This window comes from Heterodontus francisci, chromosome 34, assembly GCF_036365525.1.
Source record: "Heterodontus francisci isolate sHetFra1 chromosome 34, sHetFra1.hap1, whole genome shotgun sequence".
Classification (NCBI taxonomy): Eukaryota; Metazoa; Chordata; class Chondrichthyes; order Heterodontiformes; family Heterodontidae; genus Heterodontus; species Heterodontus francisci.
The window spans coordinates 44,051,722-44,195,900 of record NC_090404.1 but is presented as its reverse complement, the minus strand read 5'-3'; the positions used below and the strand labels follow the sequence as shown (position 1 = coordinate 44,195,900).

The following is a 144,179-nucleotide window of genomic DNA, read 5'->3' as shown; positions in this document are numbered from 1 at the left end:
TCTCCTGCGGCCTCTACTGGTCATTCGAATATGTCTGACTGTCAGAGTTTTAAACAGCAACATCAGGAGGAATGGGAGGCGTGGCATTAAAAGACGATCAAATCAGACAAACACTGTGCTAATAGGTGAAATGTAAACGCTAAGCTTTCTGTTGCTGTACGAGTTTATTAATTGTATACAAAAGCTCATATGTTTTTCAAACAGCTCAGGATACAGACCGTTCCTATAACCACAGCTCCAGTTTTTGTGGTGCACTATGTTGTGTTCAACCTCTGGCAACAAATGGCCACAAATCTATCAAATGTGAAAGCATCTGTTAACCAGACAGAACTATCTCACGATGAATAAACAAGTACAAAACTGAAAATATAAGCTAATGCCATGGAAATGACGCAAATCCAAAAATATACGCCAGCAATTATATTCAACATCACCGCAGTGATAATGATCAGGCGTTCCATCAGTGCCATGCCGACCAGCAAACGAGTGACCAGGAGATCTATCACTGCCATGAAGACCAGGTACCAAGTGATAATTACCAAGAGATCCGTCAGTGCCATGCCCACCAGTTCTGAGTGAATAACAATCAGGAGATCCGTCACCACCATGAATACCAGATACCGAGTGATAATGACCAGGAGATCCGTCACTGCCATGAAAACCATGTACCGAGTGATAATGACCAGGAGAGCCGTCACTGTCATGAACACCAGGAACCGAGTGATAATGACCAGGAGATCCATCAGCACCATGAACACCAGGAACCGAGTGATAATGACAAGGAGGTCCATCAGCACCATGAACACCAGGTACCGAGTGATAATGACAAGGAGATCTATCAGCGCCATGAACACCAGACACCGAGTACAATGACCAGGAGATCCGTCACTGCCATGGACATCAGGTACCGAGTGATAATGACGAGGAGATCCATCAGCACCATGAACACCAGGAACCGAGTGATAATGACAAGGAGGTCCATCAGCACCATGAACACCAGGTACCGAGTGATAATGACAAGGAGATCTATCAGCGCCATGAACACCAGACACCGAGTACAATGACCAGGAGATCCGTCACTGCCATGGACATCAGGTACCGAGTGATAATGACCAGGAGATCCGTCACCACCATGTACACCAGGTACCGAGTGATGATGACCAAGAGATCCGTCATCACTGCCTGAACACCAAGGACCGAGTGATAATGACCAGGAGATCAGTCACTGCATGAACACCAGGTACCGAGTGATAATGACCAGGAGATCCGTCACTGCCATGGACATCAGGTACCGAGTGATAATGACCAGGAGATCCGTCACTGCCATGGACATCAGGTACCGAGTGATAATGACCAGGAGATCCGTCATCACTGCCTGAACACCAGGTACCGAATGATAATGACCAGGAGATCCGTCACTGCCATGAACACCAGGTACCGAGTGATAATGACCAGGAGATCCGTCACTGCCATGGACATCAGGTACCGAGTGATAATGACCAGGAGATCAGTCACTGCATGAACACCAGGTACCGAGTGATGATGACCAGGAGATCAGTCACTGCATGAACACCAGGTACCGAGTGATGATGACCAAGAGATCCGTCATCACTGCCTGAACACCAGGTACCGAATGATAATGACCAGGAGATCCGTCACTGCCATGGACATCAGGTACCGAGTGATAATGACCAGGAGATCAGTCACTGCATGAACACCAGGTACCGAGTGATGATGACCAGGAGATCAGTCACTGCATGAACACCAGGTACCGAGTGATGATGACCAAGAGATCCGTCATCACCGCCTGAACACCAGGTACCGAATGATAATGACCAGGAGATCCGTCATCACTGCATGAACACCAGGGACCAAGTGATCATGACCAGGAGATGTGTCACTGCCATCAACACCAGCTACTGAATGATAATGACCAGGAGATCGGTCACTGCCATGAACACCAGGAACCGAATGATAATGACCAGGAAATCAGTCACTGCCGTGAACACCAGGTACCGAATGATAATGATCAGGAAATCAGTCACTGCCATGAACACCAGGTACCGAATAATAATGACCAGGAAATCAGTCACTGCCGTGAACATCAGGTACCGAATGATAATGATCAGGAAATCAGTCACTGCCATGAACACCAGGTACCGAATAATAATGACCAGGAAATCAGTCACTGCCATGAACACCAGGTACCGAATAATAATGACCAGGAAATCAGTCACTGCCGTGAACACCAGGTACCGAATGATAATGATCAGGAAATCAGTCACTGCCATGAACACCAGGTACCGAATAATAATGACCAGGAAATCAGTCACTGCCATGAACACCAGGTACCGAATGATAATGACCAGGAAATCAGTCACTGCCGTGAACACCAGGTACCGAATGATAATGATCAGGAAATCAGTCACTGCCGTGAACACCAGGTACCGAATGATAATGACCAGGAGATCCGTCACTGTCATGAACACCAGGTACCGAATGATAATGATCAGGAAATCAGTCACTGCCGTGAACACCAGGTACCGAGTGATAATGACCAGGAGATCCGTCACTGTCATGAACACCAGGTACCGAGTGATAATGACCAGGAAATCAGTCACTGCCGTGAACACCAGGTACCGAGTGATAATGATCAGGTGATCCGTCACTGCCATGAACACCAGGTACCGAATAATAATGACCAGGAAATCAGTCACTGCCATGAACACCAGGTACCGAGTGATAATGACCAGGAGATCCGTCACTGTCGTGAACAACAGGAACCGAGTGATAATGACCAGGAAATCAGTCACTGTCATGAACACCTGGTATTGAGTGATAATGATCAGGAAATCCGTCACTGCCATGAACACCTGGTATCGAGTGATACATCTGGAGAGACCGCATCTTCCTCAGGACAGGATCGAAATTGCTGCGATGTTCACTGTAAAAAGGAATAAAAATGGCAATTATTGTTTAGACTCCCATCGAATGTCTTAGCTAAAGTGGACTGATACAATGTTTGCAAGATTACTATTTGTACAATCGGTCCGTGCCCAATCGGCACAGAATAACTCAGTAAAGAATGTTTGTCACCAAAGGAGAATCTTTCTACTTTTGATTTGTACTTACTACCCCATAAACTAGGGACTATAAAGGAAACACAAAGAAAGTAAACATAGTACTGAAGAGATATAAACTAACAATTAATCAATACTTTACCTTTACTTTAAATTTTGTAAGATATTTAAAATCAATATGAGAAAGAATGAGACCTGCTGCCATTTACACATTGGGAGAATCGCAAAGTGCTTCTCACATGGAATGACTCAGAATTATAATTATTGGGAACTCGCTAAACGGTGCAGACATTCTTCCACTGTGCATTGAAAAAGGCAATGAGGCCATTGACCAGTAGTGTGCATCTTTGTTCACTGTCTGAGTGTCCAACTTTGGCAAAGAAAGAACTTCCAGCCGTTCCTCCACTAGGGACTGGGAAACTGTGTCAGGTATCATTGTAAGGACGGCAATTCCCACCGACAAACACTCAATAATCGCCGGACAAGGTATTATGACATGTAGGATAGATGGTTAGGGACCATTAGTGTGAATCATGTAGCCAGAACTGGAAATGCAGCAAGAGGCAGAATTCAAAAGGCACGATAAATGCAGGAATCATTTTGCATGTAGCGACTGGAGCCTCCGTGTCCATAAGGGATGGTGAACTGATGGTTTGAATTTGGTTTTCAGCATCCACAGGATGATCGATTTCGGAGTTAGATTGAAACATAGGGTGAGGGGAGGAGGAAGGAGCCACTGATTGGCCAGTTCCAGTAAATTGACCAAGGGAATACTCTGATCTGAACTATGAACTGTGAGACACAGGCAGGATAGTGTCATAAAATGTGCAACATAGAAAGTAAACTCTTGGCCCATTGTGCCCATGCTGACTCTTTGGTAGAGCTATCCAATAAATCCTACTCCATTACCTTTTCCCTCTATCCATGCAGTTTTTCCCATTCAAACGCTTAACCTTTTCCTTTAGGGAGTTACAATTGAATCTGCTTCCACCACCCTTTCAGGCAGTGCATTCCTGATCAGAATAACACGGTACATTAAAAAAAATACTTAATGTCTCCTTCAGTCCGTTTGCCCATTGCAATAAATACATGTTCCCTGGTACTTGATTTCGAATTTGTCTATTAACGCCACCCTCAACCTTCTCTCCTCTAAGGAGAACCACCCAAACTTGTCTAGTCCCTTAAAATAATTGGAGCCCCACCTCCTTCTTTATTTATATTGCATAGCTCACAATTCATTGCATGTTTGTTTTAAAACTATCCTGTAGAGCCGCTCTGCAGCCACTACACATCTCTTTATACTCCACTTACATTTTTGCACATTTTTGCATAACGTCTACTCCCGAACTTCACCACCACCCGGAGGTGTTTATCCCAACATAAATAAACAAAATCAAATCTCAATGAAATAGTAGATTCGAATTGAAAATCAAAACAAAAAGTATTGGAAACTGTCCGTATATCTGTTGGCATATGGGGATAGACCAGAAGAGTTCATGCTTCAGGCAGAGAAGGGGTGGTTGGGCGGGGGGGGGGGGGGGGTGGGGGGGGGGGTGGGGGTGGGGGGTCAAGTTTTGCAGCAGCTGTTTCTTCAGCAGGATCCAGACCTCAAATATTATCTGGTCCGTTCTCTTCACAGATGAAGTCTGACCTCAGCATCTACTTTACAAAATTATTAACTTGAGCTCGGCAATGCAATTAATTAATAAAAATAAAATAAACGTTTCAATTGAAAAAAGCCATTAACACATCTTAGAAATAAAGAAATAAGTGTAGACCGACATGACAGAGCAGGTGACTACTGTAACTGCAGTATGTGTGAGTCTGTGAAGTGCATTTCTATTCCAGAAAAGCACATCTGCAGTAAGTGTCTGCAGCTCACAGACCTTCAGCTCCGTGTTGATGAGCTGGAGTCTGAGCTGCAGACACTGCGGGGCATTAAGGAGGGGCAAATATTTCTCCACTAATGGAATCCAGAACACTGGGTCACAGTCTCAGAAGAAGGGGTCGGCCATTCAGCACCGAGATAAGGAGAAATTTCTTCACTCAAGTGGTTGTGAATCTTTGGAATTGTCTACCCCAGAGAGCTGTGGATGCTTATTTGTTAAGTTATATTACTGGGTACTAAGGAAATTAAGAAATATGGGGATAGTGCAAGAAGGTGGAGTTGAGATGAACGATCAGCCATGATCTTATTGAAAGGCAGAGTAGGCTCAAAGGATCAGATGGCCTACTCAAGCTGCTATTTCTTATGTTCTTATCACCTGGACCCAGGGGACAGTTGAACCGGGCAGGATGTCTGCATAGTCGAGGAATAGCTGATCATTGCAACTTATCTTGCACAATGTGTTTGATAGACAGTGGCTGCCCTTCTGACAGCATCTCAATTTTAAATTCCCATAATTGACTCCAAATCTCTGTTTGACCTCGTTCCTCCCTTTTGATGCGGCCTCCCGTAGCTGGACTACCTTCCAAGATTTCTGCACTCCTTTAAACTTGCACAACAGATGAGAATCGCTCCACCACTGTTGACCGTGCCTTCAGCAGTCTGGAACCTAAGCTCTGGACTTCTCTCCCTAAAGCACTCCACCACTCTACCTTTCCCTCCCTCTGTTCCTTTAGGGATGCCCTGAAACTCAACTTCTTTATCTATGCTTTCTGTCACTTGTCCAAATATTAGTTTGTCATTGAGTCATAGAGTTATTTACAGCAAATATGCAGGTTCAACGAGTCCATTCCAGCTGTCTGCGGAGCAATTCAGTCAGTCCCAGTCCCCTGTGTGATCCCTGCAGTCCTGAAATATTTCTTTTCATTCAAGCGCCCGAACAATTTACTTTTGGAATCACTTATCGTCTCCACTTCCACCAACCTCGTGGGCAGCTGGCTCCAGGTCATTTCCACTCGCTGCATAAAAATGGTTTTTCCTCACATTCCCCCAAGTCTTTTTCCCAATATTTTCATTCTGTGTCCCTTAGTCCTGTACCATTAGTTAATGGGCCCAGATTTTACTTGTCTAACTTATCCAAGCCTGTCATCATCTTGTACATCTTTATCAAATTTCGGCTTGCTCCAGGGAGAACAGCGCCAGCCTTTCCAACCTAACCTCGTTACTAAAAAGCCACCATTCCTGGAGCTATTCTGCTCATTCTTCTTTGCACTTTCTCAAGGAATCTCGCATCCTGTGGTGATTAGAATTGGAGGCAATACTCTAGTTGGGGCCTAACAAAAGCTTATACAGTTTCAGCCTATCTGGCCTGCTCTTCTACTTCATACCTATATTTATGAAGCACAAGATCCCATTTAATTTGCGAACCAGTCAGTCATTATGTCCTGCCACTGTCAAAGCCACATACACCCCAGGTCCTTCTGTTCCTGCATGCTCTTTAGAACTGTACCATTGACTCTATATTGCCTCACCCTATCCCTTCTGCCAAAATGCATCAGCTCACACTTGCCTGCGTTCAATTCCATCTGGCACTTTTTTGCCTTTACTGCTATCATATGTCCTGTCACAGATGAGTCGTATCATCCTCACTGTTTTCCACTCCTCTATGTTTGGTATCATCAGCAAATTTGGAAATTCCAAGATCCAAGTTATTTATATATAGCAACAGCAAAGAAACAGTGGTCCTAACACTGACTCTTCGTGAACACGACTTCAACCATCCTCCATTCTGAAATAAACAACCATTTACCACAACGAAGAAGGGTCGCTGACCCGAAACATTAACTCTGCTTCTCTTTCCACAGATGCTGCCAGACCTGCTGAGTGGTTCCATCATTTCTTCTTTTTATTTCAGATTTCAAGCATCCGCGGTATTTTGCTTTTATTTACCACAACTCGCTGTTTTCTGTCCTTAAGCCACTTTTTTTACCAATTGGACACTGACCCTCCTGTTCCATGAGTCTTAACTTTGTTAACCAGCCTTTTATTTGGTATTTTATAGAACACTTTTGTAAAATCCTTATAGGAAACATTCAGCAATAGCTTCCTTGTTCTTGGACTCTATGTCGCTCTTTATAAACCCTAGATTCCTGCATACATTTTAAGGGCCTAAGCAACTTGCCCTGCCTCCTTCAAAAATTTGTGCATATGTATTCTGTGGTCTCTCTTTTCCTGCATCCCCTTTACAATTGTACCATTTATGCCTTCCTGAAGTCTGCTGCTATTCTTCTTGCTGTTTGTAACATATGCACGTTCTGTGTCATCTGAAAACTTTGCCTTCATTCCCTTGGCAGCCGAGTCCAGGTCATTAACATATATCAAAAATAACAATGGACCTCGTACTAAACCTTGTGGAACATCACTATAGCCTTCCCCATGGTTGAAAAATTACCATTGCTCTATGCTCTCTATCTTTAGCAAATTTATTTCTATTTTGTCACTGCCTCATTAACCTCATGGGCTTCAATTCTGCTCACCAATCTATCACATGGCACCTTATAAAACACGTTTTGAAAGTTCATAACACATTAACCGCACAACCTTCATCAAAAATTCCCGTTATTTCATTGAAGTACTCAATCAAGTTTGTCAGGCACGATTTACCTTTTACAAATCCGTGTTGATTGTTATATATTGACCATGTTCTTCCAAGTAAAAATGAATTTTGTCTCGGATTTTGCTCACCAGAACTTTTCCTGCCACTGAGAATGCTCTGGCGGGTCTACATTGTCGTGGTTATTAGTTCCTGCTTTTCAGAGCAGCGGCGTAACATTTGTAAATCTCCAGTTTTTGACACCTCTCCGGTACCAGGGATGGTTGAAAAATTATGGCCTGAGTCTCAGCAATTTCCCTCCTTATTCCCCTCAGAGAACTAGGTTCTATCCCATATGGGTCGGGTGACTTTTCTACACTTAGCACTCCCAACTTATTGACGAATATCTACAGTGTTAATTTGATTAACTCCTCCCCCTCTGTGTAATATTTGCAGATGTCTCCCCTTTTGAGAAGGAATATTCAAATTACTCGCATATTATCTGGATTTAATGTAGCAATTGAATGAACTTACATTGTAAGTCAATGGGTGTATCATAGCAATTTATGGTCAATGATGTAATTATCTGGTGTTATTAATGAATTTGTGTTCCACCAACAAATATACCTCTTTCCAGTAACTTTCCTTTGATCTTTTGAGAATGCGTGCATACGACTGTGCCCTGAAAGCTGCGGTGACACCAGAACAACACAATTAATAAAGAGTTTTGGTGAAAGATTACAGAATGTTTAATTCTGTTTATCCTCCCACAGATTTTGTCACATCTGTTGAGTATTCCCAGCATTTGCTGTGTTCATTGTCAAGAAATAAAGCATTTGATTTAATGAAGAAATGGCACATAAGTAAGATAGTTTCAATACCAAAAGGCATTCTTGACGATGAAGGAATGGGGAGCCGAATATCCAAGTTTGCTGACGTGATTTGATTGATTGTCGATTGATTTGATACCAAATGGCACGCCTGAAGTGTTAATTGGGCATACAAATGGCAATGAACGCTTTTGACTTGATTACAGCGAGATAAGAGAAGTTTACTCATTTTTATTTTTGTTGCAGTAAAAGTGCAGGTAAATCGATTGATGGAGTGGGAGCCACTGAAAATGTGATCGGATGAAAGCTTGAAAACTGATGCTACACAAGCTTCAATACTGCTAAATGCGCTTTTTAAAGTTTAGAAAAGGGAGCTGGATGCTGTTTCAGAGGGATGTTGTGACACCATTCACATTACCACCAATATGGTTGACAAACAGACGTGAAAACTAAAGATGAATAAGATGAATCAGTTTGAGCTGCAGTATCAGTTGCTTCTGAGAATTCTATGTGAAATCATGGAGAAAATTGCAGGGGAGAAAAATATTGAATAATATTACAGTACAGGGCACTATTAATGTAAGATTAGTATAAATGGGTGGTTGATGGTCGGCGCGGACTTGGTGGGCCGAAGGGCCTGTTTCGATGCTGTATCTCTCTATGACTCTATGAATATATAAATGCCGATTTTACAGCCTTTTAAAAAAAGGTGGCAGCAAAAGTGGCTCAGGAAACTGCAGCCCACGGAATTCGAGGTCCAGTGTGGGTACATTTATAGAACTACTTACTAAAGATAAGATCATGGAGCATCCAGATAGAAATATAACCTTATAATACTGTCAATAAGTGTTCATGAAGTGACTATCTAGTTTACTGGTTCTCTTTGAACGTTTGTCAACGGAGCTTGAAAGGGATTAGGATATGGATGTGGTACCCTGGGATTTCAGTCCTCATTTTACATACTTCCTCTGGAATGCACAGTACTGAAAAGACACATAGCGAGAATCAGTAGAAATGTTTCAAAAGGTGTTCACGGTTAGTTGATCGCTAGAACCCAGAGGGTGGTGCTACAGGTGCCATCGGCTTGGGAAAATGTGTCCCACAGGGATCTGTTTTGGACTTCTTTACTTTAACATCTTTGTAAACGATCAGCAAACAAAGCTGATGAAGGGGGTGGACTGCAAAGCTAAAGTGGATAAGCTACAGGAGGATTCAAATACTTGTGAATTGGGTAGACAGGCGACAGGTAGCATCGAATGCAGAGAAATGCTAAGTATTTCACATGGGGACAATAAATCCAGGAAGGGACTGTCACTTAAATGAAAATGAATTAATTTGAATGGAAAATGAAAGAGATCTGGCGTTTCTGATTGAAAATAAAATGAGGCTATCAGAACAATGAGTGAAGATAATCAGACCTTTGGCTGTATTAAAAGGTCAGTTATGAGCCGTGATAATGAGCAATCCTACCACACTGCTGCAACTGCCCTTAGATTAATAAAAGCAAAATACTGCGGATGCTGGAAATCTGAAACAAAAACAAGAAATGCTGGAATCACTCAGCAGGTCTGGCAGCATCTGTGGAAAGAGAAGCAGAGTTAACGTTTCGGGTCAGTGACCCTTCTTCGGAGCTGACAAATGTTAGAAAAGTCACAGATTATAAGCAAGTGAGGTGAGGATGGGGCAAGAGATAACAAAGGAGAAGGTGCAGATTGGACCAGGCCACATAGCTGACCAAAAGGTCACGGAGCAAAGGCAAACAATATGTTAATGGTGTGTTGAAAGACAAAGCATTAGTACAGATAAGGTGTAAATACACTGAATATTGAACAGCAGCAAGTGCAAACCTGAAAAAAAACCTGAAAAAAACAGTGGGTAAGCAAACTGAACAAACTAAGATGAAATGAAATAAATGCAAAAAAAGATTGGAAAAAATGTAAAAAAGAATGTAAAAAAAACTTTTTCCGGTACATTGATGACTGTATCGGTGCCGTTTCCTGCTCCCGCCCTGAACTAGAAAACTTTATCAACTTTGCTTCCAATTTCCACCCTTCTCTCACCTTTACATGGTCCATCTCTGACACTTCCCTTCCCTTCCTCGACTTCTCTGTCTCCATCTCTGGGGATAGGTTGTCTACCAATATCCATTATAAGCCCACCGACTCCCACAGCTACCTCGAATACACTTCTTCACACCATACCTCCTGTAAGGACGCCATTCCATTCTCCCAGTTTCTCCATCTCCGACGCATCTGCTCTGATGATGCTACCTTCCATGACGGTGCTTCTGATATGACCTCCTTTTTCCTCAACCGAGGATTTCCCCCCACTGTGGTTGACAGGGCCCTCAACTGTGTCCGACCCATTCCCCGCACCTCTACCCTCACCCCTTCCCCTCCCTCCCAGAACCGTGACAGGGTTCCCCTTGTCCTCACTTTTCATCCTAACAGCCTCCATATCCAAAGGATCATCCTCCACCATTTTCGCCACCTCCAGCGTGATGCCACTACCAGTCGCATCTTCCCCTCCCTTCCCCTGTCAGCATTCCGAAGGGATCATTCCCTCCGCAACACCCTGGTCCACTCCTCCATTACCCCCACCACCTCGTCCCCGTCCCAGGGCACCTTCCCCTGCAATCGCAGGAGGTGTAATACCTGCCCATTTACCTCCTCTCTCCTCACTATCCCATGCCCCAAACACTCCTTTCAGGTGAAGCAGCGATTTACTTGTACTTCTTTCAATGTAGTATACTGTATTCGCTTCTCACAGTGTGGTCTCCTCTACATTGGGGAGACCAAGCGCAGACTGGGTGACCGCTTTGCGGAACATCTCCGCTCAGTCCATAAGCAGGACCCTGAGCTTCCGGTTGCTTGCCATTTCAACACTCCCCCCTGCTCTCATTCTCACATCTCTGTCCTGGGATTGCTGCAGTGTTCCAGTGAACATCAACGCAAGCTCGAGGAACAGCATCTCATCTACCGATTAGGCACACTTCAGCCTGCCGGACTGAACATTGAGTTCAATAATTTCAGAGCATGACAGCCCCCCATTTTACTTTCATTTTTAGTTATTTTTTCTTCTTTTTTTTTTACATTCTTTTTTACATTTTTTCCAATCTTTTTTTGCATTTATTTCATTTCATCTTAGTTTGTTCAGTTTGCTTACCCACTGTTTTTTTCAGGTTTTTTTTTCAGGTTTGCACTTGCTGCTGTTCAATATTCAGTGTATTTACACCTTTTCTGTACTAATGCTTTGTCTTTCAACACACCATTAACATATTGTTTGCCTTTGCTCCGTGACCTTTTGGTCAGCTATGTGGCCTGGTCCAATCTTCACCTTCTCCTTTGTTATCTCTTGCCCCACCCCCACCTCACTTGCTTATAATCTGTGACTTTTCTAATATTTGTCAGTTCCGAAGAAGGGTCACTGACCCGAAACGTTAACTCTGCTTCTCTTTCCACAGATGCTGCCAGACCTGCTGAGTGATTCCAGCATTTCTTGTTTTTGTTGCCCTTAGATTAATGTGTACAGTTCTGGACACCACAGGATATTGCAGTTATTGAATGGATACAGAAGACAGTAACGAGAGTGATTGAGGGTCTTGATGAATTGGATTGTGAGGAATGATTATGCCAATTAAGCATGTTCTATTTGAAAAGAGTTTGTCGATAGCTAATATAAATTTTGCTTTTAAGTTTCTAAAGAGTCCAGATAGTGTTATTTAACTTTGTCCAGAGCAAGAGAAACAGAGATCATGGCCTGAACTTGAATGGAGTAAATTTAAAACAATCTGCTGAAACAATATTTCACTGAGAGATTGATCTATGAAACAGAATCCCTACGGTTAATATTGATTCTTACAATGCCAAGCAGACAGATTTCATTCACAGAAAACCATTTTGCGGTACAATGTGTGAGTAATTTGAGACATGGCATGTGCTCAATGTATAAGGTTTGAGAGGAACAGGCACATTTAGACCCTAGGGTTCCAAAAGTTCTCCAGCACTAGCATCTTCCTCGCCTCAAGTGTCGGTTTGTTGCAGACTAATTTGTAGAGATTCATTCTTGTGATTAGTCAACAATTCCATTATTATCATATTATGCCACTGTCAAGAGGAGGGCAGAAAAAGAATTACACTGGAGTGCACTGTCGATAGTGAATACAATATTCTCATTTAATATGCTAGGTTTCTTTACCCTGATCGAGTTGTTTATTGTTTCTACTCCTTTAAAAAGGAGCACTTTTGTCAGATTAATTTTATATTTTTATAACAGGGGATGGGGAGGTGATGGTGGTGTCATCCGAACTGGGCAATGAGAAGAACAAAAGGTGAACGAAGTAGTCTTTTGCCTTTCTCCTCCAGCAAATAGGTCTGGGACAGCGCCTCGTGATGGGAGAACAATGCGTGATGGATAGTATGTGTTCTCATTTCAGAGTGTTTCCGACCTTCCAGATCCAAATCATTCCAAGGAAATTATCATGGTCCCTTCATGAAACAGTTCAACTTCATATCGAATAATAGTTCATAGACTGGACGCTCCGTCTCCTACATGGATCTAGAGATACACCAGAGCCCTTGGGGCTGGTGGGATGGTACCAGGCCTGAGTCAACGCAAGCAAGAGAACTGGAAACCAAGACTAGACTACAGCACTGAATTATCTGCTGATGCAGAGGTCCTATGCATTTTTCTCTAACTCACAAAGAGGTAAGGATCTCAAAGTGAGTGACTGTATTTGGGAGAGGAGACCGTGTGTGACATGGACAAGAACAGCAATTTAAAGAATACAATGTACAATTCATGTTGGATTTTACTATTTTTAACCTTTAAATAATTAACCAATTAGACTCAGTGGATATTTAACCCAAATCTTTAACTCCTCCCTGAACTTACTCTGGGTTCCTGCATAAATAAATGGGTTGATGCAAGAACTCAGAAGCAGAAGCATAAATCTGCTTTCCTCCAGAATGAAATGTGATTCACTGACGTTTGAACAGGATAAATAACTAATGCTTTCTATTCAGACATAAGGACCATCATAAAAAATAACAGGATGAAACTGCCGGAGATGGCGACGACTAAAATGATGGGCTTTCTCCGCCCATTGCTGTGGGCCCGGAGCCTCCTGCAGACTCTACTGACCGCTAGTAATTGTCTGACCGTCAGAGGATTGGATAGTAAAATCAGAATGAATGGGAGACAAGGGGCGAAAATGGTGAGAATTTAGTCATATGCAGCTCATACAGATGACAGAAAAAATATTAATTTTATGTTGCAGAGCCAGCGTAGATTGTTAATTATGCAAAAAGATCAATATAGAAAATATAAGACATTTTTTCAAACAGCTCAGTATACAGATTTCTTTCACCACCACCGTTTTCTCAGTGCAATATTTTATTTTCAGCTTCTGGCAACAAATGGTAATAAATCGACCAAAGGTGAAAACAATCACAAACCAAACAGACCGCCTAAAAACGAAAACGAGTACACTGGTATGATGGAAAGGAAGCTAAGTGGAAAAAATACCAGCAATCCAGTTTCATACCATAGTAGTGTTAATGACAAGATGATCCGTCACTGCCATCGACACCAGGTAGCAAATGATACATGTGGAGAGACCACATCTTCCTCGGGACAGGATCACAATCACTGCCAAGTTGGTGGTAACAGAGAGAAAGAGAGAGAAAGGGTGAGAGAAAACAGAGATTGTATGCTTGTGAGCAAGCTAGAAGGGGAAAGTTACTGGTCTAACTCCCAGCAAAATCAGTCGTTTGACAGGATTCTGTGTGAAGTGCACAGCTTTGAAACGTGATCCTGAGTTGAAAATTATCGCTAAGGCTAGAGGCACTTGTTTTTGTGTTTGAAATAATCATGCGGATTCAGACCAATGGAATCAGAATGTAACATAATATAATAAAGCATAATTCTTCTTCTTCTTTGGCCTCCTTGTCTCGAGAGACAATGGGTAAGCACCTGGAGGTGGTCAGTGGTGTGTGGTGCAGCGCCTGGAGTGGCTATAAAGGCCAATACTCGAGTGACAGACTCTTCCACAGGCACTGCAGATAAAATTGGTTGTCAGGGCTGTTACACAGTTGGCTCTCTCCTTGCGCTTCTGTCTTTTTTCCTGCCAACTGCGGAGTCTCTTCGACTCGCCACGCTTTAGCCCCGCCTTTATGGTTACCCACCAGCTCTGGCGATCGCTGGCAACTGACTTCCATGACTTGTGATCAATGTCACAGGACTTCATGTCGTGTTTGCAGACGTCTTTAAAGCGGAGACAAGGACGGCTGGTGGGTCTGATATCAGTGACGAGCTCACTGTGCAATGTGTCCTTGGGGATCCTGCCATCTTCCATGTGGCTCACATGGCCAAGCCATCTCAGGCACCGCTGGCTTAGTAGGGTGTATATGCTGGGGATGTTGGCCGCCTCGAGGACTTCTGTGTTGGAGATAAGGTCCTGCCACCTGATGCCAAGGATTCTCTGGAGGCAGCGACGATGGAATGAATTGAGACGTCGCTCTTGGCTGACGTACGTTGTCCAGGCCTCGCTGCCATAGAGCAAGGTACTGAGGATACAGGCTTGATACACTTGGACTTTTGTGTTCAGTGTCAGTGCGCCATTTTCCCACACTCTCTTGGCCAGTCTGGACATGGCAGCGGAAGCCTTTCCCATGCATTTGTTTAATTCTGCATCGAGAGAGATTTTACTGGTGATAATTGAGCCTAGGTAGGTGAACTCTTGAACCACTTCCAAAGTGTGGTCGCCGATATTGATGGATGGAGCACTTCTGACGTCTTGTCCCATGATGTTCGTTTTCTTGAGGTTGATGGTTAGGCCAAATTCGTTGCAGGCAGCCGCAATCCTGTCGATGAGTCTCTGCAGACACTCTTCAGTGTGAGATGTTAAAGCAGCATCATCAGCAAAGAGGAGTTCCTTGATGAGGACTTTTCGTACTTTGGACTTCGCTTTTAGATGGGCAAGGTTGAACAACCTGCCACCTGATCTTGTGTGGAGGAAAATTCCTTCTTCTGAAGACTTGAACGCATGTGAGAGCAGCAGGGAGAAGAAGATCCCAAACAGAATAGGTACGAGAACACAGCCCTGTTTCACGACACTCAGGATTGGAAAGGGGTCTGATGAGGCACCGCTATGCTGAATTATGCCTTTCATATTGTCATGGAATGAGGTGATGATACTTAATAGCTTTGGTGGACATCCAATCTTTTCTAGTAGTCTGAAGAGCCCACGCCTGCTAACGAGGTCAAAGGCTTTGGTGAGATCAATGAAAGCAACGTAGAGGGGCATCTGGTGTTCACGGCATTTCTCCTGTAGCTGGTGAAGGGAGAGCAGCATGTCACTGTGCCTCAGGATAGACATGCTCTGCCAGCTTCTGGAGCCTGTTTAAGGCGACACGAGAGAAGACTTTCCCCACTATGCTGAGCAGGGAGATTCCACGGTCGTTGTTGCAGTCACCACTGTCACCCTTGTTCTTATGGAGGGTGATGATATTGGCATTGCGCATGTCCTGTGGTACTGCTCCCTCGTCCCAGCACAGGCAAAGCAGTTCTTGTAGTGCTGAAAGTATAGCAGGCTTGGCACTCTTGATGATTACAGGGTTAATGTCGTCCTTCCCAAGGCCTTTTCCGCTGGCTAGAGAATCAATGGCATCACTGAATTCCGATTTTGTTGGCTGTACGTCCAGCTCATCCATGACTGGCAGAGAGAGGGCTGCATTGAGGGCAGTCTCAGTGACAGCATTCTCCCTGGAGTACAGTTCTAGGTAGTGCTCAACCCAGCGGTCCATTTGCTTGCGTTGGTCAGTGATTGTGTCCCCTGATTTAGATTTGAGGTGGGCAATCTTCTTGATGGTTGGCCCAAAAGCTCTCTTAATGCCATCATACATTCTTCTGATGTTTCCGGTGTCTGAGGCCAGCTGAATATGATTGCATAGGTGTTGCCAGTAGTCATTTGTGCAGCGCCTGGCTGTTCTTTGTGCAGTACATCTGGCTGCTTTAAGTGCTACGGATGTTAACTTGCTGGGGACTTTCTTGTAGTTCAACAGTGCAATGCGGTTAGCGGCTATGACAGGTTCCAGTTCTTCAAAGTGAGATTGAAACCAGTCTGCATTCCGCTTCACACGATTGCCATAGGTGGTCATTGCTGAGTCATAGATGGCATCTCTGATGTGGGCCCACTTGGACCCTGCATCCCCTGTGGGAGTGTTTTGGAGGGCTTTTTCAAGTGAATTTATAAACTTACGTAACAGCTGTGGATGAGAAATTCTGCCAGTGTTGATACGCGGGCGGCTCTTCTACTTGGAGTGATGCAGCTTCTTTGGTTTGAGGCTAACCTTGCTGCACAACAGGGAGTGGTCAGTGTCGCAGTCCGCACTGTGGAAGCTGTGTCTGATTTGAACGCTGTTTAAAGAGGCTCGCCTTGTGATGATGAGGTCCAGCTGGTGCCAACGACGTGATCTTGGGTGCCTCCAAGAAACCTGGTGACAGGGTTTAGTGTGAAAGAACGAGTTGGTGATGCAAAGGTTATGATAGGTACTCAGTCTCTGTCCATTCTCATTCTTCCTTCCAGTGCCAAAGCGCCCAAGGCAGGAGGGCCATGAGTCATGGTCGGCCCCAACCCTGGCATTAAAGTCCCCCAGCAAAAACAGGTGTTCGGTGTTGGGCATGCTATGGATGATATTATGGAGTTCGTCGTAGAACTGGTCTTTAGCTTCATGTGGGGAGCAGAGTGCTGGAGCATAGATGCTGAGTAGATGTACTGGACCAGAGGCGGTGAACAGTCGGATGGACAGTATGCGTTCTGAGCCATTTGAGGATGGCTCTATCATGCTGAGTGAAGAGTTTCTGATGGCAAAGCCCACTCTGTGCTTTCTTGGTTCTTCAGGATCCCTACCCTGCCAGAAGAAGGTGTAGTCTTGCTCTCTTAGAGAGCCACTCGCGGGGAGGCGAGTCTCCTGAAGTACTGCAATGTCCACATTGAGTCTACTGAGCTCATTGTTGATGATGGCGGTCTTCCGAGAATCGCTGATTTGTGTAAGGTCTTCCAACAGGCCAGGACACATAGTTCTGACGTTCCAGCTTGTAAAACAAAGGGCTGGTACCTTCTTTCCTTTTCTGGTCATGCTGTTTGGTGCGGTGTTACAGTCCACTTGTCGGGCAATGACCCTGAGCTCCAAGCACCCATTGAAGCAGGTGGACTGTGGCGGGACAGCACCTTACTGACCGGGGGCTGCCTGGTTTGAGGCAGGCGGTAGCTGTCCAGTGAGATGCGATGGCCTCTCCCACCGACAAAGGCAACCCGTGGCGCCCAATCTCTACGCCAATTGAGCTGGACTTATAACCCGTAACTGCTGCCTTCCATGTTGATTTGGTCGCTGTGAGACGACTGTGGAGTGACCTCTCCATGGCGCATGCCTGGATGTATGTATGGAGGTTGTGAGTTCCCAGGTGTCAAAACCCCCTCTCAGCCTTCCTGGTGGGGTTCAAAGGAGTGCAGAGCACGACGTTTGGCACCAGTATAGCAGCAGGAACTGCCGGAAACATGCCAAAGGTGACACCTGACCGCCTTCGGGGTTCCGCTCTGGATTTTCTGTTTGGGTTTACTCCCTTAGTCTTGCTCTCTCCCGAGACGCCCACAAGGCAGTGGGGTTGTTGGGGCCCCAACACAGGGGTAGGTGGATGCCGGTGGGAGGAGGTGGGGGGTAGGGGGTGCAGGGGGTGAGCAGGTGCGAGGAGGAGGAGTGCGGTGGGAAGGGGTGGAGGGAAGAGGGTGTGGGAGGAGCTGGGAGGGAGGCTGCAGGGGGTGGGGGAATGGGGTGCTGGGTGTGGGGGGAAGGGTTTGCGAGGGGGGCTGGGTAGAAGGGGGTGCGAGGGAGGTGGGGGAAGGGGGTGCGAGGGGGCAAAGCTGGGAGCGGGGGGTGCAGTTAATAAAACATTGCAACAGTTCCCACCATTGTCCCTTTTACAATGGTGTACTACTACTGGGATCGGGATCAGAATCGGGATCCAGGAGCGGGAACCGAGCCGGAGTTGTGGGGAAAGTTTGTGTGGAAACAGTGCAGAGTTGGCGAGTGTGTGTAAGCCGCTGCCGGGACCATGTGACCGCTCTTCCTCCTGATCTCCGCCGTGGACGGGCTCCCCGAACATATCCATGGGGCCTTTCTGTCCAATTGGCCAATCTTGGCCACCACTGGCAGGGTCTTCATCAGCATTCCTTTCCTTTTCCGGATTGCCAGCCGTTCACCCTGTCTCTGCGGTGAATTCCTCTCCCAGCCCTACGCGACCACCGCACTGGACGCTGCCATACTCCATTCTAGAGAATTCTAGAGATTCTAGAGAACAAGAAAGCATCAAAAACACATGGACATCAAATATACAAGAAAATACATCAGTAACAAATAATAGAAGACAGGCAAGCTGATAAATATCACAACAACCGTCAATAAGTGTGGAAAGAAACACGAGAGTAGGGAAAAGACTTGCATTTAAAATGGGCTGTATCCCGCTGAGGACCAAAGGCATCCTCATTCGAAGAATTGTTGCAACATTTTTCAGTGTTGGAAAATACGGAAGTTAACTAGCTCAAAAAATTCCAAACAAGGAGAGAGTGGACATTTGGTGCTTTCTGACTTTTCAGATGGAAAATTGGTGAGAACACAATGATCACTCCCAGCTCTTCTTCTGATGGTCACCTGGGATCTTTGGTGTCATCTGAACCATAGGAATTGGCACATGATGAGATCTAATGCGGGAAAAGGTTCCTTCTATAATGCAGCACTTCCTCAGTATTGTGCTGTGCTGTCAGGAAACATAAGCGGCTTGGTTGAATTGTAGGTAATGAACTTAAAACCTTTAAATTCATACGAGAAATGCCACCAGTCATACGGCCTCACTCAAGATGAATATGGGAAATAGGATCAGGAGTAGGCCATTCAGGCAATTGAGCCTGCTCCGCCATTCAACTAGATCATGGCTGATCTTCTACCTCAACGCCATTTGCCTGCACTATCTCCGTCTTCACATTGAGGATATCCTCCATCGTGTTGTGTGGCACTACCAACGTGCTAAATGTGATAGATTTCGAACAGATCTTGCAACTCAAAACTGGCCATCCATGAGGTGCTGTGGGCCAACAGCAGCAGCGGAATTGCATTCAATCACAATATGTAACCTCATGGGCCGGCATATCCACGATTCTACCATTACCATCAGATCCGGGGATCAACCATGGTTCAATAAAGTGTGCAGAAGGGCATGCCAGGAGCAGCATCTAACATGCAACGTTTCAATCTGCTGACACTACAACACAGGAGTGCCCATCCAATTTTCTTTTGAAATCATCGACCATCTCCTCGTCCATCACCCTCATGGGCAATCCAGAAAAGGAAAGGAATGCTGATGAAGACCCTGCCAGTGGTGGCCAAGCTTGGCCAATTGGACAGAAAGGCCCCATGGATATGTTCGGCGGAGATCAGGAGGAAGAGCGGTCACATGGTCCCGGCATTATCACTTGCTGCATAAAAATGTTCTTCCTCACATCCCATTGTATTTCTTGCCTAAAACCTTAACTCGGTGTCCCCTAGCTCTCGTACCATCAGCCAATGGGAATAGTTTTCTTTCTCTACCTTATTTAGAACTATTATAATCTTTTACAACTCGCCGTGCAATATTTTATTTTCAGCTTCTGGCAACAAATGGTAATAAATCAACCGATGGTGAAAGCAACCGCTAACTAAACAGAACGCCGAAGTTTGTATAGTTTCGGACAGAAAGAAGACAATAAACCAGCGTGGTGAATAGGAAACGCCCCTCAACCTCCTTTGCTGCAAGTAAGCAAGCGCAGCTTCTCCAGCCTAACCTTGTATCTAAGTCCCCTCATTCTTGGAACCATTCTGTTAAATCTCCCACGAACCCTCTCAAGAATCCTCAAATCCTTTCTAAAGTATAGTGAGCACAACAGGATGCAGTACTCTAGTTGTGGCCTAACCAGAGTTTTATGAATTTTTGGCATAACCATCCAGTTTTTTGTGCACAATACCTCGATTTATGAAGCACAAGGCTACATATACTTTGCCAACCACTTCCTTAAAATCCATCGAGACAACATGCATTGCAATCTTTCTTGTTACTTCATCAAAAAATTCAATTAGATTAGTGAAACACGATCTGCTTTCTACAAAGTGATAACAGAAAATGCCAGAAATACTCAGCAAGTCTGGCAGCATCTGTGCAGCGAGAAACAGAGTTCACGTTTCAGGTCTGCGTGACCCTTCGTCAGAACTGACAAAAGTTGCAAATGTCTTTCAGCAAGTGAAAGGGAGGAGGCGGGGGGGGAACAAGAGGGAAGATCTGATTTAGGATGTGGAGGGGGGGAGATTAAATCACAGATCTCATGGAACAGAATACAAATGTTGGAGATGGGCCATGTGAAGGTAAGAGAAGGGTGGAAGTTGGAAGCAAATTTAGTGAAGTTTTCCATGTCAGGGTGAGAGCTGGAAGCGGCACAAATACAGTCATCAATGTAGCATAAAAAGAGTTGGAGAAAGGGGCCTGGATAGGAGTGAACAAGGAAAGTTCGACATACCCCACAAAAAGATAGGCATAACTAGGACCCTTTTATTTAGCAACAACTTTTATTTGGAGGAAGTGAGCAGAGTTGACGGAGAAGTTGTTCAATGTGAGAACAACTTCAACCAGGTAGAGGTGGTGGATGGGGACCGGTTGGGCCTCTGTTCAAAGAAGAAGCAGAGAGCCCTCAGACCATCCTGGTGGGGGATGGAGGTGTAGAGAAATTTGACATACATGCTAAAAAGGAGGCTGTTAGGGCCAGGAACCTTGGAACTGTCAACATGCCATAAGAGTCACGGATGTAGGTGGGAAGAGACTGGACAAGGGGAGAAAAATAGAATCAAGATAGGAGGAGATAAGTTCAGTGGGGGCAGGAACAGGCTGAAATGATGGGTCTACCGGGACAATCCTGTTTGCAGATTTAGGGAAGAAATGGGCTGCATGGGATTGCAGGACTGTGATTTGGGAAACTAGAGGGAAAATCTTCAGAGAAGCTGAGGTCAGTGACAATCCTGAAGATAATGGCTTGATGTTTGGTGGTGGGAACATGGCCCAGTGGGCTGTAGGAAGAAGTGACTGAGAGTTGGTGCTCAGCCTCTGCAAGGTAGAGGTCGGTGTGCCAGACAACAACAGCACCACTTGTTAGCGGGTTTGATAACAATGTCATCGTTAGTCCTGAGAGAACAGAGTGCACCACGTTCAGAGGGAGACAGGTTAGAGTGTGCGGAGAAATTGAGATGGCTGATGTCATGCTGACAGTTCGCAATGAAAAGATTAAGAGCAGGTAAGAGGCCAGAGGGAGGGGTTCAGGAAAAGTGAGAGTATTGAGGATGGGTGAATGGGTCAGCTGGTCGCCAGGACGACTACTGGCCAAAGAAGTGATCCCGGAGACGAAGGCAATGGAAGAAAAGCTTAACATCATGCCGAGTGCATGATGGCTTTTACAAATTCTTGCTGGCTATCCTTAATTAACTGAAACCTCTGCAAATGCCTGCTTTCTTTGCGACTGTGGGCGGCAATTATGGATACAGGAGTGCTGCATTGGGGTTGCAATTTCTCTGTTCCTGTGTTTATGGCATTGGTTTAATGCTGTGGGCGGCTCCCAGTCAGCAGAGAACAATGTGTGGAGAAAGTGCGTGTTCCTATTTCAGGGCCTATCCTACCCTTAAGATCCCCACCATACCGAGGAATGATATTATGATCCCCTCATTAAACAGTTAAACTTGAACTCTAATAGCAATGAGTGATCGGATTTGTCTCCCACATGAACGTGAAGATACTGCATGGTGCTTGGTGGGAACTTACCAGGCCTGGATCAACACAGACCAGAAAACTGGAAACTAACTGAGAACATGGTACAGCACTGAATTATACGTTCATTATACATTTTAAAAATCATACAATGGGTTAGGATCTGAATGTAAGTGATGATATTTCTGCGAGTGGATGTCGTGTGTGGCATCAGCAAGAAGAACAAAGAATGGAATGGAATGCAGAATTCATGTTATATTTTACCATTATCATAATTTAAATAATTTAACAATTGGGCCCAGTGAATATTTCACCCCATTCTTTAACTCCTCTCTGAATTTACTTTGGGTCCCTGCATAAATAAATGGATTGACGCAGGAACTCAAAAGCTGAAGCATATATCCACTTTCCTCTAAAATAAAATTCGATTCATTGAAGTTTGTACCAGAGAAATAAGTAATGCTTGCAATTCGAACATAGAGAAAAGTTATAAGAATTAACAAATATAACAGAATAAAACTGCCCGAAATGGCAAAGAGTAAAACAATGGACTTTCGCCGCTTCTCCATCTCTGGATCACTCTGAGTCTCTCCATTGCTGTGGGCCCGGAGTCTCCTTCGGGATCTACTGGCCGCTAGAATGTGCCTGACAGTCAGAGCATTGAGCAATAAAATCAGAATGAATGGGAGCCAGGGGGTTAAAATGCGAAGAATCCAGTCATATGCAGCCCAAGCAGGTGACGTATAAAATATCGATTTTACGGTGCAGAACCATGGTATATTGTTAACTACATGCAAAGGTTCATATATAAAATACAACGAGGCAGCTTTCAAACAGCTTAGCATAAACACGGTTCCGATAACCCGCATGGCCGTTTTCTTCGTGCAATATTTTATTTTCAGCTTCTGGCAACAAATGGCCATAAATCGGTCAAAGGTGAAAGCAACCGTTAACCAGACAGAACTGCCTAAGGTTGCATAGTTTAGGGCAGAACGGAGGCTGCATATCGGTGTGATAGACAGGAAACTGACTGGAAAATAAATACCAGCAATGCGGTTTAATATCACAGTGGTGATCATGACCAGGAAATCCGTCACTGCCATGGATACCAGGTAGCAAGTGATACATCTGGAGAGACCACATCTTCCTCTGGTCAGGATCACAATAGTCACGAAGTTAGCTGCAACAGAGAGAGAGAGACTGAGCGAAAGCGGGAGTGTGCTTGTGTATGAGCGAGACCAGGAAAGACACTGGACGATGTCCAGTAAATTCAACAGTTTTGCAACATTTTGTATAAAATTTGCAGCCTTGTACATGAGTTGGAAACTATCGATTCTGCTACAGGCACTGTTTCTGTGTTTAAAATAATCATCCGGGTTAAAAATAAAATAGACCAACAACATCAGAATATAAAATATAATTTAACAAAATGAAGAACAAGAAGTCACTGAAAATATAGAAAAAACAACAAAAAAGCTTGCACTTGAAACGAAATAGGGACCTAAAACGCCTCATTCAGAAGAACTGTAAAGTTATTCACAGCTGGAAAATGCGGCAGACAATGTGTTCGAAAATATCCTCAAATATTAGGCGTTTTCCGACTTTGCAAAGAGCATGTTGGTGAGAGCACAGTGATAACTCTGAGGGCTTCTCCTGATAGCCACCTTGGATGTGCCATGTCGATCTGTACCAGCGAAACTGGCAGATGATGAGATCTCATTAAAGGGAAGGTTCCTCCTATGATGCAGCACTTCCTCAGTACTGCGCTTCGCTATCAGGATAAATGATCAGCTTTGTCCTATAATGGATATTGTAATTACAACGCTGTGCCTAAGATGTGAAAGATGTCACCCGTTCTATGGCCTCACTCAATGTGGAGCCAAGAGCGGAAATGGGAACAGACTGGAGCACTGCCAGGTGCTACAAGTAAAATGAATTTTCGGACTCAGTACCGGCCACGGTAGAACACTCAGCAGTAGCTAATGTGCAAGAGGAGAGCCGGAATGAACCAGTAGAGGTAGACTGAGAAAAAAAATTGCTCTCTGTGAGTTTAGAGTAAGTAAAAATTCAAATCCATGTAGACTACATCAACTGCTTTGCTCTCATCTACACATCTAGGCACAAAGAACAAAGAGCATTACAGCACAGGAACAGGCCATTCGGCCCCCCAAGCCTGCGTCGATCTTGATGCCTGCCTAAACTAAAAACGTCTGCACTTCCGGGGTCCGTATCCCTCTATTCCCATCCTATTCATGTATTTGTCAAGATGCCTCTTAAACATCATTATCGTACCTGCTTCCACCACCTCCCGTGGCAGCAAGTTCCAGGCACTCACCACCATCTCTGTAAAGAACTTGCCTCGCACATCCCCTCTAAACTTTGTCCCTCTCACCTTAAACCTAAGTCCCCGAGTAACTGACTCTTCCACCCTGGGAAAAAGCTTCTGACTAACCACTCTGTCCATGCCACTCATAACTTTGTAAACCTCTATCATGTCACCCCTCCACCTCCGTCGTTCCAGTGAAAACAATCCGAGTTTATCGAACCTCTCCTCATAGCTAATATCCTCCAGACCAGGCAACATCCTGGTAAACCTCTTCTGTACCCTATCCAAAGCCTCCACATCCTGCAGCATGACTTGCCAATTTTTATACTCTATGCCCCAACGATGAAGGCAAGCATGCCGTATGCCTTCTTGACTACCTTATCCACCTGCGTTGCCACTTTCAGTGACCTGTGGACCTGTACGCCTCGATCTCTCTGCCTGTCAATACTCCTAAGGGTTCTGCCATTTACTGTATACTTCCCAACTGCATTAGATCTTCCAAAATGCACTACCTCACATTTGTCCAGATTAAACTCCATCTGCCATTTCTCCGCCCAAGTCTCCAACTGATCTATATCCTGCTGTATCCTCTGGCAATCCTCATCACTATCTGCAACTCCACCAACCGTTGTTTCATCCGCAAACTTACTAATGAGACCAGCTACATTTTCCTCCAAATCATTTATATATACTACAAACAGCAAAGGTCCCAGCACTGATCCCTGCGGAACACCACTGGTCACATCCCTCCATTCAGAAAAGCACCCTTCCACGGCTACCCTCTGTCTTCTATGACAAAGCCAGTTCTGTATCCATCTTGCCAGCTCACCTCTGATCCCGTGTGACTTCTCGAAAAATTCACTCAAGTTTGTGAGACACGATTTCCCCCTGACAAAGCCATGCTGACTATCTTTGATTAATCCCTGCTTCTCCAAGTGGAGATTAATTCTGTCCCTCAGAATTTTTTCCAATAGTTTCCCTGCCACTGATGTTCGACTCACTGGCCTGTAATTACCTGGTTTATCCCTGCTACTCTTCTTGAATAATGGCACCACATTCGCTGTCCTCCAATCCTCTGGCACTTCTCCTGTAGCCAGAGAGTATTTGAAAATTTGTGCCAGAGCCCCTGGTATCTCCTCCCATGCCTCACACAGCCTGGGATACATCTCATCTGGGCCTGAGGATTTAAACACTTTTAAGCTCGCTCAAGCAGCTAATACTTCCTCCCTTTCAATGCTAATATGCTCCCTGATGGCCACACCAACAGCGTCCTTCTCTACAGTGAACACAGATGAAATGTCATCATTTAAAACCTCACCTATGTCCTCCAGCTCCACACACAGACAACCACTCTGGTCTGTAATGGGCCCTACTCTTTCCCCGGTTATCCACTTGCCCTTAATATACTTATAAAATGCCTTGGGATTTTTCTTTATCTTGTCCACCAGTGTTTTTTCAAGTCCCCTCTTCGCTCTCCTAATTACTTTTATAAATACCCCGCCCCCACCTCTCACACACACACACACGTTCTATACTCCTCTAGTGCCTCTGCTCCTTTCAGCACTTTGAATCTGCCACAAGCCTTCCTTTTCTTTACTTATCCAATCCTCTACATCCCTTGACATCCAGGGTTCCCTGCACTTTTTGCTCCTACCTTCACCTTTACAGGAACATGTTGGCTCTTAAATCTCACTATTTCCTTTTTGAATGACTCCCACTGGTCTGATGTAGACTTTCCTACAAGTAGCTGCTCCCAGTCCACTTTGGGCAGATCCTGTTTTATCGTATTGAAATCGGCCTTCCTCCAATTCAGGACTTCTATTTCCGGTCCCTCTTAGTTTCTTTTCCATAACTACTTTAGATCTTACAGAGTTATGGTCACTATTTCCGAAATGCTCCCCCACTGACACTTCTACCACTTGTCCGGCTTCATTCCCCAGGATTTAGGTCCAGTACCGCACCTTCTCTTGAAAGATTTTCCAAGTGCTGGCTCAAAAAGCTCTCCTATATGCACTTTAAGAATTCTGCCCCCTTTAAGCCTTTTGCACTAAGACTATCACAGTTGATATTGGGGAAGTTGAAATCCACTACTATTATTACTTTATTATTTTTACAGCTCTCTGAGATTTGCCTAAATATCTGCTCCTCTATCTCTCCCTGACTATTTGGGGACCTGTAGGAAACTCCCACCCAAGTGATTGCCCACTTTTTGTTTTTAAGTTCTACCCACATGGCCCCATTTGAGGAACCTTCTAAGATATCATCCCTCCTTACAGCAGTAATTGACTCCTTGATCAACAATGCAAAGTCACCTCCTCTTTTACACCCTCCCCTCTCACGCCTGAAGATTCTATACCCTGGAATATTGAGCTGCCAGTCCTAACCTTCCCTCAACCATGTGTCTATGATAGCAATAATATCATGTTCCCATGTGTTAATCAATGCCTTCAATTCATCTGCCTAACCAGCAAGACTTCTTGCGTTAAAATAGATGCAATCCAGCCTTTCAGTGTGGTAATTCACCCACAGTAACAGTGTCAATAACACATAGAAAGACATTTACATCGTGATAGCAGTGTAATAATTCACCACAGTAACAGTGTCAGTAGCACAATGGAACTACATATTCAAGATGATAACAGTCTGATGATTCATCTACAGTAACGTTGCCATGAACACAATGGAACTACGTTTGCTCTGTGATATCTGTGTGATAATTCAGCCAGAGTAATAGTGTCAATACCACAACAGAACTACATTTACTCCGTGATAACAATGTACTAATTCACCCACAGTAACAGTGTCGATAGCAAAATAGAATTACATTGTGATAATACCACAACAGAACTACATTTACTCCGTGATAACAATGTAATAATTCACCCACAGTAACAGTGTCAATAACACAATAGAACCAAATTTACACCATAACAGTCGGTTAATTCACCCACAGTAACAGTGTTAAAACACAATGGAACTACACTTACAATAGTGAAAACAGTGTGATAATTCAACCAAAGTAACAGTTGTAAAATGTAGAATATGGTAAATGGAAGCAGTGGTACTGTGAACCAATGATTCCTGCAACTGAGGGTTAGCTACATACTTTACCTGGAATCCCTATAGCTGCAAGGAGGGGATAGTAAATGGCAAACGCCAGACCTTTTGCTGATCCGTGCATTTCTATCAAAAACTTGAAGCGCACTCTGCACGAAACTCGATGATTGTTGCAATTATACATGATGTCACACTCCAGGGATATAAATAGATGTTTATTCTTTGTATTAATTACACTAATTGAAGCAGATGAGTAGAGCAGCTGCTGCCGGGCTCATGCTATGTTGTTTTTTTTTAGAATGGAATGTTTTTGAAAGGGGTTTTACAAGTCGCTAAAGTGAAATACCCAGAGACTACAATATGAACCCAGTTATTTTTTTATTTTATTTTTATTTAGAGATACAGCACTGAAACAGGCCCTTTGGCCCTTGGAGGCTGTGCCAACAATCAACCACCCATTCTACACTAATCTTACATTAATCCTATATTCACTATCACATCCCCACAATTCTCCTACTACTTACCTACACTAGGGGCAACTTACAAAGGCCAATTTACCTATCAACCTGCAAGTCTTTGGCTGTGGGAGGAAACTAGAGCACCTGGTGGAAACCCACGCAACCACAGGGAGAACTTGCAAACTTCACACAGGCAGTACCCAGAGTCAAACCTGGGTCACTGGGAGGTGTGAGGCTGTGGTGCTAGCTACTGCATCACTGTGCCGCCCATTTTTTTAATGGAATTGAATAGAAGAATTTATATTTCTTCATAAATGATAACAATAAGTTTAATAGGCGGCTGCAATGGTAAAAGTGAGCCTCATGCATGATAAATTCCCGAGCCTATATCACTTAATTCGAAGATAATTGCTGTCAGCACAATATTTAAATGACCAGAGATATACTGGTCCAAAAAATGCAGTTAAGTTCTCGCCCCTGAATATTATTCAGTTCGTGTTATCACAGATAAGGTGCAACTGGCTCCAAGTTCCGCCGAGAGGGCGGTGGTGTAGTGGCAGTGTCACCAGACAAGTAAGCCAAAATCGCAGGCTAATGCTCAGGGGACATGGGTTTAAATCCCACCACGACAGATGGTGAAATTTGAATTAAATGAGTAAAAATGTGGAATTAGTCTAGTCTAGTGGTGACCATGAAACCATTGTCGAGTGTTGTAAAACAAAAGGAAAACCCCCATCTGGTTCATTAATGTCCTTTACAGAAGAAAATCTACCTAGTCTGGCCTGCATGTGGTCGACTCTTAATGCCCTCCAAAATGGTCTTGCAAGCCACTCGGTTGTATCAAACTGCTACAAAGCCCACAAAAAGTAATGAAACTGCTCAGACCATCCAGTATCAAACTTGGCACTGGAAAAAACATCTGAAAACTCACCCTGTCGATCCAGCAACGTCCTCCTTACTAACATCTCGGTGCTTCTGGCAAAATTAGGTGAACGGTCCCAAATCCAGTTAAGCAGAGGCCTGATACAATCATACCTTACAAACAATGTCGCAGACATCACCATCTGCAGGTATGTCCCACGGGCAGGACAGATCCAGTAGAGGTAGTGGTATTCAGTTGGGAGGGAGTCCCCCTGGGAGTCCTCAACATTGACTCTGGACCGCATGACGTCTTATGGCATCAGGTCAAACGTGGGCAAAGAAACTACCTGTTGATTGCCACCTACCGCCCTCCCTCAGCTGATGAATCAGTACTCTTCAAGGATGAACACCAATTGGAGGAAGCACTGAGGGTGACAGAGGTACAGAATTTACACTGGGAGGGAAAATTAAATGTCCATCGTGAAGAGTGGTTTGACAGCAACATTACTGACCAAGTCCTAAAGGACATAACTGACAAGACTGCGTCTGCAGTAGGTGATGAGGGAAAGGCACACGAGACCTCATCCTTACCAATCTGCAGGACAATATTGGCATGAGCGACCACTGCATGGAGATAAAGTACCGTCTTCACATTGAGGATACACCCCATCGTGTTGTGTGGCAATACCAGCATACTGAATGGGATTTAGAACTAATCTAGCAACGCAAAACTGAACATCCATGAGGCGCTGTGGGCCATCAGCAGCAGCAGAATTATACTCAACCACAATCTGTAACCTCATGGTCCGACATGTCCCCCACTCTATCAGCATCATCAAGCTGGAGGATCAACCCTGGTTCAATGAAGAGTGTAGGAGGGCATGCCAGGAGCAGCAGCAGGCATACCTCCAAATGAGGTGTCAACCTGGTGAAGCTACAACCCAAGACTACTTGTGTGCCAAGCAGCATGCTAGGAAGAAAGCTTAGCGATCCCATAACCAACGTATCAGATCGAAGCTCTGCAGTCCTATCACATCCAGCCATGAATGGTGATGGACAATTAAACAACTAATTTGAGGAGGTGGCTCCACAAATAACCCATCCTCAATGATGGGGGAACCCAGCACATAAATGCAAAAGTTGAGACTGAAGCATTGACAACAATCTTCAGCCAGAAGTGCCGACTGGATGATCCATCTCGGCCTCCTCCTCAAGTCCCCAGCATCACAGATGCCAGCCTTCAGCCAATTCGATTCACTCCTCATGATATCAAGCCACGAGTGATGTCAATGGATACAGCAAAAGCTATGGGCCCTGACAATATTCTGGCAATGGTACTGAAGACCTGTGCTCCAGAACTTGCCGCGCCCCTAGCCAAGCTGTCCCAGTACAGCTACAAGACTGGCATGTACCCTGTAATGTGGAAAATTGCCCAGGTATGTCCTGTACACAAAAGCAGGACAAGTCCAACTCAGCCAACTGCCGTCCCATCAGCCTACTCTCAATCATCAGTAAAGTGATGGAAGGTGTCATCAACAGTGCCATCAAGCAGCACTTGCTTAGCAATAACCTGCTCAGTGACGCTCAGTTTGGGTTCCGCCAGGGCCTCTCAGCTCTTGACCCATTACAGCCTTGGTTCAAACATGGGCAAAAGAGCTGAACTCAAGAGGTGAGGTGAGAGTGACTGCCCTTGACATCAAGGCAGCATTTGACCGAGTATGGCATCAAGGAGCCCGAGCAAAACTGAGGTCAATGGGAATCAAGGGTAAAACCCTCCGCTGGCTGGAGTCATACCGAGCGCAAAGGAAGATGGTTGTGGTTGTTGGAGGTCAATCATCTGAGCTCCAGGACATCACTGCAGGAGTTCCTCAGGGTAGTGTCCTAGGCACAACCATCTTCAGCTGCTTCATCAATGACCTTCCTTCAATCATAAGGTCAGAAGTGGGGATGTTTGCTGATGATTGCACAATGCTCAGCACCATTCGTGACTCCTCAGATACTGAAGCAGTCCTTGTAGAAATGCAGCAAGACCTGGACAATATCCAGGCTTGGGCTGATAAGTGGCGAGTAACATTCACACCACACAAGTGCCAGGCAATGACCATCTCCAACAAGAGAGAATCTAACCATCTCCCCTTGACATTCAACGGCATTACGATCGCTGAATCCCCCACTATCAACATCCTAGGGGCTACCATTGACCAGAAACTGAACTGGAGTAGCCATATAAATACCGTGGCTGCAGGAGCAGGTCAGAGGTGAGGAATTCTGAGGCGAGTAACTCACCTCCTGACTCCCCAAAGCCTGTCCACAAGGCACAAGTCAGGAGTGTGATGGAATACTCTTCACTTGCCTGGATGGGTGCAGCTCCAACAACACTCAAGAAGCTCGACACCATGCAGGACAAAGCAGCCCACTTGATTGGCACCCCATCTACAAACATTCACTCCCTCCACCACCGATGCACAGTGGCAGCAGTGTGTACCATCTACAAGATGCACTGCAGCAATGCACCAAGGCTCCTTAGACAGCACTTTCCAAACCCGTGACCTCTACCAACTCGAAGGACAAGGACAGCAAATGCAAGGGAACACCACCACCTGCAAGTTCCCCTTCAGGTCACACACCATCCTGACTTGGAACTATATCACCATTCCTTCACTGTCGCTGGGTCAAATATCCTGGAACACCCTTCCTAACAGCACTGTGGGTGTACCTACCCCAAATGGACTGCTGCGGTTCAAGAAGGTAGCTCACCACCACCTTCTCAAGGCAACTCGGGATTGGCAATAAATGCTGGCCTGGCCAGCGTCGCCCACATCCCATGAATGATTTTTTTTTAATTCAAAGAGCCTGTACAGACATGATTGACAGAATCGCCTCCTCCTCTGCTGTATGATTATATGAAATGGCGACGATCAGGAAGCATCTGCAGAAGAAGGAGAAATGGAGAGTGGTCATTGAGAGCCCATAACCAGAACTGGGAGATGTTACAATGGACAGGGAGGATCAGAGTGGCGGAGGAGGGAGAGAGAGCATGTACACACAGAGAGTCAGCATCTTCAGGGGAGGAGAGAGAGGGGAACCAGTGAGTGTAGAACTGAACCCAGTCAGAGTCAGCACCTTCAGGGGAGGAGAGAGAGGGGAACCAGTGAGTGTAGAACTGAACACAAGCAGAGTCAGCACCTTCAGGGGAGGAGAGAGACGAGAACCAGTGAGTGTAGAACTGAACCCAGTCAAAGTCAGCTGTTACACTCACAGAAGGAGCAAGGATGAATAATGAAGTGAAGTTGAGCAGTTATGAACTATAAAAAAATGAACTGGTGAGTTAAAGTCCAAACCATGGAGACATTGCTGCAGACAAGATTGGGTAAGGGTCAGGTGACTCTGCTCCTGTAATAGAAAATACATCTGGGCTGTTGGAGACCAAAACCCATCATCACATCTGATCCAGTCCTGGGAGACATGAAGATGGGAAATAGTCAATTCAGAGTAAAGCAGCTCCTATCTTCAACAATTGTGTTATCAAAGACCCTAGCAGAGAGGGAGACTGTGGATTCAAAAGTCAAAATAATCGGTGTGACCTGACACCAGGGTATCACGATGAGCCATCTTCAAATCCCATTTTTAACAATGGTGCACGTTCAAAGAAATTGTATGAATCCTACAGGGGACAGTATTTTTGGTCACATGACCGAAACCAGGCTGGTGAGAAATTTTCTACAAGAGAGTGGGATAAAGAGAGACTGAAGGCCATACTTCCAGCCAGAGAAGCTGTGAGGCTGACCAGCTGAGCAAAGGTGCCCTGTCTGCAAAAACAGTTTCAAGCCAACTTTGAACAACAAAGGCAGAGAGAAATTGCAAGGTGACTTTGAAATCCCCATCAGCAGAAGAAAACCAGAAGTCTGCAACACTTCAGCAAGTTCAAGACTACAAACATCTAGGCCTGCACCTCCATAGGAGTCCACTGTGCAGGCACAGTACTGTACAGTGCTTGGGAAATGCACAGTGCCAAACAGGATTTGGAGTATGCACAGTGCGAGTGATATCAGGGCAGGTACACACACTGCTCCCCCTTTTCCTCCTGGTATGTTTTACTGGAGTCGTGTTGCTGAATGTTTCTAAACTCTGTCTCCCTATCCCGGTAATGTCGGTGGATTGTAAGTTGCTGTGAGTGTTGGACTTTATTGCCTCTCCTCATTCTTCCTCCTTCTCCCACTCCGAGTTCCAGGCTGCAGGCACCGGCAGCTCGATGTGCCTGAAACGTGAACTCTGTTTCTCTCTCCGCAGATGCTGCCCGACCTGCTGAGTACTTCCAGCATTTTCTCCTTTCATTTCAGATTTCCGCAGTATTTTGGTTTTATTTTCATGCAATCATTGCTCACAGAACTGAGTCGAGAAACACAGATGGACCAATTAAGAGCTGGTTTGTATCGGGGTGTGTGCTGGATGTGGAAGTCGGTCCCTGACCTCCTTTTGTTGCACCAGTTTGATATGGAGTGAAAATGGAGGCGAAGCTGCTGGCTTTAATCCCGAATACTTTTGAGCCCAGTCAGGGCCAGCAATTTCCAATCTGAGAGTGTCAAGGGAGGTAGATTCCAGAAGAGATGAGGTTGTTAAACGGACACCAGAAACTCAGTGTAAAAGATTATTGTTTTCGTAACAAGCATTTCTGTAGTGTCTTTTCATCCATTTTACATATACAGATTTTTTTTACTTCATTCCTGGGATATGGGCGTCACTAGCCAGACCAGCATATATTACCAATCCCCAGTTGCCCATTGAGAAGGTGATTGTGGGCCTTCTTCTTGAACCACTGCAGTCTGTGTGGTGAAGGTGCTCCCACAATGGTGTTAGAGAAGGAGTTACAGGATTTTCACCCAGTGATGATGAAGGAATGGTGATAAATGTCCAAGTTTAACATCAACTTGTATTTATGTAGCGCCTTTAATGTAATAAAATGTTCCAAGGTGTTTCACAGGAGTGTTAATAAAGTAACATTTGACACTGAACCAGATAAGGAGATATTAGAGCAGATAACCAAAAGCTTGATCAGAGAGCTGGGTTTTAAGAAGTGTCTGAAGTACGGAAGGTGAGGTAGAGAGGCGGAGAGGATTAGGGAGGGATTTCCAAAGATTATGATCTTGGCAGCTGAAGGCACAGCCACCAGTGGTGGAGCAATGAAAATCAGGGATGCTCAAGATGCCAGAATTATCTGAGCCCTGATCTCTTGGAGGGTTGTAGGGCTGGAGGAGATTATAGAGATAGTGAGGGGTGAGGGAATGGAGGGATTTGAAACCAAAGATGAGGATTTTAAAATTGAGGTGCTGCTTAACTGGGAGTCTGTGTAGGTCAGTGAGCACAGTGGTGATGGGTGAAGAGGATTTGGTTTGAGTAAGGACACAGGCAGCAGAATTTTGGATCATCTCAAGTTTACGGAGGGTAGAATGTGGGAGGCCAGCCAGGAGTGTGTTAGAATAGTCAAGTTGCGAGGTAACAAATACATGGATGTACGTTTCAGAGGCAGATGAGCTGAGACAGTGGTGAAGTCTGGCGATGTTACTGAGGTGGAACTAGGCAGTCTGAGTGATGGTGCTGATATTTAATCGGAAGCTCATCTTGGGGTCAACTATGACACCAAGGTTATAAACGGTCTGGTTTAGCCTCAGATGGTTCCAGGGAGAGGGATAGATTTGGTGGCTCGGGAGTGGAGTTTGTAACAGGAACTGAAGACAAGGGCTTCAGACTTCCCAATATTTAATTGGATGAAATTTCTGTTCATCCAGTACTGGATGTCAGACAAGTCAGGATGGTGTGTGACTTGGAGGTGATAATATTCACATACACCTGCTGCCCTGGTCCTTCTAGATGATGGATGTTGAGGGCTTGGGAGGTTCTGTCAAAGTTCTCGTCTAGTTGTAGATGTATAAAATCTCTGTCCTTTCCCTGTCCCACCCACCTCTCCCTCTCTCTTTCCTCCCATAGAGGACAGAGTCCAGTGTAGGTCCAGACTAGTTGGCAGGTTCCCTTCCCTGAAGGACATTAGTGAACCAGTTGGGGTTGTACATCAATCCAGCAGCTTTCATGGTCACTTTTTACTCCTACCGGCCCCAAAAATTACCAGATTCATTCAGCTCCATTTCACAACCTGCCTTTGTATTTTTGTGGGTTCTCTCACACACTTTTTTTTCTGTTATAAATCAGTTTCACAGGGTTTTAGAAGGGGAGGAATTGCAGCCCTGAATTGCAAAGCAAACATCAGATCAGGATCTGAAGGAGTCGCTCAATTTAACCTGAATATCACCAGACTTTGAACATGAAAGGAAAAAGCAGCGATCCCAGTGGGGAGAAACTGTACACATGTTCTGTGTGGGGACGCGGTTTCAGCCGATCATCTGGCCTGTCAAGACCCAAGTGCAGTCACACTGGGAAGAAACCATGTAAATATGGGGGCTGTGGAAAGGGATTGAATTATCCAGTTGAGCTGGAAACTCATCCATGCAGTCACACCCTGGAGAGGCCGTTGACCTGCTCTGAGTGTGGGAAGGGATTCACTCAATCATCCGACCTGCTGAAACATCAGTGAGTTCACACTGACGAGCAACCTTTTGAATATTCAGACTGTGGGAATTGCTATGAAGTTTCTGCTGAACTGATGATCCATCAACGTGTTCACACTGATGAGAGACCATTCAGGTGCTGTCACTGTGGGACTGGGTTCAGGAAATCATCTGGATCACTGGGATCTCCTCAGGGACAATATGGGTGGAGCTCAGGAATAGGAATGGTGCAGTCACGATGTTATTCAGAGATGCAGCACTGAAACAGGCCCTTCGGCCAACCGAGTCTATGCTGACCAACAACCACCCATTTATACTAATCCTACATTAACCCCATATCCCTACCACATCCCCACAATTCCCCTACCACCTACCTATACTAGGGGCAATTTATAATGGACAATTTACCGATCAACCTGCAAGTCTTTGGCTGTGGGAAGAAACCAGAGCACCTGGTGAAAACCCACGCAGTCACAGGGAGGACTTGCAAACTCCGCAAAGGCAGTACCCAGAATTGAACCCAGGTCACTGGAGCTGTGAGGCTGCGGTGCTAACCACTGCACCACTGTTGGGGGTCTACCACAGGCCTCCCAACAGCCAGTGAGAGGTAGAGGAGCAGATATGTAGACAGATGTTGGAAAGATGTAAAGGTAACAGGGTTGTAGTGGTGGATGATTTTAACTTCCCCTATATTGACTGGGACTCACTTAGTGCTAGGGGCTTAGATGGGGCAGAATTTGTAAGGAGCATCCAGGAGGGCTTCTTGAAACAATATGTAGATAGTCCAACTAGGGATGGGGACATACTGGACCTGGTATAGGGGAATGAGCCCGGCCAGGTGGTCGAAGTTTCAGTGGGGGAGCATTTCAGGAGCAGTGACCATAATTCCGTAAGTTTTAAGGTACTTGTGGATAAGAATAAGAGTAGTCCTCGGGTGAAGGTGCTAAATTGGGGGAAGGCTAATTATAACAATATTAGGCAGGAACTGAAGAATTTAGATTGGGGGCGGCTATTTGAGGGTAAATCAACATCTGACATGTGGGAGTCTTTCAAACGTCAGTTGATTAGAATCCAGGACCAGCATGTTCCTGTGAGGAAGAAGGATAAGTTTGGCAAGTTTCGGGAACCTTGGATAACGAGGGATGTTGTGAGCCTAGTCAAAAAGAAAAAGGAAGCATTCATAAGGGCTGGAAGGCGAGGAACAGATGAAGCCCTTGAGGAATATAAAGACAGTAGGAAGGAACTTAAGCAAGGAGTGAGGAGGGCTAAAAGGTGTCATGAAACGTCATTGGCAAACAGGATTAATGAGAATCCCAAGGCTTTTTATACGTATATAAAGAGCAAGAGGGTAACCAGGGAAAGGATTGGCCCACTCAAGGACAGAGGAGTGAATCTATGTGTGGAGCCAGAGGAAATGGGCGAGGTACTAAATGAGAACTTTGCATCAGTATTCACCAAAGAGAAGGTCTTGGTGGATGATGAGTCTAGGGAAGGGAGTGCAGATAGTCTCGGTCATGTCATTATCAAAAAGGAGGAGGTGTTGGGCGTCTTGCAAAGCATTAAGGTAGATGCGTCCCCAGGGCCTGATGGGATCTACCCCAGAATACTGAAGGAGGCAAGGGAAGAAATTGTTGGGGCCTTGGCAGAAATCTTTGTATCCTCATTGGCTACAGGTGAGGTCCCAGAGGACTGGAGAATAGCCAATGTTGTTCCTTTGTTTAAGAAGGGTAGCAAGGATAATCCACGAAATTATCGGCCGGTGAGCCTTACGTCAGTGGTAGGGAAATTATTAGAGAGGATTCTTCGGGACAGGATTTACTCCCATTTTTAAACAAATGAACTTATTAACGAGAGGCAGCATGGTTTTGTGAAGGGGAAGTCGTGTCTCACTAACTTGATTCAGTTTTTTGAGGAAGTGACGAAGATGATTGATGAAGGAAGGGCAGTGGATGTTGTCTATATTGGCTTCAGTGAAGCCTTTGACAAGGTCCCTCATAGCAGACTGGTACAAAAGGTGAAGTCACATGGGATCAGAGGTGAGCTGGCAAGATGGATACAGAACTGGCTCGGTCATAGAAGACAGAGGGTAGCAGTGGAAGGGTGCTTTTCTGAATGGAGGGCTGTGACTAGTGGTGTTACGCAGGGATCAGTGCTGGGACCTTTGCTGTTTGTAGTATATATAAATGATTTGGAGGAAAATGTAGCTGGTCTGATTAGTAAGTTTGTGGACGATACAAAGGTTGGTGGAGTTACGGATAGTAATGAGGATTGTCAGAGGATACAGCAGGATGTAGATCGGTTGGAGACTTGGGTGGAGAGATGGCAGATGGTGTTTAATCCGGACAAATGTGAGGTAATGCATTTTGGAAGATCTAATACAGGTGGGAAGTATACAGTAAATGGCAGAACCCTTACGTGTATTGACAGGCAGAGAGATCTGGGCGTACAGGTCCACAGGTCACTGAAAGTGGCAACACAGGTGGATAAGGTAGTCAAGAAGGCATACGGCATGCTTGCCTTCATCAGTCGGGGCATAAAGTATAAAAATTGGCAAGCCATGCTGCAGCTGTACAGAACTTTAGCTAGGTCACACTTAGAATATTGCGTGCAATTCTGGTCGCCACACTACCAGAAGGACGTGGAGGCTTTGGAGAGGGTACAGAAGAGGTTTACCAGGATGTTGCCTGGTCTGGAGTGCATTAGCTATGAGGAGAGTTTGGATAAACTCGGATTGTTTTCACTGGAACGATGGAGGTGGAGGGGAGTCATGATACAGGTTTACAAAGTTATGAGTGGCATGGACAAAGTGGATAGTCAGAAGCTTTTTCCCAGGGTGGAAGAGTCAGTTACTAGGGGACATAGGTTTAAGGTGAGAGGGGCAAAGTTTAGAGGGGATGTGCGAGGCAAGTTCTTTGCACAGAGGGTGGTGAGTGCCTGGAACTTGTTGCCGGTGTAGGTGGTGGAAGCAGGTACCATAGAGACGTTTAAGAGGCATCTTGACAAATACATAAATAGGATGGGAATAGAGGGATACGGACCCCGGAAGTGCAGAAGGTTTTAGTTTAGGTAGGCATCAAGATCGGCGCAGGCTTGGAGGGCCGAATGGCCTGTTACTGTGCTGTACTGTTCTTTGTTCTTTGTTCATTGATCTCAGTGTACACCAGCGCATTCACACTGGGGAGAGGCCATTCACCTGCTCAGTGTGCGAGAACAGATTTGCTGATTCATCCTCTCTGTTGATACACAAACGAGTTCACACTGCGGAGAGGCCATTCACCTGCCCTGAGTGTTGCAAGGGATTCATTCAGTCATCCCACCTTCTGCAACACCAGCGAGGTCACAAGTAACTTGGGGATGAGAAGTTTCTGCCAAATGGCGGATTTCCAACATTGGGGCTTCAGAAGAGAGGGAGAGAGACAGGGTAGGCAACAGAGAGAGAGGGTGGGGGCACAGAGCGGGTGGAGGGGAGAGAGAGAGAGCAGTGAGCAGAGAGACAGAAAAGGGGCAGAAGGAGAGGGGGGCAGAGAAGAGAGGGGGCTGAGAGATTGAGGGGAGGGGCAAGAGAGAGAGGGGGCAGAAAGAGAAGGCTTCAGAAATAGAGGGGGAGCAGAGAGACAGGGGCAGAGAGAGAGAGAGAGACAGAGTTAGTGGTGCCGAGAAAGCAATGGGGGGGGGGGGGGGGGGGGGAAGAGAGAGAGATGGCTGTCGAGAGCTAGAGTAGGAGGGCAGAGAGAGAGGAAGAGAGGGAGAGAAAGGGGAAAATAGAGAGAGGGAGCAGAGAGAGGGAGAGAGAGGATGTGCAGAGAAAGAGGGAGCAGGGCAAAGGGAGAGGGGCAGAGAAACAGAGAGAGGGGGCAGTGAGAGAGCAACAGGGGAAGACAAAGAGAAGGATGCAGAGAGATAGACAAGGGGGCAGAGAGAGAGTGGGCAGTGAGAGAGAGGGGTAGAAAGAGAGGGGGTGAGAAAGAGAGAGGGTGGCAGAGAGAGAAGGCAGAGAAAGCGAGAGGGGAAAATAAAGAGAAAGGGGCAGAGAGAGAGAGGCGGGGAAGAGACAGAGGGGGCAGAGAGAGAGAGGCAGACAGAGGGGGCAGAGAGAGAGGGGCATGGGGAGAAGGGGAAAATAGAGAGAGGGGGCAGAGAGGGGAAAATAGAGAGAAGGCAGAGAGACTGAGATGGGAAAGAGAGAGGGGGAACTAGAGAGCGAAGGGGAAATAAGAGAGCGATGAGGATGAGAGAGTGACGGGGATGAGAGAGAGGAGAGGAGACAGAGAGGGGAGGAGAGAGAGGGGTGAGAGAGAGAGGGTCGCGAAAGTGAGTTTGGGGGGTGAGATAGAGGGGACAGAGAAAGAGTGGTAGAGAGACAGGGGAGCAGAGAGAGAAGGGGAAGAGAGAGAGCGAGAAGGTCTGGAGAGAGAGAAGGGGTAGAGAGTGAGATAGAGGGCAGGGAGAGAGAGCGAGCAGAGAGTGAGAGGGGGTGGTCAGGGGGAGAGAGGGGGAAGAGACAGAGAGAGGGGGCAGAGACAGAGAGAGGGGGCAGAAAGAGAGATGGCAGAGGGCAAATAGAGGGGGGTAGAGAGAGGGGGTGGACAGAGAGAAAAAGGGGGACAGAGAGTGAGTGATCAAGATCACTCCTGACAGAATGATGATTTATCCAGAATACTTTGCATCACTAAAACACGTGTGTGGGCAAACATTGACTACATGTGCAGGCAGAAAAATGCCATGTATCTCACTAAATCAGTGTCCAACATAGTGTCCAGAAAGTAAGTCAATAAATTATTCTTCTCATTTAAAGCTTCTTCACAAAAATGCACCTTTGTTATTGTTTTGATTAATAGTAAGATACGTTTTAATGCCTTTATCTTTCTGAAATTGACTCATCTGCCCCCACCCCACAGAACCCCACACCCCCCACCCCCGCCATGTAAGACAAAAATTGTAATGTGGCCTCCACCACCACCCCACCCCACCCCACCTCCCACCCTGTCGCACGTGAAAAAGTTTGGACAACCGTGCCGTAAACCATGAGTCAGTGTGATGCTGTCCTTTACACCATAGTGATGGAAGGCAAGGAGTATAACTCTGGTCATCTTTCTTTAATGTGTTTTTTGGCATTGCTGAAGATTATCTGAAAAAGGCTGTCCTGCACCACAAGTGCTGTGCATTGGTTGCAGTGCAAATATCCTGTGAGCTCTCTGCAGTCACTATAAATGGTCAAACAAAAGAACAAAGAACAAAGAAAATTACAGCACAGGAACAGGCCCTTCGGCCCTCCAAGCCTGCGCCGATCCAGAGCTTTTATCTAAACATGAAGTCTATTTACTAAGGGTCTGTATCTCTTAACTTCCTGCCCATTCATGTATCGGTCGAGATACATCTCAAAAGACGCTATCATGCCTGCGTCTACCACCTCCGCTGGCAACGTGTTCCAGGCACCCATCACCCTCTGCGTAAAGAACTTTCCACGCATATCCCCCCTAAACTTTTCCCCTTTCACTTTGAACTCGTGACCCCTAGTAATTGAATCCCCCACTCTGGGAAAAAGCTTCTTGCTATCCAACCTGTCTATACCTCTCATGATTTTGTACACCTCAATCAGGTCCCCCCTCAACCTCCGTCTTTCTAATGAAAATAATCCTAATCTACTCAACCTCTCTTCATAGCTAGCGCCCTCCATACCAGGCAACATCCTGGTGAACCTCCTCTGCACCCTCTCCAAAGCATCTCCATCCTTTTGGTAATGTGGCGACCAGAACTGCACACATTATTCCAAATGTGGCCGAACCAAAGTCCTATACAACTGTAACATGACCTGCCAACTCTTGTACTCAATACCCCATCCGATGAAGGAAAGCATGCCGTATGCCTTCTTGACCACTCTATTGACCTGCATTGCCACCTTCAGGGAACAATGGACCTGAACACCCAAATCTCTCTGGACATCAATTTTCCCCAGGACTTTTCCATTTACTGTATAGTTCACTCTTGAATTGGATCTTCCAAAATGCATCACCTCGCATTTGCCCTGATTGAACTCCATCTGCCATTTCTCTGCCCAACTCTCCAGTCTATCTATATTCTGCTGTATTCTCTGACAGTCCCCTTCACTATCTGCTACTCCACCAATCTTAGTGTCGTCTGCAAACTTGCTAATCAGACCACCTATACTTTCCTCCAAATCATTTATGTATATTACAAACAGTGGTCCCAGCACGGATCCCTGTGGAACACCACTGGTCACACATCTCCATTTTGAGAAACTCCCTTCCACTGCTACTCTCTGTCTCCTGTTGCCCAGCCAGTTCTTTATCCATCTAGCTAGTACACCTTGGACCCCATGCGCCTTCACTTTCTCCATCAGCCTACCATGGGGAACCTTATCAAACGCCTTACTGAAGTCCATGTATATGACATCTACAGCCCTTCCCTCATCAATCAACTTTGTCACTTCCTCAAAGAATTCTATTAAGTTGGTAAGACATGACCTTCCCTGCACAAAACTGGGTCACTGGGTTTCTGAGGCTGATGGCACAATACTCTGTACATTTAGAATTTAGAATTTAGAACATTACAGCGCAGTACAGGCCCTTCCGCCCTCGATGTTGCGCCGACCTGTGAAACCATCTGACCTGCACTATTCCATTTTCATCCATATATCTATCCAATGACCACTTAAATGCCCTTAAAGTTGGCGAGTTGGAGAACTTGCCAGCTCTGCACAGGCAGTACACAGAACTGAACCCAGGTCGCTGGAGTTGTGAGGCTGCAGTGCTAATCACTGCGCCACTGTGCCGCCCCTGGTATATAATTCCCCCTACCTGGTTTTACTTTCTGCTTCCTTCAGGTGATTGACATAGCACAAAACAAGAAAAATGACCCTGATTATGTTCAAGTTTCTGGATTGTCAATGTCTGATAAATGTTTACTTTTTATTAATTTATATACCCACTGATTTGTGCACATCGCTTACCAAGGTACCAGAACGTGCCATCTGATATGCTTATATATATTGCTTTCCATTAAAGTTGACACATTTTCTCAGAACATCTTTTACACAAGCAAGCTATAAATATAAGTCTCATGAAATTGTATTCTGAGTACAGTGCAATTTTATTCTTTACATCTGTAAAATTGTATGAAATTACCATTACCCAACTAGTTTTCTTCAATAACAGTGTTATAATTGCATGATTCCTTGTCAAAATAAATTCAGACTTTTTTTGTCTTCGGGCACTAATTTTCAAACCTTTTGATTTTTGGCCACTCTCTCCCCTGTATTTGTTACGTGTTTTTGTGAAATACTCTCCCTATTAGTGCTGAACTGTTGGATAACTCTGATTACATTTAAATGTGTTTATACATGTTTATAAAGTGTCTGTGTGTCCAGATTTAACTAAGTTGTGATTTGTAACCAATAAATGATGTTTCGGGTATGACTTGTCATCTGGTATTCTTGGTGATTTGTCGAGAAAGATTTAATTCACTCACTCAGCAGCTCGAGAGGAACCAGACTGAGGTTTAATGAACATAAGAAATAGGAGCTTGGAGGAGGCCATTTGGCCCTTCAAACCTGCTCTGCCATTCACCAAGATCATGGCTGATCATCTCAACTCCACCTTCCCGCATTATCCCCATATCCCTTAATTCGCTTAGTACCCAAAAATCTATCAATCTCTGTCTTAAATATACTCAATGACTGAGCATCCACTGCTCCCTGGGGAAGAGAATTCCAAAGATTCACAACCCTTACAATGAAGAAATTTCTCCTCATTTCAGTCCTAAATGGCTGATCCCTGATCCTGAGACAGTGACCCGGTGTTCTCGATTCCCCAGACAGGGGAAACATTTTCTCAGCATCGACCCTGAGAAGTCCCTTAAAAATGTATTGTGTTTCAGTCAGGTCACATCTTCTTCTTATAAACCCCGGGGAATATAGGCCTAGTTTACTCAATCTCTCCTCATAAGAAGAGATGGAGCATAGTGGGGGTGCTGTAGTATTGTGGTTATGCACAGTGGTGCAGTGGTTAGCACCGCAGCCTCACAGCTCCAGCGACCCGGGATCAATTCTGGGTCCTGTCTGTGTGGAGTTAGCAAGTTCTCCCTGTGTCTGCGTGGGTTTCCTCCAGGTGCTCCGGTTTCCTCCCACATGCCAAAAGACTTGCAAGTTCATAGGTTAATTGGCCATTATAAATTGCCCCTAGTATCGGTAGGTGGTAGGGAAATATCGGGACAGGTTGGGATGTGGTAGGAATATGGAATTAGTGTAGGATTAGTATAAATGGGTGATTGATGGTCGGCACAGACTCGGTGGGCCGAAGGGCCTGTTTCAGTGCTGTATCTCTAAACTAAACTAGTAATCCAGAGGCCTGGACTAATGAAGTAGAGACATGAATTCAAATCCCACCAAAGCTGTTTTGGGATTTACTCTCAATCAAATAAATAAATCTGGGATTAAGAAAAAGCTAGTATCAGCAGTGGTGACCATAAAACTACCAGATTGTCCTAAAATCCCACCTGGTTCACTAATTTCCTTCAGGGAAGGAAATCTGCCGTCCTTACCCGATCTGGTCTTTCTGTGACTCCAGACTCACAGAAATGTAGTTGACTCTTAAATGGCCTAGCAAGACACTCAGTTATATTCAAGGAGGAAGCTCACCACCACCTTCTCAAGGGCAATTAGGAATGGGAAATAAATGCTGGTCTTTCCAGAAACACCCACATTCTGTGAATAAAGAGAACAATGGCCTCATCCCAGGACACAGACTAGTGAACTTCTGTTGCATTCCCTCAAGGGCAAATTTGTCCCTCCTTAGGTAAGGTGACCAAAACTGCACACTGTACTCCAGGTGGGGCCTCACTAATGTCCTGTATAATTGTAGTAAGACTTCTTTACTTTTATCCTCCAATCTGTTTGTAACAAAAGCTAACATACCAATTGCCTTCCTAATTGCTAGCTGTACCTGCATGTTAACTTTCTGTGATTCGTGTACGAGGACACCATTCCCTCTGAATGCAAACATTTCTCAGTCTCTCACCATTCAGAAAAAAATCTATGAATATTTATTTTATTTTTTCCTATCAAAGTGGATGACCTCACACTTTACCACATTGTATTCCATCTGCCATGTTCTTGCCCGCTCATCCAACTAGTCTATATCCCTCTGCAGCCTGTTTGTGTCCTCCTCACTGCTTACTTTCCCACCTAACTCTATCATCAGCAAACCTGGATACATAACAATCAGTCTCCTATTACAGACAGGTAGGAAATGGGGTGACTGGCTTCCAATTTTCACCTCCCAACTGAAAACAGAGAGCGCTTTTGTTAAACTAGTGTTTAAGCCACTGTTTAAGGGTCAAATAAACAGACCAACGACAGGTTTTCTCATAGCTTTAAAGAAAGAAAGATATTATCTTTTCCACAATATGTGAATTGTTCACAACCTTCACCCACTCACGCATTCACAATCAGAAACACACACAAGGATAGATAGATAGATAGAAAGGAAAAGGTAAGATGCAGTTAAAGTCCAAGTTACGTAAAACAGAATTAAGCAAGGTATTAGAAGGGTAACTCAAGAGAATATAATTAAGTCGGGATGAGAAAGAAATGGACAAGCTGTTAGGAGGCAAAGGCCGGATGAGGAAGTGAAGGTTGATAACTGGGATCCGTACAGACTTTACAAATATGGCATGTTTGACTAATATGAAACAGAGATAATGGCCTCAGACTAGAGACATCTGGAGTGGGTCCTGATAAAGACTAGAACGGTGTATTCATTAGAGTGTATGGACAATCACCCATTGTTTGATCATATTTCGTGAGAAGAACAGTATATAAGTCTGTGTCTTTGTGTGTGATATCAGAGCACTATTTAGGACTACCCGAGGTGGACTCTTCTTGCATAAGCTTGAAGAAATGATCATTTACCTGTACCTGAGTTTCCTCATGTGGTGATTGAGTTCTCCCACAACATAAAAGAAAAATAAGATACAGTTAAAACCCGTATGATGTAAGAGTGTTGTGCTTTACAAAAACCTGTCAAATTGTCTCCGTGGGAAAATATTTTCAAAGGTGCAGGCCTGGATGTTTGTAGTCTTGAACTGTTAAAGTGTTGCAGACTTCTGGGTTACTTCTGCTGATGGGGAATTCAACGTCACCTTGCAATTTCTCTCTGCCTCAGTTGTTCAAAGATGGTTCGAAACTGTTTTTGTGGGCAGGGCACCTTTGCTTGGCTGGTCAGCCTCAGAGCTTCTCTGGCTGGAAGTATGGCCTTCAGTCTCTCTCTATCTCTCTCTTTTAAAAAAGTCTTCTCAGCTTGGTGTGGTCATGAGACCAAAGAATGTTCACCCCTGTACGGTTCATGCAATTTCTTTGAATATGCACCATTGTTAAAAATGGGGTTTGAAGATGGTTCATCATGATACCGTGGTGTTAGGTCCCACCTATTATTTTAGCTTTTAAATCCAGTCTCCCACTCTGCCAGGGTCTTTGATAACTCAATTGTTAAAGATAGGAGCTGCTTTACTTTGAATTGCCTGTTTCCCATTTTAATGTCTCCCACGGCTGGACCAGATGTGATGATGGGTTTTGGTCTCCAACAGCCCAGATGTATTTTGTATTACAGAAGGAGTATCACCTGACCCCTACCTAATCTTGTCTGCAGCAATGTGTCCATGTTTTGGAGATTAACTCACCCATTTATTTTTATAGTTCATAACTGCTCAACTTCACTTCATATTTCATCCTTGCTCCTGTGTGCGCAACAGCTGACTCTGGCTGGGTTCATTTCTCCACTCACTGGTTCCCCTCTCTCTCCTCCCATGAAGGTGCTGACTGTGTTTGTGTTCAGTTCTACACTCACTGGTTCCTCTCTCTCTCCTCCCCTGAAGGTGCTGACTCTGGCTGGGTTCAGTTCTACACTCACTGGCTGCCCTCTCTCTCCTCCCCTGAAGGTGCTCTGTTTTTGTTCAGTTCTACACTCACTGGTTCCCCTCTCTCTCCTCTCCGGGAGGTGCTGACTCTGTCTGTGTGTACATGCTCTCTCCCCCTCCTCCGACACTCTGGCCCTCCCTGTCCATTGTAACATCTCCCAGTTCTGGTGATGGGCACTGAACACTCTCCATTTCTCCTTCTTATGCAGATGCTTCCTGATCCTCGACCTTTCATATAATCACATAGCAGAGGGGGAGGCCATTCGGTCCATCATGTCTGTGCTGGCTCTCTGAAAGAACTGCCTAATTAGTCTCATTCCCGTACACTTTCCACATAGCCTTGGGAAATTTTCCCTCTAAAGTTTTTATCTAATTACCTTTTGAAAGTTATTATTGAATCTGCTTCCTCCAGTCTTTCAGGCAGCATAGTCCAGATCAGACCAACTCGCTGCCTAAAAACATTTCTCCTCATCTCCTCCCACTAGCTTTATTGGCCAATTATTTTAAATCTTTGTCCTCTGGTTACTGACCCTCCTGCCAGTGGAAACAGTGTCTCCCTCTCTACTCAATGAAAATCCCTCATCATTTTGAACATGTCTATTAAATCTCCCCTTAACCTTCTTTCTCTCAGGAGAGCAATCCCAGTTTCTCCAGCCTCTCCAGAGAACTGAAACCCCTCATCCCTGGTATCATTCTAGTAAATCTCCTCTGCACCCTCTCCAAGGTCTTGACTCTTTTCTAAAGTCTAGTGCCCAGAACTGGACACAATACTCCAGCTGAGATCTAACTAGTGATTTATAAAGGTTTAACAGAACCTCCTTGCCTCTGTACTCTAGGCTTCTATTTATAAAGCCAAGGATCTGGTCTGTGCTTAAACAGCTTGATTAATTTATCAATGATTTGTGTACAGGCACCCCCAGGTGTCTCTGATCCGACACTCTGTTTAAAATTGTGCTGTTTAGTTTATATCGCCTCTCCTCATTCTTCCTTCCACAGTACATTACTTTATATATTATATTTTTCTGCATTAAATTTCACCTGCCATGTATCTGCTCATTGCACCAGTCTGTCAATATCCTCCAGAGATCTGGTACCATCTTTCTTACTGTTTACCGCTCCTCTGTAATTTACAGACGTTCCCTCTCCAGTCTCCATCTCTTCTCCATTTACAGACGCTCCCTGAGAGTTCTGAACTCTTGCTGTTCTTCCTGGAGTTTGCCACTTAAACTGTACTTTCCGGCCGGGGTCACCCCTGGAGCCGCTCTCCCGGGGTTTATTAACCCGCTCCCTTCACACCTCACAATGCCCGGCTGATTGACGGCAGCTCCGGACCAATAGGAAGAGAGGGGCGGGGCAGGACGACTGAGCAGGATGGTAAAAACAAAATACTGCGGATGCTGGAAATCTGAAATAAAAACAAGAAATGCTGGAACCACTCAGCAGGTCTGGCAGCATCTGTGGATGAAGGGTCACTGACCCGAAACGTTAACTCTGCTTCTCTTTCCACAGTTGCTGCCAGACCTGCTGAGTGGTTCCAGCATTTCTCGCTTTTATGTTATATTATATTGTATGAGCAGGATGGTAGCCCTCCAACCAATCGGGGAGAATGGGGGCGGGGCTGAGATGGATCTCCCTCATTGGCTAAAACTCTGCATTATTTTGAAACCTGATTTCTTTCAAACTCCAGGATCAAACTGGTCCTTTTCTGTTGTGGTTTTAAACAGATGAAACCCTGTGTGCGTGGAGCAAACATTTCAACATTTGTTACTGAAATGAATTCATTGAGGACAGACAGCAGGGATTATTTCAGGAAATAACACTGTGCAGTGATTGTTTCTCTTTGAATTCTTCCCTTGGAGAACAGTGTGAATTAGTGGAAGGATTCACAGGCTGTTTAACACTCCTTCCATGACTGGAACCATTTGATTCCAGCCTGATCTTGGACACCTTGCAGATTTTATTTTTATTCATATAGGCGATGCTGACTTGGCCAGCATTTATTGCCCATCCCTCATTGCCCTTGAACTGGGTGGCGTGCTAGGCCATTTCAGAGGGCATTTTAAAAATCAACCATATTGCTGTGGGTCTAGAGTCACATGTAGGCCAGAACAGGGACGGACAACAGATTTTCTTCCCTCAATAACATTAGTGAACCGGATGAGTTTTTGCAACCATCAACAATGGTTTCATGGTCACCATGAGACGAGCATGGTTTTAATTCCAGATTTATCAATTGAATTCAAATTTCACCAGCTGCCGCGGTGGGTGTCAAACCCATGTCAGCAGAGCATTAGCCTGGGCTCTGGATTACTAGTCCGGTGACACAAACAGAGAGTAGGGGTTAAGGGTAGCTACTCTGACTGGAAGAAGGTGGGAAGTGATGTGCCACAGGGATCAGTGCTGGGATCACTGTTATTATTCACCATTTACATAAAGAATTTAGACTAGGGAATTGGAAGTACAATTTCAAAATTTGTGGCTGACACCAAATTGGGAGATGGAGTTACTCCTGAGGAAAACTTTAAAAATGCACGATATTAGTAAACTTGCAGAATGGGATTGTAATTGGCATATTAATTTTAATATAAGTAAGTAAGGATTGAGGCTGCCTGCAATGAATTTGGCCTAATCAGCAGCCTCAAGAAAACGAACATCAGGGGACAGGACATCAGAAATGCTCCATCCATCAATATCGGCGACCACGCTCTGGAAGTGGTTCAAGAGTTCACCGACCTAGGCTCAACTATCACCAGTAACCGTCTCTTGATGTAGAAATCAACAAGCACAAGGGAAAGGCGTTCGTTGCTATGTCCAGACTGGCCAAGAGGGTGTGGGAAAATGGAGCACTGACACGGAACACAAAAGTCCGAGTGTATCAAGCCTGTGTCCCCAGTACCTTGCTCTACGGCAGCAAGGTCTGGACAACGTATGTCAGCCAAGAGCGATATCTCAACCCATTCGATCTTCGCTGCCTCTGGAGAATCCTCGGCATCAGGTGGCAGGACCGCATCTCCAACACAGAAGTCCTTGAGGCAGCCAACATCCCCAGCACATACACCCGACTGAGCCAGCGGCGCTTGAGATGGCTTGGCCATGTGAGCCACTTGGAAGATGGCAGGATCCCCAAGGACACATTGTACAGCGAGCTCGTCACTGGTATCAGACCCACCGGCCATCCATGTCTCCACTTTAACAACATCTGCAAACGCGACATGAAGTCACGTGACATTGATCACAAGTCATGGGAGTCAGCTGCCAGTGATTGCCAGAACTGGCGGACAGCCATAAAGTCGGGGCTAAGAGTGGCGAGTCGAAGAGCAGTTGGCAGGAAAAAAGACAGAAGCGCAAGGAGAGAGCCAACTGTGTAACAGCCCTGACAACCAATTTTATCTGCAGTGCCTGTGGAAGAGTCTGTCACTCTAGTATTGGCCTTTATAGCCACTCCAGGCGCTGCTCCACACACCACTGACCACCTCCAGGCGCTTACCCATTGTCTCTTGAGACAAGGAGACCAAAGAAGAAGAGGTATGAGATGGTGTGTATTTTGGTAGGAAGAATAAGGAGGCCACAGACTACTTGGAAAATAAAAGAGTCTAAATGGGGAAAGGAGCAAAGGGATCGAGGGTCCAGATACACAGACCAATTAAAGTAGCAACACAGATTAATAAGGTCTTATTAAGAAGCAAATCAGAAACTGGGGATCATTTCTAGAAGGATAGAAGTGAAGTTATGTTAAACTTGTTTTCATCCTTGGTTAGACTACACTTGGAGAACTGTGAACAGTTATGGTCTCCATATTGTAACAAGGAGATGGAGGCACTGGGAAAGGTGCGAAGAAGATTTGCAATGTTGGTCATAAACTAAGAAGATATAGTTATCAGGAAAGGCTGAACAGACTGGAGCTCTTTTCTTCAGTTAAAGGAGATCGTCAATGGGTTATCTGATCGAGGTCTTTAAGATTATTAAAAGGTTCTACAGGGCGGACGTAGAGAAAAGCTTTTCCGCTTGAGGGCGATTCCAAAACTAGTGGTGATAAATATCAGATAGTCACCGATAAATCCAATAGAGAATTCAGAAGAAACTTCTTTACACAAAGAGAGGGAAGATTGTGAAACATGCTTCCGCAGGGAGTAGTTGAGGTGAACAGCAGAGGTACATTTAAGGGGAGGCTAGATAAGTACGTGAGGGAGTAAGGAATGGAAGGAGATGCTGATTGTGTTTTCCAAAGAGATCCCAGATTCGCCAATGACTGCTTTTGTCTCCCTCAGTTGTGGGTGATATTTGTCTCTATTCTCCTGGAAACAGAATCCATCTTGTTACCAAACTTGGTTCAATGTAAGACAGTTCAGGAGGTCAGGTATTATTCAGATCTCAGTTTCACACCAATCTCTGATTTGACAGCACGTTTCCAGCATTCACAGTTGTAAAGGAGCCTTCTGTTCCATACCCAGGATCTCTGAACCATGGAAGACAACAGCTGGGACACATTTCTTACAGGCCTCAGGATTAACCCACACGGGGACTTTGCTATCAGTGAAGACCAAAGTGCCGTTTGTCCCTCTCAGTGTGATCCTGAAGGACTGTGTTCAGGCTGAAGGTCTGTTCCTGCCATATGATCCTCCCCCAGATATGATCCTGGAGCTTTCTGAGCTCCAGCCAGGTGACTCGAAACACTCAGGTGGGAAAGACAACAAATCTACAACAGTGTGTTTAAAACAAACCTAATTTATTTGACATTTATCTAGAATATTAAACTCCAGCCAAGGTATAAGGTTATTAATATCGGCAGAAACAAATCTCAACTCTCAGAATAGAAACATAGAAAATTTACAGTACAGAAGGAGGCCATTCAGCCCATTGTGTCTGTGTCAGCTGAAAAAGAGGTTTTCAGCTTAATCCCACTTTCCACTTGTTACGACCTCAGAAATCATTAATGTTAAACAGATAGGATCCCCTGGACCAATTTAACAAATTTCACAAGATTTCACATTTTAAGTCTTTTGTTATGAACTAAACTAAACTAAAAGAAATCCTCAATTAACTAAATACACTTTGTAAATAGCTGATACCCCAAATTACAATCAAAGGTATTTTCTTTACTTATTCAACACTTGAATACCTCACACCACACTGATACATTACACAGTCCTTTTAAGAACATAAGAACTAGGAGCAGGAGTAGGTAATTCAGCCCCTCGAGCCTGCTGCGCCATTCAATACGATCATGGCTGATCTCATCTCGGCCTCAACTCCACTTTCCTGCCCGTTCTCCATAACCCTTCAACCCATTACTAATCAAAAATGTCCATCTCCTCCTTAAATTTACTCAATGTCCCGGCATCCACCACACTCTGAGGTAGTGAATTCCACAGACTCACAACTCTTTGAAAGAAGTAATTTCTCCTCATCTCAGTTTTACATCTGCTACCCCTTATCCTAAAACTATGACCTCTCGTTCTAGATTGCCACACCAGAGGAAACATCCTCTCTACGTCTACTTTGTCAAACCCCTTAATCATCTTATATACCTCAATTAGATCTCCTCTCATTCTTCTAAACTGCTTAATCTCTCTTCATAAGACAAACCCCTCATCTCAGGAATCTATTCAGTGAACCTCCTCTGAACTGCCTCCAATGCAACTACATCCCTCCTCAAGTAAGGGGATCAAAACTGTACGCAATACTCCAGGTGCAGTCTCGCATTCCATTTGCCTTCCTTATTATCTGCTGTACATGCATACTAGTTTTCAGCGATTCATGCATGAGGACACCCAGATCCCTCTGCACTGAAGCACTATGAAATTTCTCTCCATTTCGATAATAATTTGCCTTTCTATTCTTCTGACCAAAATGGATAACCTCACACTTATCCACGTCAAACTCCATCTGTCAAATTTTGGCCCATTCACCTAACCTATCCATATCCATTTGTAAATTTCTTATTTCTTTATTGTAACTTACTATCCCACCTATTTTAGTGTCATCTGCAAATTTGGCTATAGTACCTTCTATCCCTACATTCAAGTCATTCATATAGATTGTAAATAGTTGGGGCCCCGAGGACCGAACCCTGTGACACCCTAGTTATATCTTGCCAGCCAGAAAAAGACCCATTTATCCCGACTCTCTGTTTTCTGTTGGTTAGCCAATCCTCTATCCAAGCTAATAAATTGCCCCTAACCCCATGTGATCTTACCTTGTGTATTAACCTTTTGTGCAGCACCTTATCAAATGCCTTCTGGAAGTCCAGATATACTACATCTACAGGATCCCCATTACCTACTTTACTTGTTACAGCTTCGAAGAACTCTAGCAAATTAGTCAAACACGATTTACCCTTCATAAAACCATGCTGACTCTGATGGATTGCGTTTTGACTTTCTAAATGTCCTGTTATTACTTCCTTAATAATGGATTCTAACAATTTCCCAACGACAGATGTTAAACTAACTGGTCCATAGTTTCCTACTTTCTGCTTCACTCCCTTTTTGAATAAGGGCATTATATTAGCTTTTTTCCAATCCACTGGAACCTTTCCTGCATCCAGGGAATTTTGGAATATTATAACCAATGGATCCACTATCTCCGCTGCCACTTCCTTTAACACCCTCGAATGTAGGCCATTGTCTGCCTTCAATCCCAATAGTTTGATCAGTACTTTTTCTCCTACTGATGATTTTTCTAAGTTCCTCCCTTTCTATAAGCTCTGCATTTCCTATTACGATTGGGATGGTACTAGTGTCCTCCATCGTGAAAACTGAGGCAAAATACTGATTTAGTCTCTCTGCCATTTCTGTGTTCCCCTCTATTAACTCACCTGTCTCATCCTCCAAAGGACCAACATTCACTTTAGCTACTCTCTTCCCTTTTATATACTTATAGAAGCTTTTGCTATCCGTTTTTATATTTTGCGCTAGTTTTCTTTCATAATTTACCTTTGCTCTTTTTATTTTTTTTTTTAGTAACCCTTTGTTGATCTTTAAATGTTTCCCAATCTTCCAGCCTGCCACTGGCCTTTGCAATATAGTATGCCGTAGCTTTTGTCTTTATGTTATCCTTAACTTCCTTGCTTAGCCATGGATGTTTTTTCCCCCTCTTAGAATATTTCTTCCTCTCTGGAATATATTTTAGTTGGGAGAAATTGAATATCTCCTTAAACATCTGCCACTGCTCATCAACTGTCCTACCTTTCAGTCTTCCTGCCCAGTCCACTAGGACCAAATCTGTCCTCATGCCTAGGTAATTACCTTTGGTTAACTCCAGAACGCCAGTGTGGGACTCCAGTTTCTCGCCCTCAAACTGAATTTGAAATTCTAGCATGCTATGATCACTCTTCCCTAGAGGATCCTTAACTATGGAGATCATTAATTAATTCCACCTCATTATACAATACCAAATCTAGAATACCCTGCTCCCTGCTTGCTTCCACAACATTTGCTCCAAAAAACAAACAATTTCTAATACACTCAATGAACTCGCCCTCAAGGCTACCCTTGCCAATGTGATTAATCCAGTCTATATGCATATTAAAACTACCCATGATTATTGCCATACCTTTCTTACAAGCCCCCAGTATTTCCTGGTTTATACTGTGCCCCAATGCAGAACTACTGTTTGGGGACCTATAGATTACTCCCACCAGGGACTTCTTTCCCTTACTATTTCTTATTTCTACCCAGACTGCTTCTACATCTTGCCAGCCAGAAAAAGACCCATTTATCCCGACTCTCTGTTTTTTGATGATGAAATCCTTTGTGGTTAAAAGTCCCAAATTCCTCCCCATTGTAATAAGCTGGATCTCCCAGACTTTTCAAAAAGAAAACAATATTTTCCTTTGTTAACTTTTCCAAGCACTTTTCACTTGGACATTAGTGGATAATGTGATTTCTACTGATCCTGTAAGCCCTTATACTCTTCTACAACTTTCAACTCTCAAAAAACAGGTTCAAGTTTCCACAGCCTTTCACTGTATATCTTCAGAGAGCAGGCGTTCACTCTCTCTGTCTCTCTTGAGCTGCCCCTGCTGGGCACCTTCTCTTACAGCTTCCCTTGAGGCCTCACCCCAATGGGTTCTCTTCTTACAGCCTGCCTGAAGCCACAATCTGATGGTTCTTTCATTACAGCCTGTTTTTCTCCAGAAAGTCGGTTAAATTTATCTGGTCCTAGAATTCAATAGTTGATTGCTCTTCTCCAAAATGCAAAGACCGGAAGTCTAGTTTCACAAAGCTACTTGGCCTTTCCATTGCCCCCAGCTGTTACCACCTGCCGGTTCATTTGTATGTTCTCAATGTCTGACTCCTTGTTTTACAACCCAGAAGTCTGGGAGGGTGAAACCCATAGTTCTTCAGGTGTTAGTGCTGCAGACTCTGTTCTTCAGAAAACAGTCTTTGATCTGTTCCCTCTGTTGCTCTGGTAACCTTTTGCAGAATGGAGGTGAGGTCAGCTGACCTCCTGGATTTCATCTTGAACTTACAAACAAAAACCACAATCTATAAGACATAATCATGTTACAGGGTCCAGTGGTCCTAACACCAGTTCACATCAACAGAAATGAACCCTGACTGCGGCTCAGTTGGTACCATTGTCCTCTGAGTCAGAAGGTTGTGGGTTCAATTCCCACTCCAGAGAGTTTGCTGTGTGCAATTGGCTGTTGTATTTACTACATTACAACAGTGACTACACTCCAATTGTACTTCATTGGATGTAAAGCACTTTAGCATGTCCTGAGGTAGTGGAAGGTGCAGTATCCATGCAGATCTTTCTTTAAACATCAGAATGAACATCGTTCAGTCCTAGATGTGATTAACAGCAGAATTCAACCCCTGCAGTCACTTGTGAATTCGCTGGTGTCTCAGCAGGTGGCATGAACGGGTGAATCCCTTCCCACACTCAGAGCAGGTGAATGGCCTCTCCCCGGTGTGAACTGTCTGGTGTGCCAGCAGGGTAGTTGACTGAGTGAATCCCTTCCCACACTCAGAGCAGGTGAACGGCTTCTCCCCAGTGTGAACTCGCTGGTGCCTCAGCAGGGTGGATGAATGAGTGAATCTGTTGCCACAGCCTGAGCAGGTGAACGGCCTCCCCCCAGTGTGAACCCGCTGGTGTGTCAGCAGATCAGATGACTGAGCAAATCTCTTCCCACACTCGGAACAGGTGAACAGCCTCTCCCCAGTGTGAACTTGCTGGTGTCTCAGCAGGGTGGATGACCGAGTGAATCCCTTCCCACACTCTGAGCAGGTGAACGGTCTCGCCCCAGTGTGAACGCTCTGGTGTTTCTGCAGGTCAGATGAGTGAGTGAATCCCTTCTCGCACACACAGCAGGTGAATGGCCTCTCCCCAGTGTGAGTGCGACGATGAGCTTCCAGCTGGGATGGGTAATTGAATCCCTTCCCACAGTCCCCACATTTCCACGGTTTCTCCATGGTGTTTCTGTCCTCATATCGCTCCAAGTTGGATGATCAATTGAATTCTTGTCCACACACAGAATACATGTATGGTTTTGCCCCACTGTGAATAGTGCAATATTTTTTCAGGCTGTGTAACTGGTTAAAACTCTTTCCACAGTCAGTCACTGGAACACTCTCACTCGGGTGTGTGTGTCTCTCGGTGCTTTTCTAGTCACACTGATGTTTGAAATCTTTTCCCACAGGCAGAACAGACAAACATTTCTCCTTCCACCTTCAAAGGCCGATGATATTCACGTCCTGATGAATCGAGTCAGATCTGGACAGAAATTCAGACAATCTAGTTTCTACTGAACATTCTTTCCTTCTTGTTCCCCCCAAACATGTGGTCTATTCAGACGAAAAGTCGTCAAAATAAGCAACAGAGCCCAACAAAAGCAAAGGGAATAGAAACAAAATACTGCAGATGCTGGAAATCTGAAATAAAAACAGAAAATATTGGAAACACTCAGCAGGTCTGACAGCATCTGTGGAGAAAGAAACAGAGTTAATGTTTCAGCTCTAATATAAAATAAAAACAAGAAATGCTGGAACCACTCAGCAGGTCTGGCAGCATCTGTGGAAAGAGAAGCAGAGTTAACGTTTCGGGTCAGTGACCCTTCATCGGAACTGACAAATATTAGAAAAGTCACAGGTTATAAGCAAGTGAGATGGGGGTGGGGCAAGAGGTAACAAAGGAGGTCTAGATTGGACCAGGCCGCATAGCTGACCAAAAGGTCACGGAGCAAAGGCAAACAATATGTTAATGGTGTGTTGAAAGACAAAGCATTAGTACAAATTAGGTGTTAATACACTGAATATTGAACAGCAGCAATGTTTCAGCTCGATGACCTGTCTACCCTTTGCCAGTTCTGATGAAATGTAAAAATTTTGAGCAAGTGAAAGTTGAGAGGGAGAGGAATAACAAAAGGGAAGGTCTGTGATAGGGCAGAGGGCGGGAGTGATTAAATGACAAAGATGTCAAGGAGCAAAAGGCAAAGGGAGTGCTAACAGTTCTAGTAACAAACAAAGCATTTGTCCAGAGAGAGTGTGAATGGCAGAATAATGAACAGCTCTGTCCGAAAGCAAACGCGTGAAAAGCAAGTTTCAGATTAGCACATGGTTAAATAAAAGACAATGAAAATTGGGTTCATGTCCTGAAATGGTTGAACATAATGTTGAGTCCAGAAAGCTGTAAAGTGCCTAAAGCAAAGGGAACCTTCCCAACTGAACCCAACTGAAACACTGTTTCCTAAGGTGCTCACCCGAGCCAGAAGCTATCAAGCATGCTCCCGGTATCATCCGGAATACTCTGCATCACCAGAACAATGTTCGGGCAGACATTGACTACTTGTGAAAGCAAAAGAATGCCAGGTATCCCACTAAATCAATGTCCAACATAGTGAAGAGAAAGTAAGTCAACAAATTAGTCTTCTCATCAAAAGCTTCTTCACAAAAATGTACATTTGTTGTTTTGATTAATAGTAAGATACATTTTTAATGTCTTTATCTTTCCGAAATGGTCTCACTGGCCCCCTATGTAAAATGAAAATTGTAATGTGGCGCAACCAGGCCCCCCCCCACCAAAAACACAGCAAGGTTGGACAACCCTGATGTAAACACTCCCAGGACAGGTACAGCACTGGGGTTGGCTGCTGCCTAACTGGAGTGTTGACTGCTGATTGCAGCAACGAGCCTCAGCTGACAGTGCTGCTGGCAGTTGGACGTTGCTGAGGTGCAGAGAGGAGCAGAGAGCAGCCACACTGAGCAAAGGAAAGCTTCAACAACAATCACCATTACAATGGAGAAAGAGACTTTTTGTTGGAAACAAGACTTTGTCTGGAGGTGGGTGCTGAATACCAGTAATTTGCTTTGGATTGTTGGGGGAGGAACAAGTAGCCGGAACAACAATTCAGCAGGGCTGTCAATTCAGCAGGGATCTGTGCTGCTGCAACAAGCACACAGGGAAGCTCCCTCCCCACCCCAATTGCCCGGCTTGGGTCAGCTGAAGCTGCCCGGCTAAAGAGACGGAAGGGGATAGATAGTACCTGGGCAGCTTCAGCTGACCCAGATGAAGACGCCTCCCCCAACCAGAGGGCTGGAAGACCAAGAGTGCTGGCAAAGACTGTTTTAAGTGTGCTGTGTGCACCACCTTCTGAGAGCAAGTCATCCCTCACAGCCTGTCTTTCCCCCTCCTCTATTCCCTCAGCCTCTCCCCTAACCTGTTGTTGGTTTGTTTTTATATATATTCAGTATCTCTTGTGAATCTTTCAAGTTATTCGATTTGGGGTGGGTTTAGCTCTTAGACCTATGGCAAGCCCTTCATCATCGGTGGCGGGGCCCTCTACTATCTATGCAGCTGCAGCCTCTGTGGCTGCCCACGTGACCCCGTCACCCTTTAAATTGATAACATCCAGCAATGGGGCGAAGAGCTATCCCCACCCCAACACGTCCATTGAGGCCTGCGTAAATACAACAGCCGAGGTTGTCAGCACCTCGGCCACTGTTGCGGCCTCAAAGATGTAAGGGAAGGCTGTGCTCTTTCTGAAGACCAAGCGGGCGGTGTCCCTGGCCCTGAGTAAAGGGATCACTGTGGGGGGGACCTTCCTGCCGGTGGACCCTCTGGGGGCCACTGCACAGCGGGTAATGTTATTAAATATCCCACCCTTCATTCCCTGTGAGCTCCTCCTGCCCAACCTGCACCATCTGGGGGAGGTAAAGTCAGGGATCACCCCAATCCCGCTCGGTCTCTGGGAGCACAGCCTCCGATATGTCTACGCCTTCCGCCGCCAGCTATTTATGCAGCTGGCGTGGGAGGTGGTCTTGGAGGGCCATTTCGATGTAGAGTTCCAGGGGACGGCCTACCACGTCTTCTGGACTTCGGACGGGGCGCGGTGCCATGTCTGCAAGGGGGTGGGGCACGTTTGTAAGAACTGCCCCAACCTCCCGGCCACCAACTCCACCTCGGCGGCCCAGGGTGGTGCCACTGCACCTCCTCCCACTCCTCCCACACATCCTACAGACACCGCTCAGTTGGTTCCGGAGGCTGTGGTTTTCACAGCCTCCAGCAGGGAGGGGAGTGCCTGTCCAAGTGGAAGGAAGGCGCGGGCAAAATATAAACACTGAGAGGCGCGTCCCCTGGACACCATGACACAACCCGAGCCTGAGCTCAGCCCAAGGGCTACTCCCAGGGAACCCACCTGCCCCAGAGCTGGGCTCATGCCCAGAGTAACTAAAAAAAAGAGGGTGCGGAGGCAGTGGCCTCTGATGACATGGAGGTCACTGAGCCTCCGCGCCCTGGTGGGAAGAAGAGGAGAAGGCACCCCTCCACAGAGGTAACACAGGGCCCTGAGGTCAAGGGCCCCCTCCCAGTCTGCCACTGGATCGGGTGCCCTGAGTGCAGGGGAGGGTGAGGCCCCAAAGGGTCGGCCCTCCCAGCCAAAATCCACCACCAACCAGGAGACACCCGACCGGGTTATAATTGAAAATTGTGCCCCATCTGCTGGGTCTGTTGGCACTGGCGGAGCAGGAGATGGCCTCCTCTCTCGGCTCCGGCTGGATTTCCGGAGTCGGGAACTTCCATCTGCCCTGGACCGCTCATTGGCCTGGGGACGGAGGTGGAGGGGGGTCCTGGGCCACTGGCGTCCATAGGCTCCAGTTCTATCCCAAAGAGGACTCCTCCACCATCGATCCTGGAGGTGGGATTGTGACGGAGGCGGGACCAGCTGGCATGGCCGAGATGTCCACCCCCAGTGTGGTGGGTGTGTCGGCCGCTGGCGGTGACGACCTGGAGGAGGACGGGAATTCGGTGTGGGACACGGAGGACGACCTTGATTCCATCGCCAGTGAGGTGGTGGAGTCCCTCGTGCCTCCCACCAAGTCTCCTCTCATCCCCACGGTGAAACTCTGGGATTTCCTCACGGCAGGCAGGGGATGCCGCAATAAGGTTCAGCGGCCCTCGGCCGTTGGTCGAGTATGGCGCTGATCATCCAGTCCGTCCTTGCCGCCGTCAAGAAAGCGGGCAAGGGTGCGGGCGTGAAACTGGTTGACAGGCGCTGAGTTAATATGTTCCTCAATGGATTACTGGGGGAGTGGAGGGCGAGGTGCACTTTCGCTCCCTCCTCACAGTGAGGTGTTGGTGATGGTTTTTAAGTACCTTTGACATGAAGATAACCATAACCAGCCTGAACATCAACGGCAGCAGGGTGTCTCACCGTAGATTTCACAATCTCTCAGTCCTCAGGGAAGGGAGATATGCGGTGAGCTTTCTGCAGGAAACCCACACCGTTCCGGGTGACGAAGCCACTTGGCTCCTGGAGTGGCAGGGTGGGGTCTACTTGAGTCACCTTCCCCCCTATTTCTAGTGGGGTGGCCATCTAGCTGGCCCTGACCTTTCAGCCGGAGATCGCCGTTCGCCTGGGTAGCATGCCGCTCCACTTTGTGAACGTGTATGCGCCCAGGCCCGGCACATTGCAAGTGCGCTTCTTTGAAGAAGTGTCCGCTCTCTTGAGCTCCATCGATAGCGACAAGTGCATCATCCTCGGCAGGGATTTTAACTGCACCCTTGAGGTGGGGGATTGCTCCGGTCCCCAGCACAGCCAAGCGTCGGTGGAGAAATTGAGGGGACTGATCAGCTCCCTCAACTTGGTGGACATCTGGCGGAATCTCCATCCCAACTCCACCGCCTTTACGTGGAGGTCTGGAGGAGGAGGGTCCCGAATCGACTGCCTCTACTTTTCGCAGATGTATGACTCCCGCGTCTTGGCGGCCTCCATACGGCTGGTGTCGTGCTCAGACCACCACCTGGTGTGGGCGGAGTTCACTCTGCTCCGCACGCGGGCAGGGTCCGCGTACTGGCACATTAACAACCGGCTGCTGGAGGAAAAGCAATTCCGTTGATTCTGGAGCGACTGGAGAAGGAAGCAGGGTGGATTCCCCTCCTTCAGGCTATGGTGGGATGTGGGTAAGACTCATATCTGTGTCTTCTGTCAGGAGAACGCGAAGGGGTCTACCAAGAGGCAGGAAGATGAGATCGGGTGCCTAGAGAGGGAGGTGCTCGACTTGGAGTCGCACCTCGGTCATGCCATCGCGGACCCGGCCCTGTGACAGGCATACAAAGAGAAGAAGGGCGCGCTGAGGGACCTGCAGCTCATCGGGTCTCAAGGCGCGTACATGAGGTCACGGATCCAGAACCTCGAAGATTTGGACCGTGCCTCATCCTTCTTCTACTCACAGGAAAAATGGTGGGGGGTCCGTAAGCAGCTCATCGAGCTGCTGGCCAACGACGGATCCTCCATCACGGATCTGAAGGGAATGGCCTCCTGGTCCGTACTTATTACAGTGCGTTGTTCTCTCCGGATCCGTCCAGCGAGGACGCGCGCAGAGTTTTGTGGGAGGACCTGCCGCAGGTCTGCCCGGAGGGCGCCGACGGAATGGAGGCTCCGCTCACGATGGCGGAGCTGACCGGCGCCCTCCACCAGCTCTCGAGGGGCAAATCCCCGGGGCTGGACAGGCTGACCGTGGAGTTCCTCAGGGCGTTCTGGAACGTCCTGGGTGACGATTACGCGTGGAAAGCCTGGCGACCGGGGAGATGCCCCTCTCGTGGAACAGGGCGGTCATTGTCCTGCTGAAGAAGAGGGGCAATCTCCGCCTGCATAAAAACTGGCATCCAGTCTCCCTCCTCAGCACGGATTATAAGATCTTTGCCCGGGCTATGTCTATCCGCCTGGGCTCCGTGCTGGCCCACATGATCCACCCCGACCAGTCCTACACGGTCCCGGCCGGTCCATCCAGGACAACATCCACCTGGTCCGGGACCTGATCCATCTTTCCCAGAGGACTGGTCAGTCGGTTGCCTTTCTCTCCCTCGATCAGGAGAAGGCGTTCGACAGGGTGGATCACGAATACCTTTTCGGGACTGTGCGTGCTTTCGGACACGGGCCGCATTTTGTGGCCCGGGTCCGACTTTTATACGTCACTGCAGAGTGTCTGGTCAAAGTTAACGGGTCCTTGACGGCGCCCCTTCGCTTTGGGAGAGGAGTGCATCAGGGATGCCCCATGTCTGGCCAATTGTATACCATCTGCGTGGAGCCCTTCCTGTGCCTACTTCGCAGGAGGTTGGCAGGATTGGCTCTGCGCGAGCCGGCCATGCGGGTTGTCCTCTCGGCTTATGCTGATGACGTGCACCTCGCGGTCACAGATCCCATTGGCTTGTGGAGGTGTGCGACTGCCAGCAAACCTTTTCTGCCGCGTCCTCCGGAAAGATCAATTGGGAGAAATGTTCCAGTCTCCTGGTGGGTCAGTGGCGGGTGAACTCCCTGCCGGAGGAGTTGACACCTTTTGCGTGCAGCACCACGCACCTCCTCTATCTGGGAGTCCACCTTAGCCCCGCTGAGGAAGCCTGGCCGGCAAACTGGCAGGAGTTGGAGGCGAAAGTCACCACTCGGCTGGGGAGCTGGACAGGACTGCTCAGAGTGCTTTCCTACAGGGACCGAGCGCTGGTCATAAACCAACTGGTGGCCTCGATGCTGTGGTACCGGTTGGTCACTTTGGCCCCACCCCCTGCGTTTGTCGATTTCTTCTGGGGCAAGAGGAGACACTGAGTCTCTGCCGCGGTCCTGAGTCTCCCGATAGAGGAGAGCGGCCAGTCGCTGGTGTGCGCCCGCACCCAGGTTGCGACTCTCTGCCTTCAGACCCTGCAGAGATACCTGTACGTCGAGCGTCCTCCCAGATGGTGTGCGCTGGCGATGTATATTTTCCGCCAGTGTCACTGCCTTCAAGACGACACGCAGCTCCCGGCGGAGTCCATTAGCCGCACCTCTCTGAGGGAATTGCCTGTCTTTTGTCGGGATCTATTCAGAGTCTGGAACATGGTCGCCTCCAGTCAGGGCCCTCCCCCGCGGGCAGAGGAGAACGCCTCGGCTGTCCGGCCGGCTCCAGAGACGGACCGACGGGTGGAGGAGTAGCCGAAGCCCCCGGGACACCCCTCACTGCGGGTGACGACAGCTGACCACCACTCGGCTAGGGATCTGTTCATCGCACCCGGGCCCCGAAACCCTCCTCGGGTTCCGCTCCCACACAACACGAGCTGCCTCTCCACCAATTGCCATTCCAATCGGCGCGGAGGGGTTTCCTGTACGGGCTGCTCCTGCACACTCTCCACTTCCTCGCCCTCGTCAACCAGCCGGACACGCCCTGGTGGTCCGCGTTGCCATCTGGCAGCGAGGGGAAACCCCGGTGGAGGTCTCTCTATGCGGGAGTCTTCCCCCTTTACATCGGGTACCTGGGGTGGAGGGTGTTGCACAGGGCAGTCCCGTGCAATAGACTTTTAAGTTGGTTCATGGACTTCCAGGCCGCCTGTAATTTCTGCGGCCTGGACGAGTCCGTGTTCCATGTATATATGGAGTGTGCGAGGTTGCAGCCTCTGAGTATTTGAAGGGGCTGCTCCTCAGGTTTTGGCTGCGGAGGGGCATGGGCCAGGAGGAGGGTCTCCTTGTCGGTCTGCTCTTGGGCCTGGCCAAGGCGGGAATTCACAGGTCCAGGCTGCAGGCCTTCGGGGGGAGGGGGGGTCTGTCCTCCCTGATTGCCTGCCCCTCTTCCGCGGTTACTTTTGTGCCCGGGTGTCCCTGGAGAAGTAGCATGTGGTGTCCGCCGGTACGCTTGAGGCCTTATGCGACCGGTGGGCACCACAGGGACTGGAGTGCATCATCAATGCCGAGAATGGCATTTTAGTTTGAGTTTTTTGTTTATCTGTTTTTAATAGTTATTTTTTAAAAATATAAATATGTATATAAAGGGGGCCAGAGGAATAAAGGCCCCCTCAACATGAAATATATAAAAGGTGCCTGGGGTATAAAAACCACGTTAAAAAAAAAACGGGTTAGAATCAAAGTAAAGCTCCCTCGACACTGTCCCATCAAACACTCCCAGCCCATAATGAGCTCAGGGAGGTTGGTTAGAAGGCAATGCAGTGATGTCATAAAGAAACATTTGTCAAACTAGCTGCTCCTCTCCTTGTCGCTTCAGATGTGGAGAGCTGGGACATCCTGTCTCAAAACACATCCCACTCTGTTCATACTGAGAATCCCAGGGTGGAGAGTTGGAACATCCCGTCTCGAAACACATCCCACCCTGTTCATACTGAGAATCCCAGGGTGGAGAGCTGGGACATCCCGTCTCGAATCACATCCCACCCTGTTCATACTGAGAATCCCAGGGTGGAGAGCTGGGACATCCTGTCTCAAAACACATCCCACCCTGTTCATACTGAGAATCCCAGGGTGGAGAGCTGGGACATCCTGTCTCAAAACACATCCCACCCTGTTCATACTGAGAATACCAGGGTGGAGAGCTGGGACATCCTGTCTCAAAACACATCCCACTCTGTTCATACTGAGAATCCCAGAGTGGAGAGCTGGGACATCCTGTCTCAAAACACATCCCACTCTGTTCATACTGAGAATCCCAGAGTGGAGAGCTGGGACATCCTGTCTCAAAACACATCCCACTCTGTTCATACTGGGAATCCCAGGGTGGAGAGCTGGGACATCTTGTCTCAAAACACATCCCACTCTGTTCATACTGAGAATCCCAGGGTGGAGAGCTGGGACATCCTGTCTCAAAACACATCCCACCCTGTTCATACTGAGAATCCCAGGGTGGAGAGCTGGGACATCCCGTCTCAAAACACATCCCACTCTGTTCATACTGAGAATCCCAGGGTGGAGAGCTGGAACATCCTGTCTGAAAACACATCCCACTCTGTTCATACTGAGAATCCCAGGGTGGAGAGCTGGGACATCCTGTCTCAAAACACATCCCACACTGTTCATACTGAGGACAAAAAAGCGGAGGAGAGAACAGGAGGTAAATCAAGGAGTAGGGACTGAGGTACACCAGGCTTCAGTTTGAGAGCCTGTAGACTTCAGAAGGGGATGACTGAGTTCAGTAGTTTAAGGATATAGGGGAAGAACAAGGAGCAAATGGGGAGACTGTTGTGGATACCAGCAGTGAGCATGGAGGAGGAGGGAGATTGCGTAGAGCCGTGCATTAAGCGTCTCAGAGGGACAAGAGAGGAAAGGGCCGAGGAGTTATTGACAAGGGACTTTCTGACCCGTGGGGAGTCCTGGGTAATTAGTCCGCTATTCAAAGCACCAACTGTTGAATGGATGATTATTTTTGTGTCATTCTGTGGAGATTGGGACCAGAGAGACAAAGAACAAAATTATTAAATAAATTACAAAGAAACCCGAGTGCCCGGGCCAGCAACTATGGTGCGAAGTACAACGGGAATTCTGTTCATTACCCATATTTGGATTCAGGAAGACAAACAGGCTGGCAGACTGGACAGATAAATGGGAAATGAAATTCAACATAGTGAAATGTGAACTGGTTCATTTTGGGAGGAGGAATAAGGAGGCCAGTTATTAGTTAGAATGTAAGAAATTAAATGGAGCAGAGGAGCAAAGAGATCTGGGAACAGAGTCACATAAATCACTAAAAGGAGCAACACAAGTCGATAAGAGAGCAAAGAAAGAGCTGATGTTCTTTTCTGGAGGAATACAATGAAACAGCAGGGAGGGAATGTTACATTTATAGAGAACCTCACTTAGAAGGACTGTGAGCAGTTCTGGTCTCCAGATTAAAAAAGGATATTGAAGACTGAAGAAAGTGCAGAACAGATTTACAAAGATGTCACCAGAGAGGATGTTACTATCCAGCAAGATTGAGCAGGCTGGGGATCCTTTCTCTGGAAAAGAGAAGACTAGGAGGAGATCTGATAGAGATCTTTAAAATTATCAGTCAGTCAGAACAAGGGGGCAGCAATATAATACAGACATTAACAGGTCAAATAGAGAACTTAGGAGGAATTTCTCTACTCAGAGAGTGGTGAGAATGTGGAACTCTGCCACGTGGAGTGGTTGAAGCAGAGAGCAATGATGGGTTTAAGGGGAGGCTCAATATGTTTATGAGGGAGCAGGGAATAGAGGGCTAAGGGGGAAGGGTGAAATGAAGTAATTAGGTTCAGGGGACCAGCACAGACTAGTGGGGCCGAAGGGACAGTTTCTGGGCTGGAATTCTGCGTATATACAACAGGCGTGGAGTCAGACGACAGGACCCAGGGGTGGATTAATACTCGGGTTTACAGGGTTTAGGGGTAGATTAATACTCGGGTTTACAGGGCCCAGGGGTGGAATAATGCTCGGGTTTACAGGGCCCAGGAGTGGATTAATACACAGGTTACCAGGGCCCAGGGGTGGATTAATGCTCGGGTTTACAGGACCCAGGGGTGGATTAATGCTCGGGTTTAGAAGACCCAGGGGTGGGTTAATGCTCGGGTTTACAGGACCCAGGGGTGGATTAATGCTCGGGTTTACAGGGCCCAGGGGTCGATTAATACTCGGGTTTACAGGGCCCAGTGGTGGATTAACGCTCGGGTTTACAGGGCCCAGGGGTGGATTAACGCTCGGGTTTACAGGGCCCAGGGGTGGATTAATGCTCGGGTTTACAGGGCCCAGGGGTGGATTAATGCTCGGGTTTACAGGGCGCAGTGGTGGATTAACGCTCGGGTTTACAGGGCCCAGGGGTGGATTAATGCTCAGGTTTACAGGGCCCAGGGGTGGATTAATGCTCAGGTTTACAGGGCCCAGTGGTGGATTAACGCTCGGGTTTACAGGGCCCAGGGGTGGATTAACGCTCAGGTTTACAGGGCCAAGGGTGGATTAACGCTCGGGTTTACAGGGCCCAGGGGTGGATTAATACTCGTGTTTACATGGCCCAGGGGTGGATTAATGCTCGGGTTTACAGGGACCAGGGGTGGAATAATGCTCGGGTTTACAGGGACCAGGATGGATTAATGTTCGGGTTTACATGACCCAGGGGTGGATTAATGCTCGGGTGTACAGGACCCAGGGGTGGATTAATGCTCGGGTTTACAGGGACCAGGAGTGGATTAATGCTCGGGTTTACAGGGACCAGGATGGATTAATGTTCGGGCTTACAGGACCCAGGGGTGGATTAATGCTCGGGTGTACAGGGACCAGGAGTGGATTAATGCTCGGGTGTACAGGACCCAGGGGTGAATTAATGCTCGGGTTTACAGGGACCAGGAGTGGATTAATGCTCGGGTTTACAGGGACCAGGATGGATTAATGCTCGGGTTTACAGGACCCAGCGGTGGATTAATGCTCTGGTTTACAGGGCCCAGGAGTGGATTAATGCTCGGGTTTACAGGACCCAGGGGTGGATTAATGCTCGGGTTTACAGGGCCCAGGATGGATTAATGCTCGGGTTTACAGGGCCAGGGGTGGATTAATGCTCGGGTTTACAGGACCCAGGGGTGAATTAATGCTCGGGTTTACAGGACCCAGGGGTGAATTAATGCTCGGGTTTACAGGACCCAGGGGTGGATTAATGCTCGGGTGTACAGGACCCAGGGGTGAATTAATGCTCGGGTTTACAGGACCCAGGGGTGAATTAATGCTCGGGTTTACAGGACCCAGGGGTGGATTAATGCTCGGGTGTACAGGACCCAGGGGTGAATTAATGCTCGGGTTTACAGGACCCAGGGGTGAATTAATGCTCGGGTTTACAGGACCCAGGGGTGAATTAATGCTCGGGTTTACAGGACCCAGGGGTGAATTAATGCTCGGGTTTACAGGACCCAGGGGTGGATTAATGCTCGGGTGTACAGGACCCAGGGGTGAATTAATGCTCGGGTTTACAGGACCCAGGGGTGAATTAATGCTCGGGTTTACAGGACCCAGGGGTGAATTAATGCTCGGGTTTACAGGACCCAGGGGTGGATTAATGCTCGGGTGTGCAGGAACCAGTGGTGGATTAATGCTCAGGTTTACAGGGCCCAGGGGTGGATTAATGCTCGGGTTTACTGGGTCCAGGGGTGGATTAATGCTCGGGTTTACAGGGCCCAGGAGTGGATTAATGTTCAGGTTTACAGGGCCCAGGGGTGGATTAATGCACGGGTTTACAGGACCCAGGGGTGGATTAATGCTCTGGTTTACAGACCCAGGGGTGGATTAATGCTCGGGTTTACAGGGCCCAGGGGTGGATTAATGCTCAGGTTTACAGGACCCAGGGGTGGATTAATGCTCGGGTTTACAGGGCCCAGGGGTCGATTAATACTCGGGTTTACAGGACCCAGGGGTGGATTAATGCTCGGGTTTACAAGGCCCAGGATAGATTAACGCTCGGGTTTACAGGACCCAGGGGTGGATTAATGCTCGGTTTTACAAGGCCCAGGATAGATTAACGCTCGGGTTTACAGGGCATAGGGGTGCATTAACGCTCGGGTTTACAGGGCCCAGGATAGATTAACATTCGGGTTTACAGGGACCAGGGGTGGATTAATGCTCGGTTTTACAAGGCCCAGGATAGATTAACGCTCGGGTTTACAGGGCATAGGGGTGCATTAACGCTCGGGTATACAGGGCACAGGGGTGGATTAATGCTCGGGTTTACAGGGCCCAGGAGTGGATTAATGCTCGGGTTTACAGGGCCCAGGATGGATTAATGCTCGGGTTTACAAGGCCCAGGGGTGGATTAATGCTCGGATTTACAGGGCCCAGGATGGATTAATGCTCGGGTTTACAAGGCCCAGGGGTGGATTAATGCTCGACTTTACATGACCCAGGGGTGTATTAATGTTCAGGTTTACAGGGCCAGGGTTGGATTAATGCTCTGGTTTAAAGGGCCCAGGGGTGGATTAATGCTTGGGTTTACAGGGCCCAGGGGTGGATTAATACTCGGGTTTACAGGGCCCAGGAGTGGATTAATGCTCGGGTTTACAGGGCCAGGGGTGGATTAATACTCGGGTTTACAGGGCCCAGGGGTGGATTAATGCTCGGGTTTACAGGGCCCAGGGGTGGATTAATGCTCGGGTTTACAGAGCCCAGGGGTGGATTAATGCTCGGGTTTACAGGGCACAGGGGTTGATTAATGCTCGAGTTTACAGGGCCCAGGGGTGGATTAATGCTCGGGTTTACAGGGCCCAGGGGTGGATTAATACTCGGGTTTACAGGACCCAGGGGTGGATTAATGCTCGGGTTTACAGGGCACAGGGGTGGATTAATGCTCGGGTTCACAGGGCCCAGTGTTGGATGAATGCTCGGGTGCACAAGGCCCAGGATGGATTAATGCTCGGGTTTGCAGGGCCCAGGAGTGGATTAATGCTCGGGTTTACAGGGCCCAGGATGGATTAATGCTCGGGTTTACAGGGCCGAGGATGGATTAATGCTCGGGTTTACAAGGCCCAGGGGTGGATTAATGCTCGGGTTTACAGGGCGCCGGGGGTGGATTAATGCTCAGGTTTACAGGGCCCAGGGGTGGATTAATGCTCGGGTTTACAGGACCCAGGGGTGGATAAAGGCTCTGGTTTACAGAGCCCAGGGGTGGATTAATGCTCAGGTTTACAGGACCCAGGGGTGGATTAATGCTCTGGTTTGCATGACCCAGGGATGGATTAATGCTCAGGTTCACAGGGCCCAGGGGTCGATTAATACTCGGGTTTACAGGACCCAGGGGTGGATTAATACTCAGGTTTACAGGGCCCAGGGGTGGATTAATACTCGGGTTTACAGGGCCCAGGGGTGGATTAATGCTCGGGTTTACAGGGCCCAGGGGTGGATTAATACTCGGGTTTACAGGGCCCAGGGGTGGATTAATGCTCGGGTTTACAGGACCCAGCGGTGGATTAATGCTCAGGTTTACAGGGCCCAGGGGTGGATTAAAGCTCGGGTTTACAGGGCCCAGGGGTGGATTAATGCTCAGGTTTACAGGGCCCAGGGGTGGATTAATGCTCAGGTGTGCAGGAACCAGTGGTGGATTAATGCTCGGGTGTACAGGGACCAGGGGTGGATTAATGCTCAGGTGTACAGGACCCAGGGGTGGATTAATGCTCGGGTTTACAGGGACCAGGGGTGGATTAATGCTCAGGTGTACAGGACCCAGGGGTGGATTAATGCTCGGGTTTACAGGGACCAGGGGTGGATTAATGCTCGGGTTTACAGGACCCAGGGGTGGATTAATGCTCAGGTGTGCAGGAACCAGTGGTGGATTAATGCTCAGGTTTACAGGGCCCAGGGGTGGATTAATGCTCGGGTTTACAGGGACCAGGGGTGGATTAATGCTCGGGTTTACAGGGACCAGGGGTGGATTAATGCTCGGGTTTACAGGGACCAGGGGTGGATTAATGCTCGGGTTTACAGGACCCAGGGGTGGATTAATGCTCAGGTGTACAGGACCCAGGGGTGGATTAATGCTCGGCTTTACAGGGCCCAGGGGTGGATTAATGCTCGGGTTTACAGGACCCAGGGGTGGATTAATGCTCAGGTGTGCAGGAACCAGTGGTGGATTAATGCTCAGGTTTACAGGGCCCAGGGGTGGACTAATACTCGGGTTTACAGGGTTTAGGGGTGGATTAATGCTCGGGTTTACTGGGTCCAGGGGTGGATTAATGCTCGGGCTTACAGGGCCCAGGAGTGGATTAATGTTCAGGTTTACAGGGCCCAGGGGTGGATTAATGCTCTGGTTTACAGACCCAGGCGTGGAATAATGCACAGGTTTACAGGGCCCAGGGGTGGATTAATGCTCAGGTTTACAAGGCTCAGGGGTGGATTAATTCTCTGGTTTACAGACCCAGGGGTGGATTAATGCTCAGATTTACAGGACCCAGGGGTGGATTAATGCTCAGGTTTACAGGGCCCAGGGGTGGATTAATGCTCGGGTTTACAGGGCCCAGGGGTCGATTAATACTCGGGTTTACAGGACCCAGGGGTGGATTAATGCTCGGGTTTACAAGGCCCAGGATAGATTAACGCTCGGGTTTACAGGACCCAGGGGTGCATTAACGCTCGGGTTTACAGGGCCCAGGATAGATTAACATTCGGGTTTACAGGGACCAGGGGTGGATTAATGCTCGGTTTTACAAGGCCCAGGATAGATTAACGCTCGGGTTTACAGGGCATAGGGGTGCATTAACGCTCGGGTATACAGGGCACAGGGGTGGATTAATGCTCGGGTTTACAGGGCCCAGGAGTGGATTAATGCTCGGGTTTACAGGGCCCAGGATGGATTAATGCTCGGGTTTACAAGGCCCAGGGGTGGATTAATGCTCGGATTTACAGGGCCCAGGATGGATTAATGCTCGGGTTTACAAGGCCCAGGGGTGGATTAATGCTCGACTTTACATGACCCAGGGGTGTATTAATGTTCAGGTTTACAGGGCCAGGGTTGGATTAATGCTCTGGTTTAAAGGGCCCAGGGGTGGATTAATGCTTGGGTTTACAGGGCCCAGGGGTGGATTAATACTCGGGTTTACAGGGCCCAGGAGTGGATTAATGCTCGGGTTTACAGGGCCAGGGGTGGATTAATACTCGGGTTTACAGGGCCCAGGGGTGGATTAATGCTCGGGTTTACAGGGCCCAGGGGTGGATTAATGCTCGGGTTTACAGAGCCCAGGGGTGGATTAATGCTCGGGTTTACAGGGCACAGGGGTTGATTAATGCTCGAGTTTACAGGGCCCAGGGGTGGATTAATGCTCGGGTTTACAGGGCCCAGGGGTGGATTAATACTCGGGTTTACAGGACCCAGGGGTGGATTAATGCTCGGGTTTACAGGGCACAGGGGTGGATTAATGCTCGGGTTCACAGGGCCCAGTGTTGGATGAATGCTCGGGTGCACAAGGCCCAGGATGGATTAATGCTCGGGTTTGCAGGGCCCAGGAGTGGATTAATGCTCGGGTTTACAGGGCCCAGGATGGATTAATGCTCGGGTTTACAGGGCCAGGGGTGGATTAATGCTCGGGTTTACAGGGCCGAGGATGGATTAATGCTCGGGTTTACAAGGCCCAGGGGTGGATTAATGCTCGGGTTTACAGGGCGCCGGGGGTGGATTAATGCTCAGGTTTACAGGGCCCAGGGGTGGATTAATGCTCGGGTTTACAGGACCCAGGGGTGGATAAAGGCTCTGGTTTACAGAGCCCAGGGGTGGATTAATGCTCAGGTTTACAGGACCCAGGGGTGGATTAATGCTCTGGTTTGCATGACCCAGGGATGGATTAATGCTCAGGTTCACAGGGCCCAGGGGTCGATTAATACTCGGGTTTACAGGACCCAGGGGTGGATTAATACTCAGGTTTACAGGGCCCAGGGGTGGATTAATACTCGGGTTTACAGGGCCCAGGGGTGGATTAATGCTCGGGTTTACAGGGCCCAGGGGTGGATTAATACTCGGGTTTACAGGGCCCAGGGGTGGATTAATGCTCGGGTTTACAGGACCCAGCGGTGGATTAATGCTCAGGTTTACAGGGCCCAGGGGTGGATTAAAGCTCGGGTTTACAGGGCCCAGGGGTGGATTAATGCTCAGGTTTACAGGGCCCAGGGGTGGATTAATGCTCAGGTGTGCAGGAACCAGTGGTGGATTAATGCTCGGGTGTACAGGGACCAGGGGTGGATTAATGCTCAGGTGTACAGGACCCAGGGGTGGATTAATGCTCGGGTTTACAGGGACCAGGGGTGGATTAATGCTCAGGTGTACAGGACCCAGGGGTGGATTAATGCTCGGGTTTACAGGGACCAGGGGTGGATTAATGCTCGGGTTTACAGGACCCAGGGGTGGATTAATGCTCAGGTGTGCAGGAACCAGTGGTGGATTAATGCTCAGGTTTACAGGGCCCAGGGGTGGATTAATGCTCGGGTTTACAGGGACCAGGGGTGGATTAATGCTCGGGTTTACAGGGACCAGGGGTGGATTAATGCTCGGGTTTACAGGGACCAGGGGTGGATTAATGCTCGGGTTTACAGGACCCAGGGGTGGATTAATGCTCAGGTGTACAGGACCCAGGGGTGGATTAATGCTCGGCTTTACAGGGCCCAGGGGTGGATTAATGCTCGGGTTTACAGGACCCAGGGGTGGATTAATGCTCAGGTGTGCAGGAACCAGTGGTGGATTAATGCTCAGGTTTACAGGGCCCAGGGGTGGACTAATACTCGGGTTTACAGGGTTTAGGGGTGGATTAATGCTCGGGTTTACTGGGTCCAGGGGTGGATTAATGCTCGGGCTTACAGGGCCCAGGAGTGGATTAATGTTCAGGTTTACAGGGCCCAGGGGTGGATTAATGCTCTGGTTTACAGACCCAGGCGTGGAATAATGCACAGGTTTACAGGGCCCAGGGGTGGATTAATGCTCAGGTTTACAAGGCTCAGGGGTGGATTAATTCTCTGGTTTACAGACCCAGGGGTGGATTAATGCTCAGATTTACAGGACCCAGGGGTGGATTAATGGTCCGGTTTACAGGGCCCAGGGGTCGATTAATACTCGGGTTTACAGGACCCAGGGGTGGATTAATGCTCGGGTTTACAGGACCCAGGGGTGGATTAATGCTCAGGTTTACAGGACCCAGGGGTGGATTAATGCTCGGGCTTACAGGACCCAGGGGTGGATTAATGCTCAGGTTTACAGGACCCAGGGGTGGATTAATGCTCAGGTTTACAGGACCCAGTGGTGGATTAATGCTCAGGTTTACAGGGCCCAGGGGTGGATTAATGTTGGGGTTTACAAGGCCCAGGATAGATTAATTCTTGGGTTTACAGGACCCAGGGGTGGATTAATACTCGGTTTTACAAGGCCCAGGATAGATTAACGCTCGGGTTTACAGGGCACAGGGGTGGATTAATGCTCGGGTTTACAGGGCCCAGGATGGATTAATGCTCGGGTTTACAGGGCCCAGGATGGATTAACGCTCGGGTTTACAGGGCCCAGGGGTGGATTAGTGCTCGGATTTACAGGGCCCAGGATGGATTAATGCTCGGGTTTACAGGGCCCAGGATGGATTAATGCTCGGGTTTACAGGGCCAGGGGTGGATTAATGCTCGGGTTTACATGACCCAGGGGTGTACTAATGTTCAGGTTTACAGGGCCCAGGGGTGGATTAATTCTCGGGTTTACAGGGCCCAGGGGTGGATTAATACTCGGGTTTACAGGGCCCATGGGTGGATTAATGCTCGGGTTTACAGGGCCCAGGGGTGGATTAATGCTCGAGTTTACAGGGCCCAGGGGTGGATTAATGCTAGGGTTTACAGGGCACAGGGGTGGATTAATGCTCGGGTGTACAAGGCCCAGGATGGATTAATGCTCGGGTTTACAGGACCCAGGGGTGGATTAACGCTCGCGTTTACAGGGCCCAGGAGTGGATTAATGCTAGGGTTTACAGGGCCCAGGGGTGGATTAATGCTCGGGTTTACAGGGCACGGGGTGGAGTAATGCTCGGGTGTACAAGGCCCAGGATGGATTAATGCTCGGGTTTACAGGGCCCAGGAGCGGATTAATGCTCGGGTTTACAGGGCAAGGGGTGGATTAATGCTCGGGTTTACAGGGCCCAGGATGGATTAATGCTCGGGTTTACAGGGCCAGGGGTGGATTAATGCTCGGGTTTACAGGGCCCAGGATGGATTAATGCTCGGGTTTGCAGGGCCCAGGAGTGGATTAATGCTCGGGTTTACAGGGCCCAGGATGGATTAATGCTCGGGTTTACAGGGCCCAGGGGTGGATTAATGCTCGGGTTTACAGGGCCCAGGGGTGGATTAATGCTCAGGTTTACAGGGCCCGGGGTGGATTAATGCTCGGGTTTACAGGACCCAGGGGTGGATAAATGCTCTGGTTTACAGAGCCCAGGGGTGGATTAATGCTCAGGTTTACAGGGCCCGGGGTGGATTAATGCTCGGGTTTACAGGACCCAGGGGTGGATAAATGCTCTGGTTTACAGGGCCCAGTGGTGGATTAATGCTCGGGTTTACAGGGCCCAGGGGTGGATTAATGCTCGGGTTTACAGGACCCAGGGGTGGATTAATGCTCGGGTTTACAGGGCCCAGGGGTGGATTAATGCTCCGGTTTACAGGACCCAGGGGTGGATTAATGCTCAGGTTTACAGGACCCAGGGGTGGATTAATGCTCAGGTTTACAGGACCCAGGGGTGGATTAATGCTCCGGTTTACAGGACCCAGGGGTGGATTAATGCTCAGGTTTACAGGACCCAGGGGTGGATTAATGCTCCGGTTTACAGCACCCAGGGGTGGATTAATGCTCCAGTTTACAGGACCCAGGGGTGGATTAATGCTCAGGTTTACAGGACCCAGGGGTGGATTAATGCTCGGGTTTACAAAGCCCAGGATGGATTAATGCTCGGGTTTACAGGGCCCAGGGGTGGATTAATGTTCGGGTTTACAGGACCCAGGGGTGGATTAATGCTCAGATTTACAGGGCCCAGGGGTGGATTAATGCTCGGGTTTACAGGGCCCGGGGTGGATTAATGCTCGGGTTTACAGGACCCAGGGGTGGATTAATGCTCGGGTTTATAGGGCCCAGGGGTGGATTAATGCTCGGGTTTACAGGGCCCAGGGGTGGATTAATGTTCGGGTTTACAGGACCCAGGGGTGGATTAATGCTCGGGTTTACAGGGCCCGGGGTGGATTAATGCTCGGGTTTACAGGGCCCAGGGGTGGATTAATGCTCGGGTTTATAGGGCCCAGGGGTGGATTAATGCTCGGGTTTACAGGGCCCAGGGGTGGATTAATGTTCGGGTTTACAGGACCCAGGGGTGGATTAATGCTCGGGTTTATAGGGCCCAGGGGTGGATTAATGTTCGGGTTTACAGGACCCAGGGGTGGATTAATGCTCGGGTTTATAGGGCCCAGGGATGGATTAATGCTCAGGTTTACAGGGCCCAGGAGTGGATTGATGCTCAGGTTTACAGGGCCCAGGAGTGGATTAATGCTCAGGTTTACAGGGCCCAGGAGTGGATTAATGCTCGGGTGTACAGGGCCCAGGGGTGGATTAATGCTCGGGTTTACAGGGCCCAGGGGTGGATTAATGCTCGGGTTTACAGGGCCCAGGATGGATTAATGCTCGGGTTTACAGGGCCCAGGGGTGGATTAATGCTCGGGTTTACAGGGCCCAGGATGGATTAATGCTCGGGTTTACAGGACCCAGGGGTGGATTAATGCTCGGGTTTACAGGACCCAGGGGTGGATTAATGCTCGGGTTTACAGGGCCCAGGGGTGGATTAATGCCCATGTTTACAGGGCCCAGGGGTGGATTAATGCTCGGGTTTACAGGGCCCAGGAGTGGATTAATGCTCGGGTGTACAGGGCCCAGGGGTGGATTAATGCCCATGTTTACAGGGCCCAGTGGTGGATTAATGCTCAGGTTTACAGGGCCCAGGGGTGGATTAATGCTCGGGTTTACAGGGCCCAGGGGTGGATTAATGCTCGGGTTTACAGGGCCCAGGGGTGGATTAATGCCCATGTTTACAGGGCCCAGGGGTGGATTAATACTCGGGTTTACAGGGCCCAGGGGTGGATTAATGCTCGGGTTTACAGGGCCCAGGATGGATTAATGCTCGGATTTACAGGGCCCAGGGGTGGATTAATACTCGGGTTTACAGGGCCCAGGGGTGGCTTAATGCCCATGTTTACAGGGCCCAGTGGTGGATTAATGCTCGGGTTTACAGGGCCCAGGGGTGGATTAATACTCGGGTTTACAGGGCACAGGGGTGGATTAATACTCGGGTTTACAGGGCCCAGAGGTGGATTAATACTCGGGTTTACAGGGCCCAGGGGTGGATTAATGCCCATGTTTACAGAGCCCAGGGGTGGATTAATGCCCATGTTTACAGGGCCCAGGGGTGGATTAATGCTCAGGTTTACAGGGCCCAGGGGTGGATTAATGCTCGGATTTACAGGGCCCAGGGGTGGATTAATGCCCATGTTTACACGGCCCAGGGGTGGATTAATGCTCAGGTTTACAGGGCCCAGGGGTGGATTAATGCTCGGATTTACAGGGCCCAGGAGTGGATTAATGCTCGGATTTACAGGGCCCAGGAGTGGATTAATGCCCATGTTTACAGGGCCCAGGGGTGGATTAATGTTCGGGTTTACAGGGCCCGGGGTGGATTAATGCTCGGGTTTCCAGGGCCCAGGGGTGGATTAATACTTGGGTTTACAGGGCCCAGGGGTGGATTAATGCTCGGGTTTACAGGGCCCAGGATGGATTAATGCTCAGGTTTACAGGGCCCAGGGGTGGATTAATACTCGGGTTTACAGGGCTCAGGGGTGGATTAATGCCCATGTTTACAGGGCCCAGGGGTGGATTAATGCTCAGGTTTACAGGGCCCAGGGGTGGATTAATGCTCAGGTTTACAGGGCCCAGGGGTGGATTAATGCCCATGTTTACAGGGCCCAGGGGTGGATTAATGCTCGGGTTTACAGGGCCCAGGGGTGGATTAATGCTCGGATTTACAGGGCCCAGGGGTGGATTAATGCCCATGTTTACAGGGCCCAGGGGTGGATTAATGCTTGGGTTTACAAGGCCCAGGAGTGTTTTAATGTCGGGTTTACAGGGCCCAGGGGTGGATTAATACTCGGGTTTACAGGGCCCAGGGGTGGATTAATGTTCGGGTTTACAGGGCCCAGGGGTGGATTAATGTTCGGGTTTACAGGGCCCAGGGGTGGATTAATGCTCGGGTTTACAGGGCCCAGGGGTGGATTAACGCTCGCGTTTACAGGGCCCAGGGGTGAATTAATGCTGGGGTTTACAAGACCCAGGGATGGATTATTGCTCAGGTTTACAGGGCCCAGGAGTGGATTAATGCTGGGGTTTACAAGACCCAGGGGTGGATTAATGCTCGGGTTTACAGGGCCCAGGGGTGGATTAATGCTGGGGTTTACAAGACCCAGGGGTGGATTAATGCTCGGGTTTACAGGGCCCAGGGGTGCATTAATGCTCGGGTTTACAGGGCCCAGGGGTGAATTAATGCTGGGGTTTACAAGACCCAGGGGTGGATTCATGCTCGGGTTTACAGGGCCCAGGGGTGGATTAATGCTGGGGTTTACAAGACCCAGGGGTGGATTAATACTCGGGTTTACAGGGCCCAGGGGTGGATTAATGCTCGGATTTACAGGGCCCAGGGGTGGATTAATGCTCGGGTTTACAGGGCTCAGGGGTGGATTCATGCTCGGATTTACAGGGCCCAGGGGTGGATTAATGCTCGGGTTTACAGGGCTCAGGGGTGGATTAATGCTTGGATTTACAGGGCCCAGGGGTGGATTAATGCTCGGGTTTACAGGGCTCAGGGGTGGATTAATGCTCGGGTTTACAGGGCTCAGGGGTGGATTAATGCTCGGATTTACAGGGCCCAGGGGTGGATTAATGCTCGGGTTTACAGGGCTCAGGGGTGGATTAATGCTCGGGTTTACAGGGCTCAGGGGTGGATTAATGCTCGGATTTACAGGGCCCAGGGGTGGATTAATGCTCGGGTTTACAGGGCCCAGGGGTGGATTAATGTTCGGGTTTACAGGGCCCAGGGGTGGATTAATGCTCAGGTTTACAGGGCCCAGGGGTGGATTAATGTTCGGGTTTACAGGGCCCAGGGGTGGATTAATGTTCGGGTTTGCAGGGCCCAGGGGTGGATTAATGCTCGGGTTTGCAGGGCCCAGGCGTGGATTAATACTCGTGTTTACAGGGCCCGGGGTGGATTAATACTCGGGTTTACAGGGCTTCGGAGTGGATTAATACTCGGGTTTACAGGGCCCGGGGTGGATTAATGCTCAGGTTTACAGGGCCCAGGGGTGGATTAATGTTCGCGTTTACAGGGCCCAGGGGTGGATTAATGCTTGGGTTTACAGGGCCCAGGGGTGGATTAATGCTCGGGTTTACAGGGCCCAGGGGTGGATTAATACTCGTGTTTACAGGGCCCAGGGGTGGATTAATACTCGTGTTTACAGGGCCCAGGGGTGGATTAATACTCTGGTTTACAGGGCTTCGGAGTGGATTAATACTCGGGTTTACAGGGCCCAGGGGTGGATTAATACTCGGGTTTACAGGGCCCAGGGGTGGAATAATGCTCGGGTTTACAGAGCCCAGGGGTGGATTAATACTCTGGTTTACAGGGCTTCGGAGTGGATTAATACTCGGGTTTACAGGGCCCAGGGGTGGAATAATGCTCGGGTTTACAGGGCCCAGGGGTGGATTAATACTCGTGTTTACAGGGCCCAGGGGTGGATTAATACTCTGGTTTACAGGGCTTCGGAGTGGATTAATACTCGGGTTTACAGGGCCCAGGGGTGGAATAATGCTCGGGTTTACAGAGCCCAGGGGTGGATTAATGCTCGGGTTTACAGGGCCCAGGTGTGGATTAATGCTCGGGTTTACAGGGCCCAGGTGTGGATTAATGCTCGGGTTTACAAGGCCCAGGGGTGGATTAATGCTCTGGGTTTACAGGGCCCAGGGGTGGATTAATGCTCGGGTTTACAGGGCCCAGGTGTGGATTAATGCTCGGGTTTACAAGGCCCAGGGGTGGATTAATGCTCTGGGTTTACAGGGCCCAGGGGTGGATTAATGCTTGGGTTTACAAGGCCCAGTGGTGGATTAATGCTCGGGTTTACAAGGCCCAGTGGTGGATTAATGCTCGGGTTTACAAGGCCCAGGGGTGGATTAATGCTCTGGGTTTACAGGGCCCAGGGGTGGATTAATGCTCGGGTTTACAGGGCCCAGGAGTGGATTAATGCTCGGGTTTACAGGGCCCAGGAGTGGATTAATGCTCTGGGTTTACAGGGCCCAGGGGTGGATTAATGCTCAGGTTTACAGGGCCCAGGGGTGGATTAATGCTCGGGTTTACAGGGCCCAGGAGTGGATTAATGCTCTGGGTTTACAGGGCCCAGGGGTGGATTAATGCTCGGGTTTACAGGGCCCAGGGGTGGATTAATGCTCGGGTTTACAGGGCCCAGGAGTGGATTAATGCTCGGGTTTACAGGGCCCAGGAGTGGATTAATGCTCGGGTTTACAGGGCCCAGGGGTGGATTAATGCTCGGGTTTACCGGGCCCAGGGGTGGATTAATGCTCATGTTTACAGGGCCCAGGGGTGGATTAACGCTGCCATTTACAGTGCCTGAGGTGGCTTCATGAAATGTCTGGCTCCAACCTTTCTACAATTACCACTAGTACTAGCTTTTCCAACCAGTAGAAATAGTTTCTCACTATCCTATCAGTTCCAATTAATATTTCGAAAAAAAATTGTTGAAAGCACCCCTTAATCTTCTAAATTCCAGGGAACACAACCATCGTGATGTGATGCATTTTCACACAAGGCATCGAGAGAGGCGATATATAAAGGGTGTGCAGGGATAGAGGAACCCTGGGGTTCATGTACATAGATCTTTGAAGGTGGCAGGACATATTGAGTGAGTAATTAGTACAGCATATTGCACTTTGGGCTTCATAAATAGAGATATTGAGCACAAAATCTGAGAAGTTAGGCTGAACCTTTACAGTGCTCTGGTTGGGCCATAACCAGTGTATTGCACTCAGTTCTGGTCACCACACTTTCGGAAGGATGTGAAGGTCCTTGAGAGGGTGCAGAGATTTATCAGAATGGTTCCTGAGATGAGAGAATTTAACTACAAGGATGGGTTGGAGGAGCCGGTGTTGTTCTCCTTGGAGCAAAGGAGATTGAGGGGAGATCTGATAGAGGTGTTGAAAATGATGACAGGTTTAGACAAGGTAGACAAAGAAAAGCTGTTCCCATTAGTTGACGGTACAAGGACTAGGGCACACAGATTAAGATTTTGGGTAAGAGATACAGGAGGGATGTGAGGAAGTAATATTTTTACACAGTGAGTGGTAATGTCCTGGAACTCACTGCCTATGAGGGTGGTGGAAGTGGAGATGATCAATGATTTCAAGAGGAAATTGGAAATAAACCTGTAGGACCACAGGGAGAGTAGATCAATGTGATTAACTGGATTGCTCTACAGAGAGCTGGCATGGACTCAATGGGCCGAATGGCCTCTTTCAATGCCGCAGTGACTATGACTCATTTGTCCCCTCGTAATTTAACCCTTGGAGTCCAGGTATCATTCAGGTAAATCTACACTGCACTCCCTCCAAGGCCATTATATCCTTCCTAAGGTGTGGTGCCCAGGACTGAACACAATACTCCAGGTGTGGTCTAACCAGGGCTTTGTGTATCTCAGTGCTTTTCCAGTCACACTGATACCTGAAATCTTTTCCCACAGACAAACCTTTTTGCTTCCAGGGTCAAAGGCCAATGATATTCAGGTCCTGATGAACCGAGTGACTCTGTCAGACCTTGATGTGATGTTTGGTTTGAGTTTCCCCATCTGCAAGTCCTTCTAAGTGCCTATAAAAGAAGTTTATGAAAGCCATCACTGTCAGTCCAAGATTGAAATTCACAACAGTCGCCCCTCCAGCTTCCTGTGCCAGGATGGTCATGCACGCCCCCTGCTGCACATTGCCCCCAAGAATGCTGGGAGTCGTTAACCCAGGCTCCATCGCTCCACTTTATAGTTTTTGTTATCGCATATTACTGGATTGATCAACACCACACGGATTTCACCAGTAAGCGTGGGCCCTTCCGCGACTGCTGGGCACCGAAAGGACTGGAATGTATCGCCACCACGAGGAATTACATTTTATTTTCATTTAGTTAAGTTTCCTTTGTAGTTTTTATTACCGGTGCAACTCCCTCTAAGTTGCTGATGCAACAAAAAGGACCTATACAGGTCAGGGACTGGCTTTCACATCCAAAACCCACCCCCATTGGCACTTAATTGGTTCGTCTGTGTTTCTCGACTCAGTTCTGTGAGCAACACCAGCAATAAAACTAAACCAAAATACTGTGGATGCTGGAATTCGTAAATAAAAGAAAATACTGGAAATACATAGAAACAAAGAAAATAGGAGCAGGAGTACGAATAGGAGTAGGCCATTCAGCCCTTCGGTCCTGCTCCGCCATTCAAAAAAGATCAAGGCTGATCATCTAATTCAGTACCATGTTCCCATTTTCACCCCATATCCCTTGATCCCTTTGGCATTAAGAAATACATCTACCTCCTCCTTGAATATATTTAATGACTTGGGCTCCACTGCCTTCTGCAGGAGAGAATTCTACAGGTTCATCACCCTCTGAGTGAAGACATTTCTCCTCATCTCGGTTCTATATGGCGTACCCCGTATCCTGAGACTGTGACCCCTGGTTCTGGACTCCCCAGCCATCGGGAACATCCTCCCTGCGTCTGACCTGTCTAGTCCTGTTAGAATTTTATAGGTTTCTATGAGATCCCCTCTCATTCTTTGAAACTCTCGTGAATATAGGCCTAGTCGATCCAATCCCTCCTCACGTCAATCCTGCCATCCCAGGAATCAGCTTCGTAAATCTTCTTTGCACTCCCTACATACAAGAATATCTTTCCTCAGATAAGAAGACCAAAACTGCACACAATACTCCAGATGTGGTCTCACTAACTGCAGTAAGACATCCTTGCTCCTGTACTCAAATCCTCTTGCAATGAAGGCAAACATACCATTTGTCTTCCGAACTGCTTGCTGCATCTGAATCCTTGCTTTCAGCAACTGGTTTACAAGGACACCCAGGTCTCGTTGCACCTCCCACTTTCCCAATCTATCACCAGTCAGATAATCTGCCTTTCTGTTTTTACAACCAAAGTGGATAACCTCACATTTATCCACGTTATACTGCATCTGTCATGCATTTGCCCACTCACCCAAATTGTCCAAATCACACTGGAGCCTCACAGCAGGTCAGGTAGCATCTGTGGAGAGAGAAAGAGTTAACGTTTCAGATGCATTGAGCTGCTGGAGGAGCCTGCAGCCTGGAACACGGAGTGGGAGAAGGAGGAAGAATGAGGAGAGACAATATAGTCCAACACTCACAGCAACCTACAATCCACCTCCATTACCGGGACAGGGAGACAGAGTTTAGAAACATTCAGCAACACGACTCCAGTAAAAGATCCCAGGAGGAAAAGGGGGAGCAGTGTGTGTACCTGCCCTGATATCCCCCTCCCCAGGCCTGTCAGTCAAACCCCCCACTCCTCCCAGTCCACAGCTCAGCCTAGCAGCTTCCTGCACCTTGATCCAGCCCTGCCCAGGTGTGGCCCAGTCCAAGGGGAGTCTTTGTGGAACCAGGGAGTGGGGGGGGGGGGGGGGGGACCTCCTGCCCTGTGCTGTGTCCCAAATGGTTCCTCCCTCCCCCAGGCCCCTTTATAACTGAGCTCAGTTTCCTTTAAAGTTTTCTCCTTTGATGTTACACTTTATTAATCTTTAATTCCTCCAAAAGAGCTAGAAATCTGGCGGCCGTTAACCCCGGGCCTGTCACTGGGAGAAGCCCCGCTCGGTGCAAACGCGGGAGCTTCTTATCGGGGGTGTTGAAGCTGCACCGGACGTTTTTGAAGCCTCTCCGCCCTCCCGCCGGCTCCTTCCCGCCGCCGTTTCCCGGCTGCAGTGCGAGTCACAAACTTCTCTCCACCTTCATCACACAAGCTGCGCATGCTCCAAAAACTAATAGGCACTGCACCTGCGCACTTGAATCTCCCACCAGCGGCCTCTGACCTGACAGCCCGCAATGTCCGGCTGATTGATGGCAGCCCCCGCCCAATAGCAAGAAGGGGCGGGACTAGATGACAGCAGGCAGTGCCACCTGCCTGGGTGATTGACGTCAGCCTGCTCTCTCGCTCCGATTGGATGGAGGACCCTCCGCCCTTTCAGAGCTCCAATTCCACCCCCGCTCGTCCTATTGGTCTACCGCAACCGTCAATCACTCGGGTGGGCGGTGTGAGCTCAGCATGCGCGGCCGGCAAGGCCTGAGGCAGAGAACGCTGTTCCAGCAGGTGAGAGGGAGGCCTGGGGCTGGCAGGCTGCAGATACACCGAGTGCGGAGGCAGGAGACAATGTCAACAGCGAGATCACAACAAGGCATTTCAATAGTAAAAACGTGGGCCTGATTAGAATCCAGAAAGTGGATTTACACATGGAGGGCCCAGTCTTTCTCAAGCAAGAAGATGCAACCCAGGCAATGGTGAAAGAGGAGGTAATTCAGACATGAAAAGGCTTTAAAATTGATAAAGGGGATGTATTACATAGGATATCTGTACTTAAAGTGAATAAGGGACCAGGGACCAGATGAGATGCATCCAAGGATACTGAGGGAAGTGAGGGGGAAGTCGCAGAGGCACTGGTCATAATTTTTCAGTCTCCCTTAGACTCGGGGGTGGTGCCTTTGGACTGGAGAATTGCAAACGTCTTTGTTCGAAAAAGAGTGTAAAGGTAAGCCCAGCAACTACAGGCCAGTCAGTTTAACGTCGGTGGTTGGAAAAATTTTAGAAAAAATAGTTAGGGACAAAAACAATCATCACATGGACAAATGTGAGTTAATTTGTGGAAATGTGGAAAATTGCTCGGACTCCTAGCCCCGACCCAGAAAAAACAATGAAAACAAGTTTTAGAGAAAACAAGACTAAACTCCCGGCTGCATGATCTGCGAGGTCATGTCAGCAGTAAAATGTTCCATTTGGTTTGTTGGATAAGAAAGCTCAGCAGACAAAAATGACTCATTCACTAACTATTGCAAGTTCGTGATCTCCAGACTGGGTGTGCTAACGCTTTAGAAACAGTGATAACAGGATGCAGCTTGTAGCTAATCTAACCACACTAACTCTCAAGGAGTAGACGGAACTCATGACAGATATGGGGATGTGAGCAAAGAATAGGGGCGGCGCAGTGGTTAGCACCGCAGCCTCACAGCTCCAGCGACCCGGGTTCAATTCTGGGTACTGCCTGTGTGGAGTTTGCAAGTTCTCCCTGTGTCTGCGTGGGTTTTCTCCGGGTGCTCCGGTTTCCTCCCACAAGCTAAAAGACTTGCAGGTTGGTAGGTAAATTGGCCATTATAAATTGCCCCTAGTATAGGTAGGTGGTAGGGAAATATAGGGACAGGAGGGGATGTGGTAGGAATATGGGATTAGTGTAGGATTAGTATAAATGGGTGGTTGATGGTCGGCACAGACTTGGTGGGCCGAAGGGCCTGATTCAGTGCTGTATCTCTAAAAAAAAAAATAATCTGCTGAACCTTCTGCTTCTGTAAATTGCTTATGCAACCACACTAAATTTAGAATAACAAGTGACGCATGCTCTGAAATGTATAAATGCTACCTCGCATTGTTTAAACTTAACTCACTTGTGACACTGTCAGTGGGACGTGTGGTCCTGCACAGTAGAATCAACTGAGTTCAGCTTGCAAGCAATAAAGAGTAATTGATTTCGAATGATGTCGAGACTTCTTTACCTATACAGGTCTGAACCGATTCTTGCATTTGGTGCTGCGAGCAGGGTCCCGATATATGGTTGACCCGCCACGGGGAGACTGAGTTAGTGGTGAACCATCAGTTACGATCGATCATAACAGACGGGCCCACAAGGTAAGGCTTTAACCTTGGTCTTTTATTGACTGACTGTAATTCTGGTTCATCCCTCATCTTCTTGCAAGGTCGGCCATTGACGGGACCCTGTCAGATATAGGTGAGAAGTAGAGAGGCAACGTTCCTCTCAGGGCTATCAGAGGGCGGGTTCGAGTCCCCCCTATAGTTGGTTCGAGTCCAACTTTTTAAGGGTTCGAGTCCCTTTCTGTGTTAAGTTTGTTTTAGTTTCCAAAGGGAGGGTTCGAGTCCCCCCAATAGTTGGTAAGACGTCTAAAATGGGACAACACTTAGATACTATGGATTGTTCGAGTCCAATCCAAATGATATGTAATGCGAATCCTACAATGGTAACAGAGTTAAGAAAATTCAGTGCGGGATTAACTAGTAAACTGGGACCGAGTAATTGGCCAATCGGCAGTATCTGGGATCTTGATCAGATCCAATACGCAGAACAAGAGATCTGGAAGAGAAATAAGGAAAAAAAAAATATATTCAAATGTGGAAGGAGATGGCCATTAAGAGGATCGAGGAGAGTAAACTTAGGAGCTGGCAGGATAATGCGATAAAGAAAGGGATCGATGTATGTGATGAAAATGGACAGCCGAAGGGGTGGGAGACTCTGTGCCTTTTGTGCAAACAAAGGGATGCGGTTAACAAGGAGCGAAAGGAAAGTCGACAGAAGGAAAAGAGTGATCCTGATCCTCTGACATTTAAACCATTGCGACAAACTATGTCCTTGGCCAAGGCACCTCGGTTTCAGTCTCGGGTACAGAAAGGGAATCAGATGATGGCCAGTGGAATTGGGATATGTGGGGTGTGGCCCCCTCAAGAACACAGCCTGTATCCGGTAGACCCGCGGCGCCTCCAGAAGCCCCTCCGTTCCCCACTCCGACTGCCCCACCCCCACCCTATCCAGAACCCGGCCCTGTGGAGGGTTCTACGACGGACCCCTCATTGAGACCGTCCCCTACCCTAACCCTTGGACCTCCACTACAGCCGCCCACCCCCCGACACAGCCCGCGTTCATCCACTGACCCAATCGCTTCCCGGACGAGACTGAGAACCAAAAACGAACCTAAACCCTCTTCGGAACCATCCAAGTTACTCCCCTGTTCCCACCGACAGGCTGAATGTTCCCACTTTTCCCTGACCCTCAATATTGGTCCGTCGACCTCCCTCCCCAGGAAGTCCCTTTTGAGCCCTTACTTATCTCCCCTCATGTTACCCTTTGCTACGATGCCAGTGGATGTGATCCCTTTTATGAGGACCGCTTTAAGCCTCGAGGGAAATCCACAATTGGTCACCCTCCTCGCAATTGTACGGGGTCCTGCGGGACAGTTTTATGCTGCTTTAATTCCTAATGACATCTGGTCCCAACCCCCAGGAGTTGCCCCTCACATTACCTTGACTGTCAATGCAACCCATCATGCAAGGGAATTAGGGGCCCTCGCCTATGATCTCCTCAACCAATCAGATCCGCATGACTTGGCGGAGCAAACTTTCTCCCGGGGTACTATTAGATATTTGCCTGATCATCCGTCCATTCTGGGGACTATTGCCCAATCATCGGGCACGTGCCAATGTTTCCCTGGGGGAGGTTCATGAAGGCGTTTGGGCCACATCGAAGTTTGACATGGGCCTCACTAAGGTTCCTCCAGTCTGCATTAAGGTTTTGCCCAATGCCAGATTCCCCTCTATTGCCCAATACCCGTTAAAACCTGAAGCGGAGAGAGGCATCCAGGCAATTATTGACTCCTTTTTAACCCAAGGGATCCTTGTTCCCTGCCAATCTGCGTGTAACACTCCTATCTTCCCTGTTCCTAAGCCTGGCCGACCAGATTATCGACTGGTACAGGACCTTCGGGCCATCAATAAGATCGTTAAGCCTCTCCATGCTGTAGTTCCCAACCCGGCTGCTATCTTCAGTTCGATTCCGGCTGATGCTACAATTTTCACCCTTATCGACGTTCAGGATGCCCTTTTCTCCGTTCCCATCCATTCCGACTCACAGTTTCTTTTTGCTTTCACCTATCGCGGTCACCAGTATACGTGGACCCGGTTGCCCCAGGGTTTTGTCCACTCTCTAACTATTTTTTCCCAGATTCTCCACTCCCAGCTCACTGATCTGATCCTCCCCAGCCGTTCTACGATCGTCCAATACATAGATGACTTGCTCCTTGCAAGCCCCAATGAGCGGGATATTGAAGGGGACACAGCCGTGTTACTTAACTATTTACACCAGCTCGGATACATTGTGCCCCCTTTGAAAGTCCAGAAGGGCCAGAAACAGGTCAAATTTGTGGGACCTATGATTTCTGCCACTGAGCGATCACTCACGACTGAGCGCATTGCCCCTATTCTTAACCTTGCACCCCCTCAGACCCCTATACAGATGAGGTCCTTTTTGGGTCTCATCAACTATTGCCGTCTATGGTTACCTAATGTCACCTTACTTACCAAGTCCTTGACGCCTTACAGTTCAGCCAAATCCCCGCAACAATATGTTCTCTCCCCGGAAGCCCTGGATTCTTTCCTCCTGATTAAAAGGCTTCTTACTTCGGCCCCGGCTTTGGGGAGGCCCCTATATGATCGGCCCTTTCGCCTCTATGTTAAATGTCCTCTTCCAGGTCGCCACCGGCGTTCTCACTCGGACCCATGGTACTGCGCATCGGCCCGTGGCATATTACTCCACCAAACGTGATCCTGTTGCGCTCGGGTTACCACCTTGCACACAGATCCTCCCTGCGGTACACGTACTTGTCCAGGCCTCCTCCAGTCTCACATTACAGCAACCGGTCCATATTTATACCACGCACTCAGTGGTGGCCTTACTCACAAGCCAACAGACCCAGCACCTCACTACTGCCCGGCAAAGTCGCTATGAGATATCGCTACTGCAGAATCCTTTTATATCCTTTCACTATTGTTCAGCCATCAACCCAGCCCTCTTTCTTGAAGATCCTCCGTCCACTCTGCCCAATCCCCCGCATGATTGTATCGAATTAAACCACCACCTCACGGTCTCCCGTTCCGACCTCTCCGACCAGCCCTTTCTGAACGCCGAGCTGACCCTATACGTTGACGGCAGTTCCTCATTGACACCCGACGGCCAACGCTCTGCTGGATACGCCATTGTGGACGATCACCAAGTCCTGGAAGCAGCTACCTTCCTGGAATCGACTTCAGCTCAGAAAGCTGAACTCTTTGCCCTGACCCGTGCATGTATCCTGGCCCAGGACAAGGTTGCAAACCTCTATATTGACTCCCAATTCGCTTTCGGGGTCGCCCATGATTTTGCCCAACTTTGGTTCCAGCGCGGATTTTTAACATCTGCCGGCGCGCCCGTTAGCAATGGGGTCTACGTTGCGAATCCTTTACAGGCTATCCAGTTGCCCCGACAATTGGCGATTATTAAATGCCCTGCTCACGTTCCCCTTGATTCTGATGTCACTCGGGGTAACGATAGAGCTGATTTGGCATCCAAACATGCTAGCACCTTATGTGCTTTGGTAGTCCCTCAAATGAAAAATAGGAAAGAACCTGATTCAGTGATTCCCACTTCTGATACCGAGGCTTTACCTAGCATTGAGGTTGTTTCTAAATATCAGAGGGACACCTCTGACTCAGAAAAACAGGTTTGGCAGTCCTCGGGTTGTACCTTTGACAACAAATCCAACCTTTGGACTTCCCCTGCAGGGCAGGCCTGTCTGCCCGATGCGCTTTTACCATTGTTCTTGGACTCTGTCCACACATGTACACATCTCGGCAAGGAGGGAATGGTAAAATTGTTATTGCAATCCTGGTGGAGCCCGAATTTCTCTTCAAGCGCTGAAAGAGTGGCCGCAAGGTGTACAACTTGTCAGAAATACAACATTAACCAGAGCGCAAAATGTAAGAAGGGCTCCACACCCTTGCCAGATGGACCTTTTTCAACTGTTCAGATTGATTTTATTGAATTATCCCGTGTACATATTTACAAATATTGTCTTGTTTTAATCGATGTTTTTACGAGGTGGATAGAAGCTTACCCCACAGTAGATAATACTGCTGAAACGGTGGTGAAAATATTGATGAAGGATGTCATTCCAAGGTTCGGCATACCTCACACTATAAGTTCAGATAATGGTCCACATTTTGTGGGACAAATAAACGTTGCATTGTGTTCGGCATTAAAAATTAGACAACAATTCCACTGTCCACGGCAGCCACAAGCTACTGGAGTAGTGGAAAGAGCTAACCAAACATTGAAAACCAAACGAGCAAAATTGGCAATCGAAACTGGACTAAATTGGCTTCAGGTCTTACCAATCGCCCTGTTTCATATGAGGCTCACTCCTCAAACAGCTCATGGACTCTCGGCGGCCGAAATATTATATGACCGACCAATGAGGACTCCATGGACCACTGACCTTGTGGGAACTCTAGATCTTCATGTAATGAGTGACCAGATGTTATCTTACATGATGGCACTAACCTCTTCTCTCAAGGCTCTCCATTCGCAGGTTAGAGCGGTCCAGGAAGAAAAATGCCAAGGGACAGATGAATCACCAGCCGACTGGTCGAGCGATCTGAAACCCGGCGATTTCATCCTGATTAAAGAGTGGAACAAGCGGAAGCTCGGCACCCGGTGGAGAGGACCGTACCATATCATCCTGACAACCCCTACAGCTGTCAAGCTAAAAGGACAACCAAAATGGGTTCACAAGACCCATTGCAAAAAAGTCTCTTCAGCTTTGGACTCTTAGTTGCGATAACCTACATTGTCACGGTCACCCAGGTCAAAGGATTGAAGGATAATCTTTTCTACCAGGTCCATACTAAATTGTATGGAAATCAGACTGTATGTTACCCCTTGGCTAGATCGGTTGAGGCCCTATTTGTGGCCACTCCTAGTTGGAACCCTCTCCAACTATACACTGCCGAGACATCAGGTCAACCCTGTGAGGGACAGGAGGGCAGATACAAGAGGAGTGTGCAGGGAAGATGCGTAGAATTAATAGATCCCACTCATCCCAATTGTAGGGGGGTGCAGGGGACAGGGGGGACTAGCTGTTCAAAGAGGGAGGATTTTCCCCTGTGTTTTACGGGACAGGGGTGGGGATGTGCCTATGCCCTCGTCCCGAAGAACGCCACTTGTGTACAGAGACAGTGTGCTCGCCAGCAATGCCAAATACACCAAGGCCGGTTTTCATGTACATGTGATAAGGAAAGATGTTTTAACGCCACGGCAGGCAGGCAATTCATTTGCGGCCATTGTAATGGAACCCATGTGAGCTCAGACTCATGGTCATATCCATTCGATTCGCACCAAATGAACGGGTCAAATGGAAGATCCACCGACCCCCGCAACTGGTGGTACGTCCAGTTCACACAGACCAATAACAAAAATATTACATGTTACCGAGCCAAGAGGGGATTCATGTTTCTCCTCAACGGCACTTACACAACGGCAACACCAACTCTCCCGATTCGTTTTGCAGTCGGGGCAATAGGACCACTCACCGTCCCATGCCCCCAAGAGACTCACACTCGCAGGAGAAAAGTGGCCCGGGCTATCGGTTCAGACTTCTGTGCCGATTGGAAGGATCCAATTACCCTGGGATCGTCACTAGGCTACGGATTCCTTAGTGCTCTCTCGCTGGGAGGGTCGGCGGGGGTCGTAGCTGCTAAGAATAGGAATTATCTCATTTGCGGCCTTACTATCCTGGGAAATAGCACTAGAAGGGGTCTGGAAGCCATCAATCGAGAACTGTCCGAATTGCGACTATACACCCAACAGACCCGTTATGCTACAGACTACCTCCTGGCCCAGCAAGGGGGAGTGTGTACGATCGTGGGGGACAAATGTATTACCAATGTACGGGATGAGTCGCTCAACATCACCGAGGCCATTAACGCCATTTAAGACCAGCTTGATGATTTCAGGCAGGGCCCTAAAGTAGTAGAGGATTGGCTGAACTGGCTGTTTGGCAGTGGCTGGGGAACCTGGATTATGCATTCTTTGGTAATAGTCGTGGTTATTCTCCTTTTTTGCGCCTTCCTAAGCATCATTAAGTGCCTCCTGACCCGATATTGTGGGGAAATGACTACCATGACCCAGCTCCCCGTACGTTATCGTCCCGCCGCTTCGGAGCCTCCCAGAAGCACCTCTGCTACCGACGAGGTGGAAATCAGGGAGGTTACCCGACTGGCAGGTATTGATGTTGAAGGACTTAATGATCACGACTACTTTAAGCCCCCTACCTCTCCCCTCCGCATACGATGATGTTTTGTTATCATGATATGATAAAAGGAGGGAATGTGGAAAATTGCTCGGACTCCTAGCCCCGACCCAGAAAAAACAATGAAAACAAGTTTTAGAGAAAACAAGACTAAACTCCCGGCTACATGATCTGCGAGGTCATGTCAGCAGTAAAATGTTCCATTTGGTTTGTTCGGATATGAAAGCTCAGCAGACAAAAATGACTCATTCACTAACTATTGCAAGTTCGTGATCTCCAGATTGGGTGTGCTAACGCTTTAGAAACAGTGATAACAGGGTTCAGCTTGTAGCTAATCTTGCCACACTAACTGTCTCAAGGAGTAGACGGAACTCATGACAGTTATGGGGATGTGAGCAAAGAATAATCTGCTGAACCTTCTGCTTCTGAAAATTGCTTATGCAACCACACTAAATTTAGAATAACAAGTGACGTATGCTCTGAAATGTATAAATGCTACCTTGCATTGTTTAAACTTAACTCACTTGTGACACTGTCAGTGGGGCGTGTGGTCCTGCGCAGGAGAATCAACTGAGTTCAGCTTGCAAGCAATAAAGAGTAATTGATTTCGAATGGTGTCGAGACTTCTTTACCTATACAGGTCTGAACCGATTCTTGCAAATTAAGGAAAGCCATCATTGATTTCTTAAAGGAAAATCATTTTTAACTAACTTACTGGAGTTTTTTGAGGAGGTAACAGAGAGGGTTGTTGAGGGCAATGCTGTTGATGTGGTCTACGTGGACTTTCAAAAGGTGTTTGATACAGTGCCACACAATAAACATGTGAGCAAACTTGTAGCTCGTGAAATAAAAGGGACAGTAGCAACATAGATACGAAATTAGTTGAATGACGGGAAACAAAGAGGAGTGGTTAATGGATGTTTTTCAGGCTGGAGAATGGTTTGTAGTGGAGTTCCCCAGGTGTCAGTGTTGGGACCCTTGCTTTTCCTGATATATATTGATGACCTAAACCTTTGTGTACAGGGCACAATTTAAAAGTTTGCAGAGGATAGTGTAGAACTTCAAAAGGACATAGACAAGTTTGTGGAATGGGCAGAGAGGTGGCAGATGAAGTTCAATACAGAGAAATGTGAAGTGATTCATTTTGGTAGGAAGACCATGGAAACACAATCTAGAATAAAGGGTACAATTCTAAAGTGGTGCAGCAGCAGAGGGACCTAGGTTCATATGTGCATATGTCATTGAAGGTGGCAGGACAGGTTGAGAGAGCAGTTAATAAAGCGTACAGTATCCTGGGCTTTATTAATACAGGCTTCGAGTAAAAGAACAAGTAGTAAAAACAAGAAATGCTGGAAATATTCAGCAGGTCTGGCAGCATCTGTGGAGAGAGACCAATTGGGCATTTTCAAGTTGGCAGGCTGGGACGAGGGGAGCCGCAAGGATCAGTTCTGGGGCCTCAGCTGTTTATACTCTATATTAATGATTTAGACGAAGAGACAGAGAGCAATGTATCTAGGTTTGCTGATGATACAAAGCTAGGTGGGAATGTAAGTTGTGGAGGAGGACACAGAGAGGCTGCCAAAGAGATATATTCTGGTTAAGTGAGTGGGCAACAAGGTGGCAGATGGAGTATCATGTGGGGAAGTGTGAGGTTATTCACTTCAGTCATAAGAATAGAAAAGCAGAATATTTTTAAAAGCTGTGTAAATGTTGTTCCAACCAGGTGAGAAAGGTGTCCAGGGGTCCCTTTTAGTCTTCACCTAGTCTTGTTGAAACAGGGTTTAATTTTAAACACAGTGTTTTGAGCTCCCCTTTTTATGAATCCTTGTTCACAGTTTCCAATTATAAGGCAAAGAAATGAGCTCAAACAGGTTTACTTTGATTGATTTAAAGCAGAAAAAGGAAATTTATTAGACCTTAAACTTACTCTCTACGACAGTTCACACCTACGGATGTACGGCGTGCTCACGCTAGCAATGCACACGTGATATAAACATGCAAAATAGGGATAGAAAAGACAGAAGAGAAGATAAGTAGAACAGTTTGAGGTAAGGTCTTGTTACGGTTTCTCAAGTTCGCTGTAGTCCTTCATTGAAGATATGGTCTGATGTTGCGTTGGGGCCCAATAGCCTTCTAAAAACATATTCACGTAGGAAACCTTTTTCTCTTTCTGGGTTTATGGATCTTCAATGGTTTCAGTTCCCTGAGAGATGAACAGGCAGGAGACAGGAGAGGCGATCTTCTCAGTCCATGAGCACACTGTGTTCTGCTTGGCAATTCCTTTGGGAGTTTAAAATTCAAAAAGCTCCCAGGGTGCTCAGCAGGTACACATATACGGAACAGTCTCTTCAACATCCTTGGTTGGAATTTCAAGTCCAAAAGCTCCAGCCAAAACTGGTTTGACCATTTCTGTGGATTAGAAAATCAACTGCTCGATTCCCATTGTGTCAACGTCTGTTACCATGGCAATGGCTTTCCAGTCAGGGCTTGCAATTTTAAGTTTTAATGTTCATGTGGCAAAATTAATGCGTGCCTCAGTCTTGGCAGTGGGGTTTACCTTACATTGTCCTGAACACAAAAAGCAGGACAAGTCCAACCTCGCCAACTACCATCCAATCAGTCTACTCTCAATCATCAGTAAAGTGATGGAAGATGTCATCGCCACTGTTATCAAGCAACACTTGATTAGCAATAACCTGCTCAGTTTGGGTTCCGCCAGGGCCACTCAGCTCCAACCATTGACAAAACAGCTGAACTCAAGGTGAGGTGAGAGTGACTGCCCTTGACATCAAGGCAGCATTTGACTGACTATGGTATCAAGGAATCCCAGCAAAACTGGAATCAATAGGAATCAGGAGGAAAACTCTCCGCTGGTTAGCGCAAAGGAAGATGGTTGTGGTTGTTGGAGGTCAATCGTCTCAGCTCCAGGACATCACTGCAGGAGTTCCTCAGGGTAGTGTCCTAGGCACAACCATCTTCAGCTGCTTCATTAATGACCTTCCTTCAATCATAAGGTCAGAAGTAGGGATGTTCGCTGATGATTGCACAATGTTCAGCACCATTCGTGACTCCTCAGATACTGAAGCAGTCCGTGTAGAAATGCAGCAAGACCTGCACAACATTCAGGCTTGTGCTGATAAGTGGCAAGTAACATTCGTGCCACAGAAGTGCCAGGCAATGACTATCTGCAACAAGAGAGAATCTAACCATCTCCCCTTGACATTCAATGGCATTACGATTGCTGAATCCCCCACTATCAACATCCTAGGGGCTACCATTGACCAGAAACTGAACTAGACCAGCCATATAAATACCGTGGTTACAAGAGCAGGTCAGAGGCCAGGAATCCTGCGGCATGTAACTCACCTCCTGACTCCCCAAAGCCTGTCCACCATCTAAAAGTCACAAGTCAGGAGTGTGATGGAATATTCTCCACTTGCCTGAATGGGTGCAGCTCCAACAACACTCAAGAAGTTCGACACCATCCAAGACAAAGCAGCCCGCTTGATTGGCACCCCATCTACAAACATTCACTTCTTCCACCACCGATGCACGGTGGCAGCAGTGTGTACCATCTACAAGATGCATTACAGCAATGCACCAAGGCTCGTTAGCACCTTCCAAACCTGCGACCTCTACCACCTAGAAGGACATCACCTGCAAGTTCCAATCCAAGCCACACACCATCCTGACTTGGAACTATATCGTCATTCCTTCACTGTCACTGGGTCAAAATCCTTGAACTCCCCTCCCAACAACACCGTGGGTGTACCCACCCCACATGGACTGCAGCGGTTCAAGAAGGCAGCTCACCACCACCTTCTCAAGGGCAATTAGGGATGGGCAATAAATGCTGGCCTGGCCAGCGATGACCACATCCCAGGAACTAATTTAAAAAAAAAATCCAGTGCCTTCAGTTGTTTTTTGATATCACGCAGAGTAAATTGAATTAGTTGAAGTCTGGCATCTGTGATGCTGGGGACTTCAGGAGGAGGCTGAGATGGATCATCAACTCGGCACTTCTGGCTGAACATTGTTGCAAAGGCTTCAGCCCTATCTTTTGCAGTGATGTGCTGGGCTCCCCCATCATTGAGGGGGGATATATGTGGAGCCACTTCTTCCAGTTAGTTGTTTAATTGTCCACCACCATTCATGACTGGATGTGGCAGGACTGCAGAGCTTAGATCTGATTGTTGGTTATGGGATTGCTCAGCCTTGTCTCGCTTGCTGCTTATGCTGTTTGGCACATACGTAGTCCTGGATTGTAGCTTCACCAGGTTGACAGCTCATTTTGAGGTTAATTTCTCACTCATTTTTATGTTTTGTTTAGTTTCTCCAGGATGTTGCCTACGCTGGAGCATTTCAGCTATGAAGAGAGACTGAAAAGGCTAGGGTTGTTGTCCTTAGAGTAGAGAAGACTGAGGGGGGACATGATTGAGGTATACAAAATTATGAGGGGCATTGATAGGTTAGATAGGAAGAAACTTTTTTCCCCTCAGCAGAGGGTTCAATACCTGGGGGCATAGATTTAAGGTAAGGGGCAGGAGGTTTAGAAGGGATTTGAAGGGAAAAAAATTCACTCCGAGGGTGGTTGGAATCTGGAACACACTACCTGAAGGGGTGGTAGAGGCAGGAACCCTCATAACACTTGAGAAGTAATTAGATGAGCACTTAAAAAGCCATAGCATACAAGGCTACAGGCCAAGTGCTGGAAAACGGTATTAGAATAGTTAGGTGGTTGATGGCCGGCACAGACACGATGGGCCGAAGGGCCTGTTTCTGTGCTGTATAACTCAATAACAAGTCCACAATATCCAATTGATGCCAATAAATTTTAATGTTTCCAATTAGAAAAAGCAGCTTAACATCAATTGTTTTAATAGAATACAGCACGTATTATTGTGATCAGTTTGCAAGTCAGTGATCTCCCCAGGCAGCCAACGAAATAAAGCAAAATCAAATTGATGGTGAGCAGGATTTCAAACAGCAAACAGAAACCTCACTGAATTTCAAACACAATACCCTAACTACTGGGCCATCACAACTCAACAGGTAATGTGCCATCTCTCTGTTTAGATTGGCTCCTGGCTCTGCACTGGCTGTGTCTGCAGCCCTCCGGCTTTATTAAAAAGGAACAGAACATGCTGGAAATCCTCTGCAGCAAGAGAAACAGAGTTTCACCTGTGACCTTTCATCAAAGTCAGGGTTGTATTAACCCGCTTCCCGCTCACCTGCTGCAACCGCGCTCTCTGTCACAGCCCGGATGATTGACGGTTGCTGCGAACCAGTAGGAGCAGAGGGGGCGGGTCTGGAGGACCGAGCGAGCGGTGGGTCCTCCAAGCAATCGGAACGGGTGAGGGGCCGCCCCCTCTTGCTATTGGGACCAAGTTTCCGTCAATCATCCCTGTCAGGTCAGAGGTCGCTGGCGGGAGTGCGCAGGTGCTTGGCGGCGCAGTGTTTGGAGCATGCGTAGAGCGGGTTCTTGACTGAACGGAGGCGGAAGTGTTGGATCCGCAGCGGGTGAGAAATCACCGAGTGCCGGAGAGGAAAGGAGCCGGCTGGCGGGCTTCAGAAACACCCGGTGTAGGCCTCAACACCCCCAATAAGAAGATCCAGGTCCCGTGTTTTCACCGTGCGGGGTGGCAGTTACCACAGCTTCTCCCAGATTTCCAGCTCTTTTGGAGGAATTAAAGATGAATAAAGTGTAACATCAAAGGAGAAAACTTTAAAGGAAACTGAGCTCAGTTATAAAGGGGCCTGGGGGAGGGGAGGACCCATTTGGGACACAGCACAGGGCAGGAGGTCCCCCCTCCCCGGTTCCACAAAGACTCCCCTTGGACTGGGCCACACCTGGGCAGGGCTGGCTCAAGGTGCAGGAAGCTGCTAGGCTGAGCTGTGGACTGGGAGGAGTGGGGGGTTTGACTGACAGGCCTGGGGAGGTGGATATCAGGGCAGGTACACACACTGCTCCCCCTTTTCCTCCTGGGAACTTTTACTGGAGTCGTGTTGCTGAGTGTTTCTAAACTCTTGTCTTCAAGCAAGGTAGTTTCCAGTGGTGATGAGGTTGCTAAGTGGAAAGGAGTATTGTTTAAGTAACAGGTATGTCTGAAGACGCTTTTTATCCATTTTACATGTACAGACCGAGCCAGACCAGTGCATATTACCAATCCCCAGTTGCCCATTAAGGTGGTAATGGTGGGCTTTCTTCTTGAACCACTACAGTCTGTGTGGGGAAGGAGTTACAGGATTTTCACCCAGTGATGATGAAGGAATGGTGATAAATGTCCAAGTTATCATCAACATGTATTGATATAGCGTCTTTAATGTAATAAAATGTTCCAAGACGTTTCACAGGAGTGTTAAAAAGCAACATTTGACAGTGAACCAGATAAGGAGATATTAGGACAGATCAGCAAAAGTTTGATCAGAGAGGCGGATTTCAAGAAGTGTCTAAAGCACGGAAGGTGAAGTAGAGAGTTGGAGAGGTTTAGTGAGGGATTTCCAAAGCTTATGGCCTTGGCAGCTGAAGGCACGGCTACTAGCGGTAGAGCAATGAAAATCGGGGATGTTCAAGATGCCAGAGTTAGTTGAGCCCTGATCTCTCAGAGGGTTGTAGAGCTGGAGGAGATTATAATGATAGTGAGGGGTGAGAGCATGGAGGGATTTTATAACAAATATGAGGATTTTAAAGTTGAGGTGCTGCTTAACTGGGAGTCTGTGAAGGTCAGTGAGCACAGTGGTGATGTGTGAACAGGACTGCACAGTGGTGATGTGTGAACGGGACTTGGTTTGAGTAATGTCACAGGCAGCAGAGATTTGGATCATCTCGAGCTTACGGAGGGTAGAATGTAGGAGGCCACCCAGGAATGTATTAGAATAGTCAAGTTGAGAGGTAACAAATACATGGATGTAAGTTTCAGAGGCAGATGAGCTGCGACGGTGGCGAAGTCTGGTGATGTTACTGAGGTGGAAATAGGTGGTCTGAGTGATGGTGCTGATATGCAGGCGGAAGCTTATCTTGGGGTCAAAAATGACACCAAGGTTACAAATGGTCTGGTTTAGCCTCACACAGTTGCCAGGGAGAGAAATGGAGTTTGTAGCAGGAACTGAAGATAATGGCTTCAGACTTCCCAATATTTAAATAGTCATTTCTATTCAGCCAGTACTGGATGTCAGACAAGTCAGGATGGTTTGTGCCTTGGTGGGGAACTTGGAGGTGATGGTGTTCACACACACCTTCTACCCTGGTCCTTCTAGTTGATGGAAGTTGAGGGTCTGTCAAACTCTGATTGAGTTGTTGATATATAAAATCCCTCTCCTTTGTTCTCTATGTGTGTGTCTCTCTCTCCTCCCAAAAAGGCAGAGTCTCATGTAGGCTCAGACTGGGTGGCAGATTCCCTTCCCTGAAGGACATTAATGAACCAGTTGGGGTTGTAAGTCAATGCATGGTCACTTTTTCCTCTTACCGGCCCCATAAATTACCAGATTCATTCAGCTCCATTTCCCAACCTGCCTTTGTGTTTTTGTGGGTTCTCTCACAGACTCTTTTTTTCTGTTTTAAATCAATTTCACAGGGTTTTAGAAGGGGAGGAATTGCAGTCGTGAAATGCAAAGCAAATGTCAGATCAGGATCTGAAGGAGTCGCCCAATTTATCGTAACCCGAATAATCACCGGATTTTGAACGTGAGAGGAAAAAACAACGATCACAGTGGGGAGAAACTGTACACGTGAGTGTGGATGAGGTTTCAGCCAATCATCTGGCCTGTCGAAACACAAGTACAGTCACACTGGGAAGAAACCATGTAAATATGGGGACTGTGGAAAGGGATTGAATTATCGAGTTGAGCTGGAAACTCATCCACACAGTCACACTCTGGAGTTCACCTGCTCTGAGTGTGGGAAGGGATTCACTACTTTATCCAACCTTCTGGCTCACCAGCGAGTTCACAAGTAACTCGGTGAGAGCCAGAAACTGGCTTTGAAGAAAATTTCCACTGTCAGTTCACTGACAGTTCCATCTTTTTTTTCAAAACTGGCCGATGACAAAGCTGCCCAAAGGTCTTTTTACCTGTTTTAAGTCGTCTTTATTTTTATAGTCCTTCACCTTGGTGGATATGAACTTCAACAGTGGGTGGAACTGCATACTCCTTCACAACTTCAGTGTATCAGTCTTCTGTAAATGGCCAAAAAGGAGGTGTGTGTAAACACAGACCAATTCCCAATGTTTGTTTTTGCCTTCATGGGATATCTTAGCAGAGACCACCTGAGAACTGACACAGCTCATTTGACATGGTTTAAAATTAATGATGCAGGATCAGTAACTGGCAAGTCGCTGGTCTGCAGCAAAAACATTGGTCTGTCAATAGGAATTTGAACCTTGCTTCCATTTACACAGCAGTGTGTGTCTGAAATAATTTCTGAAAACTCTGCACAAACTGGTTACTGAATGTGAATATCCTGCAGTGAACATGAACTGTATAAACTTAATATGTCCTGTGCTTTGCAGCAACTGAAGTGATCTGGAATTTCCACTTATTGGTTTTCTCAGGTGTTTGGCTGAATTCCATTCATTGTTCATCTCCATTTTCACTGTCTACTGCCCCAGTCACACTGTAAACCTGGAGTCAGTGTGAAGCTGTCTTTTACACCATAGTGATGTAGGGCAAGGAGTATAACTCTGGCCATCTTTCTTCAATGTGTGGTTTAGCATTGCTTAAGGTTATCTGGAAAAGACTGTCCTGCACCACAAGTGCTGTGTATTGGTTACAGTGAAACTATCCTGTGAACTCTCTGTAGTCACTATAAATGGTCACTGGGTTTCTGAGGCTTATGTCACAATACTCTGTTGTCAGGCAAACCCCCAACCTGCCAAGACTGAAGCACACATTATTTCATGAACAAAACCTTACAATTGCAAGCCCTGACTGGAAGGATATTTGCATAGTACCAGACAATGTTGAAATAATGGGGACTCAGTAGTTGCTTCCTCAATACACAGAAGTGGTCAGGCCAGTTTTAGTCACATGACTAACTGGCTGCTGCAGTGTTTTAAACTGAGAGTTTTAAATTGGAGAAAACAGTATTTGAACTGAGACAAATCCATGTGCTGATGGAGTGAAGATCTCTCCTGGAACTGACACAAGAATTACAGCTTCTCCTGCCTGCCTGCTTCCGTCACTTTCCCATGGAAGAGATTGTGCATATAGAGAGGGTGGTGTCACGTCTCTGTGCCCTGCTCAAGGATGACCTGCAGCCCATGACTCCGGTGGACATCCCATGCCTTTGTTCCTCATAGTGGCAGCGGTTCTCAAGCCTGAAGCCTCTGCAGCCTTTTAGGGGCCTACCAGAGATCTTTGTGGGGTCACACAGACAGCAGTGCACCGCTGCATCAGGGAGGTCACCAATGCCCTTCACTGGAGGGCCAGTGAGTATGTCCGCTTCAGGACGGACCCCCACAGCCAGGCCCAGAGGGCCATTGGTTCTGACACCATTGCCGGAGAACCATAGGTTGTAATGTTCATAAACTGCACTCATGTGGCCAACAGGCCTCCCACCAGGCTACCACCTGCAGACATCACCATTAAAGGAGCCCTCTCAATCTAGGTGAAGCTGGTCTGTGAACACCGCAGATGCTCGCAGCAAATGTGTGACCGCTTCTCTGGCAGTTGCCATGACACCTGGGTCTTGCGCCAGTCCCGGCTGACACTGCTGTTCACTGAACTGGCTCAGATGAAGGGGTGGCTTCTTGGAGATAAGGGCTATCCTTTGCAGGCATGGCTCCTGACACCAGTGAGAGACTCCACCACTGCTGCAGAGGCAAGATACAACGCCAGCCACTGAGCTACATGAGCCACCATTGAGCAGGAGATTGGCAGCTGAAAGAGTGCCTCCAGTGCCTGTATGGACAGGGTGATACCCTGTACTATGGGCCGCAAGGCCAGCTTTTTTTTGCTGCTCTGCACAGCTACGCATTCAGTAGGGGCCAGGCCTGGGATGATGAGGACCGATGTTAACAGGATTCCTCCTCAGACTACAAGGACACTGAGGACCGACAGCTTGAAACATGCATAGGAGGGCAGATGGCACCCAGGCTGTGCACGCAGGGCTAGCAGTGAGCTAGGGACGTACGGAAGTGGCTTATCAGACAAAGTGTCTCTGCTCCATAGGAACCGACATGAGCTCTGCAAGCCACACATCACCCTCGCTCACCTGCTGTGTACCAGTCCACATCTGCAGCATCCCCGTGTAAACCATTCGAAGTAGCAGCTGACTGAGCCAATGTCCATGTCACTGCATCCATGGAGACGCTCATGAGTACTGGTGGCGTGGCAATGATGTTATTGCATACGTTGGCTCCCCTGAAGGGCCAATGGTGCAAAGGGATGTGACATTTGTGCTACATGCTGGCACACATCATTCACACAGAAAAGGACACACATGTTGCTGAGAAACATGTAGTGAAAAACGTATTTACATTGCTGTGACACCCGTGCATTCCCATTTGTGTCAGTGTGCTCTCTGTAAACCTCTAATATCCTTTTATGGTCTATTTCAGTCTCACGTCCTGGAATGTGCCAATTTACGATTATTCACCCAGGTGCAGCACGCCTACAAGAAGGAATGTTACACTTGAGTGGGAGAAGAGGGTCACAACTTCACAGCACACTGGCACACAGCAGGGTAAGTATGTGGCAGCAAAGCGGAAAGTGCTGGGGAAACTCAGCAGGTCAGGCAGCATCTGTGGAGAGAGAAGCAGAGTTAACTTTGGACAAGTTAACTCTGCTTCTCTCTCCACAGATGCTGCCTGACCTGCTGGATTTCTGCAGCATTTTCTGCTTTGCTTCCAGATTGACAGCAGCCCCATTATTCAGATGTCAGATCAGCATTTCTTTGACAGCTGTCAGGAAGCAGGTGCTGGAGTGCTTAAAATAGGGCCCCAGCACCTGCTGCACAACTGTCAAAGGGTTCCTCACTGCGCCGAATGTCCTGCCTGTCCCCACATAATATCGGGGGGAGGCTCGGCGGTGAAGATAATGAGCCACCATGCGTAATATTGCGGGGGCTCTGTGGTGGCCGCTAAATGCGGGTGCCGCACTGAGTTCAAAGGGTGCCACCGCGGACGGCAGCACCCAATAAAATTCAGCCCAGTGTGTCTAAAATTAAACCCTGTTACAATAAGACCAGGTGAAGACAGTAACAGACCCCCTAGATACCTTTGCCACCTGGTTGTAACACTGTACATGTATGAACATGTATATACAGAGTGCTGTCTTTCTCCAAGCCAACACAATAGTTATGATTTTCAGCTCACCTCGCTGTTAAATGCAGCTGTCACCAGACCAATTGACGCAGTAGAACAGGAGTCAGAAGTGTTCATCACTGTTGGGATATGCAGCCGTTCATTGGACCTACTGCATTGTCACAGGGCCATTACCAAACTTTTGAGCCTGATCTGGAGATGATGCAACAGAACCTCAAACTTGTCACTGTCGAGGTTGTCATTGGCTGTCCCTCGATTCGAGGATGACGTCTACTCAAAGTTTCTGCCATGGGTCTTCAGGTCACTGAACAGGCCGATTCTCGACCTGCAGATCTTTGGGCACATTGGGCAGGACGTCCCACCAGGTAGTGGGACCCGGAGTGCAGGATTTGCTTCCTAGAGGTACAACACTAGTCTCATTGCTTTTCCTCTGTCACTCACAAGATCTGGTACAATTTTTACGTTGCATAATATTTGGACCATTTGAAAAGGAAAATCACATTTTTCATTAGTTTTCATTATTATAATGAGATCTGCACTGCAAACAAGATTAGATTATTTTATTTATTTATTTATTTCGAGATACAGCACTGAAACAGGCCCTTCGGCCCACCGAGTCTGTGCCGACCAACAACCACCCATTTATACTAACCCTACAGTAATCCTATATTCCCTACCACCTACCAACACTAGGGGCCATTTACAACAGCCAATTTACCTATCACCTGCAAGTCTTTGGCTGTGGGAGGAAACCGAAGCACCCGACGAAAACCCACGGGGTCACAGGGAGAACTTGCAAACTCAACACAGGCAGTACCCAGAATCGAACCCGGGTCCCTGGAGCTGTGAGGCTGCGGTGCTGGCCACTGTGCATCTTCCTACCAAAATGAATCACTTTGCATTTCTCTGCATTGAACTTCATCTGCCACCTGTCTGCCCATTCCACCAACTTGTCCATGTCCTTTTGGAGTTTGACACTAACCAATTTAGTTTAGAATCTTTATAATTTGACTAATTATTTTAAATTATAAAATCTACCATGAGTCATGATATTTAAAAACATGCATTCTATCTATAGAGACACCACATTTGCTAAAGTTAATAAGGTTATTTTCCACTTTTGTGCTTGGAGGTAAATAATTGTGCAAAAGGAAATTGGATCAGGAGTATCACATGCTCCTAACAGAATGTATGTGATATTCCTGTCCATTTAAGTTAATGAACAGTAAATTGGACAGGCTGTATAACTGGTATACAATCCTCCATACCTGGTTTGACTTTCTGCTTCATTCAGGTGATTATGTCACAGCACAACATAAGAAAAATGACCCTGCTTATGTTCAAGTTTCTGGATTGTCAATGTCTCATAAATGTTTACTTTTTATTATTTTATATACCTACTAATTTGTGCACATCACTTACCAAGGTACCAGAACGTGCCATCTGGTATGCTTGCATATAAGCGCCCGCGGGAGATGGCTCGGAGAGCATCTGCAGCGCACTGTCGGCAATGCTGCATGCCTTTATTTAAACCACTGCAAAAAAAAAAAACCCTTAACAAATGTAATCACCTCTAAGTCTGCCAAATGATGCTTCACCTCCCGAAGGACGTGGATGAGCTTTCCGGACGTCGATGGTGGGCACTGAGGAAATGGCTTATTACCTGCACCAGCTTCCCCCCCCCACCTCCCCCCCACCCCCCGTCCCCTTCCCTGCTCCACGCTCTCAGCTCACCCCCTCACAACCCCGTCCCAGCCCGCCCCCCCCCCCCCGCACCATCTTCACCCCGCACCCCCTTCCCCTGCACCCCCCCCACTACCCCTCCCCCTTGCATCCCCTCCTCCCACCTGCACCATCCTACACCTGTATAGGGGCCCCAACAACCCCACTGCCTTGTGGGCGTCTCGGGAGAGACCAAGGCTAAGGGAGTAAACCCTAACAGATAATCCGGAGCGGAACCCCGTAGGCGGTCATGTGTAACCTTTGGCATGTTTCCGGCAGTTCCTGCAGCCATACTGGTGCTAAACGTCGTGCCCTGCACTCCTTTGGACCCCACCAGAAAGGCTGAGAGGTGGGTTTTGACGACTGGGCAACTCTCAACCTCCATAAATTTGCCCAGGCATGCGCCATGGAGAGGTCGCTCCATAGTTGCCTCACAGCGACTAAAACAACACGGAAGGCAGCAGTTACGGGTTAAAAGTCCAGCTAAATTGGCGTAGACACTGGGCGCCACGGGTTGCCTTTGTCGGTGGGAGAGGTCATTGCACCTCACTGGACAGCTACCGCCCGCCTCAAACCGGGCAGCCCCTGGTCAATAAGTTTTTGTCCCGCCACAGTCTGCCTGCTTCAATGGGTGCTTGGAGCTCAGGGTCATTGCCCGAAAGGTGGACTGATACACCACACCAAACAACATGAAAAAAGGAAAGAAGGTACCAGCCCTTCGCTTTGCAAGCTGGAATGTCAGAACTGTGTGTCCTGGCCTGTCAGAAGACCTTACACAAATCAACGATTCTCGGAAGACCGCCATCATTAACAACGAGCTCAGTAGATTCAATGTGGACATTGCAGCACTTCAGGAGACTCGCCTCCCCGCGAGTGGCTCTCTAGCAGAGCAAGACTACACCTTCTTCTGGCAGGGCAGGGATCCTGTAGAACCAAGACAGCATGGAGTGGGCTTCGCCATCAGAAACTCCTTTCTCAGCATGATAGAGCCTCCCTCAAATGGCTCGGAATGCATACTGTCCATCCGACTGCTCACCACCTCTGGTCCAGTACACCTACTCAGCATCTGTGCTCCAACACTCTGCTCCCCACCTGAAGCTAAAGACCAGTTCTATGAACAACTCCATAACATCATTAGCAGCATCCCCAACACCGAACACCTATTCCTGCTGGGGGACTTTAATGCCAGGGTTGGGGCCGACCATGACTCATAGCCCTCCTGCCTTGGGCGCTATGGCGTTGGAAGGATGAATGAGAACGGGCAGAGACTGCTTGAGTTGTGTACCTATCATAACCTCTGCATCACCAACTTGTTCTTTCACACTAAACCCTGTCACCAGATTTCATGGAGGCACCCAAGATCGCGTCGTTGGCACCAGCTAGACCTCATTGTCACAAGGCGAGCCGCCTTAAACAGTGTTCAAATCACACGCAGCTTCCACAGTGCGGACTGCGACACCGACCACTCCCTGGTGTGCAGCAAGGTTAGACTCAGACCAAAAAAGTTGCATCATTCCAAGCAGAAGGGCCACCCGTGCATCAACACGAGCAGAATTTCTCACCCACAGCTGTTACAAAAATTTCTAAATTCACTTGTAACAGCCCTTCAAAACACTCCCACAGGGGATGCTGAGACCAAGTGGGCCCACATCAGAGACGCCATCTATGAGTCAGCTTTGACCACCTACGGCAAAAGTGCGAAGAGAAATGCAGACTGGTTTCAATCTCATAATTAAGAGCTGGAACCTGTCATAGCCGCTAAGCGCATTGCACTTTGAACTACAAGAAAGCCCCCAGCGATTTAACATCCGCAGCACTTAAAGCAGCCAGAAGTACTGCACAAAGAACAGCTAGGCGTTGCGCAAACGACTACTGGCAACACCTATGCAGTCATATTCAGCTGGCCTCAGACACCGGAAACATCAGAGGAATGTATGATGGCATGAAGAGAGCTCTTGGGCCAACCATCAAGAAGATCGCCCCCCTCAAATCTAAATCGGGGGACATAATCACTGACCAACGCAAACAGATGGACCGCTGGGTTGAGCACTACCTAGAACTGTACTCCAGGGAGAATGCTGTCACTGAGACTGCCCTCAATGCAGCCCAGCCTCTACCAGTCATGGATGAGCTGGACATACAGCCAACCAAATCGGAACTCAGTGATGCCATTGATTCTCTAGCCAGCGGAAAAGCCCCTGGGAAGGACAGCATTATCCCTGAAATAATCAAGAGTGCCAAGCCTGCTATACTCTCAGCACTACATGAACTGCTATGCCTGTGCTGGGACGAGGGAGCAGTACCCCAGGACATGCACAATGCCAATATCATCACCCTCTATAAAAACAAAGGTGACTGCGGTGACTGCAACAACTACCGTGGAATCTCCCTGCTCAGCATAGTGGGGAAAGTCTTTGCTCGAGTCGCTCTGAACAGGCTCCAGAAGCTGGCCGAGTGCGTCTACCCTGAGGCACAGTGTGGCTTTCGTGCAGAGAGATCGACCATTGACATGCTGTTCTCCCTTCGTCAGATACAGCAGAAATGCCGTGAACAACAGATGCCCCTCTACATTGCTTTCATTGATCTCACCAAAGCCTTTGACCTCGTCAGCAGACGTGGTCTCTTCAGACTACTAGAAAAGATCGGATGTCCACCAAAGCTACTAAGTATCATCACCTCATTCCATGACAATATGAAAGGCACAATTCAACATGGTGGCTCCTCATCAGAGTCCTTTCCTATGCTGAGTGGTGTGAAACAGAGCTGTGTTCTCGCACCCACACTTTTTGGGATTTTCTTCTCCCTGCTGCTTTCACATGCGTTCAAATCCTCTGAAGAAGGAATTTTCCTCCACACAAGATCAGGGGGCAGGTTGTTCAACCTTGCCCGTCTAAGAGCGAAGTCCAAAGTACGGAAAGTCCTCATCAGAGAACTCCTCTTTGCTGACTATGCTGCTTTAACATCTCACACTGAAGAGTACCTGCAGAGTCTCATCGACAGGTTTGCGGCTGCCTGCAATGAATTTGGCCTAACCATCAGCCTCAAGAAAATGAACATCATGGGGCAGGATGTCAGAAATGCTCCATCCATCAATATTGGCGACCACGCTCTGGAAGTGGTTCAAGAGTTCACCTACCTAGGCTCAACTATCACCAGTAACCTGTCTCTAGATGCAGAAATCAACAAGCGCATGGGTAAGGCTTCCACTGCTATGTCCAGACTGGCCAAGAGAGAGTGTGGGAAAATGGCGGACTGACACGGAACACAAAAGTCCGAGTGTATCAGGCCTGTGTCCTCAGTACCTTGCTCTACGGCAGCGAGGCCTGGACAACGTATGCCAGCCAAGAGCGACGTCTCAATTCATTCCATCTTCGCTGCCTTCGGAGAATACTTGGCATCAGGTGGCAGGACTATATCTCCAACACAGAAGTCCTTGAAGCGGCCAACACCCCCAGCTTATACACACTACTGAGTCAGCGGCGCTCGAGATGGCTTGGCCATGTGAGCCGCATGGAAGGTGGCAGGATCCCCAAAGACACATTGTACAGCGAGCTCGCCACTGGTATCAGACCCACCGGCCGTCCATGTCTCCGCTATAAAGACGTCTGCAAACGCGACATGAAATCGTGTGACATTGATCACAAGTCGTGGGAGTCAGTTGCCAGCATTCGCCAGAGCTGGCGGGCAGCCATAAAGACAGGGCTAAATTGTGGCGAGTCTTAGAGACTTAGTAGTTGGCAAGAAAAAAGACAGAGGCGCAAGGGGAGAGCCAACTGTGCAACAGCCCCGACAAACAAATTTCTCTGCAGCACCTGTGGAAGAGCCTGTCACTCTAGAATTGGCCTTTATAGCCACTCCAGGCGCTGCTTCACAAACCACTGACCACCTCCAGGCGCGTATCCATTGTCTCTCGAGATAAGGAGGCCCAAAAGAAAAAAAAAAAAAAATATATATATATATTGCTTTCCATTAAAGTTGACACATCTTCACAGAACACCTTTTACATGAACAAGCTATAAATAGACAGAAGCAGGACATTGAGAACATGAAGCTCTGCAAAACCAATTATCAGCTGTCAGGTAAGTCTCATGAAATTGTATTCTGAGTACAGTCTAATTTTATTCATTACAGATGCAAATTTGTACAAAATTGCCATTACCCAACCAGTCTGCTTCAATAACTGTGCTATAATTACATGATTCATGTCAAAGAAATCAGACTTTTTCATCTTCGGCCACTAATTTTCAGACGTTTTGATCTTTGGCCACTCTCTCCCCTGTATTTGATACTTTTTTTTGTGAAATACTCTCCCTATTAGTGCTGAACTGAATAACTCTGATTACATTTATATGTATTTATACATGTTTATAAAGTGTCTGTGTGCTCAGATTTAACTAAGTAGTGATTCGTAACCAATAAATGATGTTTCGGGTATGACTTGTCATCTGCTATCTTGGTGATTTGTCAAGAAAGATTTAATTCACTCACTCAGCAGCTTGAGAGGAACCAGACTGAGGTTTAATGAACAAAAGAATTAGGAGCTGGAAGATGCCATTTGGCCCTTCGGTCTGCTCTGCCATTCACCAAGATCAGCTGGAAATATTCAGGTCAGGCAGCATATGTGGAGAGAGAAGCAGAGTTAACGTTTTAAGTCTGTGACCTTTCAATAGAACTGGCAAAGGTTAGAAATTTTTCATGTTGACAATCTCTTTGAGGTTGTAACCACTAGAAAGTGGGATTAAGCTGGATATCTTTTTTTTTCCATCTGGCAGAGACACAATGGGCTGAATGGCCTCCTTCTATGCTGTAAATTTTCTACGATTCTATTCTGACAGTTCGGGTTTGTTTTTACTGATAATAATAACCTTATAAGTTGGCTGGAGTTTAACATTCTGGATAATGGAGGCAGCTAGAAAAGAAGGTCTTGGGTTTAATAGTAAAAAGTGTGCTATCAGTGTGAATCACATCAGCTTTTCGGGCTCAATCTACTGACACTGGATCCCAGTAAGGTTGAGAATATACAACCAGTGCCAACACCGCAAAACAAGGAAGAGTTACAGAGATGTTTCTGATTGTTTAAAATTTTAGCACCACTGCGTGTACTAAAAAAGGATACACCATTCTGGTGGCATGAAAGAGCATCAGCCCACGTTTGATTCACTAAAACAGTCCCTTTCTGCAGAAGCATATTTGCAATATTATGACCCAAGGAAAAAAACTACACTTGAGGTATATGCTTTGCAAAAGGGTCTTGAGGAAGGTAGACCAATTGCATTCGGTTCCAAAAGTTTTTCACCCAGTCAAGTGATCTATTCAAACATAGAGCATGAAACATTAGCTTTAGTATTCAAAATCACCAGATTACATACATCCCTATTTGGCAAACGCTTTGTTGTTAAGACTGATTACAAGCCATTGGCAATGTTTTTGCAAAACAGCACTCACCATGCACCACCTCGACTACAAAGGGGTATAGAGTCAGAGTCGTACAGCATAGAAACAGGCCCTTCAGCCCACCGTGACCGTGCCAACCATAATGCCTATCTATACTCATCCCACCTGCCTGCATTAATTCCATATCCCTCTATGCCTTGCTCATTCAAGTACCTGTCCAGATGCCTCTTAAATGTCGCTACTGTTCCTGCCTCCACCATCTCCTCTGGCAGATCATTCCAGATACCCACTATTCTTTGTGTGAAAAATTTAACCCTTTGATCCCCTTTAAACGTCCTCGCTCTCACCTTAAATCTATGCCCTCTAGCTTTAGTCACCCCCACCATGGGAAACAGACTCTGGCTATCTACCCTATCTATGCCTCTCATAATTTTATATATCTCTATCATGTCCCCTCAGCCTCCTTTGCTCCAGGGAAAACAGACCCAGCCTATCCAATCTCTCTTTATAACTCAAGCCCTCAAAACCAGGCAACATCCTTGTGAAATCTTTCTGCACCCTCTCTAGCTTAATCACATCTTTCCTGGAGTGCGGCGACCAGAACTGCACACAGTACTTCAAATGTGGCCTAACCAACGTTATGTACAACTGTAACATGACGTCCCAGCTCTTGTACTCAATGCCTCGGCCGATGAAGGCAAGCATGCCACACGCCTTCTTCACCACCCTGTCTACCTGTGTTGCCACTTTCAGGGAACTATGTACAAAGAACAGTACAGCACAGGAACAGGCCATTCGGCCCTCCAAGCCTGCACCGATCTTGATGCCTGCCTAAACTAACACCTTCTGCACTTCCAGGGCCCATATCCCTCTATTCCCTTCCTATTCATATATTTATCAAGATGTCTCTTAAACGTCGCTATCGTATCTGCTTCCACCACCTCCCCTGGCAGCAAGTTCCAGGCACTCACCACCCTCTGTGTAAAGAACTTGCCTCACACATCCCCTCTAAACTTTGCCCCTTGCACCTTAAACCTATGGCCCCTAGTAACTGACTCTTCCACCCTGGGAAAAAGCTTCTTACTATCCACTCTGTCCATGTCACCCCTCCACCTCCATCGTTCCAGTGAAAACAATCCGAGTTTTTCCAACCTCTCCTCATAGCTAATGCCCTCCAGACCAGGCAACATCCTGATAAACCTCCTCTGTACCCTCTCCAAAGCCTCCACATCCTTCTGGTAGTGTGGCGACCAGAATTGCACGCAATATTCTAAGTGTGGCCTAACTAAGGTTCTGTACAGCTGCAATATGACGTGCCAATTTTTATACTCTATGCCCCAACCGATGAAGGCAAGCATGCCATATGCCTTCTTGCACCCCAAGGTCTCTCTGCTCAACACTCCCCAGGGCCCTGCCATTCACTGTATATGTCCTGCTCTGGTTTAACTTCCCAAAATGCATCACTTCACACTTGTCTGCATTGAATTCCATTTGCCAATCCCTTGCCCACTTTCCCAGTTGATCTATATCCTGTTGTAACCTGAGACAACCTTCTTCACTGTCCACTATACCACCAATTTTGGTGTCATCTGCAAACTTACTAATCATGCCCCCTACATTCACATCCAAGTTATTAATATACATAACAAACAGAGGGCCCAGCACCGATCCCTGCAACACACCACTGGTCACCGGCCTCCAACCTGAAAAACAAACATCCACTACCACCCTCTGCCTCCTATCACCAAGCCAATTTTGTATCCAATTTGCTAGCTCACCCTGGATCCCATGTGTCTGGACCTTCTGGACCAGCCTACCATGTAGGACCTTGTCAAAGGCCTTGTTAAAGTCCATGTAGACAACGTCCATCACCCTACCCTCGTCAATCCTCTTGGTCACCTCCTCGAAAAACTCAATCAAATTCATGAGACATGATTTCCCACGCAGAAAGCTATGCTGACTATCCCTAATCAAATGCATATAAATCCTGTCTCTCAGAATCCCTTCCAATAACTTTCCCACCACTGATGTAAGGCTCACTGGCCTGTAGTTCCCTGGCTTATCCCTGCTGCCCTTCTTAAATAAAGGCACAACATTAGCTATCCTTCAGTCTTCCGGTACCTCACCCGTGGTTAACAATGATATGACTGCAAGATTCAATATAAACTTGGAAACCTCATGGTTACTTCTGACACATTGAGCAAACTACCTAATCCCAAGAAACAAGAAGACATTCCACGATGTGCAAGTAGATGAGGCAGATGTGGAGCTGGAAGACCTGTAGAATATTGATCGAATGTGATTTGTACAGAAAAGACATGAAGAGCTCCAAGAGGAGACATCTGAAGAACCTGTCTTAAAGGCATAATGGCAATTCAGCATCAGTGGTTGGCCTGCTACAATGCAAGAGGTTCCTGCAGATATGAGAACTTTTTTGGCCATATTCTGACATATTTTTAGGGGAAGACAGGTGTTGATTTCAAAATCGTTTCAGCTGAATAACCTTACACAATTACATCAAGGTCACAAGGGGATTAAAAAGTCAAGATGACTTGCACATGAGACAGTTTATTGGCCAGGAATCAACAGTAGCATAGAGTGAGCATTGAGGATGTGCAATGTATGCCAAAAACGTCAACTGAGCCAACACAGACAGTGAGTCACTTCATCCACATGATGTTCCATTACATACATGGTCAAGAATAGTCACTGACCTGTCTTCAGTTAAAGGTGACGATTTTCTATTGATTACCCCCTACTTCTCCAAGTTCCCCATCATTCGCCAATTGATGGATACATAAAGCGCATCAGTAGCGAACACAATGAGTGTATGTTTTAGTCTTTTTGGTTCCCGAGAGGAGATAAGTGTCAGATAACTGTCCTCAGTACACCAGTTAGCCATTTCAAGATGTGTGCAAAGTGGGCTGTAAATCACATTACGTCATCCCCACATTACCTGAGGCTGAACACTGGCAGAAAGGATGGTGCGGAGAGTAAAGTCACTAACTCTGAAATCAGGATAGCCATATTGCACCTATGAGCAACACAATTAAACACAGAATGACCATCCCTGGAAGAAATCATGTTTGAAAAATAAACTAGGTCAAATCTTCAGTCATCACTTGATTGAACAAAAGGTCAGACTGAGAGAAGACATGGAACCCTGAGCAAGTGTCCAAGATCTGTAATGAGCCTCGGTCATAGGAGGTAACCACCCTGAATGGAGCAATGTTGTGAAGGAATAGATGTCAGCTGAGAAAGTTATCCAACAACATCGTGTCTGACACTCCTGTAGCATCAAGGACACATTCACATTCAAGTCCTAAGAAGGAAGCTCAGAAAAATGACATGTACAACACTCAAGTACAAGATAGTTGTCAGTCAATCCGATGAGTCAAGAGAGGAGTTGACAATTCCAGATCTCAGCAGTTTCACAGTGACAAGATCAAGTGGAGTCAACAGACTACCTGTACATTTTAGAGACTCTCGACTGATGAGTCAATATATGTGTAAATATTGTTCACAATTATCTTATTTCATGATGTGCAGAGCATATAATTTAGGAAACTTCCATTTAAAGGAGTGTTGTGATTTTTTTAACCTGCTAATGTACTAGTTAACATACTGTTGAATATGTAGATTGGTATACATCACAGGAATTGATGCAAGCCAACCTATGATATTGCAGTTGGAGCAGTGTTAGTCAATAGTCAGTACATGTATCTTGGTGCTGTTCTGTAAGTCTGGTAATAAAGAACCCTTTATTCAACACACCATTCATCCTCAGAGTGTTTGGTATATTTATGTTGAGGACACAATAACACAACAGGCACCATCAGCATACATGTGAAAATTAACGCTGTGATTTCAAATGGTGTTCTTGAGGGACAGCATGTAGATGGGAAATAGGAGGGGGTGAAGGATAGATCCTTGGAGGACACCAGAGGTAACTGTCCAGGAGTGGGAAGAGAAGCCATTGCAGCTGATACTCTGGCTATGATTAGATAAGAATGCAACCAGGAGGGTGCAGTCCCACCCAGCTGGACAACAGTGGACAGGTGTCAGAGGCTTCAGACAAGTGGAGAAAGATAAGGAGGGATAGTTTACCTTTGTTTCAGTTACATAGGCTGTAAGAGCTGTTTCTGTACTGTGGCAGGGGTGGAAACCTGATTGGAGGAATTCAACCATGCAGTTCCGGGAAAGATGGGCACTGATTTGGAAGACAACAACACCTTCAAAGGACTTTGGAGAGGAAACGGAGATTGGAGAAAGTGGTAGTTTGCAAGGACAGTGGGGTTAAGGGTTGTTCCTCTTGCAGAGGGGGTGAATAAGACAGATTTAAAGGAGAGACAGAACCATTAACAATATCAGCTAACATGGGGAAGTTGGCTGGTCAGCAGTTTAGTGGGAATAGGGTCAAGAGGGAGGAGGAGATGGGTCTCATGGACAAGATGAGCTCGGAGAGGGCATGAGGAAGATAGGAGAGAAACTAGAGAAAGATGCGGGTTCGGGGCTCGGACAGGGGGCGCTTTAGAGACAGTTTGACCTGGTGGGCTAGTGGAGGGAGGGAAACAGCAGAGGCAGCTGATTGGATGGTCCCAAACTGAGTGACAAAGAAGACCATGAGCTCCTCACACTTGTTGCAGGTGAAGATGGAGGGAGAGCACTTTCGAAGAAATGAACTTGTGTTAGAGATTATAAAAAGACTCGAGACACTGTGCACTGAACACAAAACTGGTTTATTTGACATTTATCCAGAATATTAATAACCCCTGTAACTGGCCTGGAGTTTATCAGCAGAAACAGACTCCAATGAACATAGTTTAGTCCTGGATGTGATTAACAGCCGAATCCAATTACTGTAGTCACTTGTGAACTTGCTGGTCTGTCACCATGGTGGATGACACGGGGCAGGTGAATGGCCTCTCCCCAGTGTGAACTCGCTGGTGTTTCAGCAGGGTGGATGACTGAGTGAAACCCTTCCCACACATGGGGCAGGTGAATGGTCTCTCTCCAGTGTGAACTCGCTGGTGTGTCAGCAAGTTGGTTGAATTCGTGAATCCCTTTCCACACTCAGAGCAGCTGAATGGCCTCTCCTCAGTGTGAAGTCGCTGTTTGGTTGAGTGAATCCCTTCCCATACACAGAGCCTGTGAACGGTCTCTCCCCAGTGTGACTGGACTGATGTGTTTCCAGCTGAAATGGGTAATTGAATACTTTCCCACAGTCTCCACATTTTCACAGTTTCTTCCCAGTGTGACTGCACTTGTGTTTCGACAGGCCAGATGATTGGCTGAAACCTCGTCCACACACAAAACACGTGTACAGTTTCTCCCCACTGTGATCACTGCTTTTTCTTTGCCTGTTCAAAATCCTATGGTATTCAGGTTATGATAAATTTTCCGACTCCATCAGATTCTGATGCTTCTTTGAGTTTCCCTACTGCAAATTCTTTCCTTCTAATAACCGGTGATGTTAATTAAAACAGAAAAAAGGGAGTGTGAGAATAGCCATAAAATCACAAAGCGGATTGCACAATGGAGCTGAATGAATCCTGTGATTTGGGGGTGCCACCCAGACTGAGCTTACCTAACACTCCGGCCTCTGATATTCAGAAAGGGGGGGGGGGGGGGCGGGGGAGAGTGTGGACCCAGTAAAAAGACATAAGAACTTAGTTGAGACACAGGGCTAGTTACACAGCAATACACAGACTGTCGAAACCATCGGGATTGAATAAAAAGGCAGGCAGCACACCGGTGGCCCAGAGAATTGCAGACAGTCTAGGAAAACAGGCTGAAACAGGTTGAGATTAGTCACAGTGCAAACAGCCTAAGTGTCCTTGCACAAACCAGATAAAGGGTTGCTATGGACATGAGATATGATTAGACCAACGGTTAGACAGTGGAAAGTGCAAGAAGTGAGAAGTGCTGACTAGCCTGTTACAGAACCAAATAAGGAATTGTCATGATCTAAGACCTCTATGAGTAAGAAAGAGGGCTGGGTCTTGGAAACAAGGTTTAACCCCTGACTGAAACTTGGGATGGCACGAGAACCCGGGACCCTTGCAAGAAGCACCCGGAGTCTGGGGCTCAGAGAACAAAGGACATCCGCAAGTCCCAGACTGATCACCTTGTGTCCTGGTTGGTAGTAAACTGTGCAAGTTGTAAGTGCTTGTACTTGATGATTTAATGTGTGAATAAAACATTTGAGATACCTTTCACATTCTGCTGTTGTGAATTCTTTGGATTAAGAATTGAGTGAACAAAACAGAATTGGCACCCCAGATGGAACTTGGCTGTAGTACTATTTTGAGTTACTTGAAATAGTCTCGCCGAGTACGAACTAATTTAAGAGTTTAGCGGACTAGTGAACGGTTGAGTAATTATGGCCAGGCCAGATTGGGAGTTAGAACTCTGAAAATATTTGGAGGACAAGTGGCATTCGTGGATAGATTTTGCAGTTAAACAGTTCACAGGTCAGGGGTACACCATGACGATGGTTACAGTCCTTGGGATGACCACCCCCCCGAACCCCCAATCGAGCCTTCAGCCCCCACCTTGGCATTACCTATGGCCCATTCATAACTGGGGGCCAGAGGGCTCCATGACTAAGTTTATGGCAGAGTAACATAAAAAGACTATGTTTTAGTTAAATTTCAAGTGAGCAAAAACAAGTTGCTGTGTCTTTTGATTCGACTGTGTGAATCTTGGAAGCCTCCATGAATGAAATGAACATCCTTGGGATGTGCTGCTTGTGTTCTGTAGAACTGACCATCGTTAACTCTTTGTTGTCTGGCTTTAATGTTGAAAGCATGAGTCTGTTACTTGTTCTATTTTTACACGCGTATATTTTGTGGGAACCTTGAGTCATGTTTTGGTTGTGAACGAGTTGAACCTGTGTTCCTTGGCATCGGGACAGGGAATTTAGCATAGATTTTTGGTACTTGGAATTCATAACCCATTACAGGAATCAATTTTTCTAAGTTGTTTGGAATTGAATGAGTGCGAAAAGTGATTGTTTTGTATGTTTAGTTCAATTTAAGATTGCACACACAGAAGTGAGATATAAAATTGAATTATATTTTAAATTAAAGTTTTTACTTTCATTTTAAAAGTTGGTTTTGCAACTGTGAAAAGGCAATGAACAATTTTCTAAGAGATAAGCTTCAGCCTTGAAGGTCTGAAGATGTTTGGCAGAAATCCAATTTGAAATTTAAATCATTGCTGTATTTGGAGTTCCAGTTTAAAACCTGTTCATTTTTTTTTGCAGTTTAAATTAAAGACATGTTTTACTGACTGTTTTAAGTAACAAATGTCAGGAATTGAATATTGGTTTAAGGGAGAGAAGGATAAACAAAAGAGATATGGGAAAGATTCTGTCTGTTTAAAGTCTGTTTAAGAAGCTGGTGTTAAATCGTTTGTTGTAAGAATGTTAAATAATCTTTCTTTAGTTTTTGGGGTTTTTTTTTAAACAGTCATTTGAAAAGGCGCCTAAAGAAAGAACAAGGGAAAAAATGACAATGTCCCTTTTCTTTAAAGAAAAAAACATGCTATTCTGTTCTGTGTGTAGTTAATAAGTATGATAAGTTAATAAGTCTGAATTAAATTTATACTATTAAGATGAACTGACCTGTTAAGTTGTGAAAACTGGAATTTCATTTGTGGTGACAATGAACTTTCAAGTTTATTGTGTCAGGTTTTGAGGGAGTCTTCAATTCCAGACATAAGACTCGCTCATATAACACTGGCAGTTTTGATTTTTAAATGTTTGTTCCTGTGAATTGGAATTTGGAATCAACTTTGTTGATTAAAAAAAAAAATCCTTGGGTTACAAACCTCTTACAAAAGATGTTAAAAGTTTGGAAACAATTAGAGTTTAATCTAAAATGCTGTCTTTCCTATGGCGATGCTTTCCTTTGAAGTTGATAATGTTAATGATTTTGTTTTCAAACCCCAAGGATATCAAAAGAAATTGTTAAAAACAGTTTAAAATGGAGTATAGTTCTTTTCGATCGGGAAAGTTTTTTTTTCTAAAAAAAGTTACGTAAAGTAACACGTCTGAGAAGGTTTTGCTCCGCCCCCTTAGAGACAAGCAAAAAAATTAACCCTGCTATAGCTGTTGTTTTTCTATTTAATCCACCACAAAAGTTCTGCATTGCTGAGAGTATAATTTATATCTATGGGACATTATTAAATTTTAAATTTCTAAATTGACAAATATAATTGGACAAATTAACCCATTGGGTTCAGGGGCAGAGCCACAATTGATTGTGTTTTTTTTATATATATAAGCAGGTGACAGTAGGTTCCAAGGCCACATGAGAACTGATGCCAAAACAAGAGATCCAGCAGCTTTAAGAACTTAATTACAGACATCAAATGTCACAGCATAGTCACAATGTGGACGAAAGCTTTTGCCTTATCAAAAACTGCAGCAGGGCTGCCCTGCGAATGGGAGCCATGCAAGCATATGTTGGTCCCGACCACAAGGCTATGTGAGGATTGGATGCAGCAAAGGATTAGGGGACCTCACCTTTAGGTCAAAAATTAAAGACGAACAGATCTCCCAATGCAGCGGGAGTGGGCCATGGCGAATGTACTCGAAGTCGCCCTAATCCACAATTCCACCTCATACCACCACTGTGTTAACTGAGACGACAGGTGAAACCCCAGCCCCCTTCACCCTAGACGAACCCAGACTATCCAGAACTAACTACAGCATGAGTTGGTACCGGTAATATTGAATATCTGACATCCAGCGACCTGACTGGTGCCTTGAGAAGACCTGAGTGATTTACAAGGTACTAATGCAACAATTGCTGGGACAAGAGTTCGGTGATGAGGAAATAACAAAAGGACAGAGACATAAACCTAGTTTAATGAATGATGCCGCCATGGTTTTTAACACTGGAATACTATCGATTTGGAAAGTGTGGACCAGAAGGTTAGAACTCTCAGTCAGCTAGTAAAGGATATTTTGAAAAAGGAACAAAAGGGACAGAGCAGTGCAGCTAAGGTAGGACAGGATTTGACAAACGCAGTGACAGGACTGCTAAGAGTACTGGAAGGTCATGTTCATACTATTAATGATACAATAGAAAAGGTAAAAGGAGGTCCACGACATTTCAACTAATGAAAGTGTTAGCAGTACGTAAGGTTTGTGGATGCAAAAACAAACACAGGAAAATCTGAGGCAAATTGATGTGGCACAGCTGCCATTCAGACCCGAATATAAAGCAGTGAACATTATCCCCCACAGACTCCAATATAAAACAGTGAACATTATCCTCCACAGGCACCAATGTAAATCAGTGAACATTATCCTCCACAGACACCAATGTAAAACAGTGAAGATTATCGACCACAGACACCAATATAAAACAGTGAAGATTATCCCCCCCAGACTCCAATGTAAAACAGTGAACATTATCCTCCACAGACACCAATGTAAAACAGTGAACATTATCACCCCCCAAACTCCAATCTAAAACAGTGAAGATCACCCCCCAAACTCCAATCCAAAACAGTGAAGATTATCCCCCCCAGACTCCAATGAAAAACAGTGAACATTATCCTCCACAGACACCAATGTAAAACAGTGAACATTATCACCCCCCAAACTCCAATCTAAAACAGTGAACATTATCACCCCCCAAACTCCAATCCAAAACAGTGAACATTATCACCCCCCAAACTCCAATCTAAAACAGTGAACATTATCACCCCCCAAACTCCAATCTAAAACAGTGTACATCATCACCCCCCAAACTCCAATCTAAAACAGTGAACATTATCACCCCCCAAACTCCAATCTAAAACAGTGAACATTATCACCCCCCAAACTCCAATCTAAAACAGTGAACATTATCACCCCCCAAACTCCAATCGAAAACAGTGAACATTATCACCCCCCAATCTGAATATAAAACAGTGAACATTATCACCCCCCAAACTGAATATAAAACAGTGAACATTATCACCCCCCAAACTGAATATAAAACAGTGAACATTATCAGCCCCCAAACTGAATATAAAACAGTGAACATTATCAGCCCCCAAACTGAATATAAAACAGTGAACATTATCACCCCCCAAACTCCAATCTAAAACAGTGAACATTATCAGCCCCCAAACTGAATATAAAACAGTGAACATTATCACCCCCCAAACTGAATATAAAACAGTGAACATTATCAGCCCCCAAACTGAATATAAAACAGTGAACATTATCAGCCCCCAAACTGAATATAAAACAGTGAACATTATCAGCCCCCAAACTGAATATAAAACAGTGAACATTATCAGCCCCCAAACTGAATATAAAACAGTGAACATTATCAGCCCCCAAACTGAATATAAAACAGTGAACATTATCAGCCCCCAAACTGAATATAAAACAGTGAACATTATCAGCCCCCAAACTGAATATAAAACAGTGAACATTATCAGCCCCCAAACTGAATATAAAACAGTGAACATTATCAGCCCCCAAACTGAATATAAAACAGTGAACATTATCAGCCCCCAAACTGAATATAAAACAGTGAACATTATCACCCCCCAAACTGAATATAAAACAGTGAACATTATCAGCCCCCAAACTGAATATAAAACAGTGAACATTATCACCCCCCAAACTGAATATAAAACAGTGAACATTATCACCCCCCAAACTCCAATCTAAAACAGTGAACATTATCACCCCCCAAACTCCAATATAAAACAGTGAACATTATCACCCCCCAAACTCCAATATAAAACAGTGAACATTATCACCCCCCAAACTCCAATATAAAACAGTGAACATTATCACCCCCCAAACTGAATATAAAACAGTGAACATTATCACCCCCCAAACTGAATATAAAACAGTGAACATTATCACCCCCCAAACTCCAATCTAAAACAGTGAACATTATCACCCCCCAAACTCCAATCTAAAACAGTGAACATTATCACCCCCCAAACTCCAATATAAAACAGTGAACATTATCACCCCCCAAACTCCAATATAAAACAGTGAACATTATCACCCCCCAAACTCCAATATAAAACAGTGAACATTATCACCCCCCAAACTCCAATATAAAACAGTGAACATTATCACCCCCAAACTCCAATATAAAACAGTGAACATTATCACCCCCCAAACTCCAATATAAAACAGTGAACATTATCACCCCCCAAACTCCAATCTAAAACAGTGAACATTATCACCCCCCAAACTCCAATATAAAACAGTGAACATTATCACCCCCCAAACTCCAATATAAAACAGTGAACATTATCACCCCCAAACTCCAATATAAAACAGTGAACATTATCACCCCCCAAACTCCAATATAAAACAGTGAACATTATCACCCCCCAAACTCCAATATAAAACAGTGAACATTATCACCCCCCAAACTCCAATATAAAACAGTGAACATTATCACCCCCCAAACTGAATATAAAACAGTGAACATTATCACCCCCCAAACTCCAATCTAAAACAGTGAACATTATCACCCCCCAAACTCCAATATAAAACAGTGAACATTATCACCCCCCAAACTGAATATAAAACAGTGAACATTATCACCCCCCAAACTCCAATCTAAAACAGTGAACATTATCACCCCCCAAACTGAATATAAAACAGTGAACATTATCACCCCCCAAACTGAATATAAAACAGTGAACATTATCACCCCCCAAACTCCAATCTAAAACAGTGAACATTATCACCCCCCAAACTGAATATAAAACAGTGAACATTATCACCCCCCAAACTGAATATAAAACAGTGAACATTATCACCCCCCAAACTCCAATCTAAAACAGTGAACATTATCACCCCCCAAACTCCAATCTAAAACAGTGAACATTATCACCCCCCAAACTGAATATAAAACAGTGAACATTATCACCCCCCAAACTCCAATCTAAAACAGTGAACATTATCACCCCCCAAACTGAATATAAAACAGTGAACATTATCACCCCCCAAACTCCAATATAAAATAGTGCACATTATCACCCCCCAAACTGAATATAAAACAGTGAACATTATCACCCCCCAAACTCCAATATAAAACAGTGAACATTATCACCCCCCAAACTCCAATATAACATAGTGGACATTATCACCCCCCAAACTGAATATAAAACAGTGAACATTATCACCCCCCAAACTCCAATATAAAACAGTGAACATTATCACCCCCCAAACTCCAATATAACATAGTGGACATTATCACCCCCCAAACTGAATATAAAACAGTGAACATTATCACCCCCCAAACTCCAATATAAAACAGTGAACATTATCACCCCCCAAACTGAATATAAAACAGTGAACATTATCACCCCCCAAACTGAATATAAAACAGTGAACATTATCACCCCCCAAACTGAATATAAAACAGTGAACATTATCACCCCCCAAACTGAATATAAAACAGTGAACATTATCACCCCCCAAACTCCAATCTAAAACAGTGAACATTATCACCCCCCAAACTCCAATATAAAATAGTGCACATTATCACCCCCCAAACTGAATATAAAACAGTGAACATTATCACCCCCCAAACTCCAATCTAAAACAGTGAACATTATCACCCCCCAAACTCCAATATAAAATAGTGCACATTATCACCCCCCAAACTGAATATAAAATAGTGCACATTATCACCCCCCAAACTGAATCTAAAACAGTGAACATTATCACCCCCCAAACTGAATATAAAACAGTGAACATTATCACCCCCCAAACTGAATATAAAACAGTGAACATTATCACCCCCCAAACTCCAATCTAAAACAGTGAACATTATCACCCCCCAAACTCCAATATAAAATAGTGCACATTATCACCCCCCAAACTGAATATAAAACAGTGAACATTATCACCCCCCAAACTGAATATAAAACAGTGAACATTATCACCCCCCAAACTGAATCTAAAACAGTGAACATTATCACCCCCCAAACTGAATATAAAACAGTGAACATTATCACCCCCCAAACTGAATATAAAACAGTGAACATTATCACCCCCCAAACTCCAATCTAAAACAGTGAACATTATCACCCCCCAAACTGAATATAAAACAGTGAACATTATCACCCCCCAAACTCCAATATAAAATAGTGCACATTATCACCCCCCAAACTGAATATAAAACAGTGAACATTATCACCCCCCAAACTCCAATATAAAACAGTGAACATTATCACCCCCCAAACTCCAATATAACATAGTGGACATTATCACCCCCCAAACTGAATATAAAACAGTGAACATTATCACCCCCCAAACTCCAATATAAAACAGTGAACATTATCACCCCCCAAACTCCAATATAACATAGTGGACATTATCACCCCCCAAACTGAATATAAAACAGTGAACATTATCACCCCCCAAACTCCAATATAAAACAGTGAACATTATCACCCCCCAAACTGAATATAAAACAGTGAACATTATCACCCCCCAAACTGAATATAAAACAGTGAACATTATCACCCCCCAAACTGAATATAAAACAGTGAACATTATCACCCCCCAAACTGAATATAAAACAGTGAACATTATCACCCCCCAAACTCCAATATAAAACAGTGAACATTATCACCCCCCAAACTGAATATAAAACAGTGAACATTATCACCCCCCAAACTGAATATAAAACAGTGAACATTATCACCCCCCAAACTGAATATAAAACAGTGAACATTATCACCCCCCAAACTCCAATCTAAAACAGTGAACATTATCACCCCCCAAACTCCAATATAAAATAGTGAACATTATCACCCCCCAAACTGAATATAAAACAGTGAACATTATCACCCCCCAAACTGAATATAAAACAGTGAACATTATCACCCCCCAAACTGAATATAAAACAGTGAACATTATCACCCCCCAAACTCCAATCTAAAACAGTGAACATTATCACCCCCCAAACTCCAATATAAAATAGTGAACATTATCAGCCCCCAAACTGAATATAAAACAGTGAACATTATCACCCCCCAAACTCCAATATAAAACAGTGAACATTATCACCCCCCAAACTCCAATATAAAATAGTGGACATTATCACCCCCCAAACTGAATATAAAACAGTGAACATTATCACCCCCCAAACTCCAATATAAAACAGTGAACATTATCACCCCCCAAACTCCAATATAAAATAGTGGACATTATCACCCCCCAAACTGAATATAAAACAGTGAACATTATCACCCCCCAAACTCCAATATAACATAGTGGACATTATCACCCCCCAAACTGAATATAAAACAGTGAACATTATCACCCCCCAAACTCCAATCTAAAACAGTGAACATTATCACCCCCCAAACTCCAATATAAAACAGTGAACATTATCACCCCCCAAACTCCAATATAAAACAGTGAACATTATCACCCCCCAAACTCCAATATAAAATAGTGGACATTATCACCCCCCAAACTGAATATAAAACAGTGAACATTATCACCCCCCAAACTCCAATCTAAAACAGTGAACATTATCACCCCCCAAACTCCAATATAAAACAGTGAACATTATCACCCCCCAAACTCCAATATAAAACAGTGAACATTATCACCCCCCAAACTCCAATATAAAACAGTGAACATTATCACCCCCCAAACTCCAATCTAAAACAGTGAACATTATCACCCCCCAAACTCCAATATAAAACAGTGAACATTATCACCCCCCAAACTCCAATATAAAATAGTGGACATTATCACCCCCCAAACTGAATATAAAACAGTGAACATTATCACCCCCCAAACTCCAATCTAAAACAGTGAACATTATCACCCCCCAAACTCCAATATAAAACAGTGAACATTATCACCCCCCAAACTGAATATAAAACACTGAACATTATCACCCCCCAAACTCCAATATAAAACAGTGAACATTATCACCCCCCAAACTGAATATAAAACAGTGAACATTATCACCCCCCAAACTGAATATAAAACAGTGAACATTATCACCCCCCAAACTCCAATATAAAACAGTGAACATTATCACCCCCCAAACTCCAATATAAAACAGTGAACATTATCACCCCCCAAACTCCAATATAAAACAGTGAACATTATCACCCCCCAAACTGAATATAAAACACTGAACATTATCACCCCCCAAACTCCAATATAAAACAGTGAACATTATCACCCCCCAAACTGAATATAAAACACTGAACATTATCACCCCCCAAACTCCAATATAAAACAGTGAACATTATCACCCCCCAAACTCCAATCTAAAACAGTGAACATTATCACCCCCCAAACTCCAATCGAAAACAGTGAACATTATCACCCCCCAATCTGAATATAAAACAGTGAACATTATCACCCCCCAAACTGAATATAAAACACTGAACATTATCACCCCCCAAACTCCAATATAAAACAGTGAACATTATCACCCCCCAAACTCCAATATAAAACAGTGAACATTATCACCACTCAAACTCCAATCTAAAACAGTGAACATTATCACCCCCCAAACTCCAATCTAAAACAGTGAACATTATCACCCCCCAAACTGAATATAAAACACTGAACATTATCACCCCCCAAACTCCAATATAAAACAGTGAACATTATCACCCCCCAAACTGAATATAAAACACTGAACATTATCACCCCCCAAACTCCAATATAAAACAGTGAACATTATCACCCCCCAAACTCCAATCTAAAACAGTGAACATTATCACCCCCCAAACTCCAATCTAAAACAGTGAACATTATCACCCCCCAAACTGAATATAAAACACTGAACATTATCACCCCCCAAACTCCAATCTAAAACAGTGAACATTATCACCCCCCAAACTCCAATATAAAACAGTGAACATTATCACCCCCCAAACTCCAATATAAAACAGTGAACATTATCACCCCCCCAAACTGAATATAAAACAGTGAACATTATCACCCCCCAATCTGAATATAAAACACTGAACATTATCACCCCCCAAACTCCAATCTAAAACAGTGAACATTATCACCCCCCAAACTCCAATATAAAACAGTGAACATTATCACCCCCCAAACTCCAATATAAAACAGTGAACATTATCACCCCCCAAACTCCAATATAAAACACTGAACATTATCACCCCCCAAACTCCAATATAAAACAGTGAACATTATCACCCCCCAAACTCCAATCTAAAACAGTGAACATTATCACCCCCCAAACTCCAATCCAAAACAGTGAACATTATCACCACCCAAACTGAATATAAAACAGTGAACATTATCACCCCCCAAACTGAATATAAAACAGTGAACATTATCACCCCCCCAAACTGAATATAAAACAGTGAACATTATCACACCCCAATCTGAATATAAAACACTGAACATTATCACCCCCCAAACTCCAATCTAAAACAGTGAACATTATCACCCCCCAAACTCCAATATAAAACAGTGAACATTATCACCCCCCAAACTCCAATATAAAACAGTGAACATTATCACCCCCCAAACTCCAATATAAAACACTGAACATTATCACCCCCCAAACTCCAATATAAAACAGTGAACATTATCACCCCCCAAACTCCAATCTAAAACAGTGAACATTATCACCCCCCAAACTCCAATCCAAAACAGTGAACATTATCACCACCCAAACTGAATATAAAACAGTGAACATTATCACCCCCCAAACTGAATATAAAACAGGGAACATTATCACCCCCCAAACTCCAATCCAAAACAGTGAACATTATCACCCCCCAAACTGAATATAAAACAGGGAACATTATCACCCCCCAAACTCCAATCTAAAACAGTGAACATTATCACCCCCCAAACTGAATATAAAACAGGGAACATTATCACCCCCCAAACTCCAATCCAAAACAGTGAACATTATCACCCCCCAAACTCCAATCTAAAACAGTGAACATTATCACCCCCCAAACTCCAATCTAAAACAGTGAACATTATCACCCCCCAAACTCCAATATAAAACAGTGAACATTATCACCCCCCAAACTCCAATATAAAACAGTGAACATTATCACCCCCCAAACTCCAATATAAAACAGTGAACATTATCACCCCCCAAACTCCAATCTAAAACAGTGAACATTATCACCCCCCAAACTCCAATATAAAACAGTGAACATTATCACCCCCCAAACTCCAATATAAAATAGTGGACATTATCACCCCCCAAACTGAATATAAAACAGTGAACATTATCACCCCCCAAACTCCAATCTAAAACAGTGAACATTATCACCCCCCAAACTCCAATATAAAACAGTGAACATTATCACCCCCCAAACTGAATATAAAACACTGAACATTATCACCCCCCAAACTCCAATATAAAACAGTGAACATTATCACCCCCCAAACTGAATATAAAACAGTGAACATTATCACCCCCCAAACTGAATATAAAACAGTGAACATTATCACCCCCCAAACTCCAATATAAAACAGTGAACATTATCACCCCCCAAACTCCAATATAAAACAGTGAACATTATCACCCCCCAAACTCCAATATAAAACAGTGAACATTATCACCCCCCAAACTGAATATAAAACACTGAACATTATCACCCCCCAAACTCCAATATAAAACAGTGAACATTATCACCCCCCAAACTGAATATAAAACACTGAACATTATCACCCCCCAAACTCCAATATAAAACAGTGAACATTATCACCCCCCAAACTCCAATCTAAAACAGTGAACATTATCACCCCCCAAACTCCAATCGAAAACAGTGAACATTATCACCCCCCAATCTGAATATAAAACAGTGAACATTATCACCCCCCAAACTGAATATAAAACACTGAACATTATCACCCCCCAAACTCCAATATAAAACAGTGAACATTATCACCCCCCAAACTCCAATATAAAACAGTGAACATTATCACCCCCCAAACTCCAATATAAAACAGTGAACATTATCACCCCCCAAACTGAATATAAAACACTGAACATTATCACCCCCCAAACTCCAATATAAAACAGTGAACATTATCACCCCCCAAACTCCAATCTAAAACAGTGAACATTATCACCCCCCAAACTCCAATCTAAAACAGTGAACATTATCACCCCCCAAACTGAATATAAAACACTGAACATTATCACCCCCCAAACTCCAATCTAAAACAGTGAACATTATCACCCCCCAAACTCCAATATAAAACAGTGAACATTATCACCCCCCAAACTCCAATATAAAACAGTGAACATTATCACCCCCCAAACTCCAATATAAAACACTGAACATTATCACCCCCCAAACTCCAATATAAAACACTGAACATTATCACCCCCCAAACTCCAATCTAAAACAGTGAACATTATCACCCCCCAAACTCCAATCCAAAACAGTGAACATTATCACCACCCAAACTGAATATAAAACAGTGAACATTATCACCCCCCAAACTGAATATAAAACAGTGAACATTATCACCCCCCCAAACTGAATATAAAACAGTGAACATTATCACCCCCCAATCTGAATATAAAACACTGAACATTATCACCCCCCAAACTCCAATCTAAAACAGTGAACATTATCACCCCCCAAACTCCAATATAAAACAGTGAACATTATCACCCCCCAAACTCCAATATAAAACAGTGAACATTATCACCCCCCAAACTCCAATATAAAACACTGAACATTATCACCCCCCAAACTCCAATATAAAACAGTGAACATTATCACCCCCCAAACTCCAATCTAAAACAGTGAACATTATCACCCCCCAAACTCCAATCCAAAACAGTGAACATTATCACCACCCAAACTGAATATAAAACAGTGAACATTATCACCCCCCAAACTGAATATAAAACAGGGAACATTATCACCCCCCAAACTCCAATCCAAAACAGTGAACATTATCACCCCCCAAACTGAATATAAAACAGGGAACATTATCACCCCCCAAACTCCAATCTAAAACAGTGAACATTATCACCCCCCAAACTGAATATAAAACAGGGAACATTATCACCCCCCAAACTCCAATCCAAAACAGTGAACATTATCACCCCCCAAACTCCAATCTAAAACAGTGAACATTATCACCCCCCAAACTCCAATCTAAAACAGTGAACATTATCACCCCCCAAACTCCAATATAAAACAGTGAACATTATCACCCCCCAAACTCCAATCGAAAACAGTGAACATTATCACCCCCCAATCTGAATATAAAACAGTGAACATTATCACCCCCCAAACTCCAATATAAAACAGTGAACATTATCACCCCCCAAACTCCAATATAAAACAGTGAACATTATCACCGCCCAAACTCCAATATAAAACAGTGAACATTATCACCCCCCAAACTGAATCTAAAACAGTGAACATTATCACCCCCCAAACTCCAATATAAAACAGTGAACATTATCACCGCCCAAACTCCAATATAATACAGTGAACATTATCACCCCCCAAACTGAATCTAAAACAGTGAACATTATCACCGCCCAAACTCCAATATAAAACAGTGAACATTATCACCCCCCAAACTGAATCTAAAACAGTGAACATTATCACCCCCCAAACTCCAATATAAAACAGTGAACATTATCACCCCCCAAACTCCAATCTAAAACAGTGAACATTATCACCCCCCAAACTCCAATCGAAAACAGTGAACATTATCACCCCCCAATCTGAATATAAAACAGTGAACATTATCACCCCCCAAACTCCAATATAAAACAGTGAACATTATCACCCCCCAAACTCCAATATAAAACAGTGAACATTATCACCCCACAAACTCCAATCGAAAACAGTGAACATTATCACCCCCCAATCTGAATCTAAAACAGTGAACATTATCACCCCCCAAACTCCAATATAAAACAGTGAACATTATCACCCCCCAAACTGAATCTAAAACAGTGAACATTATCACCCCCCAATCTGAATATAAAACAGTGAACATTATCACCCCCCAAACTGAATATAAAACAGTGAACATTATCACCCCCCAATCTGAATATAAAACAGTGAACATTATCACCCCCCAAACTCCAATCTAAAACAGTGAACATTATCACCCCCCAAACTCCAATATAAAAGAGTGAACATTATCACCCCGCAAACTCCAATCTAAAACAGTGAACATTATCACCCCCCAAACTCCAATCGAAAACAGTGAACATTATCACCCCCCAAACTGAATATAAAACAGTGAACATTATCACCACCCAAACTCCAATATAAAACAGTGAACATTATCACCCCCCAAACTCCAATATAAAACAGTGAACATTATCACCCCCCAAACTCCAATATAAAACAGTGAACATTATCACCCCCCAAACTCCAATATAAAACAGTGAACATTATCACCCCCCAAACTCCAATATAAAACAGTGAACATTATCACCCCCCAAACTGAATATAAAACAGTGAACATTATCACCCCCCAAACTCCAATCTAAAACAGTGAACATTATCACCCCCCAAACTCCAATATAAAACAGTGAACATTATCACCCCCCAAACTGAATATAAAACAGTGAACATTATCACCCCCCAAACTCCAATCTAAAACAGTGAACATTATCACCCCCCAAACTCCAATATAAAACAGTGAACATTATCACCCCCCAAACTCCAATCTAAAACAGTGAACATTATCACCCCCCAAACTCCAATATAAAACAGTGAACATTATCACCCCCCAAACTCCAATATAAAACAGTGAACATTATCACCCCCCAAACTCCAATCTAAAACAGTGAACATTATCACCCCCCAAACTCCAATATAAAACAGTGAACATTATCACCCCCCAAACTGAATATAAAACAGTGAACATTATCACCCCCCAAACTCCAATCTAAAACAGTGAACATTATCACCCCCCAAACTCCAATCTAAAACAGTGAACATTATCACCCCCCAAACTCCAATATAACACAGTGAACATTATCACCCCCCAAACTCCAATCTAAAACAGTGAACATTATCACCCCCCAAACTGAATATAAAACAGTGAACATTATCACCCCCCAAACTCCAATCTAAAACAGTGAACATTATCACAACCCAAACTCCAATCTAAAACAGTGAACATTATCACCCCCCAAACTCCAATATAAAACAGTGAACATTATCACCCCCCAAACTCCAATATAAAACAGTGAACATTATCACCCCCCAAACTCCAATCTAAAACAGTGAACATGATCACCCCCCAAACTCCAATATAAAACAGTGAACATTATCACCCCCCCAAACTCCAATATAAAACAGTGAACATTATCACCCCCCAAACTCCAATCTAAAACAGTGAACATTATCACCCCCCAAACTCCAATATAAAACAGTGAACATTATCACCCCCCAAACTCCAATCTAAAACAGTGAACATTATCACCCCCCAAACTCCAATATAAAACAGTGAACATTATCACCCCCCAAACTGAATATAAAACAGTGAACATTATCACCCCCCAAACTCCAATCTAAAACAGTGAACATTATCACCCCCCAAACTCCAATATAAAACAGTGAACATTATCACCCCCCAAAATGAATATAAAACAGTGAACATTATCACCCCCCAAACTCCAATCTAAAACAGTGAACATTATCACCCCCCAAACTCCAATATAAAACAGTGAACATTATCACCCCCCAAACTGAATATAAAACAGTGAACATTATCACCCCCCAAACTCCAATCTAAAACAGTGAACATTATCACCCCCCAAACTCCAATCTAAAACAGTGAACATTATCACCCCCCAAACTCCAATATAAAACAGTGAACATTATCACCCCCCAAACTCCAATCTAAAACAGTGAACATTATCACCCCCCAAACTCCAATATAAAACAGTGAACATTATCACCCCCCAATCTGAATATAAAACAGTGAACATTATCACCCCCCAAACTCCAATCTAAAACAGTGAACATTATCACCCCCCAAACTCCAATATAAAACAGTGAACATTATCACCCCCCAAACTCCAATCTAAAACAGTGAACATTATCACCCCCCAAACTCCAATCGAAAACAGTGAACATTATCACCCCCCAATCTGAATATAAAACAGTGAACATTATCACCCCCCAAACTGAATATAAAACAGTGAACATTATCACCCCCCAATCTGAATATAAAACAGTGAACATTATCACCCCCCAAACTGAATATAAAACAGTGAACATTATCACCCCCCAAACTGAATCTAAAACAGTGAACATTATCACCCCCCAAACTGAATATAAAACAGTGAACATTATCACCCCCCAAACTCCAATCTAAAACAGTGAACATTATCACCCCCCAAACTCCAATCTAAAACAGTGAACATTATCACCCCCCAAACTCCAATATAAAACAGTGAACATTATCACCCCCCAAACTCCAATCTAAAACAGTGAACATTATCACCCCCCAAACTCCAATATAAAACAGTGAACATTATCACCCCCCAATCTGAATATAAAACAGTGAACATTATCACCCCCCAAACTCCAATCTAAAACAGTGAACATTATCACCCCCCAAACTCCAATATAAAACAGTGAACATTATCACCCCCCAAACTCCAATCTAAAACAGTGAACATTATCACCCCCCAAACTCCAATCGAAAACAGTGAACATTATCACCCCCCAATCTGAATATAAAACAGTGAACATTATCACCCCCCAAACTGAATATAAAACAGTGAACATTATCACCCCCCAATCTGAATATAAAACAGTGAACATTATCACCCCCCAAACTGAATATAAAACAGTGAACATTATCACCCCCCAAACTGAATATAAAACAGTGAACATTATCAGCCCCCAAACTGAATATAAAACAGTGAACATTATCACCCCCCAAACTCCAATCTAAAACAGTGAACATTATCACCCCCCAAACTGAATATAAAACAGTGAACATTATCACCCCCCAAACTGAATATAAAACAGTGAACATTATCACCCCCCAAACTGAATATAAAACAGTGAACATTATCAGCCCCCAAACTGAATATAAAACAGTGAACATTATCACCCCCCAAACTGAATATAAAACAGTGAACATTATCACCCCCCAAACTCCAATCTAAAACAGTGAACATTATCACCCCCCAAACTCCAATCTAAAACAGTGAACATTATCGCCCCCCAAACTCCAATATAAAACAGTGAACATTATCGCCCCCCAAACTCCAATATAAAACAGTGAACATTATCAGCCCCCAAACTGAATATAAAACAGTGAACATTATCACCCCCCAAACTCCAATCTAAAACAGTGAACATTATCACCCCCCAAACTCCAATATAAAACAGTGAACATTATCAGCCCCCAAACTGAATATAAAACCAGTGAACATTATCACCCCCCAAACTCCAATCTAAAACAGTGAACATTATCAGCCCCCAAACTGAATATAAAACAGTGAACATTATCACCCCCCAAACTCCAATCTAAAACAGTGAACATTATCACCCCCCAAACTCCAATCTAAAACAGTGAACATTATCACCCCCCAAACTCCAATCTAAAACAGTGAACATTATCACCCCCCAAACTCCAATATAAAACAGTGAACATTATCAGCCCCCAAACTGAATATAAAACCAGTGAACATTATCACCCCCCAAACTCCAATCTAAAACAGTGAACATTATCAGCCCCCAAACTGAATATAAAACAGTGAACATTATCACCCCCCAAACTCCAATCTAAAACAGTGAACATTATCACCCCCCAAACTCCAATCTAAAACAGTGAACATTATCACCCCCCAAACTCCAATATAAAACAGTGAACATTATCAGCCCCCAAACTGAATATAAAACAGTGAACATTATCACCCCCCAAACTCCTAAATAAAACAGTGAACATTATCACCCCCCAAACTGAATATAAAACAGTGAACATTATCACCCCCCAAACTCCTAAATAAAACAGTGAACATTATCACCCCCCAAACTCCAATCCAAAACAGTGAACATTATCACCCTCCAAACTCCAATATAAAACAGTGAACATTATCACCCCCCAAACTCCAATATAAAACAGTGAACATTATCACCCCCCAAACTGAATATAAAACAGTGAACATTATCACCCCCCAAACTCCAATCCAAAACAGTGAACATTATCACCCCCCAAACTCCAATATAAAACAGTGAACATTATCACCACCCAAACTGAATATAAAACAGTGAACATTATCACCCCCCAAACTCCAATATAAAACAGTGAACATTATCACCCCCCGAACTCCAATCTAAAACAGTGAACATTATCACCCCCCAAACTCCAATACAAAACAGTGAACATTATCACCACCCAAACTGAATATAAAACAGTGAACATTATCACCCCCCAAACTCCAATACAAAACAGTGAACATTATCACCACCCAAACTCCAATACAAAACAGTGAACATTATCACCACCCAAACTGAATATAAAACAGTGAACATTATCACCCCCCAAACTCCAATCTAAAACAGTGAACATTATCACCCCCCAAACTCCAATACAAAACAGTGAACATTATCACCACCCAAACTGAATATAAAACAGTGAACATTATCACCCCCCAAACTACAATATAAAACAGTGAACATTATCACCCCCCAAACTCCAATATAAAACAGTGAACATTATCACCACCCAAACTGAATATAAAACAGTGAACATTATCACCCCCCAAACTCCAATATAAAACAGTGAACATTATCACCACCCAAACTGAATATAAAACAGTGAACATTATCACCCCCCAAACTCCAATATAAAACAGTGAACATTATCACCCCCCAAACTGAATATAAAACAGTGAACATTATCACCCCCCAAACTCCAATATAAAACAGTGAACATTATCACCCCCCAAACTCCAATATAAAACAGTGAACATTATCACCCCCCAAACTCCAATATAAAACAGTGAACATTATCACCCCCCAAACTCCAATATAAAACAGTGAACATTATCACCCCCCAAACTGAATATAAAACAGTGAACATTATCACCCCCCAAACTCCAATATAAAACAGTGAACATTATCACCCCCCAAACTCCAATATAAAACAGTGAACATTATCACCCCCCAAACTCCAATCTAAAACAGTGAACATTATCACCCCCCAAACTCCAATCTAAAACAGTGAACATTATCACCCCCCAAACTCCAATCCAAAACAGTGAACATTATCACCCCCCAAACTCCAATATAAAACAGTGAACATTATCACCCCCCAAACTCCAATATAAAACAGTGAACATTATCACCCCCCAAACTCCAATATAAAACAGTGAACATTATCACCCCCCAAACTCCAATCTAAAACAGTGAACATTATCACCCCCCAAACTCCAATATAAAACAGTGAACATTATCACCCCCCAAACTCCAATATAAAACAGTGAACATTATCACCCCCCAAACTCCAATCTAAAACAGTGAACATTATCACCCCCCAAACTCCAATCTAAAACAGTGAACATTATCACCCCCCAAACTCCAATATAAAACAGTGAACATTATCACCCCCCAAACTCCAATATAAAACAGTGAACATTATCACCCCCCAAACTCCAATATAAAACAGTGAACATTATCACCCCCCAAACTCCAATCTAAAACAGTGAACATTATCACCCCCCAAACTCCAATATAAAACAGTGAACATTATCACCCCCCAAACTCCAATATAAAACAGTGAACATTATCACCCCCCAAACTCCAATCTAAAACAGTGAACATTATCACCCCCCAAACTCCAATCTAAAACAGTGAACATTATCACCCCCCAAACTCCAATCCAAAACAGTGAACATTATCACCCCCCAAACTCCAATATAAAACAGTGAACATTATCACCCCCCAAACTCCAATCTAAAACAGTGAACATTATCACCCCCCATACTCCAATCCAAAACAGTGAACATTATCACCCCCCAAACTCCAATATAAAACAGTGAACATTATCACCCCCCAAACTCCAATATAAAACAGTGAACATTATCACCCCCCAAACTCCAATCTAAAACACTGAACATTATCACCCCCCAAACTCCAATCTAAAACAGTGAACATTATCACCCCCCAAACTCCAATATAAAACAGTGAACATTATCACCCCCCAAACTCCAATATAAAACAGTGAACATTATCACCCCCCAAACTCCAATCTAAAACAGTGAACATTATCACCACCCAAACTGAATATAAAACAGTGAACATTATCACCCCCCAAACTCCAATCTAAAACAGTGAACATTATCACCCCCCAAACTCCAATCTAAAACAGTGAACATTATCACCCCCCAAACTGAATATAAAACAGTGAACATTATCACCCCCCAAACTCCAATCTAAAACAGTGAACATTATCACCCCCCAAACTCCAATCTAAAACAGTGAACATTATCACCACCCAAACTGAATATAAAACAGTGAACATTATCACCCCCCAAACTCCAATATAAAACAGTGAACATTATCACCCCCCAAACTCCAATATAAAACAGTGAACATTATCACCCCCCAAACTCCAATATAAAACAGTGAACATTATCACCACCCAAACTGAATATAAAACAGTGAACATTATCACCCCCCAAACTCCAATCTAAAACAGTGAACATTATCACCCCCCAAACTCCAATCTAAAACAGTGAACATTATCACCACCCAAACTGAATATAAAACAGTGAACATTATCACCCCCCAAACTCCAATCTAAAACAGTGAACATTATCACCCCCCAAACTCCAATCTAAAACAGTGAACATTATCACCCCCCAAACTCCAATATAAAACAGTGAACATTATCACCCCCCAAACTCCAATATAAAACAGTGAACATTATCACCCCCCAAACTCCAATCTAAAACAGTGAACATTATCACCCCCCAAACTCCAATCCAAAACAGTGAACATTATCACCCCCCAAACTCCAATATAAAACAGTGAACATTATCACCCCCCAAACTCCAATATAAAACAGTGAACATTATCACCCCCCAAACTCCAATATAAAACAGTGAACATTATCACCACCCAAACTGAATATAAAACAGTGAACATTATCACCCCCCAAACTCCAATCCAAAACAGTGAACATTATCACCCCCCAAACTCCAATATAAAACAGTGAACATTATCACCCCCCAAACTCCAATCCAAAACAGTGAACATTATCACCCCCCAAACTCCAATCCAAAACAGTGAACATTATCACCCCCCAAACTCCAATATAAAACAGTGAACATTATCACCCCCCAAACTCCAATCCAAAACAGTGAACATTATCACCCCCCAAACTCCAATATAAAACAGTGAACATTATCACCCCCCAAACTCCAATCCAAAACAGTGAACATTATCACCCCCCAAACTCCAATCCAAAACAGTGAACATTATCACCCCCCAAACTCCAATATAAAACAGTGAACATTATCACCCCCCAAACTCCAATATAAAACAGTGAACATTATCACCCCCCAAACTCCAATATAAAACAGTGAACATTATCACCCCCCAAACTCCAATCCAAAAGTGAACATTATCACCCCCCAAACTCCAATATAAAACAGTGAACATTATCACCCCCCAAACTCCAATCCAAAACAGTGAACATTATCAACCCCCAAACTCCAATCCAAAACAGTGAACATTATCACCCCCCAAACTGAATATAAAACAGTGAACATTATCACCCCCCAAACTGAATATAAAACAGTGAACATTATCACCCCCCAAACTCCAATATAAAACAGTGAACATTATCACCCCCCAAACTCCAATATAAAACAGTGAACATTATCGCCCCCCAAACTGAATATAAAACAGTGAACATTATCACCCCCCAAACTCCAATATAAAACAGTGAACATTATCACCCCCCAAACTCCAATCCAAAACAGTGAACATTATCACCCCCCAAACTCCAATCCAAAACAGTGAACATTATCACCCCCCAAACTGAATATAAAACAGTGAACATTATCACCCCCAAACTCCAATATAAAACAGTGAACATTATCATCCCCCAAAATGAATATAAAACAGTGAACATTATCACCACCCAAACACCAATCTAAAACAGTGAACATTATCATCCCCCAAAATGAATATAAAACAGTGAACATTATCACCACCCAAACTCCAATCTAAAACAGTGAACATTATCACCCCCCAAACTCCAATATAAAACAGTGAACATTATCACCCCCCAAACTCCAATATAAAACAGTGAACATTATCACCCCCCAAACTCCAATATAAAACAGTGAACATTATCACCACCCAAACTGAATATAAAACAGTGAACATTATCACCCCCCAAACTCCAATATAAAACAGTGAACATTATCACCCCCCAAACTCCAATACAAAACAGTGAACATTATCACCCCCCAAACTCTAATATAAAACAGTGAACATTATCACCCCCCAAACGCCAATCTAAAACAGTGAACATTATCACCCCCCAAACTGAATATAAAACAGTGAACATTATCACCCCCCAAACTGAATATAAAACAGTGAACATTATCACCACCCAAACTCCAATATAAAACAGTGAACATTATCACCCCCCAAACTCCAATACAAAACAGTGAACATTATCACCCCCCAAACTGAATATAAAACAGTGAACATTATTACCCCCCAAACTCCAATCTAAAACAGTGAACATTATCACCCCCCAAACTCCAATCTAAAACAGTGAACATTATCACCCCCCAAACTCCAATATAAAACAGTGAACATTATCACCACCCAAACTCCAATATAAAACAGTGAACATTATCACCCCCCAAACTCCAATACAAAACAGTGAACATTATCACCCCCCAAACTGAATATAAAACAGTGAACATTATCACCCCCCAAACTCCAATCTAAAACAGTGAACATTATCACCCCCCAAACTGAATATAAAACAGTGAACATTATCACCCCCAAAATGAATATAAAACAGTGAACATTATCACCCCCCAAACTCCAATATAAAACAGTGAACATTATCACCCCCCAAACTGAATATAAAACAGTGAACATTATCACCCCCCAAACTCCAATCTAAAACAGTGAACATTATGACCCCCCAAACTGAATATAAAACAGTGAACATTATCACCCCCCAAACTCCAATCTAAAACAGTGAACATTATCACCCCCCAAACTCCAATCTAAAACAGTGAACATTATCACCCCCCAAACTCCAATATAAAACAGTGAACATTATCACCCCCCAAACTGAATATAAACAGTGAACATTATCACCCCCCAAACTCCAATCTAAAACAGTGAACATTATCACCCCCCAAACTGAATATAAAACAGTGAACATTATCACCCCCAAAATGAATATAAAACAGTGAACATTATCACCCCCCAAACTCCAATATAAAACAGTGAACATTATCACCCCCCAAACTGAATATAAACAGTGAACATTATCACCCCCCAAACTCCAATCTAAAACAGTGAACATTATCACCCCCCAAACTGAATATAAAACAGTGAACATTATCACCCCCAAACTCCAATATAAAACAGTGAACATTATCACCCCCCAAACTGAATATAAACAGTGAACATTATCACCCCCCAAACTGAATATAAACAGTGAACATTATCACCCCCCAAACTCCAATCTAAAACAGTGAACATTATCACCCCCCAAACTGAATATAAACAGTGAACATTATCACCCCCCAAACTCCAATCTAAAACAGTGAACATTATCACCCCCCAAACTGAATATAAAACAGTGAACATTATCACCCCCAAACTCCAATATAAAACAGTGAACATTATCACCCCCCAAACTGAATATAAACAGTGAACATTATCACCCCCCAAACTCCAATATAAAACAGTGAACATTATCACCCCCCAAACTGAATATAAACAGTGAACATTATCACCCCCCAAACTCCAATATAAAACAGTGAACATTATCACCCCCCAAACTCCAATCTAAAACAGTGAACATTATCACCCCCCAAACTCCAATCTAAAACAGTGAACATTATCACCCCCCAAACTCCAATATAAAACAGTGAACATTATCACCCCCCAAACTGAATATAAACAGTGAACATTATCACCCCCCAAACTCCAATCTAAAACAGTGAACATTATCACCCCCCAAACTGAATATAAAACAGTGAACATTATCACCCCCCAAACTGAATATAAACAGTGAACATTATCACCCCCCAAACTCCAATCTAAAACAGTGAACATTATCACCCCCCAAACTGAATATAAAACAGTGAACATTATCACCCCCCAAACTGAATATAAAACAGTGAACATTATCACCCCCAAAATGAATATAAAACAGTGAACATTATCACCCCCCAAACTCCAATATAAAACAGTGAACATTATCACCCCCCAAACTGAATATAAACAGTGAACATTATCACCCCCCAAACTCCAATCTAAAACAGTGAACATTATCACCCCCCAAACTGAATATAAAACAGTGAACATTATCACCCCCAAAATGAATATAAAACAGTGAACATTATCACCCCCCAAACTCCAATATAAAACAGTGAACATTATCACCCCCCAAACTGAATATAAAACAGTGAACATTATCACCCCCCAAACTCCAATCTAAAACAGTGAACATTATCACCCCCCAAACTGAATATAAAACAGTGAACATTATCACCCCCCAAACTGAATATAAAACAGTGAACATTATCACACCCCAAACTCCAATCTAAAACAGTGAACATTATCACCCCCCAAACTCCAATCTAAAACAGTGAACATTATCACCCCCCAAACTCCAATCTAAAACAGTGAACATTATCACCCCCCCAAACTCCAATATAAAACAGTGAACATTATCACCACCCAAACTCCAATATAAAACAGTGAACATTATCACCCCCCAAACTCCAATACAAAACAGTGAACATTATCACCACCCAAACTCCAATATAAAACAGTGAACATTATCACCCCCCAAACTCCAATACAAAACAGTGAACATTATCACCCCCCAAACTGAATATAAAACAGTGAACATTATTACCCCCCAAACTCCAATCTAAAACAGTGAACATTATCACCCCCCAAACTCCAATCTAAAACAGTGAACATTATCACCCCCCAAACTCCAATATAAAACAGTGAACATTATCACCACCCAAACTCCAATATAAAACAGTGAACATTATCACCCCCCAAACTCCAATACAAAACAGTGAACATTATCACCCCCCAAACTGAATATAAAACAGTGAACATTATCACCCCCCAAACTCCAATCTAAAACAGTGAACATTATCACCCCCCAAACTGAATATAAAACAGTGAACATTATCACCCCCAAAATGAATATAAAACAGTGAACATTATCACCCCCCAAACTCCAATATAAAACAGTGAACATTATCACCCCCCAAACTGAATATAAAACAGTGAACATTATCACCCCCCAAACTCCAATCTAAAACAGTGAACATTATGACCCCCCAAACTGAATATAAAACAGTGAACATTATCACCCCCCAAACTCCAATCTAAAACAGTGAACATTATCACCCCCCAAACTCCAATCTAAAACAGTGAACATTATCACCCCCCAAACTCCAATATAAAACAGTGAACATTATCACCCCCCAAACTGAATATAAACAGTGAACATTATCACCCCCCAAACTCCAATCTAAAACAGTGAACATTATCACCCCCCAAACTGAATATAAAACAGTGAACATTATCACCCCCAAAATGAATATAAAACAGTGAACATTATCACCCCCCAAACTCCAATATAAAACAGTGAACATTATCACCCCCCAAACTGAATATAAACAGTGAACATTATCACCCCCCAAACTCCAATCTAAAACAGTGAACATTATCACCCCCCAAACTGAATATAAAACAGTGAACATTATCACCCCCAAACTCCAATATAAAACAGTGAACATTATCACCCCCCAAACTGAATATAAACAGTGAACATTATCACCCCCCAAACTGAATATAAACAGTGAACATTATCACCCCCCAAACTCCAATCTAAAACAGTGAACATTATCACCCCCCAAACTGAATATAAACAGTGAACATTATCACCCCCCAAACTCCAATCTAAAACAGTGAACATTATCACCCCCCAAACTGAATATAAAACAGTGAACATTATCACCCCCAAACTCCAATATAAAACAGTGAACATTATCACCCCCCAAACTGAATATAAACAGTGAACATTATCACCCCCCAAACTCCAATATAAAACAGTGAACATTATCACCCCCCAAACTGAATATAAACAGTGAACATTATCACCCCCCAAACTCCAATATAAAACAGTGAACATTATCACCCCCCAAACTCCAATCTAAAACAGTGAACATTATCACCCCCCAAACTCCAATCTAAAACAGTGAACATTATCACCCCCCAAACTCCAATATAAAACAGTGAACATTATCACCCCCCAAACTGAATATAAACAGTGAACATTATCACCCCCCAAACTCCAATCTAAAACAGTGAACATTATCACCCCCCAAACTGAATATAAAACAGTGAACATTATCACCCCCCAAACTGAATATAAACAGTGAACATTATCACCCCCCAAACTCCAATCTAAAACAGTGAACATTATCACCCCCCAAACTGAATATAAAACAGTGAACATTATCACCCCCCAAACTGAATATAAAACAGTGAACATTATCACCCCCAAAATGAATATAAAACAGTGAACATTATCACCCCCCAAACTCCAATATAAAACAGTGAACATTATCACCCCCCAAACTGAATATAAACAGTGAACATTATCACCCCCCAAACTCCAATCTAAAACAGTGAACATTATCACCCCCCAAACTGAATATAAAACAGTGAACATTATCACCCCCAAAATGAATATAAAACAGTGAACATTATCACCCCCCAAACTCCAATATAAAACAGTGAACATTATCACCCCCCAAACTGAATATAAAACAGTGAACATTATCACCCCCCAAACTCCAATCTAAAACAGTGAACATTATCACCCCCCAAACTGAATATAAAACAGTGAACATTATCACCCCCCAAACTCCAATCTAAAACAGTGAACATTATCACCCCCCAAACTCCAATCTAAAACAGTGAACATTATCACCCCCCAAACTCCAATATAAAACAGTGAACATTATCACCCCCCAAACTGAATATAAACAGTGAACATTATCACCCCCCAAACTCCAATCTAAAACAGTGAACATTATCACCCCCCAAACTGAATATAAAACAGTGAACATTATCACCCCCAAAATGAATATAAAACAGTGAACATTATCACCCCCCAAACTCCAATATAAAACAGTGAACATTATCACCCCCCAAACTGAATATAAAACAGTGAACATTATCACCCCCCAAACTCCAATCTAAAACAGTGAACATTATCACCCCCCAAACTGAATATAAAACAGTGAACATTATCACCCCCCAAACTGAATATAAAACATTGAACATTATCACCCCCCAAACTCCAATCTAAAACAGTGAACATTATCACCCCCCAAACTGAATATAAAACAGTGAACATTATCACCCCCCAAACTCCAATACAAAACAGTGAACATTATCACCCCCCAAACTGAATATAAAACAGTGAACATTATCACCCCCCAAACTCCAATATAAAACAGTGAACATTATCACCCCCCAAACTCCAATATAAAACAGTGAACATTATCACCCCCCAAACTCCAATCTAAAACAGTGAACATTATCACCCCCCAAACTGAATATAAAACAGTGAACATTATCACCACCCAAACTGAATATAAAACAGTGAACATTATCACCCCCCAAACTCCAATATAAAACAGTGAACATTATCATCCCCCAAAATGAATATAAAACAGTGAACATTATCACCCCCCAAACTCCAATCTAAAACAGTGAACATTATCACCCCCCAAACTCCAATCTAAAACAGTGAACATTATCACCCCCCAAACTGAATATAAAACAGTGAACATTATCACCCCCCAAACTGAATATAAAACAGTGAACATTATCACCCCCCAAAATGAATCTAAAACAGTGAACATTATCACCCCCCAAACTGAATATAAAACAGTGAACATTATCACCCCCCAAACTGAATATAAAACAGTGAACATTATCACCCCCCAAAATGAATCTAAAACAGTGAACATTATCACCCCCCAAACTCCAATCTAAAACAGTGAACATTATCACCCCCCAAACTCCAATCTGAAACAGTGAACATTATCACCCCCCAAACTCCAATATAAAACAATGAACATTATCACCCCCCAAACTCCAATCTGAAACAGTGAACATTATCACCCCCCAA

At 45.6% G+C, this 144,179-nt stretch overlaps 3 protein-coding genes across 9 annotated transcripts; 1 reads left to right on the top strand and 2 right to left on the bottom strand.

The window, feature by feature from the left end:
- Window positions 1-22,493: 22,493 nt before the first annotated feature.
- LOC137348862 (probable G-protein coupled receptor 139) lies at window positions 22,494-27,731 on the bottom strand. Its single transcript, XM_068014095.1, has 2 exons — window positions 27,662-27,731; window positions 22,494-23,404 (listed from the first exon to the last, which is right to left on the bottom strand). The coding sequence occupies exons 1-2, from the start codon at window positions 27,729-27,731 to the stop codon at window positions 22,494-22,496; spliced, it is 981 nt and encodes a 326-aa protein (XP_067870196.1).
- A 23,446-nt stretch (window positions 27,732-51,177) lies between these two features.
- Window positions 51,178-83,305, bottom strand: LOC137349430 (zinc finger protein 154-like). Of its 6 annotated transcripts, none has more exons than XM_068014946.1 (4): window positions 83,262-83,305; window positions 82,450-82,497; window positions 80,947-81,065; window positions 51,178-56,138 (listed from the first exon to the last, which is right to left on the bottom strand). In XM_068014946.1, exon 4 carries the CDS (start codon window positions 55,835-55,837, stop codon window positions 55,247-55,249), a length of 591 nt encoding a protein of 196 aa, XP_067871047.1. In that variant the 5' UTR covers window positions 55,838-56,138; window positions 80,947-81,065; window positions 82,450-82,497; window positions 83,262-83,305; the 3' UTR covers window positions 51,178-55,246. The 6 variants fall into 6 exon arrangements, with proteins under 6 accessions (XP_067871047.1, XP_067871048.1, XP_067871045.1 ...); XM_068014947.1 differs by lacking the exon at window positions 83,262-83,305 and adding an exon at window positions 83,214-83,238; XM_068014944.1 differs by lacking the exon at window positions 83,262-83,305 and adding an exon at window positions 82,996-83,207.
- A 192-nt stretch (window positions 83,306-83,497) lies between these two features.
- On the top strand, window positions 83,498-91,991 carry LOC137349425 (uncharacterized). Of its 2 annotated transcripts, XM_068014934.1 has the most exons (3): window positions 83,498-83,774; window positions 85,034-85,158; window positions 89,646-91,991. In XM_068014934.1, exon 3 carries the CDS (start codon window positions 89,852-89,854, stop codon window positions 91,061-91,063), a length of 1,212 nt encoding a protein of 403 aa, XP_067871035.1. In that variant the 5' UTR covers window positions 83,498-83,774; window positions 85,034-85,158; window positions 89,646-89,851; the 3' UTR covers window positions 91,064-91,991. The 2 variants fall into 2 exon arrangements, with proteins under 2 accessions (XP_067871035.1, XP_067871036.1); XM_068014935.1 differs by lacking the exon at window positions 85,034-85,158.
- Window positions 91,992-144,179: the final 52,188 nt, after the last annotated feature.

Coding starts and splice junctions, on each gene's coding strand:
- LOC137348862 (XM_068014095.1), bottom strand. CDS start 27,731: ATGCACGGATCAGCAAAAGGTCTGGCGTTTGCCATTTACTATCCCCTC. Junction 23,405..27,661: donor TGCAGCTATAGGGATTCCAG/GTAAAGTATGTA, acceptor TCTCTGTTGCAG/CTAACTTCGTGACTATTGTG.
- LOC137349430 (XM_068014946.1), bottom strand. CDS start 55,837: ATGGAGAAACCGTGGAAATGTGGGGACTGTGGGAAGGGATTCAATTAC.
- LOC137349425 (XM_068014935.1), top strand. CDS start 89,852: ATGGGTTCACAAGACCCATTGCAAAAAAGTCTCTTCAGCTTTGGACTC.